The sequence below is a fragment of the Polyodon spathula genome, chromosome 5 (assembly GCF_017654505.1).
Source record: "Polyodon spathula isolate WHYD16114869_AA chromosome 5, ASM1765450v1, whole genome shotgun sequence".
NCBI classification, from domain to species: Eukaryota; Metazoa; Chordata; class Actinopteri; order Acipenseriformes; family Polyodontidae; genus Polyodon; species Polyodon spathula.
In genome coordinates this window covers 58313969-58458147 of record NC_054538.1, presented here as the reverse complement: position 1 = coordinate 58458147, position 144179 = coordinate 58313969, and the positions used below count along the sequence as shown (strand labels likewise).

Here is a 144179-nt window from a genome sequence, read left to right as displayed (position 1 = left end):
TTAAAGGGACCCTTTCTAGTTGCTGGCCTCCATTGATAAAAATGGAAGGTTCTTGCAAGAGTTTGCCATGTAGTTGAAAAAGGAATATTATTAGAATTACACAACCCTCCAACAATTGGAGAAAATGAAGAACTGGAGAACAGCTAGGAGCCAGCCATTTGTTTCCTGTACTACCACACTTAGATGCCTTGCTTACAAAAAAATCTTGGTATCCTTGAATAAATAAATACACCTTCAACTTATGCAAAATATTTTTAATGAACAATCACAATTGGAGTAGTGATCCAAATAATAATTTACTACTCATGCACGTGTCCCCAGTGATGACTGCCAAGACTAGTTTCACATGTTGGGGTCTATTTTAATGATTTAAAGTGGCGAGTCCAAATACAGCTGCCCTTTATCTCTGTATTAACCCTACTAGTGTTTTCCCCACAAGTGATTTTTTTCTCCCTTGTTAGTATCATTAAATGCAACAAATAAATATGGTAGAGGCTCCCAAGGTCGCATACGATAAAGGCACTTCTCCCTTAGCCTTGAGATTGCCAGTTCGAATCCAAGCTATTCCACTGCCGACTCGGGACGGGAGTTCCCAGGGGGTGGTGCACAATTCACTAAGCTCTGCCTGGGCAGGGTGTGGGTTAGGTCGGCTGGGGAGCCCTTGGCTCACTGCACACCAGCGACCCCTGTGGCTAGCCATGCGCCTGCAGGTCTGCAGACCAACTGCATGGTCCTCCGATGCTGTAAGTTCTGAATATGGCTGCACGGTGGGCTTGCAGAGCAAAAAAAGCGAATGCTGAGGACGCTCGTTTCGGAGGATGCGAGTGCTCGTCTTCGTCTCTTCCGAGTTAGTTCAGGGGTTGCAGCGGTGAGCCAGGTTGAATATTAAATGGACATTCCAAAATTGAGAGAAATGTTTGAGAATGAATAAAAATAATTGTTAAAAAAAAGAAGAAAAAAGTTGAAATAGGTCTGTGTTAAGTCTTAGGGCAACAGTATTAAAAAGCACCATTATTTAGATCTATAAAGTATACCTACAGAATGTTTGTCTAAGATTGCCTCTACACAATTTTAGAAGTGACAGCCAGGAATGGAATTATCATGGTGAAAGCTGTATAAACTTGTCTATGATCACAGTCTTATCTTTCCATGTATCGAATCCTATATAGACCCATTTGTGTACTTTTGCTCATTTTTTAAGATAAATGTTCCTACTTCGTAAGCGGCATCTTATAATGCTAAATACCATACTGAATACTGAAGTTGTTTAAGATGGCACTTACATACAATAATTGATGCAAACCAGAACAATTGGCCTTAAAATTAGTAAAATGTCCATCTTATAGATAGACTTTCATCCTTTATTGGATTCTGGGGGAGGGGCAGCATGCCAGATCTATCACGTTTAAAGTGAGAAATTAAAAAAAAAAAAAAAAAAAAACTGCACACCTTTCTGTGGTTGATTGGCGCAGTGAGCTTTTTATAGAGATGGAAACATTTTTGGAATGAAAACCAACAGACAGGGGGTCGCCAGGACCAGGGTTGGGAGCCACTGCTCTAACAGTAATAGAATAAAGAGTTAAAGTTACTGAACGTTTTTTGGCATTGGCATCAACATTGTGCACAGTTCTGTAGAGTGGTTTTGCATTATTGAACCAGAAGCTCTGCACTGGGCCTGTTCTCTTGTATTGAGGGACCCCTTTTCATATGAGTGGGCCTCTTAATAAAGGTACAAAATCAACACACCTCCCATCTTTTGCCAAGCCTTTGATCTGTATCTTGTCTGGACTGTGTGTGACAGGTCTCAAAAGTGCCAAACAAGGCATGGTACACAGTAGAGTATGGCCATGGTTAAATTTAATTAAAAAGTTCAAAGGAACACCTCACACTTCCCATGAAACACAAAGTTGCACCCACTAGTTTCTTTTTATACTGTATGAGATTCACTTCTGGGTTATGTATGTTGGTATGGATGTTAACCAGACAAGAATGATCTTATCAGAGGTTATATAGTTATAAAAAGAAATAATAAATTACTATTGTATTACCATAGCCCCAGCTTCGATCTGAACTTTAACATAATATATAATAACATTTATTATTAGTCGCTTGCAAATGATTCTACTCATAGATCTATTAACTTAGCGGTGGGTTTTGGGGGTTACAATACTTTGTTATAAAAACATGAAACTGTTTGCCAAAGATTATCAAACAGTATACAAAATTTAAATCAATCCAACATGATGTTCAGAATTTATAATCCTCACAAGCTTTCATAGAAACAAAGAAACACGCAAATAAGAAAACGTATGAAAACAGTTTGTGCGCTTTGCATGTAGCTCACCATATAATTACCTACATTTCACTGTAATTACTGTTAATTATTTCCCAGTTAATATAAAGCACATGTAAAGTTAAGCCTTGTAAGTAGTCATGGTAGTTTGTCTCAATCCATTCACGGCTTGGCTGGAGTCACAACTCTCACTCTAGACCCCGCAGAACTGCTATCACCATGCAGACTCAGATTTATGGTACTTGACAAGCATTCAAACTAACTACATGTGTATTATTGTCTCTTCATTTAATTAAAGTATTTTTAAACATTTTTTAATCATATTCATATGTTGTAAATCCCAGCAAAACATTATAACAAATACAAAGAGAGCTTTGCTTGTTTAGACAATTCTACACAGTCGGTCAGAGATGCAAAGTAGTATGCCGGGTATGCTCTTGAAGAGTGTGTCTCAGATGCTACAGCAGCATCACTTAAGTTTAAATAGCTCTGCGCCAAGGGGAAAGCCCTGCTGGTGCACAGGTGTGTGGGGAATATTGGGTGGAAGGGAGGTGTGGCTGTGGCTGGAGCTGTCAAATTAATAAATTAAATTATTAATTAGGCACCAGCCACAAGTGTTTAAAGGATGATCACGGGTGTTAGCGAGGTAGCGACGGTGAAGGAACAGTGCAGTGCGGTTTGTTGATTTTGTATTGTGCATATTGTTGTAAATAAATGCGTCTGAGCGCTTAACTGTAGCGTTTCTGATCTCTGGGTCTCCATGCCGACGCAACCCGTCACAAGCTCTAAACTTGTTATCTCAAATGAAGTAGTTTTCTCAGGACACTTTAGAAACAAAGTGGTTTTTGTATAGTTTTCAATGCTACTCAAAACTCATTTATCCTTTTTAATGGCAAAGGAAACAAGCCATTAACAAGAAATCTCTGCAGCCCTTTCTCATTGTCATGCTTAGCCTTTTGCATGAGAAAGTACTAGGTTAGTCAGTTTATTATTATTATTATTATTATTATTATTATTATTATTATAATTATTAATAATAATAATAATAATAATAATAATAATAATAATAATAATAATAATACTAATAATATAATAATTTAGAATCTCTTGAAATTGTTTAAATAAATTAGTCTTTAAATTTTTTTTAAAAATGCACCCCTTTTCAAATTAAAATATCTCGTAAGGGTTCTTTTGCCAAAATTATTAACAAGAACCATTTTACCCAGTCAGGCGTGTAGGTAATAAAACTATTTTTTAAAATTGTTTTGGACAGGATTTAACCTAAGATGATGCTTATAAACAGTCCTTGAAACAGTTTGTTTTTTAATATGTCACCAAAGATTATGTGTTATGTGAATAATGAATATTATAAACAAATAATGTTTGCTTCAATGTCCACATTTTTATTTTTAAACCCCCTTTAGAAAACAATATTTAAATAAAAACTGTGAAAAGACTAAGCATGAGTGATCTCTTAAAGGGACCCTTATATAAAACAATGCAGGCAACAGTTATCTACAATGTCATAATCTTAATTTTTAAGTCAATGTAATGTTCCTTTCTGTTACCTTTCCTGCAGAATGAGCCAAAATATACTGTAAAATCTAGAGGTGAGTGGGAAAGCCAATGTGAGCTGCCCCATTTGGGCAGGAAGCTGGATTAATCTAACTAGCCACTTACCTCTTGATCAGTCATGATGGAGTGTTAAGTCTTGCCATGTTGTTAGTGCCACCTTCTTGTGAGCTTCCATGGTGATAGATCTGGCATGGCTCAGTGGTGGAAGTTCAAAGGCCCCTGTCTGATCAAGGTTGCCTAAATCATAAGAGGCTGCATATAGCACACCAAATGGCGGTTTAGTGCCAAAACTGCTCTGGTGTGAAAAGAGCCTTATTATCCCCTTTACCACATGCTGTCTTGTCATTACCTTGTGCTGATCTCAATGTGATTCATTGCCCAGATTTGTCTCCTTTTGGTCAACACAAATTTCAGTACTAGCACTCAGATTATCCTACTGCAATCCATTACTACTGACAATAATATTATGTAGACACCATAGCCCAAATACATAAAGACCTAAAGTCTATGGAGTTATCCATACAAATCCCACAACAGTTTCAGCTTTGAAGACTTGTGCTCAATTTAAAGTAATTGTTCCTACTTTCTAAGTACCATCTCATAATGTCAATCAGCATACAGAATACTGACATTGTTTAAGATGGCACTCACATTAAAAAAAACCAATGCAAAGTAGGAAAATTGACCTTAAGAGTGGCAATATGACCATCTTATAGACTTATCCTTTACTGAATTCTGAAGGAGAGGTATTTAAAACAATTCAGGCAACAATTAACTACAATGTCATAATCTACATTTTTCAATCAATGTCCCTTCTTGTAGAATGAGCCAGAATATACTGTATAGCAGGGGTTTCTTACCCTGGTCCTGGATAGCTCCTATCCAGCAGGTTTTATAGGTGTCTTTAGATCACCAATGGCTGAAGATCTGGAACACCTTAATCTTGACTAATGAAGACAATAATTGGTTCAATTAAGTAACAGAGATTGGTTGAAACGAAAATCAGAAGGCCCAGTAGCTTTCCAGGACCAGGGCTGGAGACCACGGCCGTACAGGGTCACAGGCACATGCATGTTAAATTCAGACACAGTGAACACTGGAGCTAACAATCACAAAAGAAAGACATGCCATACATTTCTAAAAAGCTTACTGTATGGCTCACAGTATATTACCACCCAACAATATCCCACGAGTTGGCTTTGAGAACTTTACTGAGAAGATTTAACCAACGAGAGACATATTTTTGTGTGGTAATATATTCTGACCCATATTATTATTTTATATATTCTATGTTTCTTACATTCTTTCTTAAGCTGTTTAAGTTTCATTTTGTTTGTGTAAACAACGGTGCTGTAGAAAATGCTGCATTCATCGTTATGTATGTGCAGGTTCCACCCCCATTTTGTACATTTTTTGCCGACAAGATGAAATTCGAAAGGTTTATGTCCAGGTCCTTTTCAGGTAGCTAGTGAAATGATCTCATTTCTCCTACTGCAAACAAGCATTATGTACTCTGTTTATACAACAAATGCATATACAAATAGAATTTTGCGAATTGAATTGAACTGCACCTTCTGCAACCGTTTGTACCACTGTTATTCTCCTATAAAAACGAATGAATTGCTCTGAAAACTACACTACACAGAAGCCCAGCGATGACGCTTTTAAAAACGATTTTTGTATGTTATTTGGATCACTGGACAACGAGAAAACAGGTTTTAGGCATTACGCTGATGGACTGTCTGTCTCTGCTGCGGCGCTGCCTGTGTGCTGTGTGAGTCGAGTTGTTTAAAAAAAGCAACTAGCTGTTTTGTGAGAGTTCTGTTCTGTGGACTAATTTTGGAGTTGTATATACAGAAAAGTAAAAAAAAAAAAAAAACCTTAAAAAAACCTTAAAAAAAATGATCGTCAACCCCCGATTAAAAAAAAAACTTAATTGAATTTATGAATTCATTTATTTAGTTATTATTGCAAATCCGTTGTTAAATCTTGTTAAGAGATTTAATATTTAGTTAAATATTTAGCTAAATGTTAAATCTTGTAATTAGATTTATAAATTATATGTGAATGTACACATTTAAAAATGTATTTATTTATTTTCACAACATTTATAAATCTGAGGAAACAAATACAAGATTTAAGTTAAATCTGGAAAAAAAGACGTTCAAATATTAACACTTTCTTTACACATGGCACCCCCTAATTGTCCAATGGTGTCTGCTTTTTACAGTGTACCACCTTCCGCTGTAAATCCATCTCAATTTTGCATGCAGCTTCGTAGCCAGTTTCAAAGCCACGATTCTGCCTCGGTCCGCCAGAAATACGCAGTTGCGAAGTTAGTGTGTTATAAGACCTGCATGAATGCAAGTGCGCTCTATAGCCCTGGCAACTAGTAATAAAGTTGTCAATAAGCGGCCTGCAATTGCTAATATCAGAATTCCATTAACATTAAAGTCTGTGGGACAGGACTGGTTCCTGGGAAAATGTTGTTAATAACCAAAAGTTGTCTTTATCAGAGTTGCTAATAATTTATCATTAACTCCTTAATAATACTACGTACTCAGAGTGTTTTTTTTTTGTTCATGTTGTTATGACAGGGCTCTCTCAAAATTGTAGATTCAACAATAAATATTTATTTATTTTACCAACTGTACCAAACATAAAGCCACTGTGTTTATTGTGCACTGAATGTGTGTCAGTAGTTAAGGAATACAATATGAAAAGGCATTTTGAAACCAAACAAGGAGCTTTTGGAAATATGTATCCAGGGGGCACAGTAGTTAGAGGCGCTGAGCTCTTCTTAACAGTTATACTATTAACATGTCACATACATTTAAAAATGTTTGTAATGGTACTCCGTTAAATTCTCACACTGTTCTATTATTAAAGTACTATCCATATGGTACAATGTGTAAGTCTTGTTCAATATATGAACATTAAATTATATAATATTTATTAGATTGCAGAGTAAAATGTGCAGAGTAAAATACTCTGGCCCGCCTACTCCTAACTTTTTTCCCAATCTGGCCCTGTGACGGAAATATGAGTTCTGGTGATGAATCTTCCTCCCAATCTATGAGGGTGCTAAAGAACAAGAGGAGAAGTATCTGGAAGGGCTGGCCTGACAGTTCGTTTCTGGGTCAGGGAAGTGGGTCAGCCTGGAAAGAAGCGCAACTCTGTTGTAAGACCGTATTGATTTGAAAGGTAAACGAGAGGCAGCTGCAAGTAATAAGGCAGCTGCAACCGTTTACCTAGATATCATGCAGGATTACATATAGGGGCCAGGGTAACGCTGATCTTTTCCTTCGTTTGGGTAGAACGTTTGGAGGAAGAAGGAGCGAGAGTGGAACTCGCAGTGTTTTTGTGATTACGTGTTGTGTTTGTTTCACTATGGACAGTTAGAGCACTATTCCGGAGCTGTCGCAAAGGGTCAGCACTGTCCGGAGCACCCCTGCACACCACCGTATCTGTATATTCACCACGCACCCTCACGTCTGCACTCACCCAGGACTGGTGACCGTGGGTTCATTTTTGTTCTGGACTGTTCCCTGTTTTGTTATCTTCGCGCTTTACACATTGTTGTGTATAGCCGGGGATTTATTATTTTACGGTCACCAGACCTGGATTATAAATAAAAGCACCTTTTCACTGGAAACTGTTGTCTGCCTGTCACTCCTGCATCGCATCACCGCTATACCTGTTCCCCTCCACTAGCCACTTTGCCACAGGCCCCCTTAAATTAAAAAAAAAAAACTACTTGAAGAGCCCAGCTCTAAGGCAACTCTGTCTGTCCAGGGTATACGAGAAACACATGCAAGCAGCTTTACAGCAAGTACAGCATAAACCAATCTGTGTTGTTGCAGACGAAACTACAGATGGGAGAGATAAGTGTTGTGAACATTGTATTTAATTTGTAATTTTATGAAAATTGTATATCTTTGTAATAATGCCCCCATTTTCGACTATTCTGTATATTGCAATGCCAGCAATATGCTGGTTTTTCAAAACAACTTTACAGTATTTGTTGACTGACCTACAGTTGTTATAGTGGACTGCTTGAAGAAAGATTTTCCTGAAAACTACAGTATCTCAGGGACTTAAAAAAAAAAAAAAAAAAAAAATTCAATAGATTTTTACTGTAAAAATGATATTTATGTTAGAAATATGTTGTTAATTCTTAATAAATTGGAAAAAACGGAATTGGTCATTTTGAAAAACTGAATAAAAAAGGCAATTGGTCATTTTGAAAAGCGGAATTTGCCATTCCCAGAATGGAAAACCAGGCGCCCTACTGGTGTGGCTGCTGAACTCTGGTGAGTGTGGTGGTGTCTTGGGACAAGGAGGAGAGATCATTACCATGGGGTACTTTGAGCAAATTTCATTGAGCTCTGTATTCTAAGGCTGTAACTAAAGGCAACAAACCTGTGCCATTGAAATAAAGATTATTGCTAACAAAACAGGAGTGTGAATAACATGCTTTAAAAAATGAATCTTCCAACAAATGAATGTGTTAATTGCAGAAGCTAACTACTTTATTGACAGCCCTAATTATTAACCATATGCAAAATCCTGGCTGAGCCACTGCACTCAAGTTAGATAACAAAAGTATATCCCATGCAAGATATACACTCTTGTGGTATAAATACATACAGTTATGTAAGACTTTTCAGAGACTTCATGTGAGTTTAGAAATCAAGACCATTCCAGATATTGTCGTCAACAAGATGACTTTAATTGCAGGCATTCAACATTAATTCACTGACTGTTCACTCGCTGCATAACATGAGCACACCACCACAAGCCACTGGCTTTCTTACAAAGGGTGGAACTGTGCTACTGCCAAAACATTCTCTCTGGGAAACACTATATCACAAATTCGTATTGATTTACCTTTAAACATTGTACTTGGTTTCACTTTTAGTTGTTAACAATACATGTTATTTGAACTTTGAATTAGTATAACTTCTACCACTTGATTAACCATTTAAATATAACCTGTAACGTCTGCAATGTATATTGTGTATACTGGTATACAAAAGCTTCACTATGTTGGATAGTAATCTATAGGTTGCCAAAAGTCTCAGAGGAGGAACAGGTGGTAAAGATTAAAGCAGGTGGATTTGATATTGGACAGACCCCTTGCATTCCAATAAAGTTAGCTCTTCTGGAACACGGAATGTGCTCCAGGGATACATGGCATCTCTCCAGACAATAACACCTGAGAGGCCTTCATTATTGGACTTAGAGTAGGAAAAACACTGAAACAATTCAGGATATATTCACTGGACTGCTTCTTTATTTTCAAACAGTGAAGTGTGTAAATTGTATGGTGTGTCGTCATGGTTTCTGTGTATCAGTATGTAAAACGTTGGGAAAGGCCACTGTTTAAATCATTGGATTAGACCCCTTTGTTCTTAAATTGTAAAATATGTTGTTAGGCTTTATAAAATACAACGACACAGACCATAATTCTTTCTACAGATTTCTGTACCATCACTGGGCTGTTTGAACTCGCTGTCTGACTGTTTTATGTTATCTGGTACAGGTGGTATTGCTATTTTATTGCACTGCGTGCTGTTAAAAAGTAAAAAGCTACTTGTGGCCTGAGCTGACAAAAGAAATTTAAGGCCTGAAGAAAAGGTTTTAATTCACTCCATGGTATTGCTGTGTTGTTGCACAAATGTGGTGAAACAAATACCATTTTTGGTAAAATGTCATGAATGTGTCTCAGTAAATTGCAATATATATATATTATATATATATATATATATAGATAATCATATATCTATACATATATATTATATATGACATATGCCATATGTGGGCAATTTTGTTGCCTCTTTTACCCCACCTCACTCAAGGACCAGATTTATCATAGAACTTTTTTGAAAGAAACATCTTTAAATATTACAAAATGGCTTTTCAGTCCTCAAACTAACCTGCTAAGTTCTGTAACAATACTTTACACCAAAATGCAATTTGCACACTTTTCTGTCAAACAAGTCTGGCCCTAAATATCATGACAGACTGTTATTTTCCATATACAGAAAAAAGTGCAGTCTGTTCCAATCCCAGTGGGACACCTCCAAAAACAGATTTTTTGTAATGGCGACTTTCAAGATCTAGTCTAATGAGTGTATGACACAGAAGAACAGGGAACTCTGTTTTAAGGACTTGGCACGACACGTCCTTGGAAGCAAACGTTTGCTTTTGACTTGGTTACCTGGTAAAAGATTGGCAGGTATTTCAAAGAACACCCAAAAAACCTTATCTCAGCAAAACTATTCACACATGTTAAATCTTTAAAAAGAAAATACTTTAAGGAGTTTTTTTTTTTTTTTTTTTTTTTATCAGATAATTGTGCGAACAGGTGAAGCTGGCCTCAAATGAATCCACATGTGTTTAAGACATATATTGTTGCCTGGTTGTTAATTGCCTGAATCTCTTATCTCTTTTGTTACAACAACAAAAAAAAAAATAATAATAAAAAATTAAAAAATTAAATAAAAAATACACTGACAGAATTTGTGAGTACCATGCTGAGGATCCAGTGCTATAGCCATGTCATAAAAGAATGATATTTTCTGAAGCTAAACGTTAGACTGCCATTATTTAAATTAGGACTCCTATAATATTGTCAAATGGTGGCACTACCTAGTTCATTTTTAACCCACAAGATAAACCACATGTGGATCCTTTTTAGGCTATTTTACAGTGCCAGGGAATCTACCTGGATTGCATCAAACACTAGTGATGCCGTGGGTCAACCCGCAGGTCGGGCGGGTTTGGGTTAGATACATTTAAATAAACTTCGGGTTGGGTTAGGTGCGGGTCAGCATTAATTTGCAACTATTCATAATATGTCATCTATAAAAAAGTGTTGACAATTACATTTTGAAAAAAACATATCACACTATATATTTCTAAATATTGTTGTAATAATAATAACAATAGCATTTTTCAGACTACTTACTGGTTTAAATTGCTATCTGCAGTTCTCCAATTACTGCTGGGCATGTGCAGTAAGAAGGAAATGGAATGAATCGATTTCCATGCGGTGTAGTCAGCAGTTTAACGTTAAGTAAAATAAAAAATACACCTAGCAAATTCCTTACTAAAACAATGACACATGATCTATTTTGTGTTAATTGTCTAGACTACTAAGTAGGCCAAGTTAATAATAATCATCATTTAAGAAAAACACTAGTCATTCAGTTTCAATTGAAAATAATGTTTTATTCGCACTCTACACCAATGTTTACTATGCAGCAGCATGATTTATTTAGTTTTACTGGTAGCCTACTGGCTAAAGTAAAAAGCAAGTACGCTAAGTATTCATTTAATTTTACATCTGTACTGTATACTGTAATGTACAGCTTTATATATTTTTTCATAATGTAATGTGTAGCCTACCCAAAAAAACCCTACAATTGACAACTGACTTGCTGTCAGTGTACACTCTGCACTAGATATACATTTTTATGTGTAAAAAACTCTGTAAAGGCACCCTTGTTAAACTAGTGCAGAAAATAACAAAAAGCACAATGTTAAATTAGGTGACTGTAAAAGATGAAATGCGAGTTAAAAGTAAGATCGGGGATGAACAACTCATGTCATTTGTCAGCTCTGTTTGAAATAAAATTTATGCTACCAGAATTAGGCTCGGGCAAGATATGAAGGTAAAAGCAGAGATTATTCTGCAGTTAACAACTTTTTCTGAGTTTAGTTATGAAACAGAATCAGCTAAATTTGTCACCTGATTAAAAATAAAACCTGAAAACCTCAAACCCTACTTGTGTGTGTGGGTGTTTGCATTTACTTTTTCCAAAATACCTGTTTTATTTCTGAGCAATATGGACCTCTGTTAATATGGGGCATAACACATTATTTAAAAATAAAATACAGTTCATGGTTGTATATAATTCATATAGTTGTATTTAGGCACAGGGATTGCACAATCACTTCACGTGCAGATAAAGTATGTAACAGTATGTGAGCACGGGGATTGCACAAATTAGTTCACATGCTGGGGTTCAAGTGGATAATTAGTGGATAAAAAGGAAAGATGGAGGAACAGCAGTCCGGGTGTTACTGCTGTGCTGAGCCGGGGCATTCCCACAGTCCCTGATACCCCCTTGGACAGCTACCCCAGTTATGCCCCATCCGCGGAGGTGGGCACTACATGACCCGCTGCCCTATTCATCAGGAGAGGGAGGAATAGGGGTCGACTCGGTCTCCACTACCAGTAGGGGGTGGTAGATTGCTGCTCCCACCACCCCAGCAGCAACAGCAACAGCAGCAAGAGGAGCCTAAGAACCTGTTCCTCTGGTGCACTTGCTGCAGGAAGGAGGATCACTGCTGGAGGGACTGCTTCGAGGATCCACGAGCTGGTGCGGGCAATGTGAGCAAGGCAGACACGACTGGTCGGGATGCCCCTATGCCAAACCTGCATCGCCTGGGGTGTCCAGCTCGCCACTGCCCGGGGATGCCTGCACGACACCGCTCATGGTTGCCTGCAAGTCACTGCCCAGGGATGCCTCCAAGTCACTGCCCAGGGATTCCTGCACGACACTGCCTGGGGATGCCTGCACCATTGCAGGGGGATGCCCTTGCGCTACTGCCGGGAGATGCCCTGGAGGTCGTTTGCAGCTGATTTCCAGGGATTTGCTGGGGTTGGAGGAGCCAGCCTTAGAGCTGCCAGCACATCTGGCTATGCCAGCCATAGCAGTATTTCTGCTGCCGGAGTGTGGGCCCCGGCTGTCAGCTTTTCTGCAGCAAATGGGGCTAAGGGAGGAGGAAGAAGAAAAGCAACGCGTTTCTTACCACAGTGCTGTCTGAGTGTCTGTATCTTCTGGGTCTCTCATGTCATCCACCAGCCATCCTTGTGACAGAGACTTATTACTGCCACCTACAGGACTGGAGTGTACTTTAATCAATGCTGTTATATTGCACAACCACTCAGAGAGAGGGAGAGACAACACACCCTCACCCAAGCTCTCTGTGTCACTGTCATGATCGACAGGTGGATCTTACGGGTTTACGACCTCCCGCTACAGGATCATGCATGTGCCAGAGAGCAAGCACAGACCTCGTCCTGTTACACCATGTTTGAAATTGTAGCGCAACATTTGGTGAAGGAGTAAGTAGGTGCAAGATGTTTTTGTAATTTCTAGCAAATACGAACACCTTAATTTTGTATCCGAATACATGTCAAAAAATATTCGTTCAGATATTTGTCCCAACACTACTTTAAAAAAAAAAAATAAATCACGCAGTTGTCTATAAAACCTTTTGATGTTTGAGTTCCTTGACCATACATTTTAACATCCAATCCAACTGTTTTTACTTTAATCCTGCCAATTCAGGAACATTAAAAGAATGTCCAGTTTTTTATGACTGCATGTGCAGTTGGTCTGTGTGGCAGTTTAAAAGGATTATCCTTTTGAACTTGTGGAGAGCAATTTCCTAATTCCTTCATCTGTGTTTATTGCACGGCTAACCTGGGTAGTATTTCATAGTTTATTCAGTGTAAGAGTTTCTAGTGAAAACTTTGTAGTGACAGCTTTATAAAATGATTAACATATGGCCACCTGAATGTTATGTTTATTATACATTCAATTTAAATAGCTACAATCCCTTACCCTTCTAGACAATCAATTGTGATAGTTTTGTTGCTCTAATATTTAGTGTAGTTTCTCTTTCTAGCTGGCTGCCATCTTGTTTGCAACCCAGTGTGGTTTTGCCATGTTTTTCTGATTCCTGGATTTCAAAACTAATTGAGATAATCAGACATTGCGGAGTTGAAAGGACACATTACATGATTTCTCAAAAAACATGATAAAACCACACAGGCCAGCAATCCTTACATTTCCCTTAACATGTTATGGTGTTTGCATTTGTTCTGAGTGGTTGTGGGCTCTGATGCTCCAATATTGAATATTTCCTGTTTCTATGCCTTTACCCGACTGAGCTCTGGAGAACCCTAAGTATATCTAGGTGATTTATTTGTGAAATGTGAGATTGTATGGAAGTCTGGTGTAGCTCAACTAGCTGTCTGGTTGATATGACAGGGTGTTCCCCTACTGCCAGACAAAACTGAAAAATATGTCTATCTGAAAAAAATTGGCTGGCTCCACAGATGTTAAATAATTCAAGATGGATGTTTCCAAATGCAATTCATGGTTTAAAATAGAAAATCTGATCTTAATTGCCAGTCAGTGATACTGGCCCAGATTTGCTTGACTTTTGGTGTGGTGCAGCAATGTACCACTGTGTGACACATATATATATACATATTATATATATATATATATATATATATATACTATATCTATATATTATATATATTATATTGATATCATATATATATATATTATATAGTAAGCTAATGTTTCAAAAGTAGAAATTAATGTAAATAGATGCAATGTCTGCCCAGTTGATGGAGCCTGCTCATGAACAGAAATACAAAAAACAAATGGAAAGAGATCTCTGAGATGCTATGAGGTTAGAGTTGCTTATCCATAAAGCATGTTTATCTCTGCACGTGGTTAACCAAAGTACAATATCATTTGTTAAACAAGGGTATGGCTTCTTAAGTCTTGTTTTAAGCTATTTCATTCACATTTATGCAGAGCTTAAACAAATATTCTTTCAAATACTTATCTTTAAATGTATCATTAATTTAAATAATCACTTCAAAAGTACTATTAAAATGCACTTGTTTAGAGTTTTATTTTGTATATTAACCCTTCGTCAGCGACAATGAGGTGCAAACGCAACCATCTCAAAACCCTTAAGTCCCAGAAATCACCTCACTGTATTTGATAACTGCTTGTTAACTGCTACAGTACAGTATTCAAAATTATATGATTTTTTCCATCTTTCATGAATTTCAAAAAAGGTTGAATGCAGCGAAATAAACAGCTGGATACATCTGGATCTTGGCGATCTTTCAATACTCTTTCCCTACGAAAAGCTAATCTAATTAAAATTGCTCCTTGATCTATGGGATCTCTAAGGAAGGGCGTTGCCATTTTAGAGGGGTGTGTCAAGTGCTTTCATTGGGTAGAAGTATGAGTTTTTATACACAGATCTGGCTAACTTTAATTTAGCCTGCGCTGGAGTAGGTTTAAGATTAACGATGTGTTGCTATGGTAACTTAGTCATCTAGAATTTAAGCTTGCTTCGAGGAACGGAAAAAGCCTGACTTCTGTCAAGTTATCCTGAGAGTTATCCGGCTAACTCAGTTAGCCAGCTACGAGGAACAGGGCCCTGTTCTATTAGTTAACCGGCAGCTCATCTCCCTTTCATCGTCCAAGCTGTTACTGTAGTGGTACAGAAGTGCTGAGAAGCCAAAGACAGACTCTGCCCAAGTCGCAGGGTGTTTAAACTGTTTTTTGAATACTGGTTGAAGTTTAGTTGAAATCTCTCTTAGCCAGACGCGCTCAACTCCAATTTACACGTATGTAACTCTTAGCCACATTTAAAGCTAAATGCCTGGTAAACACTCTTTATGAATCCGGCCCTTGGTTTTTATAGAATCATAGAATACAGCTAGAACCAAATGTTACACTATACAGATAGACATTAGTTTTTGTTGGTAGTGTGAATAGGGTAAAAGTGTGCTGTCTCAATTATGCAGAAACCTAAAATGTCACGACCACCATATTAGGCCACAGGTCAAAATAAAGGGAGTCTTACATCTTGTCAGAGTTTTCATAAGAAAATTAAAATTTCATAAATGGGTATCCTAAAACTCTGCATATAATACATTTTACAAATTTTAGGAGAACAGTTCTATATTATGTTTTGGGGTAGTACAGTATGCTATATAGCAGATGTGGCCAAACCACAGCTCCCAGGTAGTGCGACTTCCAGCAAAATGCTGGGCAACACACGCTTTGTGGCTCAGATGAACTAAAGAAAGAATAAAAAACAAAAATGAAAGGAAAAAGAGAGAAAAGAACAAATAAACACAAGTGTATTATTTTTTTCTCTGTAGTCATTCATGCTTATTTCTTCTCTCTCTCATTTCTTTGAGCCTGCATGTTCACTGCAAGGACAGTTTGTCACTTGATGACTTTTGACACTGCTCGCTGGTGCATGCGTATGTCGATCTCCTCAAGTGAAAGCCGGATGTGGAGTTGAAAGTCAATTTCATAATTTTGAATGAAGTGCTTCAATGGCTTTAAGCAAACCCTCCACAAGTAATAAACCAGGGTATGAGACTTTAAGCCAGAATGGGATGAAGTTTGCTTTCACTGAAAACCATGATAAACCAATGTCTCATCTGCAACAAATCGCTTACACACTGTAGTCTGTACAAGGCAAGCAACCTCAAATGCCATTATGAAACAAATCACAACTAAATATAATCTGAATATTCTGGATCAGCCTTAAGGATAAACAATGTAGCCTCTGTAACATCAGCAGATGCTCTTTTCGGTGTCCAATGAAGAAGCTGATTTAACAATTCACGGGAGTTTTGTATGGCAGGCATGGAATATCGCTCGTGCCAAACATCATCATTCAGATGAATTGGAGTGTTGGCACTAGACTAGAGAATGCATGTTTAAATTATATATTTCAGGTCTAAAATTTATATAATATTTACATATCTTACATCTTGTCATGAAAGGATTACAGTACCTTTTTCAAAATAAATTTGTCATCCATAAAACTCTCCAAAGTATTTAATACACAGAGCAGTCTGTTTCATAACTGGATATATTTTATTTAAAGTGCATAATACATACAGTATAAACATAAATAATGGGAAAACAGTGTGTTACATTTAAAGTTTCTACAGTACAATAAAAATGACACAAACAGTGTAGGCTCTAATATTCTATTCCTTGTTCTTGTGTATTTTGCGGCCATCAAGGGATAGCCTTACAACTACTGTACTACACAGAAGTGCAAGATTCAGTTACAATGTTTGGGAGAATTAAAAGTTTAATGCTAGTATTTAATGTCTACCAGACTACCAATGCTAGTATTTAATGTCTTGCTCACAGCATGTGTATTGTGGCTCTCTGCCATGTTGGACTTCACAGGGTCAGGAAGTTTGGCCAACCCTGCTATATAACATGCTATGTTTCTCATAATATACAAGAGGTGCATGTTATACAAAGAATATAATCCAAGACTACTCACTTGTGAGCATTATACACAGGGTACACATAACATCAAAACAATTCTGGTAATGATAAATTGGTTGCAGAACAAAAATTTTGAACTGTATGTCCTATTATATTTAAAACAGTCAATCACTGCGTTTCCATGACTCAGTTACACAGTAAATGACATCACTCTTTCTTAGATGCCCTTCCCCAGAGTGATTCACAGTTGTGTATAAAATATATCAATAATTACAGTACATTTAAGAGCAAGATACAAAATACGACTTCAATCCTAATAAGATCAAATACAAAACACAGTACGATTTAGTATGGGGTCAATTCAAGAGCAGATAAGTGTTGATAGTTACATCAGGATTAGATACCCATGCAAGTGAAATACAAGATACTACAGATTGGATTAAGTGCAAGATTAAATAGAGAGCAGATAAGTGCAAGTTAAAGTGCATTAAAGGCAGAGTGCTATATTGTCCAGAAGGGAAGAGTTGAGTTTTAAAGGTGTTGTCTGAAGAGATGTGTCTTGAGGAGGCACCGGAAGGTGGTCAGGGACTGGGCAGTCCTGACATCCATAGGAAGGTCTTTCCACCACTGCGGGGCGAGGGTGGAGAGAGAGCAGGCTCTGGAGGCAGGGGAGTATAGAGGAAGTACAGCCAGTCTTCTATTGCAGGCAGAGTGGAGAGGTGTAGGGAGAGATGGAGGATCTGGAGGTAGCCGGGTGCATTCTGGTCAAGGCATCGGTAGGTGAGTACAAGAGTCTTGAACTGGATGCGAGTGGTGATCGGGAGCCAGTGGAGCGAGTGGAGCAGTGGAGTAATGAGGCAGAAAGAACCATCTAATTGACGTATTGTAGGATTGCACTGCATTGAAAAAAATAAAAAAAAAGTTTAAAAAGTACAATTTCATAGATAATTCAGTTTTAAAACTGAAGACATTCAGGGATTATTTTATTGCCAGCTATGTAGATTGAATGCTTAGAGAAAGGAGGCAGTTGAGGAAGCAATGGAAAAAAGCAGAACGAGGGACTTTGTTACAAAGGGTCATAAAAGATAAGCTTGCAACATTGCACAGAGTGCCTACAAAAACGCTACAAAGAGCATATGAGAACTAATTTATAAAGATCCATTCAAATTTGGAAAGATATTCACCAGCGAGAAGTGACACACAAATCATCCAAGTTTGAGCTGGAGAGATATTTGGAGGAAAAAGATTCAAAAAGGCAGGAGCCTATGTCAATTCCACCTATCAGTCCACCCGAATACCAAAAATGGAGGACTGTGCCCCTAAATGGAAAGTAGAGCAAGCTGTGAAAAAAGCAAGGGCATCATCGTCATCATCTCCAGGGCCTAATGGAGTTCCATACAGAGTATACAAGAGTGCTTTTGGAGTTCTACGAATCCTGTGGAAATTGAAAGTGGCATGGGAAAAACAGGTTGTACCAAGAGCATGGTCCCGAGCAGGTGGAGTCTTTATACAAAAAGAAAAGGATTCTACAAGCATCGGACAGTTTTGTCCTATTTCCCTATTAAACATAGTAGGCAAGATTTTCTTCAGCATTGCTCAGAGATTGTCAACCTACCTATTAAAATAACTGCTTCATTGACACGTCAGCACAAAAAGCAGGCATTCCAGGTTTCCCAGGATGCTTAGACAACAAATTCTGGCAACAAATTCAATCAGCAAAAAAGGAGGGGAAGGAGCTCCATGTGACATTCCTGGATTTAGCCAGTGCATATGGTTCAGTGCCACATGAACTACTTTGGGTAGCATTTGATTTTTGGGTAGCATTTGAATTTAATGAAAGCCTATTTTGGAGATTTACAATTTAATTTTTCAATTTAGAATTCAGCACTACCTGGCAAAGCCTAGAAGTTGGAATAATGGCAGGATGCACCATTTCTTCACTGGCTTTTACCATGGCAATGGAAGTAATTATTAGGGCATCAGAATGGGTAGTGCGAGGAGAGCGCTTGGCTTCTGGAATGCGACTACCACCAATTTGAGCATACATGGATGACATGACAACAATGACTACAACAGTAGCCTGCACTAATCAGTTACTGGGCAAATTAACCAACAACATTGAATGGGCACGAATGCAATTCAAGCCCACTAAATCAAGGAGCATCTCTAATTAAAAAGGTGGGTAGATGGTAAGTGGTAGATAAAAGGTTCTACATTGATGGTGATGCAATACCAACAGTGTCTGAGAAACCAGTGAAAAGTCTAGGGAGATGGTACGACTGGGATCTAAAAGGACACAGTTCGTGTGGGAGACAACAAGCAGTGGAAGGGTTGAAGAGCATAGACAGCAGCGCTTTACCAGGCAAGCAAACTCTGGTGCTTTCAGTTTGGTCTACTGCCAAGACTGCTGTGGCCACTGACTCTGTACGAGGTTTCTTTTGACAACAGGTGAGAAGATGAAAGCTTTAATTATTTCATACGTCAGGAAATGGTTGGGAGTTCCACACTGCCTCAGCAGAGTGGGACTTTATGGTAAAGGAATACTGCAGCTACCAATCTCTGCTCTAACCGAGGAGTTTAAGTGCGCCAAAGTCCGACTGGAAATGACAACATTAGTAGATTCAGGTGAGGAGGCAGCACCTGTGTTGAAAACTGGAAGAAAATGTGGAAGGTGCCAAGGCTGCCCTTCGAATTGGAGATATTATGGGGCAAGTTCAGCATGGAAAAGGAGGTTTTCAGTTAAGCTCCTCCTACATGGCAGAAGGCAACCCCAGCTCAACGGAGGAAGCTGGTAGTCAATGATGTGCAAAAGCAGGAGGAGAGGATCAGGTGTGTAAAGGCTGTTTCCCAGGCCAAGCAGGGAGAATGGATGAGACGGGAAAGTGTGGAACAACGCAAGATCAGCTGGCAAGACCTATGGACAATGGAACAGAGCAGGATCAGTTTCCTCATCAGATCAGCATATGATGTTCTCCCACACCACAGAACCTAAACCTCTGGATGGGTGAGGATCCCTCATGAGGGGGGTGATGCTGGGACACCAGAATCACTGTTGAGCCCTCTTGAGGTGTCGTGGGCTAGTCAATGAAACAAACGAGGATGGAAGTTTCCCACTTGAAGACCCAGAAATGTACCCTACTTAGCTCATTTCAGCCGGTTGTCATGCTGATGCACTGGGGAGACCGCACTGGGTTGATCCCCGGAGCTAGCATCACAGCCGGTGTGTGCCGACGCGCTGGGGAGGCAAAACTAGGTGATCCCTGGAGCCAGCATTACACTTCAGCAATCATCGCCAGACAGAAGGATATCTAAATCAGATGGAAAGCAACACAAATGGAGATGCAGATGGATCACATTAGTTTACTGCAAAGCTACGTCTTAGTTGGTGCTTATCTTGGCGAGAGCAGAGTTCAAAATCTCTTATGTAATGAAAATCCCCAAGCTGCTCGAAAGCTCTTGGTGAAGGTACCCATCATTTGAAGGACTTGCCCTGATGCTGCGACTCTCATTAAAATAAATGTAAATGTAAATCTTTTAAAGCTACGATCTCTGGCAGCTGCACTACAGAGTCCTCTGTACTAATAAAGCAAGGAGAAATTCAGATAGTAGCCATTAAAACATGCTGTGTTTGGGTTTTTATTTTGTTCTCAAGTCTCTTCAAAGCCCTTTTCTTTCTGTTCAGACAGATATAGTATTTTTGCAGATATGGTCCGATTAAATAAACTACAGAAATCCATTACCTAGCCAGCCAAATAATAGTAGATGTCTTCAATAAAAGGATAGCATTGAAGAGGAAGAGCACTTAACCATTTCTTTTTTTGGTGAACTTTTGATAAAGGTAGCAACAAATTAGGGTTTAGACAACCCTCATGTGAAACCACAATCCATCTGCAAACATTACTTCAAGAAAGCTCCTACTAGGAGTATGCAAGTAATGCCTAATGCAGCAGGAGTTACCTGAAGCAAACTAACTAAATGTTTTTAAAGGGTAGTTAATGTTTATTTACTAAAGCACATTCGGGTGCTTGAAGCTGAGATGGGCGTTTTCAAATACTAAAGTCTCATTAGCTTTTGCAGTTTACCTCGAGGAATTGACTGCTAAACTCATGATGGCATTTACTCAGAGTTCAAATTTGTATTTTCACACCAGTTCACATCTATTAGGACAGCAATACTAAAAGGACACAACTGGTCCAAATATTATCTACCAAAACTAGCCAATCAATACGTTGAGCTGCAATTGCTGAATCAGCCAATCGCAGCCGGTTAGCTCGACTGGCGCTCAGCATCTTGCAACAAACTATACGCAAATCTGACAAATGTTTTTTTAAGCATGAGATCCTTTATGAACATTTGCAGGGCTATCTTCCTAAAAAACTCAGAAGGTTCAAGGTAAATCTAGGTTTTAAAATATTCTTAAGAAAATGAGAATAGTGCCTGGTTGATGAAGGCTCAACTTTGTCTTGGGACACATTACTCCAGTTGCAGTCAACTACAACAGTGCTGAAGCATTAGCGCTTAAACACAGGCATACCAATTGTTCCCGCAAAAGTTAATAACCTTTTAAGCTTGGGAGACATACAAAAAGAAAGTGTATACAGTAATTATAAACTGTGTAGAATTACCAACACTGGTACATAAATAATTCTCAAAAGTGAATAATCTGTGAACTACCAGAGAAACAGTGTCTCCTGGAGCACACCTGTTATGATGTTAATCCCCACAAGGTGGCACTGTATTCAAAATATGAAATGTAATTGTAAAATGGAGAATCTGGTCATCTGCATTAAAATGACATGAGTTTTAGAAATGGAGGAACTTGAAATCACAGCCTGAGTATATAAAAACAACAATACTACAGCTCAGCTATAGCAAGTGCTGTCAACTGTACAAATAGCAGGTGTAGTTAAACTGCTGTTTTGCTGTATTTGATATACATACATTTAACACCATATTTTAAACCCTCAATATTCTGATTGCAGTATAGTGCAGTTTCACTCAATGTGCCTTATAAAACTGCCAAGCATAATAATAATAATAATTCTCAAACATTAAAACAGACTTATTTCCTAGCTACAAATGAATAGAATGTTCCAGTGTAAATACTTTCAAATGTTCTTCTCAATCAAGTCTTCAAAAAGTAGCCTTTTCTTAATTAATAAAACAATTTGGCAGTGTATTTAGGCGTTGGTACTTTGGCACTAAATGCACTACAGACTAAAGTCAAATAAATCTAGGAAATCTTATACAGCAACAGTGTTCCTGGTTTGGAGTGTACATGAGGTCAGCGCACCAGCGAGAATGCAGAGCTTCCTTGATCCAGGACTATCCCTCTCATGCACTTCGGCCTGGTCCAACAAGTACGCTTTCCACTCATCTATCCCCTAAGTGGCTTTCAACTGCATGGTGACAATGTGAATTCTCCTGCAATGTGAATTAACAGGGATGAAAGCATTCATTTGGGTTGGTTCTTTATACAGGTTTCATATTTACCAATATTTTATTGTACAGCTAGGCAGTTTATAATGACTACTTGGCCTTGGTCCCAGTCCAGGTAAGTGTCTAGACCTTTTCTCTGCTTCAAAAACTAAATTGAAGGTGCATCTACATTAATTTAAAACACAGAAACACCTACAACTGGGAGTAATCATTTCCATTTACTTCAACATCTAATTGTATACTTACCTAACACTATCATCTATGATCACAATCTTAAACTGACATGTTCATTCATATCATACAACTTTCTCTAGCTAAAGTATTAAGAAATAAATGAAAAAAAAAAATCTATTTAGTCCGATTAAAAGATTTTCATAATAAACAGACATGACCAATTCTCGTCCTGGAGGGTCGTTCCACTCCAAAGTTATGTTAAAATATTCTGTCATTTAATCATCAGCTGTAATTGATTCAATTAATAATTTAGAATATTGTTAAAGCAAAGACTTGGACATTTCCCTGCGAGATGTCTGCAATTTTTTGAACCAGCAGATGGAGACGTGAGCAATTTTTTTTTAAAAATGACAAAAATAGTGTGAAAAGCACCATAACATGTACAACATGCTGCTATGCACCAGCATTCTTGTCTTAAAATTGACAGATTGTATCTACATTGTGCCATGTATGACTATCAGTTGTACAGAGCTAGTTTAAATATCTTCTCTTGTAAGGGGCTGTTAAAGAAATTAAGCTTTTATTTTTAAAATTGCATTTTTAGTTCATGAAACCTCTGAACTTTTAGAAAAAGGTTGGCATTTGTTTTCAGTTTTTTAAAGAAGTTTAACCTAATAGAATGTTTTTAAACACTCAAGTATTAAAAAAAAAATGCTTAATTTTGTGAATTGGTACTACTGTGTTGCCAGAAAATTTAATTCAGTGAAGGTGAAACCTGCTTTAAAAATACATTCAAGCTATCACACTGTGGTACAGTATCTGCCCGATGTGCCAAACCTAAACTGTTGCTCAAGATTAAATTCCAGACAACCACATGCTTCTGTGAAATGACAGCGATGGAGCCATTTACATAAGACTCTCAGCTTCCAAAACATTTTTTTTAAAGTTCCAAAAACTGCACAGTCACACCTAGGAATCTGCCTTTTGAAAATAAAATTGTCCTTTAGGAAATAAATATTATGGGTTGAATTAATCTTTTTTTGCTAAAATCAATCAACATCTTTTTGTTAGGGAGCTATAGTGTTTAAGTGTTCAGCTGTCTTAAACATCAAAATGAGCGTATGTAAATATTTTGTAGGGGATTTAACAAAACTAGCAGATAAATGGATCACTTTAAAGCTGTAGAATACAGTAATAAAGAACGACCATCTCAGCTGCTAACGTTAGGCCTGCAAAAGACAAGGGGACAGAGCAACAGATCACAGTTCATGAAAAAGAATTCTGGAGTGGTCGATAGCAAATGATGCATTTCTTGGTGTTTTATGTTAATTGTTGGAACAATATCCTAGTGTTTATTTGGTGTTCACTCCATATGAAGTCTTAATGAAATAAGTGAGGCTATTTATATTTACCAAATATCATACGAGTTGTATTCATTGTGGTTATTTTTGTGTGTTGTGATGGTTTGTATGTTTATTGCAATTCTGAAAGTCTACATTCAAAATAAATGTATAAAGTAGACAGTTGATCCATCTAATTTTACACAATTTAATGCATTATCACAATAAAATTCAGTGTAATTGTTTAAACATTCAATATAGTATTGATTACTACTAGATAATTTGGTACAGAATCTGCAGGAATACTTAAGATCGTGAGAGATAGAGTCTATATAAGTTAGTATTACAATTTATTCTGCTTGTAAAAAACACTGCAAACACACATGCAAATATTTCAGACAATCACAACTTAATGCCATTCCCGTGATTACAGCACAGCATAAACAGAGGACTTTGAAGCAAAATACGTTTGCCACCATGCGCTCAGCCCTGCATTCTTGAGGTGTCTCTCTAGTTCTGTTAAACATTCATAAAAAGGCTGCAAATGAGTAAAATGATTTAACAGAGGCTGTTTAGTCATTCTGTAGAGAGGTCATTATTGACCTGTTACACATGTAATGCCTACTGAATAATCTCAAGTGATGAGGAGGGTGTGAGAAATAATCTTCAGACAGTTATTTATCTGCTGCAATAAAGTTTCAGATTTTAGCAAAGGACCGTGATCTTCTGCCGTGATGGCAGAGGATAAATCCAGATAGCTCATGGCAGTAGCAGAGCAATTGTTTTTTTTTTTTTTATCTGCTGTGTTATTCTAGCCAAATACCCGTCGCTGTACCAGTGTGGATTGGAAAGAGCAGCTATTGTTATAGATTAGGTCTCTTCATTTAAATTAAGCACCCTCCACCCCCACTGCTAGCAGTCTTGTGTAAACTGGTGTTCTACAGGGTTCAATGCTCAGTATTTTATTTACAACTCAATTTGGAACAGGGAAAAATTCAAGATAAATAGGATTGAGGGTCATGGGGGCTAGTGAAAAAATCCTATTTGAGATTTTTAACTTTACAGTAACTACATTAATACATTGCTTTCTTGTTTTTACTAAACTGGGCAATTGCTTGAAGTGACAGCATATAAAGTGAAACTGAATTCCCAAAACTTCAATTCAATATCAGTAGTGTTATAGTTTAATTAGTTGTGTATAAAAAAAATTCCCCAAGTTAAGAATCTGGCTTATAAGGTAAAGTGGTACCTCCAGATTTCACAACTTAATGGATTTATTTCCTAGTCAATAAACTGACAGTAAATTGTAAATGTACTATTTTACTGTATAAGGGCCCTTCACTCAATCTTTTCAATATGCAAGACAGATAGAAAAATAAGCCAGTAGCATTAGACATATAATATATAAAACTAGGATTTGTGAGAGAGTCTAAAGTTTTTGGTACCACCATATAAAACAAAACACCACCTTTACATCTTAATTGGTATGACATAGCCATATTCTCACACAGTGGACTCAAAAAACAAACTTTGCATACCAACTCTGTCGGGAACGCCACACAGTACCTTGCCTGTAGGGTGTGAGGCTGCCTTTCCCAAAGTGGGACTCTCCTTTTGGAAAAGACAAAGCCATGTGTATATTCTCAAAAACAATGAGTGTCCTGTATTTGTCAGGCACAGTACCAGTCTATCTCATTGCTCTGCTAAAGAGAACATCCATTTTACAAGGCAGAGTTTTTAGTTGCTTATGTCAATCTGAGAAGTCAAAATAAAATGGCTCTGGCTCACACACTGGTAGTTCACTTACTGTTTAAAAACATGGACTGTGGCAGTCTTGCTCCCAGGACAAGAAAGGTATGGTTTGACTCGTCACTTAAAATGAGGCAGCCCTTGAAGAAACAGTAAACAATCATGGCAAGATTGTGTTTTATATGAAAATACCTAGTCAATAATAAACCATGCAAAGACAACTTTTAAACCAACATGGGACAGCACTTTAATTCTGTAAGAGGCAGCACTTAGTTCCAACAGTAAGAAGTAAGTCTTTCTTGTTCCCAATAAGAATTCCTTCAACAAGATGACCCAGAGGTGAACTGTAGTGGGATGCCCATAGCTGTCTTATTGAATCAGGCTTATAGGAAACCTACCTTATGTAGAGAGACTGCACAAGCTATGGCAGGTCAATGCTCAAGTGCATTCAGACACTAAACCTCAAGCTTTAGGGGGAAGCCTGCTGGTTTCACAAAGGGGGTGTTTCTCATTATTGGTGAAGACAGCTCTTGACAACCCCCCCCCCCCCCCCCCCAACCCTCATGAATGAAGCCAGAACCTTAGGCCAAGGAGACCTAAATAATGCAGACTTCCCATCCTTCCCTACAGTCTATGACTTTTAGGCCAGTGCATCTACAACAGGATTAGCTTGCAGGAAATATAAGTCACGAAAAAACTGTCATGTTTATTTTGCTTTAGTTTTTGAAAAATGATTACTGTTTTGCACGTTTGTTCTCTTGACTTTTCACAACCAGATACTTCCCTATTGTCAATTTGCATTGCTGTGTTTCTATTTGTTTTGAAGCATAGTATTTCAATGGGTTATTAAACAAAAAAAAAAAAAAAAAAATGCTGAACTCTGAAATCAGCCAAAGGCCAAAATGTCTTTAAGCACTTGACCATTTATTTCTTCATGTGCAAGTTCTTTAAAAAAAAAAAAAAAAGTAATTTAAGGTTAATTTATTAGCTTTATGTCCTACTGGAATTGTAGTTTGAAACACAGTACACAAAGCAATTACCATTCAGTCAGAAACCTTTTGTTCTCATGGGAACAAAAATCAGCACAGTTATAAAAACAAACAAAATCAAATTATACCACGGGAGCCAAGTCTGCGTAAAGGGCCTACTAGAATAAAGACTGTTTGTGACTTTAGCAACAGAATAGGGGTTTCCCCTCGTTGAAGTGAGGCTGAACCGATCGATTTCTAAAGACGGGGAAGCGAGGAAGTTCAAGGAGAAACTGAGGAAGGTTAGGAGGATGAACCAAGGTCTCCCTGGCTTACTGAAACGTCTAATTGAGAGGTCAGACTTGGCTGACGCACCAAGGCCACAAGGAGAGCCTTGTGATCTATGCAGGAACCAAAAAAAAAAAAAAAAAAAACAGTGGAAAAGAGAATAAAGAAATAAACAAAAAGAGGGCCAGGGGTCAATGACTAGCTCAAAAGTTGGGAGCAAGCTTTGCTCTCCGAAGGGGGAGTGGCACAGGTACAAATGAATAGATTTAAGCAGGAGAATGGAAAATGAAATGCAGTTAAAGTTTTTGGCCAGGGAGTCCCCTCTAACCAGCGGGAACCTTTCTCTGAGAGTGAGATGACGTTGTCGGCCTCCAAGGTTGGGAAGTGAGCTTCACTTGCCCTCAAAGAGGACCCCCAGCTCCTCTCAACTGCACCCCCAATGCAAAGAACACAGAAAATTGTTAAGTAGAAAAGATAGGTATTTATTCACAAACTTTTTTTAAAATTAAAACTAATCTAACTGCTCAGTGGGAAAGAAAAAATCACCCTTTGTAGGAGGAAACCTCTGGTGGTCCTGGCGGAGAGATGGCATGCTAGAAATACTTGAGTGGAAATAATATCAAGGAGAGAAGATCAAATGTAAGATTCCACTGCAGAGGAAGACCAATGGCCCATTTATTATTATTTTTTTAAATGAAGGACTTGTTGATTTTAAAACTTTAAAATACAGTATGAATGGAGGAAAACAATTGGGGTGGAAGACCAGCTTTAGGAATGAGTGAGGAAAGGGAAGTAGAAGAATGCATGTTAGGTGATAATGATATTGAATTCCAGCTAGATAAGATTTGATAGTTCCAAGGGACAGGTGTGGCTTATCTTCTGAATGAATGAGAAAAGAAAATGAATCAGCCTATTGTCCAATGCTAACAGAGAAGCTGCTCTGGCTGAAAAAGCTTTATGATACTCAAAAAATGGTACCGCCTTATCTGACCGAGAGATCAACAATGTTAAATAAATATGAGTCTAGTTCTTGTCAGTGAGCATCATCTTCGCCAAGGACATTGCAAAAAAACAGAAAACGCAAGCAAATTCTCCGAGTGAGTTTTTTTTTTTTTTTTTTAAACACATCTGAGGATCTCGGTTTGAGTAACACAGATCTCCACACTCAACTACCCTGTGATCCAAAAATTGAGGTTGCAGTAAGAGTAGGAGACCAAATTAACATCTTTGTCTTCAATAATATTGCATCTCAGTTGAGGAGAGAGGCGATGAACAACTGAAGCAGAGGAGGTTCCTGAATTAGGGTGGTCGCTAGAGTGAAGATTGGCAACTCGTAGGTGTGAGCGTGGCTGAAGCAGCGGAAGAGACTAGCACTGCTGCTGTTTCCAGTGATGAGGAAGTAATGGCTGCTGGTTCCAAGCGAGTGATCCTGCTATCTAGTCCATCCAGCCGATCAGATACTGTAGAAATTGAGGTGGAAAGAGGATGAATGAGTTGCTTGATATCGCTAATCTGATAAATCAAATCAGAGTAAAGATATGATGAAATTGAAAACTGAGGAGTTGTAGTCACTGGATCAGAGGCAAGTGAAGCTTGCACAGAGGCAGAGGTGGAGCGTGAATTGACAAGTTTGATTCTCGGTGTTGTAACTTGAGACAACATTGAAGGGGGGGGGGGGGGGGGGGGGGGGGGGGCAGTATGGGGGGGGGGGGGGGGGGGGGGGGGGGGGGGGGGGGGGGGGTGAACGCCTGGGGGTGGGGTTGGTCCAGCCAGATTGCTTCCTGCTTCAATAGGCAATCCTTTTTTGAAAGGAGCTTTGAGTTTTTCGATGGACAAGTCCTTGTAATAAAAAGTTGATTTGGAGAATCATCCTGAGGTTTGATGAGTTTAGAGCACCAAAGAGGAATGGCAGCGAGCACAGCTGGATAAGTGGAGGTTGAAGCAGCAGGACTGGCAGAGGCTTGATGGAAGTCTTCGGTAGCATTGTCAGATGGAGAAGCAGGGTGGGCAGATTTCTTTGAAAGTTTGTTGGATTATTTGTTGAAGGAAGACCGCCAGAAGGAGAGAAAATCTTCAACAGAGTCAAATGAAGACGAAAGCTGCCTCGAGTGAAGAGCCATTTTAAATAGAAAACAAGTGTTTTAAAACTGCAAGTCTGCTTGGTAATAGCAAATTGAAAAGCAAGACGAGAATTAGGAAGCTGGCTACAGTTTAAATAGGGCGATAGAGAGCCCCAGCTCAGCCCCCCGAAATACAAGGTTCTACAAACTGGTGACACTGGGGAAGTTTCCATGGAAAAAGATAAATAAGCCTCACCTCTCTCTATTTTGGTAACACCTTTTGGGTAGTGCAGGTTTCCATGTTTTCTTTTAGCCAGAGAAACTGTCCTTCCAAATGCAAATAACCCAATTAATATTAGAATACGAGAGGGTATATTTAAATGTTTCTGTCCGAGTTCCAATTTGGCCTTGCACAATGATTGATATCTTACAGATTTCTTAAACTGGGTTTCCATGAAGTTTTTAGTTTGTGTTGAAGCATTGCATGTGGCCACCAAAAAATGTCAAAGAAAACAAAAACCGAGATTGCGTTACACAAATACCAAAAAAAACCAGATTTGCTAAACACACGCATATTATATATATATATATATATATATATATATATATATATACACACACACACACACACACACACACACACACACACACACACAACACTATATATATATATATATATACACACAAACCTTTTTTTACATCAATATATACAATTTTTCCTACAGAACCGTAGCCTCAGCAATTCTGATCCTAGTCTACAAAAGAGGTAAATACCAGCATTAGGTTGATATAAAAACAATCTAGTCAAAATGTTTAGTACAATACATTTTAATACTGGTAGTAAATCTACAACAGGCTACCCTACTCACACACATTTCCCATGACATGATATTCTTATAATAACACTACTGTATTACTATAACACCCCCCCCCCCCCTAAAAACCAAATTAAATTGTACAAATTTTGTTAATAAAAATAGATTATGATATTTACTTACCTGTCTGGTTGTATCTGTCCTTCCATATAGGTCTCAATGTATTGACTGGATGTTTAACAACCTGTGGAAACAAAAGAAACAGTGTTGGTTAATTTGGTTGATGGAACAAATTAGAGTTATACACTGTCTCATGGACACATACATTTCCTGGTTAAATAAATACATTAAACAATTTTATTTACAGTTAAGGATAATAGCATCAGTAATAAAACATTTAAATTAGATGGATAGTAATTGTATCAATTTTATACAATTAAAACTGACACTTTAAAATAGAGATTAATCTTGATTTAAATTGTTATTGTTTTTGACTAATATCAGATTTCAAAATCTGAATTGACGATACACACACAGTCTCTCATAGGGGATGAGCCAGATCACAATCCATTTGCCCACACTACTACGACTACTAATAAAATAATAATAATACCAGAATCCAAATTCCGCAGGGAGAGCGTAAAGCTCTCGCCATAGATGTTGTTACATGTTATTAGAACTGTCTCGCAGCAAGCTGATGTTAAGTCTCATATTTGTCTTTTTGAACAAATTCGTGGAACCAACTTTCATGTTTTAGTTCTTATAGAACAAACCTTCAATGAATTAGGTTCAAAAGATTTTACTTCAACTAGGTGGAAGCTGAGGCCTGGTGCTGATGGTAGCCCACAGCAATAATAAAGCTACCAGTAAAGAATTCCCAGCTACTTAATACATTTTGGGGGTCCTTGGAAGGTAGGTACCCATGATAAATGCTACTTAAGGACAGTGTACAGTGTATTGCATCTTATAGTTAAGGGACAGAAAAGTCTCCACTTATAGCAATCAGTTATGCGATCACCATACACGAATATAATATAAAAGGATGAAAAAAATCTGCTTTGTAAAAAGTTGTGTATTTATCTGTTTACGTATTGCAAAGGGCTGTATTTCTTTTATTATTTGCTGTAGCTTCAGTATGTTGTATGACTAGGGTTCTACCAAATTCAAGGTACATTTTCATAAATTTCACGGTCATAACATTTAAATCTTAAGTTTCACGGTTTCAGCTATTTAAATCTTAAATTTCACGGTGGTTTAACAAAGTATGAACATGTAGTTTAAAAACGGCAAAATAAACATTTAAAACCCTGAAGTTAACAAAAGCACGTGACTAACAAAGCAGAAACTCTCTATGATTGTTGTGTTTCTGTTATTGTTATTAAAACAAACTGTTTCGGTTTTAAGCATCATTGTATGCAAAAGTAACTCAAACTATTCGGAAATACAGTTTGTCTTTATTCCCTGTCTCTGCAGTGTACACACCTGTCTGTATGCGTGTGCTACATCATAAATTATGACGATTGAGAGAATATGGACTTCCTAAGCTGCGTGGAAACCCGACCACTGTTTTATTATTTTCTTTGTGCTCACAACATCTTTGGTTTCAAAGCTTTTCAAAACCAGTATTTTAAGCATAAACAGCCCTTACCTTGCCAACTAGTGCTGGAATGTTCATGGAGTTTATTGCAAAGCCCATTCCAAATGTCATAGAATGTTCTACTGAAAGAAACTGCCATCTGGTCTTCCAGCTCTTTGTGGATGTCAAGGTTTCCTGTAAAGAATTAGTAATGGAAGCCTTAGTTTTCAAAACACCCTGCCTGACATTGTGTCAACAGGAAACCTGGTCATGCCAACATGAGGCAACATTCATTGTCATGCCTTACGTTGTTAACTAAATGTCAAATCAGTATTACTGTAGATAAACTTAGAATTCGTGTGGTATCATAATGGCATAACCAATTGATGGAAACTCGGTAACAAGACTGTAACCACACCTGTCGGCTATTGCTTTTGGTATCCTTGGCCAAATACATTCCATATCTACAGTAAGGTTTTTACAAATTAAAAAAAAATATTCAACAATATTTGTTCTCAGTGTCTTTTCTGGTAATGCTGTGCTTGGTTCTCTGGAGTTAAGTGATATAATTCTATCCTATGTCATTTTTTAACCTTTCATTAAGGGCTACTTTTGCCCACTCTCCCTCCCAATTGAGTTATTTTCATGGATATCTTGCCTCATGACTTTTTGGCCAATTACATGTAAATGCAGTCAAACCTTACAGGGGAGCTCACCACACACAACTTAAGTAGACACCAAAACCAACCACTACTTTGGTTAGAAAATGATTCATAATCAAAGATTAACAAGCAGTTCAGCTAGCCCCATTTCCACACATGACTCGTACTGGTTGTAATATGGTGTTAAACTGGTTGAGATTCTGGGGGGAGCGCTTTGTAAAAGCAGGAGAGCATTGTGCAATCCCAATATGTACAGCAGCAATTCTTGCTGATTCATTTTTTTGCCTCTTATTTAAAATGTGTGAAGTCAGAGCTTGTGAAAGGCAATGGGTGCAGGCAGACACCATGAGAGTTTCCCCTCACAGCTACAGTATGGGCCTCTCTAGAGGAGACTAGGTTAAGACTACTCAATTCACTTGTGGCATTGTGAAACCAGGCCTGAAGGCAAATGTCAGTCACGGATTGATATATACAGGATTTGTCCAAAAAATACTTAAAGACCAGTGTTATGTAACCCATACGTTTGTATACATCAGTAATGCATCATGTAAATAGAATACCATTCATGTATTTTGTTATTCTGTGTGTATCCAGCACAAAACCTTCACCACTACTGAAAAAAAGCTGCAGCTCCCAGTTTGTCAATAGACATGACAAACTTCGAATGTAGGCTGATGATAGGTAGCTGGGAGTTTATTAGACTGCATAAACATTGATTCTTGACTCAAAATGCAGATTTGATTGAATTAGAGGAGTAAATCAAGAAATTAAAACAAATTCATCAGGCTTAAACTGCATTGCCCAGGCTGCCTATGGTGACTGTATGCATTTAACTTACATGAATGCAGTTATTAATAAACCCAGCACCAATTAAAATGTAGCTCTCATATAATCCTCTGCCTAATCAGTTGCTCTATCCTTACATCAAGTTCTGCATCTGTTTAGCAACTTGGCATATTCTAGAAGATTTGCCCATTTGTTCAACGCTGGATCTCTCAATGCATGCTGTATAAAACTGTTTGCTGCATAATGGTTTTAGGAAAGAAAAAAGTGAAAGTAATCAAATGATGACTAGCTGTTTCTGATCAAGTGATTTACTTGACTGGGTAAGTGTTTACCAAAGCCATTGAAACAATACTGTAAATAAAGAGTTTGTTTGGCCAAAGATACCAAATATAGAGCCCATAGAGATGTGGTAAATCAATTTAAACAACAAACCAGGGTAAAATATAATAAATACCCATAGGAAAGGCATGGGGAAACTACAAAATGATTGTGCAAATTTACAGCGGTAAATGTTCCTAAGGGTACTTGATCTTGATCTAACTTTTTTTCACACGTTAACTTGTGTAACCGAGCCCCCCTCCCCTCCCCTCATACACTTGTGCACACTCTCAAGCAGACTCTCCACACAACAACAGCCCTGAAAAGGCTGGCTGCTTTCTTAAAATACCCTGCACCTGGCTCTAATTTACAATGATCACCAGGTGCAGGGGATAATTACTAATAAAACAATTAAACAATGCACTTAAACAATTAACAAATGCACATTTGCACATTTTTTTATTAGCAGGGAGGAATTAACCCTCTTCCTGCTCACACTTGTTAATTATATTTTTAGAGCCACAAAGTCATTGAAAATATATACTAAAATGAGATTTTACCTGATAATGGAGTACTCAGTCCTGTCAGATCTAATCCAGCCACACTGTACACTGTGTACAAAAACCTTTATTCTACTGCTGCACATCGTGGTCTGCCAATGACATGCACTCAGTTTGAATTTTGATATGCCTAATGTAAACAAATGAGTATCATTAACCACGCCAACCCTGCAGCTGTCTCTGGTGTGGCTGGCCCCACTGAACCTTGTAACTCACTGAATGTTCTCATTTTGATGGTTTTAATACCTGTATCTGCTGCTGTGTGGCAAGAGATCAACAAAGTTCACAGTATGTGGTACTGCTCAAATTTTAAAGCTTTAACTGATAACAACAGACTGTATAAGTTTCATGAATATCACTCGATATTTTATTCCTAAAATCAGGCTTTAAAAATTCTCTCAAAGTTAAAGCTCATAGTCACTTAGAAGCTCTTGTTTGTTTCCAAACCCATTGCATATTTCTGCATAAAAATACATTATGTACACACACACACACAACCACAGCACAGGCCAGTTTTCCATTGTTAACATTCATGTTGCTGCTTATAATTAAGGAGGATTGTGAAAGAACCAACTGTTATATCCAATGGAATTTCTTAATTTACAAGATATACATACAATGGTAAATACTGCAGGTCTGTCCACTGATAGTATAAACCCTTAACCTTCATATCTCTCAGTACCAGGATCTCTCTATTAAATCACTTCTATTTAGTTAATTATTCACTGGGGTTCTGTTTGTTATTGACTGACATTTATAAACAGCATGAATTTCGAACATAATGTGGATGAGTTTGGCATTCAGTAAACTCAGACACATCTCAATTGTGAATTATTAAAAAAAAAAAAAGTTATACCTTTTAAAAGCAAACCTGTTCCTAATCAGCACCGATGCCAAACCGCATACTCCAGTCTAACAAGATGTTTGTTGCCTTTGGACCTGACAATCAACCCACTATCAGGGCATTCCCAGGACCTCCAACGTTTTACTTAAGCCACCAGTTTGGGTCTCTGGGGCAAAAGATGATGAAATGACAACCTTAATAGATGCTAATTTTGAAGCAAAACTCGCCATTAAACCAATTACAAAATGCCTTGGTGTTAGATAGCTGTTTCTGTACTTAAGTATTAAGTTAATAAATGATAGCAATGCATTCTAGCACATATACAGATTTGAAAAAAATTAATTACAGTAAAAGTAATAGACTAACTACAAAGCACACCATGACATAAGCACAACCCAAGTGGGATCTGATGAGGCTCTTGCCTCTGCTTTATAATGAAGCCCTTGGGGTGTGGTTACAGTATACCATGGTATACAACACACCCAAGCAAGTGCGCCGGAGCCATGCCACCTCCTCACACGTGCACGTACGTGCGCAGTGGTAAAAGGGACATGTATACAGGACTAGGCCTAGGCCTATGCAGCGGCACTGGGCCCCACATATTGCTTCCCTTGGTGATGAATTTGGATGCTCACTCACACCGCACCACTGTCAAAGTTTTGTATGTACATTATAATACTGTCACTTTAAGGAATTATCCCTCTGTGCCCCGCCCCACACAAACATACAAACGTGGGTAAACACTTATTAGGCATTGTTGTGTGGTTCAGTAGCAGGGCAGAGAGGATGTTAACAAACAACCCAGACTTTACGTTTTGGGAGATTTCTGAAACTGTACTTGTGTGTCTGTATTATAATTAGGGCTGTATTTTTTTCACAGTAAAAACTGACTTATTTCACAGCATTTGACGGTCTAAAATCAGGTATTTCAATATATTGTACGATTAAATGTAATGTTCATTAAAGCAGAAAAAAAATATCGTTGTCACATTCAAAAGTATTATACAACAAATGTTCCTAAATATTTAAATGCTCACCTGAAAAACAGTACATTGTAAATATATATATATATATATATATATATATATATATATATATATATATATATATATATATATATATATATATATATATATATATATATTGTCCACCACCTTATAAAATAAAGTAATACAAACAAATATTGTTTATAAAAGTTCTCATTTAAAACAGGTCTAGAAGTTTCCATTTCAATGTGTGTTGCCCAAGCAGTCATGAAATTACAGCTGATGTTATCTTCAATTTTTTTCTTTATAATTGATCATCAAAACTTCAAGTCTGGCTTCAGAGTTGCTACGGCATCAGTGAATTGAAGAAAAAAAAAAAGATGTCGCAGTTTTTCACTCTACAAATCTGGTAACCCTAAATTATGGTACACCTTTTTGCCACTACACGTCTCTTACAATATTTACGCACGTTTGAGTAGTTTTATGTTTACAGAGCTCTAAAGTCACTACATATCACAAAAGACAATGAAACCTGTCATATTAGTGGTAATAATAATTTTTCAAAATTTTATAGAAATCTCATAAAATATCATTCTTTGGCTTGTACAATTCACTTAGATTACATTTGGCACAACAAAATCTTATTGTATAGCAGTTTGTTTTTAAGACAAGCGCCCATTGGAGATCCAAAAACAAGGCGAACTGGACAAAACTTACAAAAACAGTAAAATATATTCAGTCCTTTCTCTAATTACTTTGTTTAATGGCTGATATAGTATGAGAACAGTGCAATATTGCACAATAGAATGCTGAGTTATTCTCCCCTTACAGGCATTCAACAAATATATTAATGAAATTAGCAAAGTGCTCCCCCCCGTCCCCCTGCTTTCTTCCACAGCAATACGTAAGAATCTAAAACATGATATTAAAAACTAAACCAATACTTCAATAGCTGCCATCTTTCATGATGCCTTTCAGGAAATTGTAAACATCTGGTTCACAGACCATATAAACAAACCGAGTGCACTTGCAAACTGCATTGTGAACACAAACGAACTCGGTCCTGAAAAAAAAAATGGAAAAGGGCCAAAAAAACCTAACTTTAGCTCGCATCCAAGTGAACTCGGTTCCTTTGCTCGCAGATAAGTGTGAACAGCAAGAGCACATTGAGAAGTTGTTTCAAATGAAACGAATCAGACCGAGCCTGTTTGGAACAGACCCAGTGTGAATGCAGCCTTAATTTCACTACAACCACAAAAGAAAATAAATCAAGGCAGCATATTAAATTATTTCTCCACTCTCCACTCTCCACAGCAAAGCAAAAACACTGACAACTTTAAACATATTGGCTTTGATAAGCATACACAAAGACATAACTAAAACCATGAATGCTGGAAGAAATATGGGCATATTTATAGCAAAGAATGAGTGCGGAGAAGCTGACTTTGGGTGTGATAGTGATGTTTCTACATTCGTCGTCTTGTAACACTATGGAAGACTGCTGAAACATGTTCAAACATTTGTTACCATTTCATGTCATTTGTGTCCAAATAAATAAATAACTGCAGAACTTAAACAAAAAAATAAAAAAAGCTAGCCTTAAGTAGGCTATTAAAACAAAACAAAAACTTTGTAAGCTGTTTAATATTCTTTATCAATACATGATTTACCAATCTGTATCAATAAATGATTTATCAATGTAAATACTGTACACAGTTATTTTCTTTTTTTTTTTTTTTTTACCAAACAAACATTTAATTTGTTTTGAAGTTAATTAAACAATGTTTGTGGGACTCGCTACTCACCATTCAGATAACAAGCTCATTATTATTGGTAGTAGTCATATTGTTGTTGTTGCAAACTTTAAATAACCAAAAAAATGAAATTGGTAGTTCTTCCATGATGGTAATGCTATCTATTGTATTTTCTTTAATTGCCCCCCACCCCACACCACACACACCAGACCTGCCCCCCTCCCCTACTTTTTGAAAGGCTCTGGCGCCATTGCCCCGAAGTGCCTAATTGCTTAAGTATAGATGCTCAACCATTTAATAGACTAAAGACTATGGTCTTTTGCCAAATGCTTCCCACACATGGAAAACATGTGTAATTGCTGACTCACTGTATTTGTGCCTGAACATTTGTAGGATGTTCATGAAATGGCCTGCCATATACTTCAGCACGACACAGCAAAATAAGAACAAATGTTTACCCAATCCTTGTTTATACAGCAGTCAAATACCTTGTATGGTATTACCTGTTGATTTGCTGTCATTAACAAAGGTCTGGCAGGATTTACTTTATTTTAACCCCATCCATAGTATATGTGCTTGTGGTGAACTTCTTTCTGAATTTCATAATATTTGGGATTTTCTGGTTTCCTATTTTGAAAAACTGCATTGAAAGAGAGGCTGGCGTCATCGTTTTTTAAATAGTTGATATGCTTTGTAGATTTAGTCACATTTCTTTGTAAACAAATCGAATGGACCACATGCATTGAAGCTGTTCTCTAATTGCTCAATGCCCTAGTTGACGCGTGACAAATTACAAAAAATATCCCATTTATTATTTTGTGCCACCCTGGTGCCGCTCTCATGTTGCCTGTCGTGTCGCTTGTGGTGTGAAAGATACTTATCAAAAGTATAGGTTTGATTCATTATGTCGCATCACTGCACAGTTTCACTTGCCGCATCGCTTCTGGTGGGTAGCTGCCTTAAGTTGGGACTCTAACAGAGCATCTGAATAATAATTATTTACTGCTCAATTGACCAGTTGAGAACTATGCAAGGGCTTTTTTTGCAAAAATCATCAACAGTCCAGTTTCTGCAGACCACACAAGGAGGAAGTTATTGTAGTTTTTTAATGGGGTTTGATAATACCTCAACCCAAAAAAACTGCATTTCAGATTTAAAAAAATGTATGTAAACTTAAGACTGTCAAGCTGCCTCTTTTAAAAAAATGACTCCATGGCCTTTCAATTATTTTTGGTGTAGTAAAGAAAGACAGGACTTGTGCCAAAATTAACTTTTAATTTGATAAAATGGAAGATGTCCTCAGGTACAGAATTTAAACAAGCAGATAGTCGTGTTTGATCTGGGCTACCCACTTACCCATTTCCTGCCAGGTGCTGCGGTCTTCAATTCCATACTGTCCTTTTGTGTCTGCCACAGCCGTCAAGAAGCTGGTGTTGTTTTCTGCGAAGCTCAGGTAGTTGTACAAACCCATATGTGACAGAGAGAAGGAATGTAGTCTCCCTCTCGACCAGAAAGGGCGCTGTGGTGTAGGGTTGGTGGTATGCTTCTCCATAGACAGATGGACTCAATGGTAGGAGGAAACTGGAAGTCGGCCATGTTGTAGGAAGTGCGTAGCTGCGCGTAGTGCGTAGTGCTCCGAACAACTCCATTGTAATCAGCTGTGGGGCAGGCTAGCGATTGGGTAGACCCGGGCACCTGGCTGATTGCAGGGATGAGTTTTGTAGTACAAAGAGGACGCAGCTACGTGAATATGGCCCCTTACACTGAATAGCTCATTTGTTTTTTTGTGTTTTTGTTGTGTTTGATTGCAGAGGGTTAGGAGCCAGGGAGCTGCAGTCAAGAAGCCAGCATTAACACCCTAGCACCAACCTCAGGGCACGGGACAAAGCACTGCACTGAAGCACTCAGCACAGCACAACAGAGCACCGTGAGCAAGTACATTACTGCACTGGGAGAGGGAAAACACACTGCCGTGCACAAGAATACTGTGAAGCAAATTGCTCATTGTTGTTATTATTTGAGGAATGAAAACCTGCCGTATTCCCCCTGATACCATTGTTGGTAGACAGGTGGTCTAATTATTTTGTTAAGTAAAAATACAGATCATTTTTAGAAAGTAATTTCGGGACATTACATTTGTGCACCAACCACTTGCATCACTGTCACACCATATTAATTTGATAATTTAGCCATAATTTATACCAGCAAGGAAAATAACCCTCTACCCAGTTTCAATATCTGCTATTTTAGAAGAATGAATAAATACTTGATTATTTGAAAAGTAGTCTGTCAATTCAATACCTCTAGCCCCTTTTGTTTCATTAAGAAAAGACACTATTTTATCAACACTGTAAATTTAGTTCCTACCTTGTGGGTGTGTTTAAGCCTCATTTAACATCATTACCGAGGATGTATCCGACAGCCCTCCTTTGTCTTCTTCTTTTGCTGATATTAACAATTCCTCTTCAGAATCTTCTTTTTCGGTCACGGCTACAGTATCTTGCTGAAGATCCGCTAGGCTGAGGGCTATCTCAACGCCAGAGGCAACCCCAACATTGGCACCAGTCCTCTCCTCTGACCGGCAGACACTTATAGGCCCAGGGAGAGGTCTGGTCCCACAGTGCTCCTCTGTCTCCAGAGTCTGGGCTTTCACAGCACCACTGTGATTCCCAGCTCTGGAGCACGATCTCTTCGCTGTACTGGGTTGACACCCAGAGCTGCTCTCCCCAGAGACCATTTCAGAGTCCCAGACCGACTCCTCTCCTTCAACCGCTGCACCTGGATTCTTTACTTTTGACTTTTTTTCTAGAAAAATTTTTTCTTTTAAATTCAGAATTTTCACGATCAGCATAGATATGCTTGGCTCATTATTCATTACTCTTTTCATGCAAGTTGCGGCTCAGATCTCACTCTCTCTGGCTGTACTGGCAACTCTGTCCAGTATAGTTGGTTTGGCTTCCTGAGCACGTCTCCATATGGCAGCCTTGTAGTTTTCTCTTTGTATATGCTACTTTAATGCAGCTCTGCATGGTGGCAACTGGCTGCTCTGAAAGTTTCTGCTGCAGAAGAGTTTGTAACAGCACTCATTAACATCATCTTCTGCTTTACCATACAAGGAACAGACAAAAGCCTCACAAGACTTGACTAGCTCTTTTCTTATTTTTGCTGTCCTGCATTGTTGACAAGTAAGTCAAAGGAGAGTTTATTCCCCTTTCCATGGAATGCACTGGTTGTGTCACAGCCTGTGAAAGCACGCATTCCAGGCAGAGCTCCACACACAGCTAGTCTCAAGCTTCCACATCTACAAAGCAGCTGCATATTCTTGTTCCTGTGTGTATCACAATTCTTGCTGGAATGTCCTTCTACAAAAGGCAAGCCAGGACTATCTGTGTCTGGAGTCTTGATCTCTACAGTGGTGTTTCCCTCATCAGCTTCATGTTTGGTATGCAGAAACATACAAATATCAACGTGACAGGCTGGCAGGTGGATAGAGGCCCAGAGACAGACTGCAGTTCAAAAAAATAACACACTTTTATTATAAATAAACACAAAATAAAAAGGCACAAGGGCAAAAATAAAGATGTTTAAAGAAATAACCAAACAAAAAGCAAAACTTACAAAAATAAAGATTTTCAGGCTGGGCAATGCCTTCACTGGATTTAGAAAAAACACAAAAACCCAGCAAACCAAAAACACCAACCTGCTTCCTCAGCTCCCTCCTCTTAATGGGAAGCAGAGGCCTCCTTTTATGTCAGGTGGCTGGGTGCTGATTGATCGTTAATTAAGCTAATCAACTAATCAACCCCAGCCACCTGAACACAATAAACCCAGGCAGGTAGGGGAATTTAACCCTATCCCTGCCAATTTATAAAGGGCAGAGCTTTGCTCTGCCACAATCTGCCTCCTCATGTGTAAACTCCAATGCTCTATAACCTGATGCCAGACCCTCCCATTGCCAGCATAAAACTTATGGCATCCATAAATCCTTTCTTCTTGACTTCAAAATTTGGGATGCCAGAAGGCAGCAGATCTTTGGAAGTCATAACCAATTCTATTCTTAAGCCTCTCAGTTCTGTATTCAGGACCTTCGATGCCTTCATCAAGCAACAAGTCTATGTAACGCTGTTGAACGAGAAATTCTGTTCCATCCATAACTCTCTTTTGGATCTCCTCAGACAGGTGAAGAAAGGTGATATCAAGACCTTTATAAGTCTTGTTGACATTCTTTTCTTGTTGTGCTTTGACTGCATGTAGGGATTTCTTGTTGGTGTATTTACTATAGCAACTGTGGTGGTACATACAGTAACTTCTATTGCTGTTCCAGTTCAACAATTACACTTGCGTCTTTCATTAATTGTGCAGCTTGCAGAAGTCTGGCCCCAGCTTCAAATGTTAGACATTGTGTCAACGTCTCTTTTATACAGCGATTTCTTTTAGTCTGCTTGTCTTCCTGACATATAATGCACAATTGTACTTTTGTGTGAGGCAGACTAGAGCTAGTCATTCGTGATTCTCTCTTGGTAGGATGAGAATTATCCCTTCTGTTAGTGGTTATTACTTTTTTTCTCATGTTTGGCCTGAACTCATTTGAGGTGACCCAAATGGGTATACATCTGATAGCATGACCTTTGATACAAGCCCCAAGGTTCTTCCTGCCAAGAACCTTCCAATCTGGACAATTTCAATTTCAGCAGGAAGATCTTCCAGCTAACCAATGTGAAAGGAAGTAACTGTCTAGACCAGAAACTGGCTTTGATGCTTCTTCAGCAATGTGTGACGTTCACACACAGCAACGTGTATCTGTAGTGCTTCATGTCTATCTCTAGTTTGTTTATGCCTCTAATAAACAGTTACTTTAATATCTATAAAGTGTAAATAAATAAATTATATACCTGCTTAACCCAAATAATCTTTTTGACGAAACTTGCTGTTTATATGAAAAAAAAACACTTTACGAGCAGTTTCATGATACATAAGCGTGACATTATGCAGCCAACCAACTTGTAGTGAGCACTGTAGATTACCATTCTGTTATATTTCATCGAATCAATAAAAATCACCAGCTGCCCAATAATTTAAGTTTCTTCGATTTCATGAAGTGGTTGACTTGTTACAAACAGGAATGTCATTCAATTTTTTAAAACTTAATTGATACTAAGCTTCGTCAAAATAGATCAGTCATGCATTGTACTATTTAACTGCATGGTAAAAAAATATTCAACAGCCAATCCGTGTACAGCATTCAAACATTTCCGTTTTATAAATAAAGATTAGGCCTATAGTGGAGATTCATATCTCGACTGTGCTGGTACCTGCATGGAAGTAACTTCACAGATATATTAATTCATATAAATCAATTTCTGCTTTAATTATCAATTAAAAAATAAAACAATCCATTTTTTCCTCTCAGTAAATTAAAAGTTTAACTAGAACTGTTCTTGAAAAAAAGTCCAATTTTAAAACAACTTTTTTCACAAAAAACAGACTGACCCATTAAATTAAAATAAAGACTGGTAATATCTACGCTTATTGTTATTATAGTGTTTTTTGTATGTGCTTATTTTCAGTAAGCGACTGTTTATTGTGTGGTCCGCTGAAAATTGAGAACCACTCAAATCTTATCATTTGAGTTTATAATGTGTTCCGTTTATACTATTAAAAAAGTGCAAATATGTATAATTTTGTGGCACAAACACTAGATAAGTAAATACAGGTTAAAATGTCAATTACAAACTTGCTTTGTAAGTGTTTTACATAATAATTATTAGTTTCCCATAATGTTTGGTAATAGTGGACCCTATTAAAAAACATATTTAAGGACTATTTTCAGTTTTTGTATTAATTACGGTATGTTTTAAAGACTATGTGGTTAACATATACAGTTCTTAGCTAAACTGTATTTAAAGAAGATAAGAAACATTCTCTCTGTATTAAGCAGTTATAAAAAACTTGTAATGGTTGTGAACAGTGCCATTAGTTCAGTCCAAAAAAAAATTATCCCTTTAAAAAAAAAAAATTTGATTTTACGAACTAAAATCATGACAGTACTGTGTGACCCTGGGACTGATAAAAAGGAAATCACGCATGCAACAGTAAAATAAAAGTTAACTAAAAGTGACCATATTAATATCTGATATGCATATTATACAGAGAAGCACTCACAGAGTCTAAAACCACTCTTGGTGACAAATGGTCACACTGAATCATTAGTCCTCTATCAGGTTGTCTGCATACGCAGTATACCGGTGACACATCAAAAACAAACACATCTTCAGTACTTCTGCCTTCAGTGACAGGAAAATTATCTAGTTTTCCTTTTTCCAAAGATGTTAGCAAAGTACCGTGCATTACATCCCAGCGATGTTTTAAACAGTCTTTTTTTTTTCATTTGAAACAATGGCCCTCATTCAGTAAAGGCTCTTATGCTTTAAGGCACACCTTATCCTAGGATATGATGCACATTATTGAAAGCTTTCTACATCAACCTAGATAAGATGCACCTTAAAGCATAAGGATTACGTTAACACAGACACCTTAAAAAGAAGCTATTGGGTGAATATGCCTAATGCATTGTAATGCATTCAAATGATGTGGAAATATGGCACTCTTTGCTAACAGAGAATGACACTGTTTTCAAAAGAGAGGAAGAAGAAAGCAGTCTGGGCAACTTAAATCCTACATCACACAATTAGTTGTTATCTATAGCCATATAAAAATAATTCTCATTATAGTAGTTTTCCTACTTTAAAAAAAAAAAAATTAAAATAAACTTCCCCAAGCTCTGTTTCTTGGGGCTGAAAGAACAGCTCCACGTATCAACAAAATCTAATAGACCGAGCCAGCAGACTAGAAACAACTGGAGTAGTGTAAGATAATGAAGCTTTACTGTCTTTGTGTCACTCATATGTAATTTAAGTAATAATAATAATAATAATAATAATAATAATAATAGCAGACAGAATGGCAGTCCAGTATTAGATATCCTCTGGACCGGCCCGGGAGGAGCAGTTAATTTAATTTAAATAACATACATCCTAAGTGTTTGTTTACGTTCAGTTAACTGCTCTGTCTAGTGCCCCTTCAGCAAGCTTTTTTTTTTTTTTTTTTTTTTTTTTTTTGTATTTAAAAACCACAGGAGATTCAAGAATATAATGCTTTGATAATTACGGGGGCCTAAAGTTTTGCATCACCCTATAGAGTTAATTAATTTTGCTTCATAAAGTAAAATAAAACCTGCTGAATAATCGTTAACATATTGAATTACATACCGCTTTGTAGTTTTCCATATACTTAAACCAACACAAATTGAAAAATGTGACATTTCGAAACCTAACATGAAATACTGTACTACTATTATGGCTTCCGGTAGATTTTTGCAGTATCATTTTGTAGTTTCTTTGATTACATGATGTTAAATAAAATATCTAAATTATGTTCATTCTCAATCCTAAAATTCTAGGCGATGCAAAATGTTTGGCCATAGCTTTAGAGTATTTGATTAACGATTTGTGTCACTGAGTTTTAATCAAGTGCCCTGTCCGGGTAGAAATGTGTAGCATTGATAGGGAAAAAAAAACAAAAAACCTTAGTTTGATGGAAACATAGCTTATGCCTATCAGCCCTGGTAGTCCCTCCACTTGCTCTGCACGCAGAATAGAGGCGTCCCTTCATATTTCATCAACTGAAAGATAAAGAAGCGTGATTTGGAAGCGCAGGTTAACACACGGAATGTGTGTGTGTGTTTGGACAAAAATCTGGTCTATGATTGGATCCAAATCTACAGGGGCAGTAGTGCCAGAGACTCGGTTTCTTTCCCTGCATCTGTGGAGACAGTAGTAATTCCTACTTATTTAATATATATAGATAAATAGCACAGCTAATGTAGTTGTAGAAGATAATATATAAAATCATTCATTTAACAATAGGTAGTAATTAAAAAATACCATTCTCTACCAGTATATGCTGTTTGGAATTCTCTGTAAAGCTGCAGGACTTGCCCTTGACCAGTAGGGGCCACTGAAGCCCTATGAACTGAACTATCCCCAAATGATTTTCCTCTCAAACCCAGGGCTCTCTGTGGGTTGCCAGGCAGATCATTAACTCATGCTAGTATGACTCACCTTACACTCCACGTGGTAATACTTTTAATAGGAGAGCCACTGGGGACCCCCGAGTTGATTTTTTTGGCACTTTACACTTTGTGTAACTCAGCATCTCAAAATTAAGAAATCATTTCTCATACTTGAAGAGTATATAGCTTCAAATATCGTTTTAGTCGATTATTTACATTTCCTTTAGTTTCTTGAAATCATTCTGAGTGATTCCGGGTTCTGTTGCTCTAATATTGATCTTTTTTTTTTTCTATTTGTGTCTATGTGTGGCTCTGAGCTTGCTTTGAGTTTGCCTGGAAAGCCAATTGGAATCTGATAACTTTGCTGGCCCATACTACTCTCTCTAAATATATGTGTAGAGTAGGTGGGGCAGGCAGATTTGAAATGTCACATTGTCACATGACCTGAATGGAATGAGGAAGTATATTCAGTGCCGACAGTTAGGATCTCGAGATAAAGACAGATCCAGGTAAAGAAAGACAGAGACAAATTATGATTACTCAATTAATTATTAAAAAATAGAAACAAGCAGAAGCAATTAAAAGTCACCCAGGCGTTTAGAAGTGACAAGTGTCTAAGATCTTTCTCAGATCCGTAGACTTGTGGATTGGTGGAACATGAAGGACATCCTGTGAAATGTGTCATGGTTGTTCGCAGACAAATATCATGCACCTGAAGATGAGGATAGGTAGATTCTGATTGACGTTTGATCCAAAACTCTCTACAAGACAAAAAACAAACAAAAAAACACCCTACCAAAACAAATATTCAAGATTTATTTTCCAGTTTGTACACACATTAGGAAAGTTGTATATGTTTAATTGTTCATTTAAATACAGCGCTTTGGCTGTGCAGATGTTTGCGTGCTTGAATAAAACTTTTGAGTTGTCTCTGATAGTTTGTATTTTATTTTAATATTGATGTTGTTTAAAATGTAATAATGACGGTTGGTGGCGGTTTTATGTGTCAGTATAACTCCTACAAGAGCATTAGTCTTCCGACCCGGCTACTGATACTTAACTCTATGTGAGAGCTTTGCTTATTGGGGTGTCTGCAGGTGATACAGCAGTCCATCTATTCTGCAATCCTTCTTCTGGAACGGAGGGAAAGAGAAGGCAAGCCCTGGAGACAGACAACTACAATGCATCAGCACTAGTAATACAATAAAGATATCTTCCAGTCCAACAGGATACTTATTCTATTCACAGTCCCTATGTACTGGAGTTGTGTAACAGTTAACAATAACTAGAACACTAGCATCCATCAGACGGGACGCTTAAGTAAACACCAGGAGTTATAATCACAGTCCGTCATGAAACAGTATTATCTTAATCATGACAATGCAAAGATTATTTACCTTTCTTTCCTGTGATGTAGAGTCTTGACTGCATTTAGTTGTGCCATTTTGTTTCCTTCTGCTTCTCTTCAATGTGTTTATTGCTTAGGCTCCAGTATTGCTTCTCTTCCTTCCGCGTCCAAAACGGCCACGGTCCGGTTCCAGTGTGTTCCCCCCGTGTTCTCTCCCTTCCTGTTCTTTTAGTTCCAGTTATATAGGGGAACTAACCAAGTGGCACTAATGACTTGCACCAATTGCTTGTGACCGTGCCTGTGACAAAATAATTAAAAAGATAGAACAGACATATTAACCCCTTATTGGGGCCTCACTTTGGGTATAATAATAAAAAATACATAGTGTAAAGATACAATAAATAGTGTGACTAAAACAAATAAAACCACCAGTGAATAAAACCATTAAAACTTATGTCACTTGTAACAAAAGAATGGGAACACAATTTATTTTAAAAAATGCATAGCTTGAGCTTAAAATAAGAATTAGAAAATGTAGGATAATTTATTTGTGAATTTCCAGAACCCTCCCTACTTTTCAGAATACCTGGAGTCACTTTTTTAACCTCCCTCTAAATTGGTAACACTACATACAGCTCTGGGATGGAAAGTCCCTTTGATGATTACAAATGATGTGTTGATTTAGGCCATTAGAGCCCACAAGGATTGCTATGCCATTAATAATATTTTTGAAGATTCTGACACCAGTTGCAGATGCCTTATTTCCCCACTTGCATGACACTTTTGTCAAAATAATTACACTCAACTTAATTGCAGATGAATCCTAGTACGACATTGTTATAGTGTCCTTATTTTTCTATTTGGCTGTCAGCATTAATTAGGAAGAATCATTTGGGAATTCCAAAACATAGCTTTTATGTGCTTTAAGATTTGATAAGAGCTGGACTGTAGTCATTATTCTGGACACCATATTTCATCTCAAGAACGGCTGCTGAGGTGCGGAGGAGGGCCACATTAGCCCAGATCTGTCAGGTCCTATTAAAAATGATAAAGCATAACACTTCTGCATTTCAAATTTTTCCTATAAGTGCTTTTAAAACATGTCTTGCAGCAAGTTTAAACTGACTGCTTGTATAGTGTGGTAACGTGACTGGTGGTCAATGCTGGTCAGTGGCAGGAATAGCACTCACCCAGAGACAGTATTGTAGTTCAGCGCACTTTTATTAACACACAAAACACATGAACAAATTAAAGGTTTTAAACAAAACACTACAAACTCTTAAACACACAATACAACATCCAAACACAGCTATCCCAGTGCACACTTTCTTACTTTCCACTTCACAATATATATTTTGTATGGGTGTGCTTGATGACACATGGTTTGTAGTTACAGTAAGTGAATGTGTAAACATCCTTGGAAAAAAAAGTAGTAGTTTAAATTTTTACCCCCAAATTTGAATAATGCCCAGTTCCCACTGTCAAGCCAATAGCCTGTTTTCACCCACCCAACTGATTTTCCTCCTTAACCCATGGAAGTTCAAAGGCCAACACAGCACTCACTGTGGACCCACATCTTGGGTGGACAATTCAACACGATCAGGATTCAAACCAGCCAGTTCATTATTGTTTGTCTTTACTGGATGCGCCACCCAATGAGGGTGTCGTAATATGTTTCAATTAAGGAAAGGACATGCTACTGTGCTACTAAAGGTTCCCAAAATGACAGAAACACACCACTGTTTTGGCACCATCACAACTTACTGAAACATACATTGTTGTTGGGAAAATGATTTACAATGTATTGTAAGAGCTGAATGAAAAATATTTTGAATTTTAAAATAATCTTCACTGTGTGCCTAGACCTGTTTTATTTGACAAGGCCTTTTCTTTGCAATACTTTATTTGTAAAGTGCTGTGAGATGCTTGCACAAGAAAAGCAGCTACAAAAGCATAATCATTTTGCGTTGGGTTGTACTCTGTACGATATTCAAACTTCACCTTAATCACTTACCTTATTGCCTTCGTATTACAACTAAGGATTGATTGACTACATAGTCAGAAGTTTGTACCACATGCCATGATGCCTGCAGGGCAGGGAAGGAGTCTGACAGACTATAACAAACATTCAGTCCAGAACAACAGAACAGCCTTCTCATGAGTTGCAATATGATTAAGCATATGGGTATTTCAGAGCTCAAGAAAGCAGACAAGGTTTGGAGACTGCGGTCTAGCTCAAATGCACAGTAGGCCTGCTGCATGTGATGAACACAAATTGTCTGAGGGGAAAAAAATGTAAACACTGTAAAACTAGCTCAAACAAAATTGTACGCTAGTTTTATTCCTCTTTTGTAAATTTGCCTTCATCTTTCCACTCTAGTCATTAGTATTGTGCCATCTTAGATTCCTGTCTGTCAGCTCTGCAATGACGATGGGGCTGAATGAAGTCTCTCCACTGCTTTCTGTCTTGCACCAACTCTTTGGCTTCGTTCATCTTTAATCCTTTCTGCTGCAGGTTGTTCTTAATTCTATCCCGTGAATCCTCATCTTTCCCTAGGCTTTAGTCCATGTACCTCTGTGTACATTGCCATGAAGGGTATTCTATCAGTGTCCATTCTTGATACATGACCGAACCATTGCAATCGTCCTCCTTGAATTTTCTGCAGCAGAGTTGATTCCTTTTTTAGTCGCTTTCTAATTAGCTTGTCTTTATTTTTTGCATCCCAGAGACACCTAGTATTCCTCTAAGCCAGAGGTCCACAAAGTAATTTGGACATGGGCATAAAATGCTCTTACTTGGCTGTTTGCGGGTACGCTGACAATTGCATAGGTTCTTATCTTAAATACTGCCTTCCTGCAATAAAAAAAAAAAAAATATATATATATATATATATATATATATATATATATATATATATATATATATATATATATATATATATATATAAGAGTTTTAGTGGCAGTTATTCTTGACTCACTCTCATAAGGCCAAGTCTCAGGCAGTAATTGTGCATGCTGCTCTTAAAATATATATATAGACAAGATTAAATTCTAAATACTGAAATGTATTATTTTTCTCAATAACAGTTGGCGAAATTCAGTGCTTACTCAGCATATTAACACCCCGCCTGCTCATGAATGATTGGACACATGAATGATTTTTCGCTTTCCGTTTGACTACTCACTCCCCTTTAATTTTCATGCAGAATACCATGAACTGCCTCTGCTTCCTTTTGATTGGAAATCTGCTTAACACTTGGCAGATATTTGACTCCTCTATTGGTTATACTTACTGTCAGTACCTGCAACTGAAACAGACACAGTTTATGTCCCACACAGCTACCATATGATTGGGCTACTGCAGAGACAATGCAGATATTCAATTGGTTGATCATATTGCAGCGGGACTTCAAGAAAAAAAAAAAAAAACGTTGAGTATGTACAAGCACAGCATAAGCGAGCAGCACTGTCAACAGACTGCTGTGACACTTTTGTTGGAAAACAAAAGCTTTGTTTAAAGCTTTATTTATTTTCCCATGCTAGAAAAGTGTTCACGACACATAATTTATGAACGCGGGCACGAATTTGCCCGTGGGCGCCACTTTGAGGACCACTGCTCTAAGCCAACTCATTTCCACACTTAATATTTTACGCTCATCTGATTTCCTGACATGAAAAAGAAGAATCAGACTAGATGCTACTACTTTCAAAAGACTTCACAGGATATGGAAGGCTAAAGATATTCTGGCAAAATCTAAAATGAGTGTCTGAGACAGCTGTCGGTCGGCTAATGTTATACGGGTCAGAATTGTGCCATCAAGCCCTATTAATTTTGGTTTTTGGTTTCTCTAAATGACAAGCGATGCATTCCAGATGGGTATGGAGGAACCATAAGAAAAAACTGACTAAATGCAACTGAGAAACTAGCTACTACAGGACACTACCGAACACAGATGAATATTGCCTCTTATAAGCCCCTGCTGGTAGTTGGTACTAGAGCACCATGACCCCCATATGACAGAGCTTTATTATTTTTAAGAAGAAGAAGCAGTATATTAGTTCTTCACAGTAAAGCAAATAAAACACAAGTTGGATTGTTGATTCTGCAGCTTTAAGACCTGAGACTTTGCTGCATAACATTTCTCACAGAGGACATTAACACCTTGCCTTGGTGATTAATTGTTATTGTTTTGAAGGTGGCATTCATATGGCCCCAGGGACTCAATCTGCCCACCACTGTTCTTGAAGCATGAGACATTTATAAGAAGCTGATAACGAAAATCATATAAAATGAAAGGGGTGTCTGTCATATTAGATGCTTTCCTATTGTTGACTTTTGAATCTGCCTCACTCAATCACGTCTGTTGTCAGCTCAGCTGATAAAAAATCATGGTATAATTAGCAGATTTCTTGCTGTTCCAATTAAAAAAAAAAGATTAGTGATTTATTAATGCATTTTGTGAGCCCCTGAAAATTAAATGTTAAAAAGAAGCATGCTTAGCTGTAGGCAAAACTCTGCATCAATTTACTTAAATGTAATTTCAAATGTCACATATGCACCATGATTTTCATAACTTCTGATCCTGTAATTATTTAGACTAATTTGTGAGAGATTGTCCATGTTGCATCTAAACCCCCATTTAGGTTGAACACCACTCATAAGTTGTTTCCAATAAAAAGGCGTAGCAATGTTAGGGAAATTCCAGCAATGACCAGTGCTGGTATATGTGGGTCAGAGCTGGTGGTTTTGCTGTTTTTCAGCTGGTCATGCTGGTTCAGGAGACTTGATACTGGCTTGAGATGCTGGATAAGTTGGTCCACTAAAAATACCTTCACTGTAAAGTTCTAAAGTGAATTGTGTTGTAGTGGCTTTGGTATACAATTTATTTATATATAAATGAGTCTCTAGGCACACTATTTAAGAATGTCCAAATGTTAGTAACTGAGACATACCATAATAGTTCGGTGATATCATGTAGAACTCGAATTCCCTTGACAACAATTGACATCCACGCAACGTGTCAGAAATATAAAACAATCCTTTATTTAAGAATAAAAGGGGTGCACAACTAATCTAATATTACAGAAAAGAAAGGCTATTGGTTAGAGATATGCGTGAATAGCAATATACAGTTTATTGATTCCATAGTCAAATGATTACAATGACCATAACAACATTAGCATGCATGGTTAATATATTAATATTGGATATATCTTATCACACAAAGTGTCTACTTTGCATTAACATTTTCAATACCCATTTCTCGTTGTAATCGATCATGTCAATATGCATGAGAATTAATTCAGCTTGTCATTCAGAATGGAATCCAGCATTCCAGTACCTAATTTAACAAATTAGTTTTACTGTGTTAATCTAGTTTAGACGTGATGTACCAAACTAATAAAATGTTGTCAACCTCAGTTGATTATATATTCAAATTAACTCAGAAATGGGGCAATGATCAAATCTCTGCATTTACGAAGCAACTCTTCCGAGTTGCACATTTCAACAAACAAAATGCATTTCTTACACACTCTAAAACAGGAAGCTATATCATATTCCTAGATCAGTTTCCACTTAACTTGATAGCATTTGCTTCAGTTACTTTCTCGAGTCATAAAGTATTTAATATTAGATAAGTTGACTACTTATCGATTTCCATACACAGAAGTCAAGTCTGTGTTGATGAACACTGCAGCTCTCGATCCGAAGTTTCAGTGAAAGGCACTTGGCTGTACGCATTGTGTTGCATATGCTCGCAATAAACAAATAGTTATTTTCAAATGGAGATCAACTTGCAGAATTTGTTGTTGTTGGCAGTTTTCCCACTGGGAATAGTTGATCAGACGTAACTGAATTCAGCTAATGCACTGCAAATGAAAAGTTATATAGTTTGTAAAAGTGTTCTTGTGGCAACTCTTCTGTATGGCTTTGCTTAAGTTCATTTCATGCAGATACATGGAAACAAACACGCTTTCTGATTAATGCAGTATCCCATTTACTGATCCAGTCTCTTGTAGAACAGACAGCAGGGCCTTTCCTCAGAAGATGAGTTTAGCCATTATTCAGAACATTGGTTCTTTCTTGCCTTCCGTAAATTCAAGCATGTGTGCTCCCATGACTTCAGAAACTTTCTTCAGAACAGTGTCACTTCCATTTTGTTCCTCCAATCTCCAAGCTACCTCTAGCAGGTGGACACTCCTTGTGCACACCTCCTTTGTGGACAGCACACTTGGGCAGCACGCACGTCTGGGCAGCAGCCCGTCTTTCGAAAGTCAGTGGCTTTTTGTGATTCTCTCTTCAACCCTATGATTGGCTAGTTTGATTCATTTGGCAGTGCCTTAGTCCACGTGAAGTGTTTCTCATTGGTTGTTCTTGTTCAGAGACAGGCCGTTTTTCTCAATTGGTCTGCTATTCTGCCCCCTGTTGGCTGGATTTGAGTTGGTCTGGTCACTGTTTTGAGTAGCCAGTCATACTTAAAACTGTCTGGAAGTTGCCTTCTGCAAGATACTGCTGGCGCCTAATTGATCCATTCAGTGATAGGTAAAGGTAAAATACTTGTCCAGCAGTTAGTTTATGACCCTTTCTAAAAGCATTCTTTGTCAGTGGGGGAGTTTGTGACCAGACCAAGAAGACACCGAGAATAATTTAAGATTCCCCTCTGCATATTTCAATTCTGTTAATTTCATGCCCAGAACACCCCCCCGACGCTACAGTGTGTTGTCTAAACATTACCAAATTACCGCTGATTATGAACCTTGCACTCTAACTTCAGTACCTTTTCTTCTTTCATTTAGAATGCCAAATTAATTTACCCAAAATGCTTTCCCCAATTTAGAACGTCCAATTATGTTCTCTCACTGCAGCAATTTGTACACAGCTCAAGAGAACTGTTCAGTGAGCGTCCTCCAATTTCATCTTTTACACCCAATTGTCACCAAGCTACTTGCCTCTGGAGGACAAAGGCCAGCCCTGCAGGTGTCCGACTGAGCTCACTAGGTGCCTGGCTGGTAGGTTCCATTGTAGCACGATGAGAAGAAACAGTCCCTACCGGTTTTGCCTCCCTAGCCCATGGGAGAATCTCCAGAATCTCCAATGAATGCTGCCAACTCTGCAAGCCAAGACACAAACCTGTGCTCCTCTGACTGTATGACTCACGGTGCACACCACACGGCCGTGTTTTCACCAGGTGAGTCACTTGGGGACCCCTAATTATACTCATGCATTACATATTTAGCTGTAGCTCAGGTATTTGTAAAATTGAAAAACCTGAACCAAATTTCAATAAATGTTGACCTTTTTTTGTCTCTTTTTACCGGCACACAACGGATAGTGCCGTTGTTTTGTAATTTCAAATGTGTATTAATAACTTTTGTTAATTTATTTTATAAAATTAGTATTTTAAATACTCTGTCCTGATTGGTCAAAATAGGTCACATGGGGGTGTTGATATTATAGCATATCACCATGGGTCGGCACTTTTTTTCAAAAACGGGCAAATCACTGGCAGATATCCATACCACTAGAATTTAAAAACAAAAACAGCAGACCAACGAGATTTATGTAAATGTTGAACTTTTGGGAAACCAAAGTGTACATGACATATTGAATGAATCTGAATCTGACACCAATGATAAATGAAAGTAATGCAAAAAAGCAAAAGTATTCAAATAAATTCAAAACTTGCCATTTTGATTGCTGTTCCTTCTCCCTGAACTACAACATTTCCCTTTCCCATTTTGAAAATAGTTTCTTAAAAATATCTCTTAAACTTTCAGTTTTTCACAAAAGATCTGGGTCCCTCTTAAAAGAGAATTTGGGGTTGTGAAAGAGTGGGATGCTGTGCATAGTGAGAGGGTGATGCAGGTGCTCCAAAAAAGGACAGACACAAAGTTCACGGTTCACGGTTTAATGAAACTTCGCTCACCATACTAGGGCGATGACTCCTGGTACCATGACAGTACGGGGCACGTAATTCCTGCTGTGCAGTACTCTCACAGGTCGAGAGGGAGATTGTTGATCCAGATTCATTCGCTTTTTGTCACAGGGGTTAAAAGATGTTTTGTTGCTGTTGCTCCCGCTGTCCGTTCTTCGGTCTGCCTGCCTGCTGCCACTGGACCCACCCCTGCGCAGCTGTGTGATCTGATGCTGAACATTTATAAATTATCTCGACAGTTCCTGCCATATCTTAAATGTGTCCAGGTAAGATGGTATCATGTCTTCTGCTGTGCCCTGCATTGTTTTAAACTGTTTCTTAACACTGGGCCAGTAGTTTTCCACGTTACCAAGCTGTAAATTCAAAGTCAGTTTGATAAATAACCAGGTATTCCATGCAAATACTGTAACTTCTTTCTCACCACTGTGAAGCTGTAGCACAAATCTGGTATGGATACCTCCTGTTACTACCCTGGATAACAAAGGATGATTTAAAAAAAAACGTACTCTCACCTGATACTATTGCAGGTCTTGAGAGGAAGGATCTGCGTGATTTAAAGGCAGTTTTATTTGTGCTGCGTGATTTAAAGGAGGACTCATTTGTGTCATGATGAAAATGGGCAGTAATATTTTACTTTAAAATGTAATGAATAAACCAAGAATTACAAGAAGTGTAACGAATCAAAACTGCACTTTCAATGGCAATGTTCAATGCAACATCTGAAATATTTTTTTTAATGAATGCATTTTTGGTTTTTTTATGTTTTAAGGGACTATTTTTTCTAAAGTCAGGCAGAGGTGGAAGGATATTTAATAAAAATTACTTTTTTGTTAAATAAAACATGTTTTTATGGGTTTTTTTTGTAATGTTGGCTGATCCATTTTATAAGCGGAATAAGGCACTTTAGGGTGTGGGATATACTCTAATATCCACGCGCCCCGGGCGGTTAAAGCCACTCGGCTTTGCCTTGTGACTTATAACGCACCCGGGGCATATGGATATTAGAATATATCCCACACCCTGTTGTGCCTTATTGCTTACACAGAGGGAGTAAAAATTGCCATGTCATAACGGCTGTAAAATAATTCTAACCACCACAAACAGTCTTTTCAGGCTCAGAAATCCAATGCCTGTCTGGAAAAACTCTTTGTGAAAAAAAAACAGGTAGACAGAATTTGTCACTTCAGAAATTGCATTGACTTACCATGCATTACTCATCACCACAGTTGCTGTAATTTTAGACTAACGTACAATGATATAGTTACTATTTGTGTAGCTTGCAAGTTGAATTGGTTGAAATATCAAGTCACAATACTGTATATTGCCTGATTATTAATTTGTACCAAGATCTGGTGGTATTGGTCCTGTATATCAAAAGTGCCTTCTGACAGTCCAAAACTTCTCGTCTCCATCTGTTTTAACCCAACTTTTATACCGAAAGTTTCCATCATAAATTGAAACACTTTTCTACTGTTTTCCGATAGGTGGAATGTGTGCAATTTACATAAAGGTGGTGGGATAACTATTCTTTATTTAAATGAGAAACATGTATGTTAATGATGCAAGTGACAGTTTTCACATTATTTCAGGATTTGACTCAATGGACAGATGGGAGTAAAGGCGAAGAAAAACAAAACAGGTGTGTGCTTCAGGAGGTACGGAGAAAGAAGAGAAGATATATTTAGAACACAATAATAAAGCAAGTACATCAGGACAAAAAAAAGTTAGAGAGCTTCTATTTTAATGTAGCCTAATTTTTTTAACGTATACTATAAATTGGTATGGAGGATATTTTATGCGGAAATGAAACATAATAAATACATAAATGAATGCATAAATAAATGTTGAAATAAATATATAGACATATTTCTATATTTGTCTACTTATTCGTGTATGCATTTGTTTATTTATTTTTCATTTTGGCATAGCAGCTACATTATCCCTTTCATCCTCTAAAATTGCAGCAATCTCTAGCAGCACATTGGGCTCCATCGCTAAAGTATTCAGAGTCACTGCACCCACATCAAACCCTTTTTTTACATTTAGCCTGTTTGAAATAAGTTTCCTCTCCATGAGGACTTTTGGAAACAGGCGGAACCACTTTAAATAGAAAATGCACAATCCGACCACATCCACGCTTTAGATTTTTGCATGGGGGATTATGTTAATTAGGTACCCGCTTCATTTGCATAACATTCCTTATACTGTCGGAATTGGGGCTTTGCGACTATTCTAATCCCACCACAAAAGCCCTCCCTTACAGTCGGAAAAACTTTGATATTCAGGGCAATTGTGTTAAAATGTATTACAGTATACTGCAGTTTTGATAGACCTAGACTGACTGAGAAATATGTCTGCGTTTGGTCTGTGGAAAAGGTGGCATCCCTACCTAGGCCTGAGTGTTTGTGAGATAGGGGCAGGTGCGGTGTGAAAAATGTTTCTCCAGACCTTGACCTAACCATGACCAAGAAATTCGGACCTTGACAAAAAATAACTGACTACCCCTGTTCTAGATTGCTGTAGCCAGTGCTGTTCCAAGTTTTTTGTACTGAACAAAAGACTATAGAGCATTTTTTTTTTAATTGACAGCTACTGGTAAGTCACTGATAACTTTAATAATTAGAATTTTGGAATTGGCGAGTATATCCCTTGCCTTCCTTGTCAGTTCGGGTATTTGTGGTGTGTATACCTCCTTTTTTAACAATCTCCATTTTTTTTTCTGAGAAAGTTCTACAGTGTCTCTGTTGTCTGATTCATTTTTTTTTATTTGTAAAAAGTAAAATTGAAATATTACTTTTAAAAAGTTCTCAATGTAATTCTCAATAATAGTCTCTATAATAAGCAATATAGCATGAAACTCAACTATTCTTATACCGCTTACCCTAGCATATTTATATTCTGTCTCTGCTCACTAATGATTGGACAGCTGCAAAACCAGCGTAGATCTTTGACTTTCCCATTGGTTAAACTCCCACGACCTTCAGCCGAGGCAGAGAATACCTTCACAACTGTTTATCTCCCACCTCTGCTCACTTATGATTGGACTGCTGCAGAGAAAATGCAGATCTTCTATTGGTTGACTTAATTTTATATATCTATAAAAAAAGGTCTGCACGATTAAAGTGTAAAAAAAAAAAAAAAAATCTGTGATCAACTCTTTAGTTGATTAATCTGTACAATTATTATATATATATATATATATATAAATAAAAAAAAAATAAAAAATATATATATATATATATATATATATATATATATATATATATATATATATTATATATATATATATATGTGTGTGTGTGTGTGTGTGTGTGTGTGTGTGTGGTTGTTTGAACCAGTTAATGTTTCAAGTTTTACCACCCTATTGAGAACCTGATTGACAGAGAGGTTCTGTAAAGTTTATAATAGTAGAGATAGATTTCTGTTCTTTGCACACTTCTCAGTACTGGGGCCCTCAGAACTCAATCTCTGAGGAACAGGCTGCAGAGACCAGCACATTTGAGCTATATTTATATTTGCCTTTGGGGATCATTAAATCAGTTTGATTCTTCATCAGTTAGGTTTGGCCTGATTTCTTGTCTGCGTCTGTAAGCAAAAAGGGGAGCGTATTAAAAATTTATTGTGGACAAGCTAGTGTCAGGATGTGAGTGGTATGGGTAAGAAGAAAATGTCCAAACAGCAGTTCAATAGTCCAAAATGTCCAAATTTTATTTAATTATAAAGTATACAGTCTGCTCCCTCTACCAGGGTGATCCAGGGTGTGTGTGGTGGCCCCCAAGCCTCTACTCATCAGCAACAAAGCAATAACAGTCCTTGAGTGGGCCAGTCAGAGCCCAGACCTAAATCCAATCAAAAATGTGTGGCTTGACTTGAAGATTGCTGTCCATCAACGCTCCCCAAGGAACTTGACAGAGCTTGAACTGTTTTGTAAAGAACAATGGTCAAATATTGCCAAATCTAGGTGTGCAAAGTTGGTAGAGACCTATCCCAACAGACTCGCAGCTGTAATTGCTGTCAAAGGTTCTTCCACCAAGTATTAACTTAGGAGGGTGGAGACTTATCCAATTATGATCTTTCAGTTTTGTATTTTTAATATATAATTTGTTTTCTCAATAAAACCTTTTTTCCCCTCAACAGTGTGGAGTATGGTGTGTAGATAAGTGGAAAAAAATCCCTCATTTAAGTGGATGAAACTCTGAGGCACAGACACAACAAAACGCTTATTAAGAACTGCCCTTTCAAATAGATGCAGATGCCTCTGGTCTTCTTTAAAACCAGACTGATGTGGCAGAGAATCCCAAAGACTAAGGTACAGTTATGAAATGTACGTTAATGGAAGGTGCAAGTTGGGGAAAAGGGGGACAGCAAAGATTTAAATGCAATAATAAATTGTAATTTGTACCATGGCACAGCATAAGCACTGGTGTTGTATTTTCAGACACCTCACTTACTGGGAATGTGTAGACACTGCTCTGGCTTTCTACATGGTGTCAACTCCAGATGGCTCAAATGCAGCCATTCAGGGGCCAGTCCTAGAGCTACAGGCTCTAAGGCAAAGAGGTGTAGCTCTTATCTCCTGAACCTCTCCCAGATGAGCTGATCCAGCTGTTGTGGTGAGGGCCTGTGGTGCTGAGAAAGAGACCACAGCAAATGAGACTGGTAGGCTACCAAGATGTTGTTGTAGATACCTAGCCATGTGGTGAATGCACTGGCTTAATGCTCTCTTGAAGATCACCTCAGAGACCTGGCACTGCTTGATAGGCAGGTAGCATCCTTGGATAGGAGTGCTAAATTAGGCGCCTGGACCAAGGTGGCAATAGAAGCCTCAACCGGGTGAAAATGGGTCAGACCCAGCTTCTCTGCATCATGCACCCTATACAGGTTTGTCCATTGACTGGGAAACAGCAGGAGCTGTTATGGGAGATGTGGTAGGCTCATTGTCGAAAATTACTGCCTTGTTTCCTCTGCTGTAGGCCAGGGCACTTGCACAATTGTCAGCGGCAGAAGCTCTGTCGATAGGGAGAGCTTAACAGCAGGGAACGTGCTATCAGACTTCATGTCATCAGATGGGAACGCCAGCTCCTGTTTGCCCACCTCCTCAGAGGTGGCAATGGACAGTATGTCCTCCTCCAGCCAATCTGCGCTTGTGGCCCACTGGAGCCCCAAGGGGACAGGCGGTGCAGGTGGTGCCAAACTTTCCTGCAGTAAAATCCGTGGGGGAGGGGAGAAAATTCCGTGGGGGAGGGGAAGGAGTAGCAGACCGTGAGGATGGTTTCCTGCCTGGGCTACTTTCCTGGGTGTGTCATCCACTCTCCCTTGGCAAAGAGCCATGGGGTGAGCCCGCAGCCACCGCTCTAAGAGAGGATGATGGGGAAGAGCTCTGAGCAGGAGTAAGGGATGCAGAGTTCTCCTTAGAGCTGTGGCATAACTGTTTCTCAAGTATATTCTTGGAGAAAGGGGCATAAAATTTGCAGAAGCTGCGATTAACCAGTGCCTCCATGGTGTGCTATGGCGCCGGTACTGTGTCTAATTATACTGCACGATTAAAGAATTATGAACTGTAATAATAATGATTGTTAACATAAAAAGGCTGAGTAACTGTGTGGCATAGTTTAAGACGTTTTTAGTGCCCTGTCTGGGAAGTTTGGTTTTCACCCAGCCTTTGCCCACTCCCCAGATAACATGAATGATGTTTCAACTGTTCTACCGGATATACTGCAGATGATGTTTAAGCAATAATACACAACAGGTTGTGTGTTATCAAATAGCTTGTTTACAAATTAATTAAGTGAAGTCAAATACATTAAACAAATTTGTCTGCAAAATAGTGATATGTGGAAAACATTATTGGAATTTTGTAAAAGTCTGAGTAAATTCTGTGGAAAATACAGTGAAGTCAAAATAACTTTTATGCATACTCAGACAGTATGACAGTGCAAAGAGGTAACAGTGGGGTAGATTGAAAAACTAATCCACAGAATACTGCTGCCTCAGGCTGCCAGCAATATGTTATCTTGTGGCATACATACAGCTGTTAAAACTATCCGTAAAGCATAGAAGACAGAATAATTGTGAATTCAGCAAATGAGTAAATACGTCTATAAAATTCCTTTGTTATAAATCAAGTAAGATTGCTGTTGTGAAATCAGAATGAGTTTGCAGCTTTCAAAGTGTCTTTATAGCTCTGCAACAATTTTATAGCTATGGCTCTGGAAAGTAATTGACAAAGCAATAAAACATGCAGAAGTAGCACAGGGATGCAACAGTACTTCTGTAACTGGACCAGAAGTTTGAAATGTCATGAATCTATACAGTGTAATGGTCTGCCTAAACTTTTAGTCTATCTTGTATACATTTTTTTCCATCTTATAGTTGCATCTATTAAGAATTCACAGTAGTGAAAATATTGCCACTTCAGTAATGTTGTGTGCATTATAAGGCATGATACTTTTGTTAGAAACTAAACCAAAACAGTTTTTGAAATGTGTCACGAAGATGGCTGTGGTGGGCCAAGTCAAACCAGAAACCAGGACTAGGAAATAAATAATAGAGAGGTAGAGTTTGGTGAAGCTTAGTAAGACAAAACTTTGTAAGACAAAACACACAGGACATGGCACTTTCGTCACAAAACGGACTACACAGACAAAACACGATGAGCTTGCATTTTAACTATTCTTACTATTCTAACCTCCATCTCCAATCCCGTTCTCCACTCACCTAACACACAACCCCGAGTGGGTGAAAACATGCTGCTTTTATGCAGCTGTACTGAGACTCAATTGCTAGTCAATCATTCAATTGGAGTCTTGGTACAACTGCACATGAATTAATAAAAGTGCAATTCCCCGTGCTCACATATTATTACATTTTACCTGCACGTGAAGTAAAATCCTTGTGCCTAAATACAAATATACATTTTAAACAACTCGTGTTCCACAGACCCATTTATATCTTGTGTACCAATGACTATGCACCAACACTGAAATACACACAGGGGCAGGGCAACATTGCCACAAAGTGTCATCAAAAGAAATAGAGCAGATTTATTTTTAGTTGGTTTGAAAAATGACCCACTGTAAAATGTACCCAGACCAATATGGGCATTTCTATAAAGTTTCAAACTATGTGCTGAACAATAGACTATAAACTACAATATAAACTGATGTCTTTGAGATTTCACCACCCACAAGTAGACTGATCTTTGGAATATTTACCATTCCTTAAGGATGCATTGGTTTCTAGGTAGTGTGAAGAATTGTACAGGATCAATTATTTGGGGTGAGTGGTTCAGTTAAAATAAAATAAGACTTCTCTTTATTGATCCATTTCAACTCTGAAAATATCCAGAAGTTGGGAAATTATATTTACACTGTTGTGTTAATAGTAAAGCAAGAATCATACATTAGCAACTATTAAGGAGCAATGGAAATGTAGAGGATCAAAACACTAGTATGAAAAAATTCTGGGGGACAGCACCAGTGCCTTCAGTATTTAATGCCGTATAAGCAGAACTTAAAATCTGTGGTCCCAATACCAGCAATGGAGGAGGAAATGTTCGACACAGTCCTGCAGTCTTACATTATTTAGAAAGTGAACAAAGGTTTGGTTTCTCATCTCCGCAATTAAGCAGCATGACTTCCCAGAAAGCATGGCTGCATGCTGTTATGATGATGTATAGTTTTTACACTAATGCCTCTTTACGCAGTCCACCATGATGAATACAGCAGCAAACACAGTGAAAAGATATATGGGTTTCGGTACTAAGGGGACACAGCAGGAGAATCCTTCTGCAGTTTCTCTCAATGTCACCTTGGAAAAGAAGAAGGTTTAAAAGTGAAAAGAAGATATTAAACTGCAGACAGCAAATGGGACCTGTATTTTTTTAAATGAATTTAACAATGGAAACATAATCATTCATTTTTTGGAAAGAAAAACAAAAAAACACTTGTAGCATCAGCTACCATTACCTGATTGTGCCTTGTAAAAACAACATCAAATAGCCAAATAGGGTCTAACTGGTCAAGGGTAAAAGTCCAGCTAACCCTTTGAGGGAATATGTATTGGGACAGATGGATAACTATAGAAACAGGAGGTATTTCCCGTTTTACCCATTTATGTGGTACCAAATCTTGTTTTCGGAGTAATAATGTGCCAGCCAGTCATCCTGCATTAGTAGTAAATAATATTACTGTTTTTGGGGCATCTCTGAACTGAGAAAATGGTCATTAAAAACGTTTTCATGAATTTGAAGATGAAGCAATTATCTATCCAGGGATATAAAAAGTTTTTTTTTTTTTTTTCTTACAATGTGTCAGTGATGGTGACTCTGTGGGGAGTACCTACCTCAGAGCTCTAAAGTCATTGTCATGTTTTATTACTACTATGTTTAAAATATAACTAAGTAGGATGCAATACAACCTAAATTACATAAAAAAAATCCTCATAAACAATATGTAAAAAGATATGTTTGAAGTAGAGACAGATTGAAAGATGCCTCAGTGTTGCGGTCCAACAGCAGTTTACTAATAGTATATTAGACTGCTGACATTCAGAACAGACATTGATAGTTAGAAGGAACATGTTTCGATGTTAGGAAGCTGAAATGCATATCAAAGCTCATGTTTTTATTTTCCTTTTCCATGATAACAGTATGTTTTGAACACAAGCCTTTTTGGAAACGTGTCACTTCCTAGCTGTCTTGATCTGACGCTTGAAGGAAAGCCAATGTTTTGTTGAAGGATGTCCTGATATTTAAGGAATTTTAAATCGGCAAGCTCAGTATCCAAGCTGTGGCTGTTCTTTTTCTGCCCACAACCCTGTTCCTGAAAGCTCCATGATTACAAATGTGTCAAATAAGCAACTAGCATCCCCAGTGACCCATCCAGTAAAATCACTGTTGATTGGAGAACAGGGTGAGCCATACAACCGTAGTTCATGTACCATTCACGGCAAGTTGCCAATCTAGCTTGGAGACTAACAAGGAGCACTGTTTGGCTTTTACACTCCAGCAGGTATTCAGTAGTTCATGACACAGAATATGAGTTAAAAGATTTTATTTATGATGCAAATGCAAAGAAAGCAAGGTATGTGAAGGTTGACTGGAAACAATTTAAATTTTAAAAGTCAGAACTGTAAAAATGCTTGCCATGGCGGTTCTAGTGTTAATAAATGTTAACAGCACTTCTTGATTCTTTAGCGTAACTGTGTGCTGTGCTTTACCTTTTGAATTTTAAACATGCCTAATTCAAAATGTAATCTATCTAGCTGATGTTAAAAATATGACAGTAATATTGCTTGTTATTTCGCCCCTGTCTTGAGTCAACGCCCCTCCCCCACTTTTGCCTTAACATCAACTCTACTCCTCGGGGTGTTGACTCGGCAGAATCCGACAAGTACTGAATTGAGCGAAAGACTTTTTAAGGATGTTGACGTCAGTTCTGATATATGATTGATATGCTTCAAATGACCTCTGACCGAGTTTTTTGATGAGGTGATCTGGAATTCCGCAATGGAAGGCCAATGAAGCTGCTCCTATTCAAAAAGAATAGAAGAAGAAGAGTAGTTCTCTGCTGGAAACCTCGATCTTAACAGGATCTGAAAGGTGGTGAAAAGACAAACCAGTGGTGGGTGACGATAGTTCCATTTTCATTTACAAACGGGATCTGAACCGGAAGCACAAATTTGATGAAATGAAGAGAGGGATTAGTAAGGACTTATTATTGAATTTACTCTGAAATAATACGTCAAGGAGCCTTTCCTTTCTTGATCGGTTTTGCAGGAGGTCAGAATATTGTTTGAGAGAATAGATAAGTCGTTGATTCATGGATGAATGAGAGAGTTGAAATGGCAAGAGAAAGCAGTGAAATCTTAAGAACCACGAAAAATAAAGCTTCAAAGAGTTGTATCTAAAATGATAGAACGATTACCTGAACGAAGAGTGTGTATACAGCGAATAAGTCTATAGTATAACTATTGTAATGGGCAAACTGGGCTTAGATATGAAAGCTTCAGTACGTTGGACCCTTTTGGGAAGTAAAGCAATTTGAGAATCAGCGAGAGCAGGGCTAGGGGAACCAAAGATTACTTAAAACATTACATTGCTTAAATATTCATTTATATGGAAAAAAATATTAGGCAATTGCTATACATGAAAATCAATGGATTTCTTTTTCAACAGATTTTTGCCATGCAAATGTTGGTATTAGTTTGGCAAATGAAAGATACTTTTTCATGCATGAAAGGAGTAAAAACATATCTGCGTACAGCTACTAGGGATGAGAGATTGAGTGATCTTTGGTTATTGCGAGATAAGCCGACAAGCAAAAACATTAGACTTACAAATACAGGCAGGTGTTCATAAATTTGCCTAGATGAAAGCGAGGCGCCGCCCCATTTTATTTTAGTTTATTCGTGATTATCTGTGTAAACAATAGTGTTTGTTAACTAAGCAAATGTGTAGAACCTTCACCATGGAAATGACCCTGTTGTGATTTCAGAATTCTGCCATTGCATAGTTTTGTTTGGGTTTCCAAACTATGGCTGACTGACACTTGCCAGACAGGCTGTTCAAGGAAAATGCAAAGCTGGCTGAACTTTCTAGTGTAGTGATAGCAGGTGTCACTCACAGGTTTGTCAGGCATTTTAGCACAACTGTTGACATAGTAACATAATGTACTAAAAATGGCAAAGACTGAATAAACCAAACAAACCGACCTGATTTTAGAAATCACTGAATCTGACAACCATGAGCTTCATAATTTAATTAACAGTGGTATGAGCATAATAAAGACTGGATTTGTAAAGTTAAGCAACCCTTTATATAAAACAAAAAACCTGGGATAATGTTTACCATAGCATTGTTTTCATTTTACTGTGGAACACCTTAGGATGTCACAGAATCACATTATTTCAAATTTCCAATTATAGACCTACCAGTACTAAAATAAGAATGATTATGAGTTCTAGTTTGACTTTGGGAACCCAGTGAGGCAGTGTGTTAGTGCACTAGTCAGGTATGGGCAGTATAGAAAATGTATGTAATTGAAATACATATTCTCATTACATTTGCATTTTTGTAATTTGTAATGCAAATGATAATGTATTATAAGTATTTTGTAATTTCAAAATACTCAAAAAGAGTGTTTTACATTGCTGCAATGCTACCAGGAGCTAAGTTCATTGTAGGGTTTCAGATGCAAACAACCTTTTCGAGAACGCAACGTTTTGTATACAGAAATATGTACTTTTTCTGTTCCTGTATGGTTTGTATCAGGAGAAAAAAGTATACTATTATCAGATTAAAAGTGTTCCAGGAATTCAAGCCAGCAGCCCAAAGAAAACAGTTAACTTGTCAGCACATCAGGTAAGAAAAATGTACAGTAGTTTATTATTATTATTATTATTATTATTATTATTATTATTATTATTATTATTATTATTATTATTTTTTTATTTAGAATTCTGTTCGTTTAAAAAAAAAACAATGTAGAAAAACTGTACATCCAAATGGAATGCAAGTAAAGTTTAAAACAAAGATTGTCAAAAAATTGCCAAATTTTGACTTTTCATTTAATTCTAATAATAACAAAGGCCATGTGAGTTAAACTTAATCATGTTCTTTATTAAAAATAACAAATTTGATTGCATTCACATCGAAGTAGATGAGTAGATATATATAAATATAAATACATGGACAATAGTAGAAAAGCTAAGATAAAATTATACCATACTTTGTTCCAGTGCTTAGGAGGAGACAGCTGCACAGCTCAAGTTGAAAACAATCTCTACAAAATCTAGCCTTTCAGTAAGGAAAATATGTAATGCTGCAACCAGATGACAATGTTTCAATAAATACTACATCTTAATAATAATAATCATATGCCTACAATTGATACAAGTCGCAAATATGATTCAGATAATTTAGTGTGATGTACCAAAAAAAGAACACTTTGTGCTTTTTAGTCCTTCTATTGATTACATCTTCGCTGAATTCCAAGGTTTATACCAGCTAAGCATCCCTCAGAGAAGAAGAGATTAAGGTCCAGGATCAATGGATGCAATTCAAATGAAAGGTAATAAAACTGTGAAAGTGTTTATTCAGAAGAAGTACATGAGCTTCACTGGAATCATCTGACTTTATGGGAGGCATATGGGAGGATTAGTTAATGCACTCTGGGATGGGACTGGATTGCTTCCAATAATCTATTAAATGTGCTTTATGCTATTGTGGCAAAGTGGTTTGCAGTGCAAAGACACAATCACAAGTCCAGAGTGAGTGCTAATCTACAAGTGGTGAAATACAATGTATTTGTGAAGTGTTGTTTGGGTTGGTGCTGGCCTTAAGTGACAGCCCCAGTACACGTTAGCCGTCTAATAAACAAACAAGTATATAATTAGACATGACAAAACAAACAAACACTCATGGTACAATTTTTGTTCTCCTTTAGCTTTTAAACATAACTAAAGAACAAATAACCTAGCCACGTCCCCTTTTGTACCATCAGTCACTCTCCCTTGGTTAGCGAGTGCAACCGTTTCTCCTCCAATCCGTGGTTGCCACATCGCTTCCCTTCCCTTCCACCTTTCCCTGGAATTAACTGTCAGACCATCCAGTCCGGGCCACTCTGTTCCCTTTACACAGTGCCCTCACAGGTCGGGATGGAGATTTATAACCATTCTTTCTCTGTCAGAGCTATGCAGTAATTTTAGTTGCTGTTATAAGCTACCATTAGTATCAAGCAAGGGGGTGGCTGCTGCTAAGTGCTGTAAAACAGACTGTTGAGTAAAATTTATCGCAACTGTTGAACTAGTCATAGCTAAAGCAACAGTTTTGTCGAAATTTAATTTTAGAACACAGATTGAAAATGACTCAAAAATGTCAGCTACAACTATTTCCTTCAAGAGTTGCCATAAAATGTTGCCTAAACGTTCACCGTGACCTTTAAACCTACCATTTATTTTTAATGATGAGATCTGGTTGTGGGTCTTCCGTGCAGTAGAAAAAAAAAACTGAATATTAAAAATCTGTTTTTGTAAGGGTGCTGTTTTTGAACTGCAGGTTTATTACTATAATTCAGTGACAAATTACTGCAATCAGTATTTAATCATAAGTTCATAGCAGACCAATTTTTAACAGGAAGTTCTTACACAACCAATGAAATGAATCTTTTACTTTTTCTTTCCTGTGTGTTTCTATGCATTGTGAAAATAAAATATGAGAATATCTGGTTTAGATATGTACAGTTGCCTAAAGGAAAAGTAACCCAAATGAGAAGAACATTGGAAAACAGCCAGCTCTGTAAAAGATAAGTGCAGTGAAAATCCCCTACTTCATTCAGACACTGGGATTCTTTATATAATATTTGACTTTTACATGTTTCATATACAAAAGATTTACTGTTATTAAACCATTATTATCCCCTGCTGGCAATGCAAATCCCTTCAGGGGCATATATACAATTTATGATCCTATTATTATTATTATTATTATTATTATTATTATTATTATTATTATTATTATTATTATCATCATTATTATTATTGTAGTCTCTGCATATAAGAACACCTCCTAAGAGAACATGGTGAAGTTATTTACAAACTGCTAACCAAGATCATGAAACACTCTTGACACAGGGGTTGTATCAACAGACTGGAAAATTACAAATGTAATACCGATCCACAAAAAGGGAGACAAAACTGAACCAGGTAACTGCAGATCAGTAAGTCTGACTTCTGTTATATGTAAACTTATGGAAACTATAATACGATCCACATTGGAAAATTACCTATATGGTAACAGTATCCTGGGAGACAGTCAGCATGGTTTTAGGAAAGGGCGATTGTGTCTAATTAACCTGCTTGACTTTTTTGAGGATGCAACATCGACAATGGATAACTGCAAAGCATATGACATGGTTTATTAAGATTTCCAGAAAGCTTTTGAGAAAGTCCTGCATACAAGATTGATTCTCAAACTGAGCACAGTAGGGATTCAAGGAAATGCATGCACATGGGTTAGGGAGTGGTTAACATGTAGTAAACAGAAAGTACTGATGGAGTACCACAGGGATCAGTATTAGGTCCTCTGCTCTTCCTAATCTACATGAATGACTTAGATTCTGGTATAGTAAGCTGTGGCAGAGCAGAGCTCTGCCCTTTATAAATTGGCAGGGATGGGGTTAAATTCCCCTACCTGCCTGGGTTTATTGTGTTCAGGTGGCTGGGGTTGATTGGAGTAATTATAATCAATCAGCATCCAGCCACATGACATAAAAGGAGGCCTCAGCTTCCCATTAGGGAGAGGAGGGAGCTGAGGAAGCAAGCTGGTGGTTGTGCTTGCTGTTTTTTGGTTTGTTGTTTTGTGGGTTTTTTGTATTTTCTGATCCAGTGAAGGCATTGCCCAGCCTGAAAACCTTTATTTTTGTATGTCTTGTTCTGTGTCTTTCTATTTGTGCTTAAATACCTTTGTTTTGGCCCTTGTGCCCTTTTATTTTGTGTTAAATTGTTAATAAAAGTATTATTTTTTTGAACTGCAATCTGTCTCTGGGCCTCTATCCACTCGCCAGCCTGTCACATAAGAAAACTTGTTAAATTTGCAGACAACACAAAAATAGGATGAGTGGCAAACACTGTTGCAGCAGCAAAGGTCATTCAAAATGATCTAGACAGCATTCAGAACTGGGCAGACACATGTCAAGTGACATTTAATAGAGAAAAGTGTAGTAAGGTACTGCATGCAGGTAATACAAATGTGCATTATAAATACCATATGGGAAATACTGAAATTGAAGAAGGAATCTATGAAAAAGACCTAGGTGTTTATGTTGACTCAAGAAATGTCTTCATCTAGACAATGTGGGGAAGCTATAAAAAAGGCCAACAAGATGTTCGTATATATAGCGAAAGTGTTGAATTTAAATCAAGGGAAGTAATGTTAAAACTTGACAATGCATTAGTAAAACCTCATCTAGAATATTGTGTTCAGTTCTGGTCACCTTGCTACAAAAAGGATATTGCTGCTCTAGAAAGAGTGCAAAAAAGAGCGACCAGAACTATTCTGGGTTTAAAAGGCATGTCACATGCAGACAGGCTTAAAGAATTGAATCTATTCAGTCTTCAACAAAGAATCTGCGATCAATTTACAAACTGACTTGATCAGAAGGGTTAAAAAAATGAGCTCTTTGCAAAATGTTATTATATATTTCTTTGTCATTGAAAACGTCCTTGTCTTCTTGCTGTAAGAACTCTCCCACATCACCTTGCCTTGTATAAGCCTACTGTCTGACTGCGTCAAATTAACACCTGCTTTTAAGAGTTCTTAAAACAATCAAGCAAATACAAGGTCCGCAATTACTGGCAGCTTTAGTAAATTAGACAGAATATTTCATAAACCTAATTTGCAAATTCCCCTCCCAATTTTAGCGGCTTGGTTCAGAAATGCAGCAGAATTACATATGCATATACAGAATTACATATGCATCAAGGGCTAAAGCACACAGAGGCATTGCCCCACAAATCACGCTTAACTGCATGTTTAAGCCATTGCATGAGTTTTATAAATCCCATCCAAGAATTCAGAACCCTCAGCGCCTGTTTTATGGTCGTAAAACATGCACAATCCTTTCATAAATCTGGGCCAATGTCTCTACCAAAACAAACAACAATGGTCTTCAGATTTCAAGTTGTATCTGAGTAAGACAGTAAAAGAGCTGAAAAACGCATATACTCTTAAAAAACATTCATTTTGTAAGAAATTACCCCAGAGAAGTCAATGTCACCAAAATAGACCAAAATTGTGTGTGTGTGTGTGTGTGTGTGTGTGTGTGTGTGTGTGTGTGTATATATATATATATATATATATATATATATATATATATATATATATATATATATAAAGCTGTAATTTCATCTTAGTTTTCTGGTGACATATAATTGTAAATCACAAGTGTACTAGCTTGAAGGAATTAAAGCCGTATTACTAAATTTGGGTGTACATTGTTCCTTATAAATTTAAAGGAAGTAATTACTTGCACATAGGGGCTGGTAACTGCTAGTAAGCCAGTTAGGTTGCAAAGGGCTTCTGTGTGGATAAGCCTTCTGTTTGTAGTGTGTGGCACTTGACAACACTCTGCACTGGTGGGGGGGAAGGTGTGGGCCATACTGCTGTCTCTAAGGAAGGCTGTTTCTGCCAGTGTCATTCTGTAGCCTGTCCTGTAAAGGGCAACACAATACATCTGTTGCAGCTCCAGTCAGCTCAGTGAAGGATTATGCTTCTGCCTCTTCATCTGCCACCTCCACATCTCCTCAGATGGATTCACTGCTAAATATAATACATACATAGTCCATTACTGGTCCCTGAGGGCTGCTTCAGAATATGCTAAGGGATTTATTAGTGCAGTAAATCCTGTACTGCAGACCACCTGTAAAAGTTACCCGCTGGCGAAAACATTCTGATAACGTCAATCTGTGACTTGTACCCCCAAGTGATCAGTCTGCCATTTTCATTCTGGGAAATATTTTTTCTGTTCTGGAAAGATCTTAAATACGGTTGAGCTAGGATATAATCCCTGATATATGCCTTTAGAGTCTTTGTAACTGCATCACAAAAACAAATCAAACAAGATCACTCCATCAGCTATTAACAACATGTCATTTTAAATTAAATGTCAACCTTTTTAATAAGATGTCAGTTGAGGAATGGCTAAATCAAAACAAAATACACATCTCTGAGACGTCTACAGTCACTGTAAGTAGTACAGAGAGAAGTACTGTCAGACAAACTGAACCCGTTTCTTCATCAAGCTCTTCCGAAGGTCTCACTGCTTCTGCTGTCCAAGTACTAGGCAACTTTCCCAGAAGCAAGTTTTAATATCTGCTCGATCTGGAAATATTAAAATCAATTACCAAGGAAAATTCTATAATAATAATAATAATAATAATAATAATATTAATAATAATAAATATTTTTTCATTAACTTTTGTTCTGTTTTCAAATAAAAGTATAGAGTTTTCTATAACATTCATTTTAGAGCGCTTATGTGGCAGGATATGAGGAAAAAAAGGAAAGCCTAAAAAATCAATAAAAATTCTACTTAATTGTAAGGTAACCCTATATAAGCAATAAGACCCAACACTGTCTTGATGTATGTGAGACCAATGAATATACCAATGTATGTGTCCTGGTAAAACATCCTTTATTTCTTTAGATTCATTTTTTAGAATAAAACATAGATTATAAAAACACTTAGGGATCTATTAAGACGGCACAGTTATTTCTTTTCTGATCATTAATTAGAGCCAGGATGTTGTCCCGCTTCATTAATCAGCTCAGCTGAAAATAAAGGCATTTTGTGCTAAATGATACCAGTGAACAAAGTCTATTTGACTAATGGGAGGCCTTTTAATGGTTTAATCCGTTCTGGTCATAAAACACCAAAACTTCTTCTCTATATGCAGGCTAATGCCCATTTTTCACGTTTGCTTGATAGTATAGTTTTCATCCACTGGTACGTAGCTTTTTATAGAGCACAAGGAAGACAAAAGGTCATTCCATGATAGCAAACAGCATTGAGAGCAGCGAGCATGCTTCCAAGCTGTTCCTCATTCGCTCCTTTCACACTGGCACTCCCTCCCAACCTGTGAGGGCGCTGTGTAACAGGAACAGTGTGCCCCGGACTGCATGGTTTGGCAGTTCATTCCAGGGTCAGTCGGAAGCCAGTAAGCGATGTGTCAGTCATGGATTGGAGGACACACCGAAGGGGGCGGGACTGAAGGTATATCAGGGGGTGTGGCCAAGCAATCTGTTCCTTGTGTTATGGTCACGAGCCAACCGACAGGGAAACCCAGTGTTCTAACCGTGAGCGTTTCTTTGTTTTGTCAAGCCTACTAATTGTTTTGTTTGTCATTGTTAGATGGCTAAACTAGTATTAAACCGGACTACACTTCACCACTGTACACCATTGTATTTCACCACCTGCACCAAGAGCACTTATTCTGGACTTTGTAAAACATGCTGTGTTTGTCTGTGTGTTTATTCATGCTTTACTATTTCGGGACTGAAATCCTGTTTATGAACAGAGCGATACACATTGTTGTATAAAGCCCTTTCTCTATTATTTAAGTGTTGCAGGCATGCAACCCAGCCTATTAACCCTTTGCTGTCCTATGTCGGACCAGGTGCAACATTACAATATTTCCTTTCCGATCCGATGTCGGACCCTGTCTGGCATCATCAAAAAGGCATCATACACAGGTCTGTAGCCGCTTTTTCTCTGGAGAAAGCCAAGAAAAGTTTTCAATGGCCGATCTGAGCAATACACATAGTCCCTTCACCACAGACATAACACGGACATAAACAAACAAGAGGGCTGCTTCCGCATCCAGCACTCAAAGAAAATCACAGACATTTGCCAAGCTTTTTGAGATGTTATAGCAATAAAATTATGACTTGGATAGCATTATTGAGGGGTTTGGTGATAAATCAAGTGATCAGGAGATGATTTATTAGTATGCACTACTATGAAGCGATATGTGATAAATACAGCGAACAAGGAGTGGGGCAGAGCTGGCGATGCAATACTGAGCTCCCTTTTTAAACCTGTTTTACTGTGAATAAAATTACTTTTACACAGCTAGTGTAAAATAAACAGCTCTTGTGAAAATAAATTAGACCTGAAGCACCTGACTGGTGCTGAATAAATGGACCGCAAAGGGTTAAAGAGTTGTTTTTCACAGTGAATTGTCTTTGTGTCCATCATTACTAAGCATTGCATCACCTCTACAACTGCTCACTGCTACCCACTTTGCCACACACTCCTACCCGGGTCCTGACCCAGGTCCTGGCTAACCGGGTCACAATCCTGCATAGTGTGAAACAACGTACCTGAGTCAGGTCCCAGTGACCCACATCAGGATGTGGGTTGACACGCTTTGACCAGACAAAATGTTTGACGGCCGTTTCGTTATGAGTGACGCAATAACATACAGCCACGCCTGCAGTGAAAGTAAAATAATGGGTCATTGCCTGCAACACATCAAATGAAAAAAAAAACTGGTCTAACCTAATTCGGTTAGTTTGGTCAGTTATTTCCATACCATCTTAATAAACGTGTCTGCATTACAAAAAGCACTGTCCTACATTTGAATGTTATCTGGTTGGGGGACATTAACCTCAATTCTAGACACACTCAAAAGGAAAAGGTTAAAAATAGAAAATGAAAGACTGAAAGAAGAGTGTTTTGCTTCATTGGACTCACAACACATCACAATGGAGATAACACCAATAATAGTTTCCATTAGCAAGCAAAAGAGGGTTATCCCTGAAGAATATGTGTGACTGCTATATAATCAAATTGAAATGCTCAAGATTAGATAAGGCATGGTGATGGGATGAATTGGGTTCACTGCAAATACCATTCCTACTATATCCATCCTCAGGGGATTGCTTTTAAAATTAGGTAAGGTTTTTTAGAAAATGTGCTTTAGCTTATTCACAAATCTTTACTATTTTAAACATAAATTACAATTAATTATCCTGTTAAGTTGTTGAAGCAATTAGGCACAAAATGTTATCCTTTTTCCTAATTTCAATAATTTTTTCTTCCCTTAATCAGACTTAGAAGGTAGGATACACTTTTTTCAGAGAAAGTGAATCGGGTATGGAATGGGTTATCAAGCCACGCTGTTGATATTGAATCATTGGGATCCTTTGAGACCCAACTTATGTGTTTATGTTCGTATATAAAAAGATTTTACTCCATGTTGTATCATATGTATCATATGTTGTATCATGTCAATATTAGCATGTTTAGTTCTAATCTTTGAAAATGTGGACCTCTTATTTGACTCAACTATATGAACAAACTAAAAAATCCATAGGGTCTCCAATCTCACAAACCTAAAGCCAGAATCGCTTTTATGCCAAGCAATCCAGAGCAGAGGTGGCCGGCTACTGATCTTGGAGAACAGATGTCAGCCCTGCTTTTTATCCAATCTGAATGTGCTCAGTGTCAGGCCTGTAGGGTTCACTGTTGCGTGGTGAGGAGAAGCAATCGCTGCCGGTTTCCCATCTCCCACCCCAGGAGCGTCAGAGCCAATGTGACGCCCCCTTTGGAGTCTCCAACAAAGTTCGGCCTCTTTGCACAGCCTGGATGCGAACTGGCATCGTCCAAGCTGTGTGCCTCATCCTGCGCTCCCAGCGGTGCCGCTTTAACTGGATGAGCCACTTGGGGATCTCAAATGTATCTTTTTTTAAAGGTTGAGATGTCCTGTATGCTGAAAGTAATTCCACATAGGTTAAATATGGTCAGATTCTGTATTTGAATTTCATGTGTTAAACCAAAACAAACTCTCTCAAAAACATTTTTATACTGACCTCATTGCAGAGATTCCACAGCTCAAGCTTTCATAGAGCCCAAGAGTAAAATATGTTGGTGACTTAATTAAACAAGCCCAGATTCCCTTGACTCAATTCATTATCTGTGTTTTTTATTTTAATGCCAGAGTTCATTTTCTAATTCTGATATTACCAATATACAATGCTTCACTATTGTTTAATTAGTTTGCTGCAGGCACTAATGAGGGACCTTAATGATCGAACTCTAGTGTACTTTAATTGATTGAGTTTCAGATAGATTGATTTCTTTGAGTTGCTGTAAAGTACTGTAATAAGATAGCAGGTTTGAAATCCACTACCTATTTACTGATGCCCAAAGACACTAAGGTTTATAGTGACCTCTCTGTTTAAGTTGCACAAATAGAAGAGTACAACATTTGTGCTGTATTTTATGACAAGTTGTGGCAGGGCAGAGGAAAAGCCCAACACTTACTTTAGAGGTGGCAGGGCAAAGTCTTGCTTGTAAATAAATGTGTTGCATTTATTGTATTATGATTGAAATGTATTTTGTGTTTAGCTAAACACGGCTGTTTGTTTATTATTAATTTTAATGTATTTTTTTTATTTACAAACACAATGTTTTTTTGTTATTGTTTGGCAGCATGGATGGGGAAGCCCATCAATTAAACTCGTGCAGAATATGTCCATCTCCGGACTGATTAATTTATTGTTAATCCAGAGATGGTCACAAGTATATAAGCCTGCAGCTTTTGTTATTCAGGATGGAGTGTCTAGGAGTATAGTGTTTATGAGTGGAGGTAAACAAAACTCAAAGTAAAACAACTGCTACCCGTGCTGGTCTACCCCAGCACCATACTTGTTTAATTTAGTGTTCACTTTATTTTGTGTTTTTGTCTGTTTTCTTTTGGCCAATGAGTTGTTTTGTTTTGTTTGTGTTTTTGTAGAAAACCTTTTAGAATGTTTATGTTGCATTTTAAAATCAGCTAATATCCAGGTTGTAAATATACATGTTATATTTGTTTTTAGGTTGTAAATATACATGTTATATTTGTTTTTATTTGTTTGCAGTGTAACAGGTAATGAGTCAATAAGGCAAAAGTTTGCTGTATCTACTTTTAGGTGATCAAAAATATCTGTATATTTACACTATTCTTTCAAAAATTGGATTTTTCATGGGTAACTACATACCACACAACAATGGATACATGTTATGGAAATCTGTGATAACTGAAAAAAAAGTATTAATAAACAGATTAAATATGACAATTCTGTAAACTATTCATTTTGTAATGTATTAGTGATCAATGCCTTTAAATCACACGAAAAACAGCTTATTATTATGTATGATGCTTATTAAACCGCTAACAATGATTTGATTGAACAGTGTATCAAAAAAGTGATAGATTAAGTACAAACCTGTTGGGTACTCTGAGGGTTAAATATTCTGAACTTAATCTTAATTAGAAGCCTCTTGAAAATTCTGCCAGTTGTAATGATGAATAAATGGCTTCAACACGATTTCATCCAGCCTACAGCTAATCTGTGAAAAGTCTATAACACAGATAACGTATTAAAGAGAAAGATTGATACTGAGTATGGAGTAGAACACTATCTTGCACTGTTAAATGCATTTAAATCAATTTCAAGCATGTTGCCTTATTTTAAAATATCTTAGCCTTTTAGCTGGGTTAGATAGATTTGAACCTCTCATGAAATATCTGAAAGATTGTGTTCTACTTATTTTCAGCACCCCTGGTTATGTAAGGAATGCCTTATGGTCATATTTTAACATATACATATACAATTGTCAGTCTTCATTTTGTACATATAATGGTCCCAAAGGTGTACATTAAGTGGCAAAGTGATAGCCGACATTTCTGTCTTTCATGACCTTTGAAAATATTTTGTATTACTTTATTATTGATGGAGGCCAGTGGTGATGGTGGAATGAATGATATATTGTCATGTATAACCTTTTCTGTAAAGGGAAAGAATAACAAATGGGTTTCTCAAATTAAGGATGTTCTGCAACTGTAATTTTAAATAATATTCTGGCAGTCACATAACATATGGTTTACCACTTCTTGCAGATTCTGTTTACTGTTTCTGAACATTTTGTCTGTTATTAAGCTCATTAAAAGATGTCAGCTACAAAGCATAGTAGTGTCATTGAAGCTCTTTTCAGTGCTGAATAGTGATTTAAAGACAAACGTGCATCCAGTAGAATGTTGTTTACTTGACCTAGTTCAGAACAACCCCAAGAGTGTGAATGGGAAGGAACATATTGATTTGATTTGGCATTTTAAATTTAAACATCTCGGTTAGTGAAGGGGCTATTGCCTAAGTCACACCCACACAACAAGTGTTTATAGTCATCTGAGCTAAGTTCTTATGAGCCTCTTAACCTAGTACAAGTATATGATAGTGGTAATCTAAGTGTCACAATGGTAGCATTGCTGTACTGCTTTTAATAAATATAAGTGTTCCCCAATTTAGAGTGTGTTTCTTAAAATGAGCCTTTTATTAAACAGGTTTTCTTTCTACCCTTTATTTTTTTCGTATGACCCGGGCAAGTGTTTGAAAAGATCTGCTAAGTGCTGAATTCCAATTATGTTTTTTCTCCTTACCGCAGTGAGTCCCCACACAACACAGGCGTTCTGAGGGCGTGAGAGCATCCTTCGATCTTTTAAGCCTAAAGCCAGAATCGCTTTTACGCCGAGCAATCCAGAGCAGAGGTGGGCGGGCTACCAATCCCGGAGAACAAAGATCTTTTTATCCACTCCGAATGTGCTTGGTGTCTGGCCAGTATGGTTTGCTGTTGCGTGATGAGGAGAAGCAATCGCTGCTGGTTTCCCATCCCCCACCCCTGGAGCGTCAGAGCCAATGTGATGCCCCCTTTGGAGTCCCCAGCAGAGTTCGGCCTCTTTGCACCATCTGGGCGCGAACTTTTGCCGTCCAAGCAGTGTGACTCATCCTGCGCTCCCAGCAGCAGCGCTTTAACCTCAAATGCATTTTTTTTTAAAAAGGTTGTGGTGCCCTGTATGCTGAAAATAATTTCACATAGGTTAAAGATTGTCAGACCGGGACAAGTGTTTGAAAAGATCTGCACAGTGCCGAATTTGCTGGGACTTCTCTTATGCCTGGCACATTAGAGAAATTCCACTGCAGTTACCATCTCCATGGCAACCACAGCGTTCCTTGAGCCCTCAGGGCCGTGGTTCTAAAAAAAAAAAAAAAAAAAATCCTGAAATGTTCTAATTAACTACAACACAACACTGAACAGTAGATTTTAAAAACAATACATTGAAGCTTTGAATTCTAACTTGAATAACCGAATAGTTGAGGCTCCTCAGTTCAAAACACTTTCCGTGGTCATGCAATACATCAGCGGCACTCAGAACTACTCAGAATGATTGCAGATATCACAAAAAAGGTAAAAGAAAAAAAAAATTAAATGTCATTTGAAGCTGCTTGCTTGTTAAGTCCCAATGGTGTGCTGTACACAATAAGTATAAAAGCTTTCCTCCCTTAACCTACTCTATATACTTGCTCAAACACAATAGAGGCTGGCATTTCACAGGCTGTGTGTGCTGCCTACACACTAACACAAACTTGTAGAGTACAGAACATGAAACAAAATGTAAAACAAATCTGAAGGAATGAAAACAAACTAAAGCCAATGGAATTTAATGGTTTGAAAGTTCGCCTACAATATACCGTTCTTCTGTTTGTAGCGACAGTATAATCTTGGCACATACAAAGCAATAGCAAACCAGCATCCTGAAGGTCAGTTTGTTTCACAGTCACCTTCTCTGTCACTGTGCTGCAAGTGATTACCAACATTTGGGAAGTAATTAATTTTCCAAAAGCCTTACTAATCCATTCTCAAACTGCACAACTCTTGGCATCTTTGAGCGTAGCATGCCCAAAAGCCAATTACTGTTGATGGCTTAGAGATGTAAACTCTTCTTGTGCACTTGGAGCTGGAGTGAGTCCAGCACAATTCATTTCACTTTGACCTAGAAAAACCACCCGATGGAAAGAACAGAATTCCTTTTTTATGGTATGGAATGCATTTAATTTAAATCTCTTCAGAGTTGCTCCCATACTGAGATTTAACCATCTTCCCTCTTAGTTTTTTCTAACATGCCTCTTTTTATATAACTTTATTATTAGTTACTGCTAAGTGGCTTTTTAATACATTGATTACAGAATGCCAGTGTGACTCTGTTGACTTCATCTACGCTACAAACTGATTTCAAAAGTCACTATACAACTGAACCACGCCTAGGGCCATACCGAGCCCTCACGGTGCAGTTAAGGAGAACCTAGGTTGTCCTTCGGGAGCGTATTGACTGATGCAACGTAATGATGTAAATTTTTAAACCAAGCCAAACTTGGATGTCTTGTGAGGCCGGAGTTTCATGGTTTCCATACCTCTACCATACCAAGCCCTCACTGGTTGGATGTACCAGTGCAGAAGGGGTATTAGTGTCACGATTGACTAATTAGTTGGGGTTGGGGTTTGCTTTTGTATTTATTATATTCATTTTGTTTCATTTGCACTTTGAGGCACTTTTATTGCTTATTTTGTATTTTTGTGTTATGTATTAATTTGTCACATGTGTGTTATTATTTGTACAACGGCAATAGAAGGAGAAATTAGTCCCATTCCCCAATTCCAAATGCAGCCAAGTGTTTTACATTTGCACCAATTAACTATTATTGACAGTCCATTATAGAAAGGGAACCAAAAGTACAGGAAGGAGAACATGTGGTTTCATGGGGAACTGAACGGAGTACACAGGAAGTCTGACATTTTAACAGACAGACCTGGATGGTAAACAACAATGTTTGGTTGTTTGGAACTTTAAAGGGAATATAGAAAGATAAAGACATGGCAGCCCAGTGGAAGGAAGGACCTGTCAGGAACTGATAACAAAGATAAGTGTTATCCTTGAATTCTACTGTAAGTGGAACCTTTTGGATTAAAAGAGGATTGTTAATATTACTCCAAGGACCGTGTGGCGTTTGACAAATGCTTCAGAAGTAAAAATGGCATTGTATGGCATTGTATTGCTTCCTTTCAAGGTACTCCCCTTCATGACCGACGCTCCGGAAGAGCAAACAGGCTCCAGCCAAGGAATGGATGGCCTGCTCCCTGTACACACCCGAGACGCCCTACCTAAGTTAAATACCACTGACCGGGTCGAAAGACCAAACCAGAGTAGGGAGGGCCGAGATCGGGGTGTATGTGATGAATGACCAGTGACACAGAGGGAGTGTGGAGATCAAGTGTGGTTTGTTTGTTCCGTTGCAGGATCCTGTGTCGTGGTGCTGGAGAGGGTGGGCTGAGCCTGAAGGGAGCATACAAACCTTACACCGGGACAGACCAATGGATTAGGAGGTTCTTGGATCGGTCCCCTTCACCTTTACCTTTCCTGGTTGCCGTTTCTATCGGTGTTTGGCAAATACAGGATCTATAAACTGAGTTTTATAGGCCTTTTGAGGCCCAGATGAATATACTGGAACTTCACCAAACTGCTGCTTATATTGTTCAGGTCTGTGTTGTGATGATATATTGTGTAGAGTGGAATAACTGAAGTCACAAATAGCCTGTTAAAATATTTAATGGAAGGTTTAAGTGGTTTTACTTAGTGTACCGTTTTAGGTGATTTTTAGACTAGGTTTTGTATGTGCAAGGTGGTTGAAAAGGGGAAATTTGTAAATTGTCTAATAAAATAAGTTGTATTTCCTGTAATAAAGAAATCCTTATCTTTACTTACCTGTTTGTGTGGCTCCTGTACACTCACTGTGAAGCTCCAGCTCGAAATCATGTGGGTAAAGGGTTATAAAGATAATTATAAACTTATACTTACCTGGAAGGAACAGTATATACTAGAGTAAGCCCTGACATTAGCATCCAGCAGTTTATTTAGCTCTGAAGTATGAGTAGGGAAAATTATTACATCTTAATATTGGAGCATTCAAAACTACACAAATAGATTCCACCACATATCCCACCTACAAGATAAAAAGCAAAACAAAAAATATTTGAGCAATATCACTTGAACAATTGAAAATACCATTAATCATCTCAGAGAGGCGCCTCTGCTTCATCTGTAAATACCTCATAAACCATTAGAGATGCATGTGGCAGGGCAAGAGCCTCAATATTGATATTTTTTACACTGTCTTGCTTTGGCAGGGGTGGATTTAAACAAATCCCTTAAAGGTAGGCTGTTGAAAATGCCTGACCCAATTGAAGAGGAAGTGCACATCAATTTACATTTCAGGGATGGGTTACTGTATTATGCTCACACCTCCAATCTCATAAAATATTTACAATTACCCATAGAGGGGGTCCTCTTGTGGTAGTAATTTTATAAAGCTGCCACCTCAATGCTGTCAAATCCTCACATCTCATAGACCATTTGAGGTATCGACTTTGTGTTTGCAGGGTTTTTTAAACTTTGCATTTAACATGCGTTGGTGATCTATATTTAGGTCATGTGACTTTTTGGGTTTCTGCTTTCTGCTAAAATTACACACTTGAGTTATTGTTTTCAGATTTTGTAAATTGGTTAATCAATGCTTTCTTCAGTTATCCAGTAAAAAAATGTCATTTTTTTTTTTTGGCCAAGTCGATGAAACACACCACACATTTTAAGATAGTGTCTTTAAATTTGGTACACCACTGGACTGTGTAAATAACTCAACAATCTGGGACTGTAACATCAAAACATCTAAGGCTCTATAGCTCTGCCAAAGAAAAAAAGCCCAGGAGAAACTCTTCTGTAATCGATATGCATATATTTTGTTTGTAATCTTAGACAGAATGCATGACAGAATAAGGCAGTGTTGGTAAATCACTGAATGAATTTAAATAATGCACACTGATCATAATAACACAAATAGAAAATGTAATGTGCTGCAAACTAACAGAAATGCATGTTTCCCAGAAATGCAATGCCACAGAGCAAAATAATCCATTATGGATGCCTTAATGTTGCACGACAGACTGGCAATCAACATAACTTAATACACAAGGAAATGTTTTTTTAAAAGCATAATTGCTGCGTATCACACTGCTGAGTAGAACCAAGCTAACTGTCATGACCCTCCCCTCATTTGCATCAGCCCCTATCATAATATCCCAGTAACTTGTTACTCACTAGTTCAGAAGATGTGCACAGCTATAGCTCAGGCAAACCCACAATATCTTGAAATTAATTGAGCTGCTATCCAAGCAGCTCGATTGATAGTGGAAGCTCACTGCATTTAAAGTCTGCCATGAAAAGCCCATCACAGTATTTTGGGTGCATGCTAGTATTCTTTTTTGAGTTTAGTTTTTATGTTTATTTTAGCTTTTAACATGATTAATGCTGAAGTATACTATATATATATATATATATATATATATATATATATATATATATATATATATATATATATATATATATATATATATAAAAAAAGAAACAACAAATCCTGCCATAACAGAGGCAATAGAGTGCAGGGCCACCATCAGCTACCATCATTGTGTCAGCATGGCAACACGTCTCCAAGGGGTTTTAATTGAGGGATAGCCATTCCTCAATGATTACCTCATCTAATTCCTTCATGAAAGTTTGAGCATTGGAAATCTGTTCCAAAGAAGGTGCTCCAGAATAAAGTCATCACTTTTCACAGATTTGCTGTCTTGGCCAGTTTATTAAACTATTACAGAATACATGCTAGCAGTTCCACAGCCAAGCATACGCAAACATGCAGTCTGTGATAATAAAAAAAAAAATAAATAAAATAAAAAAAAACATCATATATAGTGAAAAGCTGAAGCTGGAAGTTTCTGAGTTAAAAAAATAAGCTGTTGAATCTGTCACGCCTGTTAGTTCCCTTTCAGTTTGAAGACAACCACCAACAAAACTTCTGAGATATGCCTGGCACAGGTCAGGTATTCACTGAACATTTTATGTCAGAGCTGCCGATAGACACCACCGGGGAGTGATGTCCTCAGTCCCGCTTCCACAGAGCTCAATTCCTCTTTTGCTTCTCACCACGGTAAGGTAAGGTACTAACCCAAACAAGTTTCTGTGATTGAGTCACTCGAGTTTTACTGGAGTTACCCTGCGATATTTTTTAGAAGTGCTTCTGTGTCCCCGGTGCCTCAATGTCCCAGTGTTATATGCACTTGGTGATTGGTGCCCTTGGTGCTTCAGCGCCCTTGGGACCTTAGAGGCCCAGCGCCTCCATTTCTGGACGTCCTCAGTGCTTGGGCAACCGATATTCTTACTCTCTTGTGCCTCAGTACTGACACTGTGTGCATGTATTGTGTGACCATGATGACGAACATGCAAAAGTTTAATGCATGCACATCCTTCTGCAAAAAACTTCCTCCAGAGGAAAGGCCTCCTCTGTGTCCTGGGAGATGCCTCTTTTTCTGAGATCTGTGCAGCGTTCCAGCCTCTGGTGCTATGCAGCAGACTCAGCAGGTTTACCGGTGCAGCTTCCCCAGGTAGATCGACTGAACTGTCTGTGGCGCTGGGAGCCCAGAGCCCCTCATATCTCTGTTCTGGAGTATTTGGCCAGGCAGCAGGCCCAACCTCCTGCTCCAGCTCCGCCGCTAACACCTACCCCGGAACTGACCTTGCCTTTGCTGGTGGTCGCCCTGGATATCTCAGAACCAGACCTGGCTGTGGCTGATTAAGACCAGGACGCAATATCAATCGTAGCCTCCTGTAGCCCCTTCCCTCAGGATGAGGAAGGAGGAGATGCCCAAGAGCTGAACTCTGAGACAGGTCCCAGCTCTGAGACAACCTCGGACACTGGACTTTCCCCTCTTTCAAGCTTTATCCCGGCGCTTATAGAGCGAGCCTCCAAGTTGGCAGCACCTGAACTGCACCAGCCGGGCTTCAGGACGGTCTTCAAGTTTTCCGTGCTGCCATTCGGCCTCTCCTTAGTCCCCACACATTTTCAAAGTGCATGGATGCAATCCTGGCTCCCTTGCGGCTGCTTGGGATCAGGGTGTTGAACTACCGGCATGACTGATTGATCTGTTCCCAGTCACAGGAATGAACAACAGCCCACACGGCTATCATGACGGAGCATCTGTCGAGGCTGGGCCTCACCCTCAACGTTGCCAAGAGCCAATTAGTACCTGTGCAAAGTACGGTTTACTTGGGACTTCAGCTGGACTCCCTTGCAATGGGAGCCTACCTGTAAGATGACAGATGGCCGATATACAGAACTGACTATCCCTGTTTCAACAAGTATCGACAGTACGTCTGGTGTTGTGCCAAAAGTTGCTTTGTCTGATGGCCACAGCCCTCCAGCTGGGATTACTCCATATGTGCCCGCTTCACATGTGGCTAAATACCTTCCGGCTATACCCCAAGTGCGACAAACACCATCGGCCGACCACGTACCTACGTTGGTGGAGGCAATCCTCTGACATTCGCGATGATGTAAAGATGGGAGCGATCCACAGCCATCAGGTGGTGACAACAGATGCATCCAACTTAGGTTGGGGAGCAGTCTGGGCAGGCAGTCCGTGGCTCATAGTCGGGCCGCTGGATATCCATGCATGTAAATGCACTGGAACTGTGAACGGTTCACCTCACTCTCCAGCATTTTCTCTTTGCGCTTCAAGGGAGACATATCTTGGTCTGGGGGGACAACATGTCGGCAGTGGCATATGTCAACTGCCAGGGAGGACTTCGGTCCCTGGGGCTACATCGTATAGCCTTCCAGATATTGTCTTGGGCAAAACAGAATCTGCTATCCCTCTGGGCTGTTCACCTTCCCGGAGTAATGAATCAGACGGCGGACCTCCTCTCAAGGGAGGATCCTCACCTGTCAGAATGTCGGCTCCACCCTCAGGTAGTGGAGTGCATTTGGGAGCGTGTGACAGAGAGAATGATTCTTGGTGATAAATCTCCCTCCCAACATGTGAGAGCACTTTGTAAAGGGAACAGAGTGCCCTGGACTGGATGGCCAGACAATTAAGAACATAAGAACATAAGAAAGTTTACAAACGAGAGGAGGCCATTCGGCCCATCTTGCTCGTTTGGTTGTTAGTAGCTTATTGATCCCAAAATCTCATCAAGCAGCTTCTTGAAGGATCCCAGGGTGTTAGCTTCAACAACATTACTGGGGAGTTGATTCCAGACCCTCACAATTCTCTGTGTAAAAAAGTGTCTCCTATTTTCTGTTCTGAATGCCCCTTTGTCTAAACTCCATTTGTGACCCCTGGTCCTTGTTTCTTTTTTTAGGGTGAAAAAGTCCCTTGGGTCGACACTGTCAATACCTTTTAGAATTTCATTCCAGGGTTAGTCGGAAGTCGGCCATCTAGAAAGAGGGCGAAGCTATGATACACTAAATCGTCGACCTGGAAGGGAAACGATGTGGCATCACAGGTTTGATACAAAAGAGGAAGTAAGCTTCGTGGAGTGACTATTTGTTCCCTCGGAAGGTGGGACCTAGGACGTCACTCCCCAGAGGGGCCTATCGGCAGCTCTGATATAAAATGCTCAGCCACCTGACCTGTGGCAGACATATACCAAAAGTATTGTTGGTGGTCATCTTCTCTTTCCGGGAACCAGGGTTACATCCGTAACCTAATGTTACTGTGCATTAAATGTGAGCTGTATTTACAGATACAAATTAAACTAATGATGCTAAACTGATTAAACAGCCAAATGCTTGAAAGAAAATAAATGTTAGTTGAGACAGAATGCTTGCATATATCTGGTACAGTTATTGAATAAAAGTGTAAGGGTATTATACATACAATCATATGTATTATAGTTATGGGGTATAATAAACCAGCATACTAAACAATAATTTTGTGTATATTTCTGGAGTTTCTGGTGGCAGGCCAGAAAAGAAATTGTATTTGTTTTAATGAAGTACACTAAATACAACAAAATCAGGTTTGACCTTATTAAAATTGCAGACAACAAATTATTTGTGCTGACCATTTTAGTAAGGGCTACATGCAGCAGTGCGGAGAGAAGTAGGACTGAGACTCATTCATTTTAGGACCTTGTTGGTATAATTTGAATGTATTAAATGTATTCACAAATCTTATTGAATTAAGCAATATGGCATGACACACCCTAGGGTGCCATATTGCGATTATACAATGGTTTTGAAGTCATTTTAAATGAAAAAGAGTTTTAAAAGGTATTTTAATGAAAATGTATGTGGTAAGTAGTTCTCCAATTGTGTTCAATGTTAACAAGTAAATATGTAGATAATGTGTAAATAATAAATGGATTATACTAATACTAACTTTTATAACTGTCACACATCATTTTTGAACATTTAGAGTGATATTTCCATTGAAACACAACATTGAAATGAACTTATTTGACCACTAGATGTCAAAACAGTAACGCAATTTTCAGAAGCAGTGGAGTAGTTCAACTGAACAGCAGAGGGCGCTGAGCAGATTTCACTAGAAAAAAGCAGGTATCTTGCAGAGGAACCAGGAAGCTCTTTGTTTTCTTTTTCAAATAGTATGTTGCTCCAGTTCTGTTACTGACATTATCCCCAGTGCTTGGAGTCCAGCATCAGAGGACAAGTGATAAGACTGTGGTTCAAGTAAATTATGGTAAGCCCTGCTTCTTTGGATGTACAGGCCAGCATGGTACTTAAAATGTTAACTCCCATGGGCTCCAGTGAATACCACATTTCTTGTTCATCAAGGAGAGTTTGAGATATGCAGCGCGGATGGCAGTAGAGGGCTGTAGCGTTTAATACCAACTTTTTTAAATACTTGAAAATGATGCAATGGGACTGCACTACCAGACTTTTCGGACGAGGCCTGATACAAGATTTGGACGTAAAGCCGGAGACTCGCACAGCTGTTGATAACGGCAGGTGGTGGTGGGCATGGTCTTGTCCTTCTCTTCTGAGATTTTTGACAGTACTGACGAACATGTTATTTGATATTGTGAACATGGTTTCATTTATTACATTTATACCTCTACTTAGAGGGGGATCATTTAAAAAGTGTCATTCTCATTGCTACGTAGCTTAAATGCTATAGGGTTTACTGACTAAATTATAAATTCCATGACAAACTGCGATTTTATTTTTTATTAGTTACAAAACCACAGCCCAAAATGAGTGACATTCATTTTATATATTTGGGGATGGAACTCCAGATAACTGGTACAACACCAACTTTCCGAGTGAAGACAGCAGTCCACCTGAACATACTTTTTTTTAAAGTAAGTGCATCAGCAATTGTCAAGAGTAGACACATAATAGCTTTTTTTGGTCTTCCAGTCCTGGGTTTCTCAATTACAGATGATGTTCTCTTTACTTGTTGATTATGCTTCAGATACCACACCTTGAAAATCAAGTGATGCAAGCTAGTTCACGCAATGTTTTTTAAGGGTGTTATAAGAGTAGAAAATACTAGTGGAGGCTTTGAGTAAATTATTGATTCTCATAATGCATTAGAGTAGAAAAATGCAAGACTTTTTGCACAGCAGTGTATATCATTTTGTTTATAATGTGCTCTTGGTTAGATAGAAATGTAACACTACAAAAGTTCCTCATTTTAGTAAAGTTATCTTATTCCAACGTTCCCATTCTGCCATGAGAAAAAGGGGTTTCAAGTTTTCGGTGTAGTCTATACTGCTGTGCTTTTTCAGTCAAGATGCACTGTGAAGCCTAGTCTTGCAGAAATAGCAAAACTATAATAATAATAATTAAAAAAAAAAAAAAAAAAAACATTGTGACATATAATTCACCTTTAACACTGCACTATTCATTCATTGTTTTTCTTTTGAAATGCAGTTAAGAAAATATTTCTTAATATAAGGCTGACCAAACAAACAATAACAAGTGAAGCGTTTCGAATATTACATGCAATGCTGCAGATTCACTTTGTTTAAAAGGAAAAATAGTCAAACAGTTAGGCTGTAATTTAAATAAACTATCATATTTATTTTTACAAAAAAAGAATGAATACAGATATGTTGGTCAAAAAGTCCAATATGTGGGGAAATTACACCACAGTCGCCACACTGGTATTGTACCTCCACCATTTTGAAACGCTCACCGAGTAAGCTCCTCAGAATGTTTGCTAACGTTACGAAGTGCTCTTGGTGTTTCCCATTCAGCCCTAGAGGCCTCTGGGATATGTGTTCTTTAGGCCTTCGGCCATGGCACCCCTCTCGTGGACGACAAAATCCCAACACACACATGTTTTAAATCAACACAAACACATCTCTAGCAAGGCTCTGCCCTGCTCCATATTTACCAGCAGGGCTCTTCTGTCCTACTATAGGGCTGTTAATACACTTAAAGACTGGCTTAAAGAAAACAAATATGACCATTAATTTTAAGGAAATAATTCCAAAAAATCTCAACAGCATTAAAAGAATTTTATGCCAGTGGAAGAAGTTCAACTGGCGGCCAATATTCAGTCTCCAGTTTTATAACACTGAGAGTGGGACTAAATATTTCTTTTAACAGTAGTTCTATTGTCTCTGCATGGATTATTCATGGATTAACTATAGTTTGTGAAAAATAAGTTTTATTCATTTTTTATTTTTTTTTTGCATTGAATAATCAATTAATTTAGAAAAAAAAAAAAAAATTATATCTCCTTCTAAATGCTACCAATTGTCTGGGGGGGGGGGCTGTGTAAAACCGGTGTACCAGTATTAAAAAATATTAATTCATTATTTACATAAATTAATTTACTAAATGTAAAATCATGGATTTTCTTGGTGTAAATAAAAATGGGCTTGAACGTGTCAAAATATAGATGAAAATCGATTAAAAAAAAACACCCTTTAGATTTTGTAAAACCCAGGAATTAATTGGTAAAAAAGGGTTATGCACTTTAAAATAAAGGGTTTTGTAATTGCAGATTATGGCCTTTGTGACTACGTTCTAGACATGCAGTATTTATCTGTCTATAGTGGGGCAAGCCCCCAAACCCCAGTCAACCCCAATCTTGATATCTTAAAAGACATTCCTGCCGATTGGTTGTCAAGTGTAAAGTACACAGTCTTTGAAAAGGTTCTAGCCAACCAGAGAACGGGCATACAGCTCCATCAGTACTTCCCGACAACTGACAAAAGTACTTTCTTATGAATTTCACAATATAAACTTTCATTTTTAAAATGGCTTTACCTTTTAAGGATATTGTCTGCTGTACAAAAGTATAAATGTCAGTGTGATGAGTCAAAGGGGTTTCGGTCTGCAATTCAGCCTCCCAACAGTAGAAGGCATCAAACCAACTCGGGACTTCCCTTACCAAGGTCTTGTGACCATGATAAAAGTCATCTTTTTGAGGGGCGGCACCTTGGTGAGGGGCGGAAGTACGAGTATGTAAATTCCAGCCACTGGAGTCAAGTGAAGTTAAGGATACCTGTCAGTCTGGGATTGGTGATCCACTGACTACCGGGGTGGGGTTTCCATACTAAAGGGAACGTGCTACTGTGTTCGGGGTTGGTCCTGAGGAATAGAGGCGGGGAAAAAAAGGCTGGAGGGAAGTACGTGCGGGGTGGACTGTGTTATTTACTTTTAATTACGGATGGAGGCCTTACTAACTTTGCTCTTTTCTGTTTTTATTCCTTTTTGTTTCATTTTGGATTGAGCAGATCACAAAGAGGATTAAGAGGCTTCCGTTCCTTTATTTTTGATTACTCCAGCACTCCCTCCCTCACATCCTTCTTTATTGTTTTTTTTTTCTTTTCCGTGTAATATTAAATCAAATTTTAATTTTTTTTTACACGTAAATCGCTGTCTGGAAAATCAATTTTTACTCACACGCCTCACAGTCAGCAATTAAAAAAAAAAAAAATCCCCATGGACTACAATGTCACTTTTTCAAAGCAGTAGCTTTTACACAGTGCCTTACCTACAGTACATTCCAGTACTAGGCACTCACTAAAAGCAATTTCCTCTCTTTTTAAAAGTCATTCTTTTAATCTTTTAGTCCAACCTATTCTTATTTACAAATTGATAAAAACAAGATCCTATACCGGCATGCTTTTACACAGCCAAATTTCTGCCAGTTATAGCCATGCAGTTATGCTACAGTTCCAGATGAAACTAGGATGACTATAGAACTTTAATTCCATCTTAGTTTTGTTATTAAAATCATATTGTTTAATTGATCGTCTTTAATCTCCAATAGGCAATAACAGCTCACACCTGGGATATTATCCATTAGAAATACATTGGCAGCTGATCATTTTACAGAGGGTTAACAACAAATGAGTAACTGTTGGCTAAGTTTTAAATCCTCCTTTCAACTGCTTATAGCTCATATACCATTTGAGATACCAGTTTCACATTTTCAGTGTCAGGTAAACACCTTGGGCAAAATCTGCGAAATTGGATTCTAATCTGTGCACAACTGTATAATAATCCTCCATTTCAAGTTTGGTGTCAGTAATTGTATATCTTATATCTCATACAGCACAAGTAGTGGATTTATATTTGTAAGCTGTCTCATTACCAAATATATGGACATATATTTTTCACATTTCCATTTTATTTCTTGTTTAGAAACAATCCAATCAGATATGCCATCCCCTTTAAGTTAAGACCATGTGATACTCTGTTTTTAGTTATAATTTCTCTTTTTATGGTTTTTGCTATCATTCTGGGTTCTGTTGCTCAAATGTTGCTCCAATATTGAACTATAAAACATATAATGTCCTTTCTTGGCTTTGAGCTTACTTGAATAATATATCAAGTTACCTGTAAGTTACATAGATTTCTGGTTCCACTCAAATCATATAACACTGTTACCTTCATCTCTGCTGGCCTCACGCTCATCTATAACATGCTACATATCTGGTGAGACCAGCACAGATGAAAAGTCACATTCTCACATGATTTGAAGGGAATAAGAATAACACAATGTAGCAAAGTGGTTTGTAGTGCGCAGGTATAGCAGTGATGTGTTTATGAAACAGAAGACAGACAACAAAGCTCACGATCCAAACACGTTTTATTTTTATAATCCTGGTCTGGCGACCACAAAGAATAATCCCAGGCAATACAGAGCAATGTGTATTGCACTGTTCCAAAACAATGGGTTGCAGTCCAGAAATAATAAGACAGAGATTGTAAATAGTAAACACAGTAGAACACACACAAAGACACATGTTTACAAGTCCAGAATGAGTGCTATAGTGCTTGTGGTGTAATACAATTTATCCATGTACAATGCTGCAGTGTTGTCTGGTTTACTGCTGGCCTGTAGCGACAGCTCCGGATCGTGTTAGCCGTCTAATAATAACAAAAACAAGTAGATTTTTAGACACGACAAAACAAACAAAACACTCACAGTAATTCACAGTACTCCTTCTGGTTCAGCTTAACCATAAACAAAGGAACTGAACACCTTGCTCGGTCTCCTTACATACCGTCACTCACGCCCCCTTGGTTAATGAATGGAACCGTTTCTCCTCCAATCCAAGGTTGCCACATAGCTTCCCTTCTGGGGCAATGATTTAGTGTACCATAGCTCTGTCCTCTTTATAGATGGCCAACTTCCACTTAACCCTGGGAATGAATTGTCAGGCCATCCAGTCCAGGGCACTCTGTTCTCTTTACATAGCGCCCTCACAGGTCGGGAGGGAGATTTATAACTAAGATTAATTGTTTCTCTGTCACATGCCAGCATACACCTAGACCACCCTATTATTTAAATAAATTCAAAGCCAGGTGAAGACAGATACAGAAAGAAATGTATGTTTTTATTTTTTGTTCATGAAAACCCACAAATGGACTAAATCAAATACAAAATGTGATCTGGGACAACTGTATTGGTGATAGACTTTTTTTTAATATGGTGAAGAAAGGGCTAATCTGCCATTGTGTGTTTTTCCATATCACCCAATTAAGATGTAAAACAAATGAGCAGCTGCAAGGGAACTACAAACAACAACCACCCTTTAATCATTTCAGAATCTCGAAATGAATCTAGTTTAAATTGCATTTCACCTACTCAACTGTATCCATAGGGTTGCTAATTAAACTTTAATTAAAGCTGAGAGCCAAAATAAATAAAAGTAACAAAAACAAAGCTTAATGCAAAACAATAAACTGTACTGTACCTAATGTTAAGGCAGTTAAGGGAGTATATCATTTCAGGAAAGACTCTGTTTCACGTCGCAAGGAAGGGAGCAAATAATTTTCACCCTAAATTAAAACAGTATATACTGTATTGTAACGGCCCTTGTCTCGACGGTGGTTTTCAATAAAAGCACCCGATGATGCGTACTCTGAGGTAGGGGATTCTTCTCTTGGTCAAGATTGTGATTCATTTACTTAATTTTTCTGCGCATGTGGCTATTTAGGGTTGCATTGCCTTAGTTTTTTTTTTTTTTTGGGGGGGGGGGGGAGGTTGTGTGCAAAAAGTACTGGCATCAGCTTTAAAAACTCTCAAGTAATTCTGCAATAATTGGCCTTTCTACATGATGGCTCATATTCTTCACACCTTTTTATTTCCCAGCTGCCAACACTTGTTTAACAAGCAACCAATTATTACAAAAATATATTTTTTAAAAAACTGCCGCGGCGACAGCTGCTATTACCTTTCATTTTCTGTTCCTGTGAAACACTCATCACTTTTGCTTTGGAAATATTTCGATTGGCTACTACAGCTCCTACAATTGCTCACTGTTCCTTTTTAAAAGCCGTGAACTTGTTAAACTTAGTATGACATATATGAAATTAGTAGTAGAAAAAACTGATGTTGGTTTTGAAGACAAGTTATCACAACTATGTTTGAGCTACCTCTATTTCTGTGCTGTCCCCGCTGTTTCTCAAGGTGCATGTAGCAAAAAAAAACACAAAACAATGCCTTATCCAGCCTTACCACAGTTTCAGTCAACATGTAGTTGTGTCAGTAGTACTTCGTCATGTGAAAAAAATTGAAGAACAAGTAAAAAACAACAACTGGAAGAAAAGATCAGCTGCTTATGCTTTCTCACACCAGCCCAACTCTGTCCAAACCCCTCTCTGTCCAGCCCAACTCTGTTCACCCCCTCTCTCTCACCAACACACAGAAGACCTGACCATCTCATATATCATGTATAGTATATATGAGATGGTAAGGCGTACATAATTTCCAGGAAGCTACAGACAAATAAAAACACAGGCCTGCGAGCAACTGAGAACTGGGAATCATACAGAATGATGACTGAAAACTTAATAAAAAGTAGGTTTTTGTTTAGAAATATATACATACTTAAAGGAAAACTGTACATATTTGTACTTGAAATCAGTAATGCCACAAAATGATTTTGGAGGCCACAGCACATAATAAAATAATCTCTAAATAACACAAAATTCCTAGACATTGTACATTTATTATGCTAGCACACAAACAGTCTGTACCATTGTAAAAGGCATCCCGAGCGATGACGTGCGGGGAGTCATGATAAGTTGGGGTGCGGGTTTTGGCCCTCTTCTTGGCTACTGCGGCCAGGCGGTTCTTCCCCGTGCTTCCCTCAGCAGCTTATGCAAGGGCTGCTGAGGACAGCCAGCATCCAGTCCTGGGCCTTCTGGTGAAGGGACAGGCAGCTCCCGCTTCTCTACTCTTGATGGTGGGGGAAGTGATATCAGCAGGCATTCATCCTCTGCTGGTGGAAAGGGACCCAGCAGGCATTCACCTTCTGCTGGTGGAGGTGGCAGAGGCAGAGGCAGATCTTGCTGCTCTGCTCCTGGCGGTGGAGTTGGTGGAGGCATGTAGCCTCCTGGTGAAATAGGTGGGAGCGGCATGTAGTCTCCTGCCGACGGAGGTGGGAGTGGTGTGTAGTCTCCTGCCGATGGAGATGGGAGCAGCGTGTAGTCTACCTTTGTTACAGGGGACTGCTGCGGCTCTCCCTCACTTGCAGTGGACTGGTGCGGCTCTCCCTTACTTGCAGGGGGCAAAACCAGCAGGCATTCTTCCTCTGCTGGCGGAGGTGGAAACAGCAGGCATTTTTCCTCTGCTGGTGGAGGTGGAAACAGAAGGCATTCTTCCTCTGCTGGTGGAGGTGGAAACAGCAGGCATTCTCCCTCTGCTGGTGGCTTGGGTCCTAGGGCTGTGGGATTCCCCTTCTCAGGCTGTGGACGCACCGACTCCCCCTTTTGGGTTGTGGACACACCGACTCCTCCCTCTTAGGCTGTGGACGCACCGACTCCTCCCTCATGGACTGTGGAAGCACCAACTCCCCCCTCTTGGGCTTAGGACATTTGGTCTCCTCCCACTCAGGTGTAGGATGTTCGGGCTCCTCCCACTCAGGCATAGGATGTTCAGGCTCCTCATCGTCATCCTCATAACTGCAGAAGGGACAGGAGGCAAAGTAATGCTTACCCTCGCAGAGGGGGCACAACGGCGATGGCAGCTGGTTGGGTCCTGGCTTCCAAGCCCTCCGGCGGAACCACCCCTCTGTGTCTTCCCCCCATCCCATCTTTCGGGACAATGCCAGCAGCTCTACATGGACAGACCAGTGCCTAGTGGTTTTGCCACAGGCGAAACACCACAGCCCTGTTTCCTCCTTTCCCCCTTTGCTCTGCTGCTGTTGCTGCTGCTTCTGTGGCTCCCGCTCTGGTCTGCGTGTAGGAGGCACTGGTAATCCCATGATGACACCACAAGTCAGAAAGATGGCTGCAGTGGGTGACAACAGACAGAAACAGGAACCAACACAGAACAGACAGAGACATGGAGTTTGGTAAAGCTGAGCACTTGGTTGCGGTCAGCATTTAATGATTAAACAAACAGAAAATAAAAGGTTGAAAGGCAAACAAAACACAGGACATGGCACTGGTGGCCAAAACAAAGAGACAAACAAAAACAGACTAACACTGTGAGCTGTTCTTACTTTAACTATTATTATTACCTCCGCCTCCAATCCCATTCTCCACTCACCAAACACACAGCCCCGAGTGAGTGAAAACATGCTGCTTTTATGCAGCTGTACTGAGACTCGATTCTTACTCAATCATTAAACTGGAGTCTTGGTACAACAGCACGTGAATTAATATAGTTCAATTCCCTGTGCTCGCATATTATTACATTTTACCTGCACGTGAAGTGTTGTGCAATCCTCGTGCCTAAATACACATATACATTTTAAACACTTGTGCGCATAACCCATATTATATCCCTTGTGTACCAACTAGAATACACCAACATTAACACACCACACACAACATATAACACAGAAATACATACAGGGGCAGGGCAATATTGCCACAGCAGCCAAGTTTTGGGACTGTTTCTGATTGATGTCCACATCTGTATAATTTGGCAAAGCTTTGCCTTACACTTCCAACCAATTCAGTGGATGCAAACGTGCAGTCTCAATTTATGGGCAAATCCATACTACACAGAGAATGTCAGCAGCAATTGTTGGGAGATGTTGCATGCTTGCCTTTTAACAAATGACAGCACTCTGTTTTAGTAAGGAAGCAAGTACCACTATTTTTAGGCTTTTATAGTTCTCTGAAATATTAGGTGTATTTAATATTTAAACAGGTCCGCGAAATGTCCATAAAATCGTAATTATAATCCTAATCCTAATTGGATGACTTGACCATGGGCATATGATTGAATCCATTTTTTTCCCACTGCGTTCAGTACTTGCAGTCTTTTTTGCTTTTTAGTGACAGGCTCGTCAACAACACCAGCCATCATGACACTTCATCAGTAAAATCAGACGCACAGGCACACACAACAAGAAAAGCACATGACGCATACTGCATCATATGACTGCAGGTTAACGTGATTGGGTAGCAATGCAAACAATTCAAACAACATGCGCTAAACCAGTAGAGTATGCTGTTGCACCGCAGTACGACAGCCACCTATACGAAATTTCCTAACGAGAAAATAACAATTTCACATTTTACGCCGGGGTTTTCAACATTTACTCTAAAAATCGGGACAAATGGCATCCCGACAGTACCTCAACTGGGACTTGGGACAAAGCCCCTAATATCGGGACGATCTCGATTTTATCGGTACGTCTGGTCACCCTAGTTGCAGGTGATGCCTGCAGCCACAATTTGCTTACAGATGCTTCACAGAAGAACAGTAACAGTGCAAGTACAAAAGAACTTTGAAGTTAAAGACTCTTTATCTGCAGCGCTATTAAACATCAGCACTGCCAAGAAAGTGTTTTTTTTTTTAACAGAATCTAAAAGGTGAACTGTATTTTAGGAGAGCAAGAATGGCAACAGAAATGTCAGATCCGATTATAAAAACTGTGGTTTGCTGTGGAGCTATAAAATATGCTGTCCATATTCAATAATACACATACACATAATATCAACATCACCTGCATTTAATAGTCAGTAGCTTTTTATTACACTGCCAGCTCCTGGCAATAAACACATACTGCCATTGATTTCATTACCAACAGAAAGTATGGCCAGCACACAAAGGTGTAAATATTTACAATGCATAATAATTGGTCCAATTATTCATGCATATTCATAGAATTGCCTAATTGACTATTGTTCAATTATATTATATTGAATATGCAGAAAACAACCAAACCAGCTCTTCTTCCTGGGATTTTGTACTCAAGTCAAGCTTGTTGCCTAATGCTAGCTGAATACACATAACTACCCAGGAAGCTTCTAGCACGCTGTAATATTTGACAGTAAATGTTGTTTAACTTACTTAAAGTCTAATTGGGGCTTCTCAAGACCATTCTAAATGTACAACATATCCGTTTGTCATGGCAAATAAAAAATCTGAAAGGGATCCAATGCATTTCAAGGCCAATTATTCCCACTGTTTATCAAGTTTAACTTCCCTCTCTCTCGCATTCAGCTGACGGTTGGTCCCAGTTTGGGGTACAGATTGTATTATGCAGATAATATAATTTACCAGTAAGAAAGTTAATTGCACCTTAATTATGTTGTTTCACCAAGCGAGGAATTATACTGTAAAGAAATAATTATCTGTGAAAATTGGTTTAATATATAATCATGCTATAATATTCTATATTGCATGACATGCCCATGTGTAGTAGATGCTTATACAGATGTGTAATACACTGAAGAAATGCAAATTCAAAAAAAAAGGGTCAAACTTTTAAAAGAAAATCCAAGAGACATATTTTCTTCTTAAGATGTGTGTTAGTTCATGAAACTTTTAAGAGCAAACAACAGTACAGTTTACAGGACTAACAGCATACAAGCCACGGCATTGAAGTGTTAGCAAGAATTTCCCTGTGGAAATTGTATTCATAATTTAGTAAAAAATGTGGGAAAATGACAGTAAAAAGCCTAGACCTCTCTACATTCTCTCAGCTAATTCTGTTTTTAGAGTGGACAGTGAATGTGTTTCCTAGTCTTAATCTAAAAAACATGTGGAAATAAAAAATACAGACTACTGTAAATCTTTATGCATTTATTAGTATTATGATACTGAAGTTTGTTTTCCACAGCTGCTGTCAGTATGCATTTCATTATGATAAGCATGGTACATATTATAGATCAACTTGAATTACTGGAGTTCAGATTTGAAAGAGTCAACTGTACAAAATTAGACAAATACTGAAAAGATACAAAATAGTGGAAAATGTAGCGTTACAAATATAAAAAATGTTCAGTGTGTTTCAATAATATAATATTAGGTGTTCTGAATATTAAAAAAAAAAAAAAAAAAAAATCTCTATCAGATCCCCAAAATGGAATTACAGTGTTTAAACACTTCCAGTCATGTGTTATAATATTGTTAACATATATAATAGATATAACACCTTGACAAGGCTCCTGGGGAAAGGTAAAAAGCCTTGTCTATTTTATAATTAGACAGTATGCTCGACTTTGGGAGGCTATCTTCCTAATTAGGCATTGTGTTTACAGCCAGGGTTTCTTCATAGAGAAACACAATCCCTGGTTTAGGTCTTTTAAGCCTCGCTGTCTCGTTGATAAAACCCCTGGAGAAACCCAGCTAAGAGAGATGCAGCTAAGAAGGCACCACAGTGATCTGTTCCTGGTTTTGATCTAGAGAAGGTTTTACTGTTGCCCTTAAAAGAGAGCTTCCCATAATGGCTTGATGTTATCTTTTATCATTTCAGTGCCTGTTCAAAATTTGTAAACCTGCAGGGCTAGGATTGAATGTAGAAAGCGAGTGTGTTTGCAAACTGTGTGCTTACTAATTTAAGAGAAAGAAGCTTCAAATGTCTTCACCTTTCCCTTGCCTTTCTATGAGGTTTGCAAATCCGGTATGTCGAGTTATGGTTTCTGTCTTAATCTGTGAGTTTGTCTGGACAATTGTGACTGCATGGATCTGAACAGACTTTTCATTTCCAAATTTCAACCTGGCTCTTTGTCCTCTCTATATGTAGAATAGTCTGGCCCAGCAGAGCTGAAAAGTCACAATTTCACATGGTTTTGTAAATCTCTGTTTGATTGGCTAACATTACTTCCAAGATCAGTTCACCTCAACATAGTCTTTAGGGTCATGTTACTGGCTGCAAAGCATGTCCAGCAATATTGAAAGCTTCTGGTCAGTTAAAGACAGGAAAAAAGGGGGTTGAAGGATGGGGGCAATTGCACTGTCTAGGTGAAATGACCAAGCTAATGCATATCACTTTATTGTGTTTCTTATAAAATCTGATTGATGCATTTAATGCTTCTCACTCAGTGTGAAATCAGCTGCCTGTTAATCAAAGCTACTTCAGATTTAATAGAAATATACAGAGCTGCATGCATAAGGTTAAAGCAGATTGGACTAAAAGCAATCTTTGTTATGGAATTTCCAGTGCCTCTGCAGATTTCTTGAAAATACTGCCATTAACCTCCAAACAGGACTCAACTTTTCAAAAGCCTATTTCTGGCAAAGACAAATGGTGTCACTTTAAAAGAGTTCTTTGCAATATTTATTATGCATACTGAGCAGCTGAAACTGCTGACTGATGATGTATTGAGGTTAGAATTTGACCAAAAAAAAAAAACTTTTCAGCTCTTTTGGCTTGGCATGGACCCAGTGACATATAGTACCTTTGTAAACTGGCCATCAGACTTTCAATGTTTAGAAGTGAATCCCAGTTTTGTACTTCATGAACGTTGCTTTCGTTCGATCAAGCATGGCAGATAAATGTTTGCAAGCAGTTAAAATGAGAAAATGAAAGCCCCTCCCCCTATTGACTGTATATTTTAACTCCGGACAGCAGACCCTCTGGACATAAAGGTACGTGGACATCTTATCTTTAACAGTGACCCTGTGACCTAAATCTTTCAACTTGAGCTAACTTGAACGATGTTGATATAAAAAATCTATGTGGTAGAGTTTTTAAACTGCAGTTTGACATACAGACCGACAAACATGTTGGCTGCATATACTCCCAGATTCAGATACTCTTATAACTTGAGCTAAAGAATGTTTGTTTTTTATTCATTATGTAAAGGATAAACCACAAATAATTCACTCGAAACGGTAAATTATTTTACACCAATTCAACGCTTGTCGTGGTTTATGCCACTTAAAACATTTCTTCTTAATTGATAATTGTTCAATAATTAGGCTCAATTGATTAGTAATTTGGTAATTGGCTTTGCTAGATTTAATATGTTTGTGTATCATTATGCTGGTGTGTTGTCATGAGTTCCCCAGAGCTCGAAATCCCACTTACACAGATAACATTTTCTGTTGTAAGCGAAGATAGCAACGAGGACTTTGTTTTCGATCTAGAATATGAAAGTGGTATTAGGAAAATAAAAATAATTAAAAAAAAACAAAGGAGAAAAAGGAAAGTACTGAACATTTTGCTGAACCTATAAACGATGAAGACCTAAATATCCTGGCTAGCGATTGGTTTTTGGAAAGTACTCGAGCAAAAAGTAGATGTGAAGTTGTTTGAACTATAGTTAAAAGAAAGAAATTCAAAAGCTGAGTTTAAATCTGACGTCCGTGCAAATGGTGGAGATTTAATAAGTATGGATAGTGCTACTCTGTCATACAGCCTTAGTTGTTTTGTGACAAAAGTAAGAAAACGTAACAGAGAAGAGTACTGTGGCAATTGACTATATGAACTTGTAATTTCCATACAGCATTTCCTAAGAGTAAAGGGACGCACTTTAAGTTTGTTAAATTTTTGAAGTGTTCTTGATGGGAAAATGAGAGCATTGGTCAAATCAGGAGTTGGTTTGCATAAGGTTATTTCCAGGAAAACATTTTGGGAACAATGGGACTTCTCGGATCTAGTACACCTGAAAACCATGAAGGCTAAGAATTGCAGTTAGTAGTCAGCTTCAGTTGACTACTAACTGCACTCATCTGGACGTTTTTTTAAATACAAAGAAGACGTAACCAAGACAAACAGAGGGGGTCACAGCATAGAAAAATGGAGTGCAAAGAAGTTATTGCATATGAGAACAGTAACAAGCCCAGAGATATGTGGTGTGACTTTATGAAAAATACATGGGCCTATGGTATGTTTGTTTATTAGTTTATAACTTGTGCTTATTATAAAACTACTTGAATTACTTTTGCGCTTCAACCTATTACATTGTCAGACATAAGTCGTGTTTAATAAAGGCGTGTTGTTAAGGATGTTTTTCTTTATGCATTTGTAATATCACTATATAGCAACCAACCAGTTGTTGTTAATCAATTGAGCCAGATTACAGGAAGGATGTTTTAACAAGCTGGATTTGAAGGCTTTTATGCAAATTACAGTTTGAGAGCTACAGCTGCTACGTGTTTGTGTAATAAAGGAGTTGATGAACAGTTAATTTATGAAACAACTGGCTATAGATCGAATGCTGCACACGCTGCAAGAGGACAAGCGACGAGCAAAAACATGAGATTTCTGAAATACTCCAGAGTTTTGTAGGTGATAATGAAATTGCTGTTGATTGTGAACTTGTCTAGAAGAAGTGTGAAATACAAATTAAAATGAGGGATGTTTATGTGGAAGTGAGTTTGTAATTTCTTGTTTTTTTACGCATTGTTAATAGACCTATAGTATATTATTTATGTTATTATATTTTTTCTTCAATCTGGTGAAATTGCAAACCATGTTTAAACTGTGTGAAATTATAGGATAATTGTTGAAATAATTGCTGCTTAATAAAATGGCATTCGCTTTTTTGTTGAATTGTTGTGACTGTGGTTTTGTTTATGAATCAACAATTTTCTGTGGATTCATTGCTCAAACTGTGGATTCGTTAATCAACAATACATCTGCCCCACACTCCCCTTCTCTTCAAAGCCACACAGCCACTTTAGTTATTAGATTCGTAGATTTACTCCACTGAAAGATCAAAGGGTGATGTCACAAATATGTTTTAAAATTGGATAACAGTTCTCTAGAAATATTAAAAAATGTGTGACATAAAGAGGAACAGGCTTCATACACTTTCAAATTATAATACACTCAGTAATTGACAAAGAAGGTTTTTAGCCAGTTTCATCACAATTGGAGAGACAGTTCTTTTTATAAATGTAAACATTTAGGCGTGAAATATAAACTGCTGGATGCACACAGACAGCCTTTATATACCCCCACATTATGGTACACTTGATAGTTTTGGGGGAAAAAAAAAGGTCCGTAGCTTGTTTCCTGACAATTGGACAGCTAGTTATCTAGATGACCAACTCTAAAGAGACAAATCACTTTGCATGCTGATGGCCATTAGGCCACTAGATTTAAAAACCTTTTATGGTGAACTTTTTTATGATGGCCAACACATTCAAATGAGGACAATATGAGGAGATGTGTATATTTTACACACACATTGCTTTTGCATTTGTTTTTTTATTAACTTTACATTGTGGGAGGGATATATAGTATATGCTGTGCATAAAATGCCAGTGAACTATACACATTAAATGCCAGGTAACTATTTAATGTGTGCATAAAATGCCAGTGAGTGAAGAATATACATAAAATACCAGTGGACCTTTGATGGAAAACTGGGACTTTTCCAGCTAATCTGGGCCTCTTTGAGAAAAAAAAAAAATACAGCGTTATCAATGTCTTGTATTGTAGTGGTGCAGCTCTCAGGCAACATGGATTATTTTTTAAAAGCTGTCCTGTTATTCTGAATGCCAGTCTGGGCCTTAGGGCTGCACAGACACCTCAACACTCCCTTTGTCCCTTGTTATCGACCTACTATCAGATGTTGTGGGGGAAAAAAAGAAACCAAACAAAACATCTATTTGCTTTTAGTTTCATTACAGTTGGCAAAAGCTGTCTTTTTTGAACTGCAGAGAAAGCAGAATTAATTTGGATTGATCATTTCCGCTGTTCTACCCTAATTTGACTGGCTGTTGCGCGTTACTATGGAAACAAGAAAAGGGGGTTGGTTTCATCAGTTCAGAAGGATTGGCTCTGCTAGATCAAAAGGGCGGTGCAGATTCTGCCAGTTTTGAAGCAGAAAGCCTTTTAGTATACAGCCAGAGTCCTTTTGTATGTAAAGTAAATGCTTGTCGCCAACATGGCAAATTTCAGTAACTTGTACTGGCCATATAAAAATTGAAGGTCACAACCTGATTTGAACCACCCTGCTCTAAAGTGTGACTTACAGTACATACATACGTGCGTACATACATATATACAACTGCTTCCTCTATAATTATAAAAAGCACAATATGTCCTTCTGAAATGTTCATAGTTGGTAAACAAAATACAACTAACACTGCATCATTTAAAGCTGGGTCTAGTGCAAAAAAGTGTTTTTTTGTTTTTAAATTAACATGGAAAACATATTCATATATGTTAGTTACTGCTGATAATTCTGTTTTACCAGCCTTATCCTTGCCAGACATAGTGACCCACATATGAACATTAATAAACACAATTAAAATCTAGTGCGACAAGTAGAAAGACTATGTTTATGTCTTTAAATCAGAAACAGATTTTCATAAGCAATCCGGTGGCCGCCCAGAGATACCAAAATACAAAACACCCAAAAACAACCAGCACAGACGATAACAACATCTGAAGTCAAAAGTCAATGATAAGGGGGTGTTAAATAGAAATTGTTTATTTCAATTACTCTTTATGTTAAGAAAATAGTAATTAATAGATACCAAGTTTATTATCCAGCCATGCAGGCAGTAATTCATCTTATTTCACAGGACCCATACAGCAGCCAAGACTCTCTGGGTTACAAGGTAAAAAACAATTCACTGTGAGCGCCCTCGCTGCACGCAGAATATATGGAACCACAGCCCAAATCACATCAATCAAGGCTACCATTATTTTCTATTCTGTCAAAAAAAAAAAAAAATGTAATCCTCAACTCATTGATTTCCTCAATGTGTTTCAGAAGGTTATAAGGACACTGGAGGATCCCTGTTCTATTTAGTCACTTAAGCAAAATGCAGCACTCTTGTATTATATCACTGAACCTACATCAAAACAAGACAAGAGAAATAATAGAGGGCAGCAATCCTTTTTTTAATCTATCCTTCCTAACCTATTAAAAAAAAAAATATTAAAACGCTGTGACAGAGAAAGAATGAATCTTGGTTATAAATCTCCCTACCGACATGTGTGGGTGCTGAGTAAAGGGAACAGTGTGCCCAGGACTGGATGGTTTGACAGGTAATTCTAGGGTCCGTAAAAGTCGGCCATCCAGAAATGGGGCAGAGCCACAGCACATCAAATCATTGCCCCAGATGGGAAGTGATGTGGCAATCGTGGATTGGAGGAAAAACGTTGCACTCGCTAACCAAGGGGGCGTGGCTGAAGGTACAATAGGGGATGTGGCCGAGCGAACTATTCCTTTGTTTTGGTTACGAGAGAAGGGCTGAAGGACTGTGATATACCGTTAGTGTTTAGTGTTTGTTTGTTTTGTCGTACTAATTGTAAACGTTTATTCTTGTTAGACGGCCAATAGGTTCCAGGAGCTGTCACTAAAGGTCAACACCAACTTGGACAACACTACTGTTCACAAATAAACGTATTTAACCACTTGCACTTAAAAAGCAATCACTTTGGACTCTGTGTGTGTATTTACAGTAATTATTATTTCTGGACTGAACCCTGGGAGTTTTACTGAGCAGTACACATAACTGTGTATTGCTAGTTATTATTATTTACAGTGTCAAGTGACTTTGGATTATAAATAAAACATGAACGCATTGTGAACGTTTGTCATTACTTGAGCACCACATCACCTCTACATCTGTGCACTGCAAACAACTTTGCCACAAACACATATAGAACCTACTTCAAGAAAAGTGATTAACTTTTTGCCTTCATTCTAAAACCAAATAAAACAAAAACTGATGTGTGTGCCAAAGCCTAAAGCCTATTAGATTATTGTTTAGCTATTTTGTTTGGCACGCCATCATTAGACTGAATCTCATCCCCACCTAGAACCCATAATATGTTCTATAGCAACTTTAAAGCAGGCTAAACACCACAACGAAAGGTCAAAATATGGCTGAATGTTTATTAGATTTTTTTTTTTTTAATATCTTGATTATTATGTTTATTAATTTTCTCTCACATATTAATTTTCCTTTTTTTTCTGTTTTTTTTTCTGGTTGTCCAATAGCCGTTTTTATCCTCTTTGCTAAGTCAACACAATCGGCAACAAACTGCACTTATGAAGGTTTAGAATCAGTGTAGTAAAAGTCTGTAAAAACATGATACATGTACCACACATGGAAATCAAGCTCCACAGTAAACATGCCTGCAAGACTCAAAATATTGTTGCTTAGACTTATCTTGCACATGCCTGGGTGTATTGTGAGGCAAGAGGCCAAAGGCAGAGTGATTTCAACCACCCAAAAGTTCAGTAACATATGTCTTACTGCACACTGGAGCGGGTTATAATTGTATTAAAAAAAACAGAAAGGCATCTGCTTTGGTCTTTCCTGTTGTGGCCTTAAATTTAACACTGATATGTACTTATCCTCTATGGACACGGTTTGATTTAGTTTAATACATTATTATTTTGGATGGATTACCAAAAGACTATATGAACACAGGTCTTGCTTTTATAGGGTATACTGAAAGCATCAGCTTCTACAGTAAACCTGATTTATTTATTTTTTTAACTAAAGCAAGTATGCCCAGAAAAAAGTTATTTTATTATTCACTTTCCACACATCAGAATAGATGGCTTGTGAGTTTTTTTTTTTTTTTTTTAATGCAGAATAAAAAGATCTGCAGCATACATTTATCTGGCTCTAGCATTACCAAAGCAGCATATCTCCGGAATAGTTTTTATGAATCACTACTATTTGTCATGCCTTATAATTTAGTGTTCCTGTGAAAAGTGGGACATGTAAAAGAATTTTGCACAAAACCTTTATTTAATGTTGGTATCCACAAAACTACTTTCAAAACACTTCACTTCAGTGATGTTTTTATAATGACTATAACTTACCTGTGTACTTAATTAATGTACTCTATATACATTGGGTACATTTGCCAATCTTTTAACCTACTCCTATTTTTGAAAGAAGAAAAAAATGCTATTAGTTTTGCCAAACTGAACCCTAGCAACTGACTAATAGAAATAAAAGCAATTGTTTCTGTTTTTTAATACTAACGTGGTATTTTTTATGTTCAAAGAGTATGAGTTCATTAAAGACTGGAGTAAAAAGTATTGAGTATGGCTTCATACTGTACAAAAGCGGTGTACTTCAACAACCTGCTTCATCTCAGACCTGCATATTAAACTCTACAGTAATTCTCACTATATTATTATATGTCCCTGCTCACAAGCCTATGACAATTGACCTTGATTGAATTTCTAAAGGCTGCCCCTAAACTTTGACTGTGAACTCCAAACCATTCTTACAAGGCCCCTCTCTGCACAGCCAAGCAATTTTCTTCTCAAAGTGAATGCCATTTTTTTTTTAAATTGCAAACAATTGACTATTATCTTTATACACTGAGTAATTACTGTAATATATTTTTATTTCTGATAAATAATAATAATAATAATAATAATAATAATAATAATAATAATAATAATAATAAACACATAACAAGACCCCTGTTGAAGCCACTGTGTGAGTCCTGATTAAAGACAGACTGTTAATAGATGCAATTATGAAGCAGCTTCAGTTCAGAGTTAAATTGGCCATTGAAGAAGGGAAATTGTGGAACACTTATGGCCAATTACTCTGACAAGCAATCAGAGAGAAAAGATAAATTTGTATTTTCTCCTTCTTTCACTTCTTAGCCAGTGGAGTATAACATTTAATTTTACCCAGAATTTTCCACATGGCAATTCCTTGACAAAGGAATAGACTGTAAAATAATGAAAGGCAACATAACATGTTTAAGAACTTTATTTCAATCTTATGTAAAGCCTTATTTTGTGTTATACCAAGGGAAGTCGACATAATGGGAACACATTTTATTATTATTATTACAAAAACTTCTGTATCTCTCTATGACTTCTACTATGTTATTTATCCTCCTATTAATCCTAGAAGTTTTCAACACAAATTGATAAGCTGTTTTTTACATAGATAGATAGATAGATAGATAGATAGATAGATAGATAGATGGAAAATGTAAATATGGCATACAGAAAGACAGTTGGACAGAATGGCTGCCTCCTTATACTCCCACATCATGATACATTCAGTGCAAAAGAAGGTGAACAATTTCATGAGCTGTTCTCTAAAAATCTGCAGAACTCTAGATTGTGCCATATGCACAGTCCCTCTGTACTACATTCACCAGCGAAGATATGCATCCCCAATGGGGGTTTCACTTTATTAGAAAGAATCTGAATCTGAAACAGCTTCAATACCCATAAAGGCAGTGGTGTAACACAACATGCCTGGGCCTCCCCTGCCAAATATGGTGGGGGGGCCCTAAGTGCAACAGTACAGATGAGGAACCTCCTTTCATGCAGCACACACACACATATAAACACTTTTAACCAACATGAACAACAGCTACTTAAACAAAATAATTTAATACCTTTAAATCTTAATTCCTTTAAAACTTCCCCTCCCTATGAAATCAAACGCTTTGCCCTCAAAATATATGAAACCATTTCCTGACCTTTTGCTTGGAACGGTTCTCAGTGAAGCAGCCCTCGTCTGTCCTGTCTGATCCCTGCAGAGCTGGACAATCACTGCCTATTTGCTGCTCTAAGACTGGGGAATGGTGCTTCTTTTTCTTTCTTTTTTTTTAAATGGGCATCATCACTTATTTTACTAAAAGCAAGATTGCAGTCTTGCATTTTTTTGCGCAAACTCCTTTTAAGGCTTTCATATCGCCTTGCTCGTTGGGAAAGAGGGAAGGGAAAAGCCCTGCGGTTTAATAGTTTGTTTATTTTATAACGGGGTACCCCTCCGCCTCTTTGCAATTATTATTTTGTTTGGCAGCTCGCCCTCTGCCAGTATAATTTAGTTAACTCGTGCAGAATGTGACCGAGAGATTATTGAATAATTTATAGTTAGTTAATCCCACGGTCACTAATATAAAAGCTTGCCACTCTCTGCACACCAGTGAAGTGTTTGAGAGGAGGAACGAGAGAGGAAAGGAGAGAATTAAAAAGTTAAAAAGTAAAAGAAATTAGGACCAGTGAAGGCTACTGTCCAGCCTGACCTACAAAAAGGTTTTTCATGTGTTCAAGATTTGTTTTTGTTTCAATCTTTTGTTTCGCTCGGTGAGCGTTTGTTTTGTTTTAACCTTTTATTTTGTTATTTTTTAAAAATAAAGTCAACGCAAACGCCATTGTATCTATTCAGTTCCTGCTTCTGGCCTGACGTCACCACACACGCCATCCTGTCACACATGACGTCCTCGTGGGATCCACCACAGCCACTGACTCAGGCCAGAGAAAGGTACTGCAGGGTTTTTCTTTTTCGTGTTTTTTGGAAACTTAATTTTGAATGGGGGAGGAGGAGTGTCAACTTGAGCCTGTGCATCCCAGACGGGAGGACCGAGAGGCAGCTGTTCCCATCTTCACTAGCAGAGGAAGAATGTCTGCTGTCCCCATCTCCACCAGCACGGGAAGAATGCCTGCTGACCCCATCTCCACCAGCAGAGGAAGGATGCCTGCTGTCCCGATCTCCACCAGCAGAGGAAAAATGTCTGCTGTCCCCATGTCCACCATGTGCCTGCTGGTTTTGCCTTTAGAGCCAGAGGGAGAGGAGCCATCTCCAGCGCCAGAGGGAGAGGAGCCATTGCTGTCGTCTCCTGCACCAAAGGGAGAGGTCCCACCACTGTCTCCAGTGAGGGAGAGCTTTGTCCCCTGCAAGTGAGGGAGAGCCGCACCAGTCCCCTGCAAGTGAGAGAGAGCCTCACCAGTCCCCTGCAATTGAGGGAGAGCAGGACCAGTCCCCTGCAAGTGAGGGAGACTACCCACTGCTCTCGCCTCCAACGCCAGGCAACTACCCGCTGCTCTCGCTTCCATCACCAGGGGGAGACTGCCCGCTGCTCACACCTTCACTGCCAGGAGACTACACACTGCTCCCACCTCCACCGCTTCCACCACCAGGAGGACAGCATCAGGAGCTGCCTCTGCCTGCGCCGCCTCCACACGCAGGAGCAGAGCTGTCTCTGCCTCCACCACCAGAGGAAGACTGCCTGCAGCTTCCCCCTCTAACCCTAGAGGAAGGACTAGGGCATGATACTGGCGGTCCTCAGCTACCAATGCATAGTCTGCTAAGGGGAGCACGGCGGAAAACAGCCCGGCCACAACGGCTGTGAAGAGGACCATCCCTGCCACAGCCATTGTCAGAGTGGCCAACCCCAGTACAACTAAATTCCTAAATTCATCCTTGCCCAAGAATGCCTTTACATCAGTGCCCAAGGATGCCTGCTGTGCTCCCCCCAAGGATGCCTGCCTCGCTCCGCTCAGGGATGCCTGCCTCTGCATGCCTGCCATGTGAGGATGCCGGCCAGCTCCCTAACAGGGATGTCACATCTGGATTGCCTGGGGATGCCGGTTCGCCATCGCTTGGGGATTCCAGTTCACTATCGCCTGGGGTTGCCTGCTGCTCCTCATCACCTGGGACCGCCTGTGGCTCAACATAGCTTAGGAATCTAGTTTCTTTTTTGTCTTCCAGGGTTGCTGAGGGTCGTGCTTCGCCTGGGGTCACCAGCTCTGCTTCACCTGGGTGGTGACGCCAGCCGCTTTTGCTACGAAGAAAACGGGGGGGGGGGGGGGGTTCAGGAGCATTTTCACTGCTGGATAAAGTGTGGCGAGAGCCCCGGACGAGGGAGCTGCCACCATGAAGAAGGCTGGGTGGCCATTGAAGGCATGTGTGCTTTGCACAAAGACGGGTGGGTGGGACGGGGAGCCCTGCACATGGAAAGGGGGCAGGAAAATAACAGCCCTGCTGTTTATTATTGTTTGTTTATTTTATAACGGGGTACCCCTCCGCCACTTTGCAGTTATTATTTTGTATTTATATTTATGACGGCGAAAGCCGTGTGTGTGCGTTCAGGCAGAGGCAAATTTGGAATCTCGCCATCTGCCAGTATAATTTAGTAAACTTGTGCAGAATGTGACCGAGGGATTATTGAGTAATTGATAGTTAGTTAATCCCTCAGTCACTAATATAAAAGCTCTGCGCTCTCTGCACACCAGTGAAGTGTTCGAGAGAAGGAACGAGAGAGGAGAGGAGAATTCAAATTAAAAATTAAAAAAGTAAAAGTAAGACCAATGAAGGCTACTGCCCAGCCTGACCTACGATCACAATTGTTTTTTATTTAAATCTTTTGTTAAGCTCGGTGAGCAAGTGTTTGTTTTATTTAAACTTTTTATTTTGTTATTTTTTTTAAATAAATATGGCGCAAACACCATTGCACCCTATCTGCAGTATCTGTTTCTGTTGCCTGTCACAATGATATAGTCAAAAAGAGTTTCAGTGCCGTTGCAACATCCAAAATACTGGGCAATATAGCTTTATGTTTATAAAATAAAAGCTCAGTTAGATCTTTAATCGTACCACCAGAAATCTGTTGTATTTCGTCTTTCAATGCGGTTCTAAATGACAGTAGCTGTCTAGGAAAGTCTGGAGATAAATCCCCTTCATACTGAGCTGCCAGGGACTCGGCTGATTTAACTAGTGCATCGTCATCAGCACTAAGAAGTTCAGAAGGACACATAAAATGAAATCGCTGCACTACAGTGTTCATTCCACAGAAACAGGTTTTAAACTGAGTAACAATAATGCCAATGGGCTAAAATATTTTACTTTGTTGTCTTTTTCAATTAACTGTTTTAAAACTGGGTCATATTTACTTAAGCGTTCTATAACTGACAAGAAGTTTCCACTGTTTCTCTCTCCTAACTTTTCTCTGTGTCCTCGGGAAGCTAGACTGCAAGTAGCCAATGTAAGTGTAACGTCAATGTATCTCTGTAAAACTTGTGTCCAACAGCTCTCTGTATTCAGCTTCTAATTTCAGGTCAATAGTCTTGTCATTTCTCCATGTCTAATAAATAACACAGGCTGCTAAATGTGAATGTACCATTTCATGTTCTTAAATTTTTCATGACAATCTGTTTTTCCAACTGCCCATGCTTGTTGGTGAGAAGCATGTTTGCGATCTCCAAACAGCCAACATGGTTTACAGCCACTTCCTGGGAACCTTATCTCCATTCTTAGTCATTTTGTAATAATATTCACTTGAAAAACATTTGGTTTTGTTATCTTGAGGGAATGGTTCTTTGGGCTTGCAAGTTCCGTTTTTAATAATTAACTTTTTTACATTTGCATCATCGATATTTACTGCATAACTTGCTCTATCAGTTGGGAACGGGTCATCTGGACAACAATCGCTAGTTTCAGCTTCCGGTTTATCTTGTTTGTTTTCAGTCAAAGTTTCATTATTTTCAGTATTTGCCTCATCATTAGTCTCTAGTGGAATATCATAAGGGTTGTCTGTGTTTTAACTGGAGCACAACGGTTGGTCGAGGTGTAGCTCTGGCTGTGTTGGTGACGATGCTGATTCCTAATCGTGGGTAGCAGGTCTAAATAGAGTTGTTATTTTTGGCAACTTGCTTTTAAGTATCTGCTCTCTCGCTTTATTCTGGAGCTTTTGAGTGCCACTCAGATACTTTCTTGCAGCTTTATACCTCACAATCTAAACTGAAAAATGTGAACTGAATAAAATGCCTGTTAACACTCGTTGGTTCTGCAGAATGAATCCTACAGGGCAACGACATAAGAACATAAGAACATAAGAAAGTCTACAAACGAGAGGAGGCCATTCGGTCCATCTTGCTCGTTTGTTTGTTAGTAGCTTATTGATCCCAGAATCTCATCAGGCAGATTCTTGAAGGATCCCAGGGTGTCAGATTCAACAACATTACTGGGGAGTTGGTTCCAGACCCTCACGATTCTCTGTGTAAAAAAGTGCCTCCTATTTTCTGTTCTGAATGCCCCTTTGTCAAATTTCCACTTGTCACTCCTGGTCCTTGTTTTTTTTTTTTTTTTTTTTTTCTAAGTTAAAAAAAGTACCTTTGGTCGACATTGCAAATACCTTTCAGAATTTTGAATGCTTGAATTAGGTCGCCGCATAATCTTCTTTGTTCAAGACTGAATAGATTAAATTATTTTAGCCTGTCTGCATATGACATGCCTTTTAAACCTGGAATAATTCTGGTCGCTCTTCTTTGTACTCTTTCTAGAGCAGCAATATCTTTTTTATAGCGAGGTGACCAGAACTGAACACAATATTCAAGATGAGGTCTTACTAATGCATTGTACAGTTTTAACATTACTTCCCTTGATTTAACACTTTTCAACACTTTTCACAATATAGCCGAGCATCTTGTTGGCCTTTTTTATAGCTTCCCCACATTGTCTAGATGAAGACATCTCTGAGTCAGCACAAACTCCTAGGTCTTTTTCATAGATTCCTTCTTCAATTTCAGTATCTTCCATATGATATTTATAATGCATATTTTTATTTCATGCATGCAGTACCATACACTTTTCTCTATTAAATGCCATTTGCCATGTGTCTGCCTAGTTCTGAATCTTGTCTAGATCATTGAGTGACCTTTGCTGCTGCAACAGTGTTTGCCACTCCTCCTATTTTTGTGTCATCTGCAAATTTAACAAGTTTGCTTACTATACCAGAATCTAAATCATTAATGTAGATTAGGAAGAGCAGAGGACCTAATATTGATCCCTGTGGTACTCCACTGGTTACCACACTCCATTCTGAGGTTTCTCCTCTAATCAGTACTTTCTATTTTCTACATGTTAACCACTCCCTAATCCATGTACATGTGTTTCCTTGAATCCCAACTGCATTCAGTTTATGCAGGACTTTGTCAAAAGCTTTACAGAAATCTAACTAAACCATGTCATATGCGGGGATATATACACCACAAAATGTTAAACCAATTAAGATTGACAGATTGTCTTCCAGTCTGAGGCCTCCTGTTGGAGATGTGGAGGCGGGGCTCCTTGTAACGTGGGGCCCCCCGCAGTGCAGGGTCTGCGGGGAATAACTTTGTGCCACTGCATAAAGGATACATGTACATAAGGCTTTTTTGGCCCATGGCTGGCTTGAAAATGTTTAAAATTTCCATCAACTTACAGTTTGTAATATGACTTTAATTTAAAATAAGAATTTGGTGTTTGTCTAGAGCTCTCTTCTATAGCATTGTAAAGTGAAATTGGTTGCATGGCTTTAACATATGGTTTTATGTAAACGGCATAATATTTGATGCCCTCCATTGATAGCACAGATGATTTATTTTTTTGTCACCTTATCATGTTCTAATAGACGCATACAAAATGTGGTTTTCAATGAGGGCATCTTTAAATCTCAGCCTAAAGTAATGGCATAATTCCCATATAGCCAGGTTACCTTGCCAAGTTTCACTACAGAAAACAGCAGTAGAACTTGAAATGATGCCAAAAAAAAAAAAAGGCTGTATGATACTCAAAAACATAATTGACAAACTCTGCCTCCTGAAGTCTTGTTTCCAAATATGATCACATAACAGGCCAGAACACACCTCAGGCATTTAGTCATTTAATTAATGAGGACAGGGACAGATCATTGCATTGAGCCTTTATTGTCATGAAGGTTTTGAAGAAACTGTTCTCTTTATTTTCTGGGTTCCCTGCTAATGTAATGATTACCAGTATGTGCTGACAATCTTTCATCAAAGCTCCTTGGAAGAATTTCAGCGCTTCCAGGCAAGGCAAGACATTTATAGCAGACTGATTGAGTAAGGAATGGATCTTGCTGCTTTATTCACAGCAGTGAAGTGCTGCACAAATCCACCTTAAACCCCATGCAACTGATTTAGGGGGTGAAAAATGCATTAAGTGCTGGAGTAAGAAATGCAGTTTCTGTTATTTGAACATCTTTCCTAAGTTTGGACCTACTGCTTTATTTTAAGCAGGATATTTTTATTGCACAAAGTACGATTTCAACTTCTTAATATATTTCAGCAGCACAATTGTTAAATTAGGTCTGAGACTGGGAGATAATTCATTTAAAAAACTGTACAGTCTTTAAATGCATGTTCTTTAAAAGGGTATTATTCTGTCTTATTTTATAAAAAAAAAAAAAAAAAAAACACATATAATAGCACACGTAGACAAACCAGTGTTATGAGTCACAATTTCTCTTGGGGAATTATCTTGAGAAAAAAATACCACTTTCTGAAAGCTATAAAAAATATTGCACAATCAAACTTTAGACATAATTAATATGCGCTATCCCATTAATAGCGATACAGCTCAAAACAGTTGCATTCTGTATAGAGCTTATTATTTTTTGCACATGTAAAATGCCTCAAGGATAGGACTTCACTCTAATTCGCAATTTCATGCATTATTTGGGCATGCTAAATCTGTTCCTTTGTATTACAGCAGCAGTTTAAATCATATCATAACAAGTCTAATAATAAGAGTTGATTTGAATGTATTTATACTGAACCTCTAAAGTAATGTCTTGGGGCACAGTACATTTACAATGCAGTACCGTACACAAATTTGACTAAATTTTTTCTGTCAAGATAAATGTAAGGCTTTTAGATGGCAAAACATTTTCCAATAAAGCAGCTGAAGTACTGAATATTAAACTTGCTGAACTGCATTTTTGATATGCAAGGCTGGGTAAGAGTTTTGAATACTGAAGGGCCTATGTACTCTTATTAGGGGGCCCTCAGGCTTAAAATGAATATTCTATAGATGGAAGTCATCTAAATGTTATTCCATTCAATTAGTTTTAGTTTTAACACTTACTACACTCAGTTAACAAGTACTAAGATACAACATGGAAAACAGAGTCTGCTGTTGGGGTCTACAGTATTTTAATGATATAAAAGGGGATGGCCTAAATGATTGTTGCCTTAAAATTGTTAAGCTTCATATACTGTGGTCCTTGGGAGAAAAACATAAAGATTTATATAGGAGTTAAAGTGTGGGGGTTGTTGATCTGATGCTGTTTAGATAAGGGATGGGTAACTGGTGGCCTGCATTCGGCCCACCAATTTATTTGATGTGGCTCGCTAACAGTTAAGATATTATTTATTCTGCTGTGATAAAAGTACATTACTGCGAGTGTAAAGTGCTTGTTTCAATGTGGAAGACCAATCACTAGGGGGCGGGGTTGCACTCTTCTTTGGGTTGCGTGTATGCTGAATACAACAAGGAAATTCAATACCTTGAACGTTAGATCTATATCTGCGCTGTGCTGCGAGGGAGGACTTGTTGGAGATTTAACAGACCCTTCTTCGCTGCAGATATCTGAAGCATACATGGATTCTGACATTTCCTCCAAACCATTAGTGACATCTATGGGCATAGCAGGTGACAAGCCTTTGGTAGATTCTATTTTTGGAAAGGTAGAAGCAGGAAGCATTCTTTCCTATCAACAGCCTCCTGTGACAACAAGTCATATTATAAATCACCCTGATACTCTGCCGTACCCCTCCCTCCCAATAAAGGACTGTAGTAGGCTTGACCCAACTGACTGTGTTTTTGTTTGTAATGAGCATGAGCAATTACACTTCCTTTCAGGTTACAATGGATATGGCCCACAAGACTGAAGAAGATACCAGATAAACAGAGTTCATCCTTGGACTGGCAACACCTCCGCAAAGCTAGACTTGCCTTTCTCTCCTCTCCCAAGTAGCAAGCCTAGGCTGTGATAGACGATCGTCATCCCACTGAAACAGAACAGGTACTGAATCCTTTTGTACCCGCCGCTGCCGCTGCCCTCCAGACGATCATTTTTAATAAAATGTCTGCTACACACCTTTGTTTGTTTTGTTACTGTGAATTGGTCTCTGCAGATGCTGTTTAGCCACTTTTTTCTCGTACCTTCATTTAAAGGGAAGGAGTGAAAATTTGTGTAACGCGCTGAAACTGAACACAGTGGGACACAGCAATGATCTGAGGCGATTCCTTTTTGTTTCTGAAATTTGACAAGCCGTTTTATTGTACATGAATTAATATTCATTGTACTATTTGCAGTGAATCACATGATTATTATGTTATTATGAAAATAAATTTGAATTAAATAAGCATACGCAGGACAATACTGAAAATGGAACTAAACAGGAAGTAATCTGGTATAAATGAATCTGGATGTCCACCAATGTCAGCATGTAAGAATGAATTATCTAAAGCATAAAAGCATTCCCTATTCTCACGTCCGCTTGTATTAAATTGATTACTGAATAAAGTCTACTTGCTTTATATTCTATCGTCTATTTATGGAAGTATGAGTGTAGCTTTAATTGAATTGAATTATGGTTTCTATAAACACATTTAATGAAGAGGTAGCTCACATTAAAATACCTGAATCACTGAATTAAGTTTAAGGATTCGTTTCTAAATGCCACATTTAAATTGAAACACAATTTCATTTTGGAAAGGTACTGATAATATTAAGCACAGTAGATTAAACAAAATGTAACATCTACAAATAGTATTGCTCAGAGTATTTATTTTGGCATTCACTGTTAACATTTAACATTGCATAATCTGAATTGAGTCTTAAGATAATTGTACTGGTAATATGAACAATAATACACTTGATAAGTCCCGAATTAAACTGGAGAATGTTGTGTGTAGATAATGAATATAATATATCTGTTTAAAAGGTTATGTAATAAAAATGCTGTCATTCAATGAGTGCACACTTTGCAAAAAGCTTTTCCCGAAAAAAAAAAAAAAAATCATGTTTGGATTTTTTGTGTTAAAACAATAATGTTAAGAAATAATGCTCTTATTTTACCAAAGCTTGTGTCATCTCCTTACTAGTATTGCAGAAGTACAACACAGCGGTTGTCAAAAATATCATCCAAAATAAGCGATTACCCAGCATGCAGCACTGCTATGCTTTGTTGTCAGTACAGTCTTGAATGTTTAACTTGTTTGCTTGTATTAATTATTTGTTATCACTTTTGTTAGTTTTGCAATTCATCTCTATCTAACTTATTTTTTCAACACATTTTCCTTTCAACTTCACTTTTCCACTGAACAGTAGAAGCTATCCCACAATGATTCACTTGAAAACATATTTTCTATTGAAATGTCTTTCAGTTCACCACAGTTACCCTCTAAGAAATGTATGTTAGTGAATAATACAAATTAATTTATTAATTTAGTTATTTTCACATTTGTGAAATTCATGTTGTAAACATATTTTAAAAGTTTCAGAACATGTTTGATTTCTTTAAGTATATATTTTATGTCGTTTTTTTTTTTTTAGCAATAATGAAAGACAATAGTTTCAGGTCTCCAGGTACCCATTTAATTTCTTTTAAAAAAAATTACATTGATAGCTGAGTATTGTGTATGATACAAATAGTTTAAAACAATTACTAAAAAAAAATCACGTTCTTGTTTAAATATATCTAAATAAGCTGCCTTAGATAAATCTCTTTTTAAATTTGTGACCCCTTATTTTTTATTTATGTGTTAAATATATTATAGAAGAAATATATTTGATCCTGCAAAGTTTAAGAAAAAAATAGACAATGGAGTAATCATATTTAAGATGAATGCTATCTGTTGCATACATGTGATAGGTTAAGGCATTGTATAGGTATTTTACTTCTTCTATTAGTTTAATAGAAGAAAAACAACACATTGATAAAAACGCAAAAAGCAAAAGAGGTAAATGCCAGGGCTCGAATTACTGGGGGCTGGGGTCAATATTTCCAAATTTCCTTTTTAACATGTTTTAAGCTGACAGGTATCAATTAAAACAGGAAGGGGCCTGTTAAAATGTGTTAATGTCTGATGACATCTCTTGCCTTGTCTCTGCAGTTTTTCAGTACCAATCAATGATAATGAGAAAGTGTCTCCTGACAATCTGAAAAATTCTCTATGCATTTTACATAGGTTAATGCTTATGCTTATATTAAGGATGATTAAATAGTATTCCTTTCATACTGTAAGTAAATAAGTTTCATTTGATCAGAAAAGGACTAAGATCTAATCTTATTGCAGCTTGATCCATGTCTCAGCCTATACCGTTGACTCAAAAAAAATAAACTCCAACCAAGATCAGCAAAGAAATTAGCTTTCGGAAAATGCGTAGTTATTTTAGGTTTTCAAAAGACGCTTTCATCATTAATTGGTACCCAAAAATGGAATAGGCAGGAAATTTCAACATGCAAGTAACACATTTTTAACAGTTTCCTTTTTGTTTTACTGAAAATACCCCCTTTTATAGCAGGTTAAATGGGGAATTTGGAAATACAACTCTGGAAAAACAAAGGGTTTGCCTAAGTTTTCCAAACTTAAAAACTTCAGAAGGGAATTCCTTTTCCTAAACAAAACTCATAAAAGCTGATTAGTGGGCTTCATTTATTGCACACAGCCAAAAGACATTTAACACATTTGATCATCTTTAATAGTAATAGTTTAATAGTAGAAAGTGGCTGAAAAAAATCCTAGTATCTATTAATCATGGCACACTAATGATCCAAGCAGAAACTGCAAAAGAAAAAAAAATATACAGAACAAATACCATGTCATATTAAATGTCAAGAAATTAAATATTTTGGAAAAAAAAAAAAATCTATGAAGTAACCATTTAATAATAGAAATAATAGAAATATTTAGATATGTAATGTTTTCATACAGGAAGGGCCTGGTTTGCAGATTTTGGAGAATAGCCTAGAGATAAAGATACATAGAAACATGGAAAGTAGAAATCAGAGAGAGATGCAGTTTCTTAAGCAGAAAAGAGACTCAATTTGCAGCAGTACTCAACAATAAAATAGATTTCATTGTGAATTAAGAATCTCGGAATTGTATATTATTGAATTCCTACTGTGTAACGTAGAAATATACTTGCTGTGTAGAAATAAAATTACAAAGACAATAAGATAAATTTATTTACAAAAATAGATTTTGAAAGTAAAAGATTTCACTCTGAATCTGCATTCACTTTCAGTGTGATTAATTAAACATTGCCAAAGTGAAAATAAAACCCTTAGATCTTGGAGGTTGGAAGTTATTCACAATATTTCCATACTGTCCCAGTTTAAGAACTTAAAAATCGGGTCACCTTAACAATACCAAATGCTCCACGCCCTCTACCTCCTGGGAACGATCCATCCCTCCCCCTATGTCAGAGGCATCAGTCTGCAGGATAAAATGTGTGAATCAAGCTCAATTTACACATTCATTTGTTTCAGTTTTAGGACCAATTTAAAAACCGCAAATGTGCACAGCATGCCTCTTTATATTTTAGAAACTTTCCTTTTTAATTAGGGGGTTGGAGTTTTAGAAAAAAAGGCTGGTAAAATTAAATGTGTACAATGAAGGAAATTCAAATATGGATGTTTGCAGTCACCTAAGTCCATAGTCCATCTGCTGCTATTGTGCTGCTATAGTATATCTATATATATATTGTATATATTATACTATATATATATATATATATAATATATTATATATTCTAGTCACTATATTCAGATGGAACTTATTGAACTGCAGTGAAATAGCACAATGAAGACTAAGTTTGATTCTGTCTCATCAGAACAGTCACAATCCCACAGCTCCACATTCAGGCTGCACGTGTCATGTCAATGTTTGGCAATACATATTCGTGCAAACAGCTATTTTCACTGATAAAGACCAATAAATCCGCTCAAAGATCTCGCCTGAATGACAAGCATCTACACACCGTGCTGAAGACTGCTTCAGCACCAAGACACGAATCTCAATATTGACAAGCTTGTCTCATGAAAAAGGTGCTAGGTTTCTTCAGCAAATGAGAACGCACAGTGCAGCAAATATGTAAGATAACATTTTAAATTAATAAGTCACATATAAAATACATGTATATGTAAATTAAAAACTGTGACTATAAACATGTGTTTTCTAGATCGCCTGTTAAAATTTGTGTGTATAAGTCAAACATTAAATTAAGATATGGTCCTTGGTAAAATTGAGTTTGACACCCCTGCTTTATTAGGTTATTTTCTATGCATAGTAAGTCATAGTGACTAGATCTCAGTTAAAAAAAGTTTGGGAAGTAAATATTCACATCACATTTTTTGCAAAAGTGTTTAAACAATGCAGGGTAAAACAGAACATTCATTAAAATTGACACATAAAAGGAATGCTGTATAACCTGCATTCCGTGTTTACTTTAACCTTTTTAGATTACAAACAGCAAATGTTTTAAATTGCACATTGATCAAAAATTGTACTGTGGAATGATTGACGAGCTGACCACCCAGTTTCAAGCACCTTTTAAAACTGAGAATATTTTCTCTGTCTATCATGATTATTTCACAACAGTTCCTAATAAAGTGCCCCATGCACTGCAGCTGGTGTACTACATTACAGCCATGTTTACAGCTGAACATTAAATTGAAGCTGTATAGTGAAATTTACGTTAAAGGAATCTGGCTCCTGTAAACCTGCGTTGCAGTTTCCAATGATTGCCACCAAAAAAAAGATATTGCTGGAATTCCCAGTAAGCCGATGACATAGTAAATATTGGGATAGAACCTCAATGCATTGGCTTAATTATTGAGTCATTATACAACAAACATGAGGCAAATATTGCAGTATTATACAGTAACTACAAGACCATGGAGTCAGCTGAATTTAGGTTTATGATTGACTTGAAGAAATTGTTACTGGCTAATCTGACTACCTGAAGAAAATATTTCAACTTGGCTGAGGATTTTCAACTGGCTTTTTCAACTTAGATGTGACAGCAGCAAAAATAAACAGTGCAACACATGTATTATTTTATTATTTTAATTCTGTCTGCATACTTACTAGTAAGGTGCAAAGCATTGACATAAGGTTTTGGCTAGCCCAGTCTTGCACTGAGACATTGCACACAAATTATTGTATTGCACATAAAAATGTTATTATTGTATTTTTTTCAATATTATGCTGAAAGAGAGTCTACTATACATTTAAAGTGCAGACTAAAATCACATAAGCACAGCATGTCATGCATCAGGGAAATGTTCTTTCGGTGCGAAGTGAAGGTACAGTTACGTACAATAAAAGGCCAACCAGTAGAATGTTAACAGGAGCTGGGAAGAGGTGGTCACCATAGCAACTAGAAGCTCCACTCAGACAGGCTCAGTTAAAGTGTTTGCAGAGTTGAATAAATCTGGTAGTGGTTGGTCATTTCAATTTTTTTATGACTTATCTTACCATTTACCAAATACGACTGATGACAGTGGGTCCAGGGTCTAGTAACTAACTCATTAATACTGACATTTGTATTTTGATCACTGAATCTGGTTTCCATCTCATCAAGGTATAGCTTTAGAAACCACGACCCCTGGGGTTTCAATGCTTATTGCAGTGCAAAGATGCAACGAATAATGTATGGATCAGCTGCCACTTGGGCCCAACCTGACACCACCATACTCATTTCACTTCAGATACATTTAAAAAAATATTTTTTATGGGCTTCAGGAGCAGATTTGCCTGTCACACTGTGTGAAAGGGCAGTGCATAGATTAAGCAGGCTGTGTCTTTTTGTAAGTGGATTGAGATGGGATTAGCAGCAGGTAAACCCATCGTCTCACAGTGGTCATGTTATTGTGTTTCCTGTCATCCACAGAGTCCCATCTGCCATTCATTTTTTAATAGATTGCTTAAAGAGGTATGCTCCTTAGCCGCTAAAGCAGTACAGAATTCTTGTCAAGTTGCTAGCCTACAGAGGACTTCAGTTTAATCACTGACAGCCTTCATTTAACATCATTTTATAGACTATTTCAATTGTAAACTCGTACTTGCCACAAAGAAAAATGGGCATCTGTGAATGTAAAAGTAGCATTTCATTTATAATGAGTGACACCTTCGTGCATGAATTAGTTTTAATCAGGAGGGACAATATATTTTTACAGTATTTCTACCAATATACATATAGAAGTATCACATTGTGTGCTGTCCATAATTAGAGAGCCTTTTAAACAGGACAGTAGACTTGGTAGTCAGACAATCTATAGCAGACAGCCCAAGTGTCCTGGAACTTCTGGGAGTCTCCTTGATCTGCATAACACCCTCCCTCCTCTCGAAAATGACTGAAAACCTCCCACAAGTACAGCTAAATGCACTGTCTCTCTTTCTGTAAATCAAACAGATCAGACGCAGCAGATAAACTGATAGTTTTGCTAAATAAGGTAAATGTTGGTTGGTTGGTTGGTTGGTTGGTTGATACAAGGTAGTTCAGGTTGGTCAGTAACCTGTCCATCAAACATATAAGGTAATAATGACAATAGCAACAGTTTTGAAGGCGGGACATTAATCGTAGTTGTACACATTCCTTGTGTTATTTCTGTAAAAAACAAGCCCTGTTATGCCAGGTGCACAGTGTGGAATTCAGATTTCTCGATTGCCCATGGCGGAATAGACGATTGTAGGAGATATATAAGTTTGTTAGTATAATAGTGTCCCACGTTTTTTTTCAATAGCGCAGTTATTGCTTGGTTTCAAGGAGTTTAACTCAAATATTGTCCTAACAACAAGTAGAAATTGTCAGTGTTTTGCTTCACTCGAAGTAGAAGTTGCAAACATGATGTATAGCTACATCAAAAACAGGATTGCACTATGTGACTGATTTCTTTTTTCTACCACATCACAAATTCACACGTTTAACCCTTTGCGGTCCTATGTCGGACTCTGTCCGACATCATCAAAAAGACATCAGGCACAGGTCTCTAGTCGTTTTTAAACAACCACCTCTGATTGGTTAAACAGCATCACATGACAGTGCGTATATATAGCGTATACCATGGCTTGCATACTAACGAGCCGCTTCACACTGAATAAATCACTACACACCACTGCATTCTAAATTCCATGACAAACTGCCATTTTATTTGTTATTAGTTACAAAACCAATGCCAAAAATGAGTGGCATTTCACTTATTTCCTTTAATATATTTGGGGATGAAAATCCACATAACTGGTACAACACCAACTTTCTGAGTGAAGACAGCAGTCCATCTGAAAAATAAATAAATTAAATAAATGCACCAGCAAGAACAGACACAACTGTTGATGAGGAACAGCTAAATGAAATAGAAGAAAACAAAGGTTGAAAAAACACACACACATAAATAAATAAATAAAAATAAATAAATAAATACAGCATGGGCTGGTTACTGTACTTACAGAAAAAAAAAAAAAATTATAAAATAAATACCAAAAAATCTCAACATCATAAGGGAATTTTATGCCAGTGCAAGAAGTTAAACTAAGGACCAGTATTCAGTTTCCAGTTTTATAACGCTGAGCTGGACTAAACATATATTTTAACAGTAGAAGTTTTAACATCTCTGCTGACAGCGAGTTTAAAACCAGCAGTAATGTATTCATGTCAGTCAGGAAAACTCCTAGAAAAGCAGGTAACGACAAGGCCAGACACGACCCCCGAATTACCAGCCTGGATTTTAAACATCTGCGAGAAACTGAGGTACTGTCCCGACACCGCGGTCGGATTGGTGCGTAAAATCTGGTTCGATCGTCAACTTAATCTGGCACGACTTGGACACAAGGGTGACTGACAAATAACAAAAACATATTTTTAGATCCAAAATAATGGAAAGGTACTAGAATGTGTGTAAACTTTATAGTAAATGCTTGTATATAACGAGTTAACAAACTAACTTCAAGATCCGGCTTCAGTCTCTAACGAAGCTGCTCTCCTGACTTCCTTAGTGTAATTTGAAACTCCGCCCATCATCCAGTTTGTGCTCAGCCATCTAGTTTCTAGTGAGATGGCACTTTCGATGCAGAAATTCACAATAAACGAACATGTACAACTTATTTTTAATAAGCGAACAATGAATTAAATTAAATTAAATTAAATGTGGGACTATATTACACTGTGTGTATATACACAATAAAAGTTTCTGGTTTTGTCTTAATTTAAATGTGTTTTAATCATTTGTTATTATTTTTCTTCCCACAAATGACAGGTAGCCGTGTTGTAAGCTGTATAAACCACGTCTAGGTATATATCATGGGAACCGCACTGCAGTACAGGGGCGAATGCTTTTCCACTATGCACCGCATATCCAATACATATTTGTATAATATTGGTATGATACTAGCTACACTCATCTGTCAAGTTGTTTGTTCTACATGAGAGAGAGAGAGAGAGAGAGAGAGAGAGAGAGAGAGAGAGAGAGAGAGAGAGAGAGAGAGACTTCTAACCTTAGAACAGAGTTTCATTGGATTGAACATTTAAAAAAAATCAAAGCTTGAAAACAAGCCAGACTCTTCAAAGAAGCTCCTTGGTTTCAAAGAGGAAGTAAAAACAGATGTCCTTTCATACACATCTGATTACTTTGACTCCTTTTGATAATAGCATGTTTTGTTTCGGTAGGTTTCAAGATTAAAGAGAAGTACAATAACGTTTTTATTTGTGTTTGTTAAATCTATATTTCAGAAGGAAAATTCATTCTGCAATTGCAGTTATGTCAAAACTTTTAGAAACAGTACTGCAGAACATAATTTTAAGTTCCTTTAATAAAAATGTAGTTACATAGTCACGTAATTCATTTCAGTTCAATGCATATTAATAAACATTCATAAATGTTACATTCCATATAGATTATATTTATTATTTTACAGTAAAAATACATCTCTTCCATCTCCTCCTGGTCTATTTTATACTACAAATTATAGTTTGTCTGTGGGAAAAGTCAGGAATTCAAATTGCTGATATTACAAAATGCAGTTTTAATGTATTAAATATTAGACAGCACTAATGCTGACCTTAACCTACAACAGCTGGGATAAAATGTTTATTTGGTTCATCCCAATCTCTGTTCAAAATAGTTTAGTTTATGGATACACTTACCTAGTGTAAATTGTCCATATGAGTAACGCCACACCAATGTACAATTGTAAAATGACTACACTGTATTTTTAAATTGTTAAATAGGCTGACAGTTTGTCTTAGTGAAGATGACTTTGATATTTCATACACTTTAAAATATATGTTTTACCAGTAGAATGATTAAAACAATGATTGTTCAATAAAGTCTGTAAAATATTTAACCATTCTATCATTTGCATTTCTTTTTGTCCTTTTCAACCTAGGTTGATTAGCCACGCTGTCTGCCTGTGGGAAGAACAAGCACTGACACAGTGGGCTGTTGCACAGTGAATACGTGTGAAGATGGCATCTGAATTAAGTAGCATACTATACAGAAAGTTAGATAGTGAATTAAAGATTCAATATCAATTCATCGAAGCATTATTAACTGTCACACCACATATGTGCTAAACAAAAACAAGGCTAATGGTTGTTTGTGAAATTAATATAAAAAACTGGACTCAACATAAGCAAGCAAGAAAGCATTTATAGAACCTGCATTCAGTCATAAGATGATTAAAATAGGACATTCAATAGTCTGGTACCTGGCTATGTAAACTTTAAATGGACTAAAGCCTCTCATTTTTATTTATTTTTTACACTTATTTCTTACTTCTTTTTTTTTTTTTTTGGTGCTCATGGAAGGTACTGAATTGACAGCATAACTTCTATCAACAGAGCTTCCCTAAACTACACCATGAGCAAGCTTCAAGCCTTGACTGGAGGGACCACCAACAGCAGTTCATTCTCTCAAAATATGCATAGATGTGTGGAGGTTGAGATGTCCACTGAAGGACAAATTGACTCCAACATATTGAGAACTAAGATGGGCTTGAACCCACAGCAAGGTGGATGCAAGTGCATAACCATCCATACTACATAGTCCTATTAACCATTGCTACAATTGTATGCTTCTTATTTCTTGTCATGTTTCATAATGGAAAGTGTAATTTAATTGCACTAGGATAACATATAAGGAATGGTTCATAATTTAGGGAAGCCAAATAAATAATGGGTATGGCCTTTTCCTCTATTTCTAATTTTATTTGTATGTTTCTGATGCTTATCAATTACAGCTGTGAACCCCCCCCACCACACTCTATAAATCTCCCATGGAGAGAGTGGGAATGCACACTGATAGAAACTGCTTTATTCATTTGCATTTCTCTTAGGGAGGCAGCAATGATGGACTTTTGTTAGATTCCTTTCAGTATGTGAGGTTGGAGGTGCATCAAGCAAGTTTTAACTTTACTCTCTGAACATGCCCTTTCTAGTCAGGGCCATGTTAAGCCAATGGGCAACATGGGCTGAAGCCCAGAGCCCCGCCTCCTAGGGGGGCCAAGTCGTCCCTGTAAAGTCAACCTGATAACGGTTAGCTAATAAAAAAGCATGGACTAAACTATTTTTAAAAACATTTTGTGTTCTATTGGCATGCCGTAGTTATTTGACGCAATAAAAAAAATCTTATGCTAGCTATATCCATTGCCGTTCAACTAAAATAAGCTAAGACGGGACATTGAAAAGAATTGTGGGATATGTGGGATCCCTGCCTATTGGTTGAGTGCCACAGAGCAAGCAGGGGCGGCACATTCAAATTTCAAACTGCACAGATAGACATAGAGCATGTAGCTTATTTGTTTTTAAGCTACTGACTGTCTCTGTTGAACCGAATACTGTTTTGTTTTCAGCCGTATTTTTATTTTCATCGGCATACGTGCTCTGGATGCAAGGCAGTGTATATTTTAACACTAGTACAACAAGTACATGTATTAAATTAAAATGAATGGACTATAGAATAGTCATTTTTTTGTAACAATTTCATTGGTTTAAAAGCGCAAGGTTTCGAGTAAATATATAAAGAAAAAAAAGGCAGTGTATATTTTAGCACTACTACAAGACCATGTATGGAATTAAAATGAATAGACTAAAAATAGTATTTGTGTTGTAACAATTTAATTGGTTTAAAAACAAATAAGATTATCCATAAACTAATGTTCACAGAAAATAAATATAAAAAGAGAATTTCAACAAAAACTGCCCCAAAGCCCTGTTGTTGCTGATTGGTTGTCTTTACATGCTTTGCAAAGGGTGTCTCGTCTTCCAGACTATCATCAGCATATATTCTGTGTGCTTTTGAAGGCATGGATTTCCATAACAACCCCGGGGTGGTGAGAGGCACTGATTAAGCACTGGCTTAGGTCCATGATGGGGCAACAGAGACTCAATCATTTAAGTCTCATGTCGATTGAATATGACCTGCTTTGCCAACTGGACTTCACGGACATTATTAAAGAATTCTCAACTTTGAAGGCAAGAAAGCATATTATCTAGCAATGGTAAGTCAAATGTGTCTTTGTACTTTGCAGTGTTAAGGAGGCTTGAGAGTAGCACCAACTACTTGCCTACTGTAGGCCACACGATTAGTGTAGTGCTGACTATACTATGTTTTTTGTCTAATGTTATATGATGCTGCGCTGTCTGATAATGTGGTCACACCGACTACAACTAGCGTTGATTTAATTCGAAACGATCCGGTCAGTGAAGAGAGCTAGTGGTAGTGCCGACTACCATACTCTTTTGCATGCCATAGCTACTGTGATGTGAGTGTTAACGCTGTCCATTGCCTATTCAAATGACATGATTGTGTTGGTATTGTATGCGATTGTGCATGATTGTACATTATTATGGGATGGGGGGTGGTCTCTCCAAGGGGGCCCATGAAATGTCAGTAGCCCTGGGCCTCCAAATACCTTAATACAGGCCTGTTTCTAGTTCCCTTTGAAAACAGTGTTACCTTTTTTTCCTTTGTTTTCTTCATTCTATTACAAACTTTTACCTATATTCTCCACGGCCACAACGAAGTAGATGTATCCCAGGAGGGAGGTTAACTTCCAATGTCCCATTCCTTTTCCCCTCAAATTCCCCTTCCTGCCATTTCTGCTTCCTGGCTATTGTTTATTGTTTTAAATTTCGTTTTATACAATAATAATTGTTTTGATTTTTTCATCCATTTGAGCTGTGTCAATAATTGCCTGTAGGAAAGGCGTCACTTTCTTTCTTTATTTTACTGTGTTCAAAACGACACCCTGCTAAATTTCCGGAATGTGAGCTTGTGAAAAAAGCCAAATCAACCCCTTCTAGTGAGATTTTTATTTAAAGTAAAGATTTGTGCTTTAATATGACATCCAGAATATTAAACTGAATCATTTGCTGCAAACATGGGCACGGGGAACACGGGGAACAAAATGAAAAGATCCAGGTTATAGGCATAGAAACAGCAAAACAATAGCAACTGGGTTTAAAATTAAAATTTGAAAAAAAGGGCACTGATCTCAAATCCACTTTTGTCTGATGAAGGGACTTACAGTATAATGAAGAGTCCAACACTGATGTAAATAGGTATTAGCTTCAACAATGTTATTAATGAGAATGGTGGTCCAATGCTCCAGGCAAGGAAAAACTAAATATTTCCAATTCATTTTATTTATTTGTTTATTTATTTATTTATCATCTATATAATTCCAGAAGTCTGTTTCTTAGGCTTCCGGCTGCAATTTGGTTATTGAAATCTATTTTTTTTTTTTATAGGCCTTATACATAATTTTTTTTCTATTCTGTTTTTATTTTCCTGTTTGAAAATTTTGGTTTGCTTTTCAAAAATGTATGAAAATAGCAGTCACTTCTGTGTTCTATTCTGCGATCTAGCTTTTCATAATTTAGCATCATAATACTGTGTCACCAAGGCAGTTCATAGTCTGCTCATTGCTACAAATCTATGTCTTATGTTTTATTTTCTTTATTACCAGTACAGGATATTGTCGTAGCTCTTAGACAGGAGCTCAGTTAACAACTGTAATACTTCAAGAAGTCCAGGTGACACTGTTTTTCAAATACTGTGGGTACCTTTTGTCTTTTTTCATTCAGAGAATGAATTAAGAACATAAGAACATAAGAAACTTTACAAACGAGAGGAGGTCATTTGGCCTATCTCGCTCATTTGGTTGTTAGTAGCTTATTGATCCCAGAATCTCATCAAGCAGCTTCTTGAAGGATCCCAGGGTGTCAGATTCAACAACATTACTGGGGAGTTGGTTCCAGACCCTCACAATTCTCTGTGTAAAAAAATGCCTCCTATTTTCTGTTCTGAATGCCCCTTTGTCTAATTTCCACTTGTCACTCCTGGTCCTTGTTTTTTTTTTTTTTTAAGTTAAAAAAAGTACCTTTGGTCAACATTGTCAATACCTTTCAGAATTTTGAATGCTTGAATCAGGTCGCGCGTAGTCTTTTTTGTTCAAGAGTGAATAGATTAAACTCTTTTAGCCTGTCTGCATTTGACATGCCTTTTAAACCCGGAATAATTCTGGTTGCTATTCTTTGCACTCTTTCTAGAGCAGCAAAATCCTTTTTGTAGCGAGGTGACCAGAACTGAACGCAATATTCAAGATGAGGTCTTACTAATGCATTGTACAGTTTTAACATTACTGCCCTTGATTTAAATTCAACACTATATATCCAAGCATCTTGTTGGCCTTTTTTATAGCTTCCCCACATTGTCTAGATGAAGAAAAAGTCAACAAAAAGTCATTTTCACAGATTCCTTCTTCAATTTCAGTATCTCCCATATGAAATTTATAATGCACATTTTTATTTCCTGCATGCAGTACCTTACACTTTTCTCTATTAAATGTCATTTGCCATGTGTCTGCCCAGTTCTGAATTATGTCTAGATCATTTTGAATGACCTTTGCTGCTGCAACAGTGTTTGCCACTCCTCCTATTTTTTGTGTCGTCTGCAAATTTAACAAGTTTGCTTACTATACCAGAATCTAAATCATTAATGTAGATCAGGAATAGCAGAGGACGTAATATTAGAGAGAAGCTAAATTAAATGAATCTGTAACGTGACCTTAAAAACATTACCTATCATTAGGATAAAGTGTGTCTTGTGAGACAGGGTAGTGTGACAGAAGAGAGACTCAGACAAAAGAAGCTGCAGGTTTAAGCACTATTGCGGAAGTTTAATAACAAAAACTAACAGAGATAGACGCAAGGGCCTAAATAAAAGGTTTACGCAAAATTGACTGTACATACCATCCGATATAGCACATCAAAACACTAACACTAACCTTCACCAACATCAACTCTAACAATAACACCTGTGATTTCCCTTTTTATATACCTGTGGCTGCAGACTAATTAATCATCAATTATTCCATTATGGCCCCAGCCACATTCCCACATGTGGTTTGGCAAGGAGGGATTTAAACCCCTCCCTGCCAGCCCAATATTCCCAAAAAACACCTATGCATGACACCAGCAGGGCTTCTCCCCTATCACACTTATTATTAAAGCGATAATGAAAATAGAGAACAATGCTGTGAATTTTATAACATCCACCTGCCAGCTCCATTAACCTGTTTAATATTATTCCTTTCAGTTTTTATTGTCACACAGTCAATTATTTTCCAGCAGCTCTTTAACTGTTTTTTTAATAAATGTTTAAGGCCAGTCTGTCCACTTTCATCACTTTACAAAAGTAGTCTGCAATCACAGCTGTCCTACTCTTCACATAAGCAACTTTGTCAAACAACTAGTTTAAAACAAAAAGGTGCACACCCAACTTGGAAGTTACAACACTATCCATATAAGCTCATGGTGAGCAGTTGATATAGCAGGGAAAAGGGACAATTAAGAATGGGACAATGTACATGTTGTTTGTGCAGTTTCCTGGAAAACAGCTACAGCACAACTGCTCAAAAACGGCCCCTGCAATGTCCACACCAAAACAAGTTTGTTTTCCCCACAACTACCGTCTGTCAGTGAAATTATATGTCTACAAGGTTGAAAAGGGGTGCTGTGCTCTACCCCTTAGTTCAGGTGGTTGTACATATATCTTTTATCATGGAAAATACATGCATCATGGAAAAGGTCATACATTCATAAAGCTGTCTCTATGACTACGGTATTACAAATTTGTTTTAACACTTAATAAACTCATCATGGGATTTTCAATCCTTTCACAGCTGTGTTAAGAGGATCAGTGATATTGAGGATTTACTAAGTCAGCTGTTCATAAGCTGATTTTAAGAAGCACTAGAACCCATTAGTTTACTCCACAAGACACTGTGCTATACTACACTTCTTAACGTTCTGCAGGTAATAGCAACGACTTCACACTGTGAGAAAGCACCTACATATTTATATCAGATATATGGTGTCTACTGTATGTTGCTCCTTTCCATTCTAATGGCATCTAGACCTGTAGGTTTCCTGAGCACTCTCCACTGCAAGTCTCCGAAGCTTGGGTAGGGGCAGCTGGTACAGCAGCCTTCAGCTGATTAAAATGGCGAGTTTTGACACAGATTTTATACAGCTGTTTCTTTTCTGCTGTGTGCAGAGGCACCTCTGTCTCTATCCTCCCTGCTGACATTCCATTTAAAACAAGTAAAATCAATTAACTCACCAAGCTTGGTAAAATCTGCTCTATATAAAGATATACAGAACTGAAATTCTCACATTTAAAATGGGGTTTGAAACAGGGGCTCTTCGAAAGCCCACTGTTTACATTGTGGCTTCTCTGGTCTAGTGATCTTTAAATTACTCCAGGTGTTGAGCAAGTTCTTATAAAAACAGTCCGGCCCCTGCCCTGCACCCCCCACCCCTCCTCCCCACATGGGGGAGGTAGAAGACAGCTGGGGTAGCCAGTTGTGCCCATTCCAGAAAAACTATACCAGACACCTTTGGATATCAGCGAGCAGACCCAGAGCATGGAGGCCATCAGGTTATTAACAACGAGGACTCTTCCCCTAAAGGAGAGCTGTGAGAGGAGCCACTGTTAGCTTTGCAGCCTCCCTTTCACCTTGTCCAGCAGCCCCTCACAGTTCTGCTACCTGACTATCTTAACACCAGTGCTGTTCCAGAGCAGAGCTGCTGCAGAGCGCCTGCCATCAGAGACAAAGAATTTGAGATTGTCAGTATATGCAGAGAGCCTGGTGAGATTGCTCAATAAGAACAAAATATAGACATTAAAGCAAAAATATTCCAGCTAAAATTATCCATAAAAAAGTTTCGATGTAGCTGACACTTTCCTCACAGAAGTAACATATTTTCTTAAGCCCTCTTCACACTGGCACTTCTACCTGGGTTCTGGCTACCCAGGTCACAATCCCTCGTAGCGTGAAACCATGTACCTGGGCCGTACCCGGATTAACCCCCCCCCCCCCCACACACACACACACACACACATACACACACTCCGCAGAAAGACAGAGAGTAGATGTAACAACTATATACAATAATTCTTATGATATATAGTAATCAATAATGAATAAATATGATCTAAATTGTAAACAAAGCGCTAGCATAATGTTGGCTGCAGTATACCATAATCTCACCATGGGACTCAATTAATGCAGTCTGCAGTGGATTATGGACAAAGCTTAGCTAGGGATCTGACATGGATCTGACCTGCTATCCGTCATTCTTGGAATCTGTCAGAAGCAGACGGTTACACAGAGGACAGCAGAACAGTGTCCCTTGTATTTAGAACACGGTCATACCAGTCACTGCATTGCTGGATCTTTGCCAGAGACCAACACAAAAAAAAGTTATTTAGCATAGAACTGATTAAATGAGCATCACATTAACCTTGCTGATACTAAGTGTCTTGAAATGTAATCCTGGTTTCAATGTTAGAAATTTATATATAGAACCTTATGATTAGAGCTTGTAATCCTGCAAATACTATGTATGCATAGTTTCTACAGTGCTGTATGAAATGCAGTATTTGAAAGACTTTTAAGTAATTTATGTATTATGTCTTCCCTAATGTTGGGCACGTTACTGAAAAAAAAAAAAAAAACTTATTACTGGTTACTTGTTTCTTCAGAAAAAACGAATATAATATCCTTACTTATTACTTAATTTAAAAAAAAGTAGCGTCTTATATTGCTCATTATATTGTCTTGTCCTGCGAAACAGTTGTTGTGACCGTTTACTATTTAACCGTATGTCTGGTAATTCATGAATAAAATGCCAAATAGATTTTTAAAATGTTTGTAGTATAACAAACAAACACCACTTAATAATTTAGTGGATATAGCAAATCGTAAATTGTATTTATTACAAAACATGTGACTGCAGAAGTTGTTGCTTAAAAAAACAACAACTGGAGCTACATAATGGCTTTGAATAAGAGAACAGTGAGCATTAGTTGGAAAAAACTGACAATGTATATAAAACATTGTGTTAGATAAATTAACGTAATAGATATACACATGTATTTTGAGATCCATATTATATATCTATGCATCAATTATACTGTAGTATTTTTTGTATGCATGCAATTTGAGTTCTTCAAAGCGTATTCAGTCAAACTATTTTAAACATTTTGTTTATAAATCTAAATAGTCATTTTTGTATCACATCAAAAGGAGCTTAGGTTACTGAAGAAGCTGTTTATGTACCTGTCAGGATCTCTGTTATGACTTTATTAAGCTCTGTCCTCAAGCCAGTTAATCCTGATTGTGCGCATGCAGTGAAAGCTGTTATGTTCAGGGTCCATTTGTTCAAGGGACTGCCGTATGACAGGTTGTTAGTGTTTCTGGTTTGACTGTGTGTTGTGCTAACTGTGAATACAATAAAGAACAGTTCACATTTATGGTTACAACTGAATTGAAATGTACTTTGGCTTTAAAAAAAGAAAAGACTACCAATATAGGTGTACAACAGCGAAAAGGTAACGAGACAAGCTTATTTTTTGCACAAACTAACTAATATTATTACTCCCATAAAAAATTGTATGACCTTGTTATTGACAAAAGTAATATTACAGTAAAGCGTTACCCCAACTCTGGTCTTCCCACAATAAGCTTAAGCTTAACAAGTATTTATATATTGATATAAAAAAATATTGAACATTAGGACTGAGATAATGTGCAGGAATGTTTTTTTGAAGCTTTGGGTCTTAGGATGTTTCAAAGTCAAGGTTGCAGAGCTGTAGAGACCAATTTCAAACATCAAGACTGCTTCTAGTAATAGTGTTTGGTATCCTGCAAGGCAAGATAGAAAACTCTGTGCCTCAGTGTACAGTATAGTGATTTTACACTTTCATAAGCCTCTTGAACGCAACTTGCTGTAAAAAAAAATCCTCAGGGGTTTTCAATGTTAAAGTCATTTCATATCAATCAAACTGTAAACTAACCTCCTCCTAACCTTCTTCTAACACAGGCTGACCACCATCTTACCAATGACATGGGGGAAATAAATCAAACCTTTTGTAAATATTACAAATGAGTAGAATACAGATAATTATATATTTGTGATTTTGTATGAAAAGCTGCACATCTTTTATTCTGTCCCATCCATTTGTTCTGCATTGGTAGTGAATGGATGACATCTGAAATTCTACTGCACAGATTGCTCATTAACATTCTGGAATGATTATCTACAAAACAAAACAAAAAAAAACTAAATATTTAGGAAGAAAGTGTCAGAGTGAAACAGTCAGCTACCCCCAGTCGGATCCCAACTCATTCAGCAAACATGACAATGATTAACACTGTCAGACATCACTGCTCTTCTGAGACTGCTTGTACAATATGATCCTCTGCAAGGGATGAAATCCTCAATGATGGGGATAAAGTGGAGGCGTACATCCGTACGTACATAAGTCACATTTTTAAATATATCTGGAAAACTGCTTATCATGGTAATAACATTTCACTTAACTTATTGATTTACATGTAGCTTGAGAACACAGTAAATTATTTTGCATAATCAGTCATTTTATTATACTTTACCATGACACTAACACCCCATTTTCATACATAATGACATTGTGTTTTTAAATAACACATCTCATTTGAATTAAATTATTCAATACTGTTCTGTTAATACTGTTGTTATACATCAGGTGTGCCCAATCCTGGTCCTGGAGGGTCGGTGTCCTCCTGGCTTTTGTTCCAACTGTCCCCTAAATTACTTAATTGGACCAATCAGGCACTTATTAGAAGCTTAATTGGTCCAATTAAGCAATTTAGTGTACAGTTGGAAGAAAAACCAGGAGGGACACCAGCATGGGATGTGCATGGTGTCAATGATTGAATGTCCAAATAGGTATATATTTACAAATGTCCACTTTATTTTCGGTACATTAACCCCCCACCACCACCACCACCAATGGTACAGTGTTTTCAAAAATGGTGGGTCTTTAGGACCAAACAAAAAATTTGAACTAAATAATAGAGACCATCAATTCAACAATGTGCATAGGAAAGTGCTGTAGGGTGGTTGCTGTTGTGCTCCTGTGCTTGGTAGAGGTAGTTTTGCTCCGGAGTTTCTGTGCTGGCTCCATGGCAGCAATTCCCCAGGTCCTACTCGTCTAGAAGACAAAAACAAAACAAACAAGCACAGTGCTCTGGCACATTATTTTTAACGTAAGGGGTCGTAGTAGGACTGCACCATTCACTCCGGGAAGGCTGAATGAAACCTAGATTGAGCATGGCCCCTACCTTCTTACAGACTGCATCCTGGCAACTTTACGGGATTCAGTACAGTCTTCTCCCTGATCTTGACACCTGTCGGAGTGATAACAGCATGTTCAATCACATTAGTTCTACTGGGTATATCAGAAAAACATCACCAAACACTTCCACCATCTCTTTTAGCTCCTGTTTCTGATCAGGAAGTAACTGTTGGAATATTCATTATTTTAAGTGGATTGACATCTGGACCAAAATCCTTTTCCATGTTGTCATTAGCTACAAACAGGGCATCTCTTTCTTTCCAGGGTTTTAACAAATTAATATCTTCTTTGTTTGTTGTACTTTGCTCCTGGTGATGCCGAGCTAGTTTTAAATTTTCTTGTGCCAAACGACCAACCAATCCCAGACGTTCTCTCAAAAGTAGTACATATGTCTACATTTTTGGAACTGTTAGATTGGTCTTCCCATCCCTCTCTTACAAGATTGATGATACCTTAAGGTTGTCTTCCATACAGCAATTCAAAGTGAGAAAACCCTGTTGAGCTCTGCAGCACCTCGCTCACTGAAAACATGAGGTAGGGAAGAAGTTTGGCCCAATTTTTCTGCTCTTGGTTGACAAACCGTCTCAGCATCTGTTTTAGGTCTGATTAAACCGTTCCACCAGTCCATCTGTCTGTGGATGATAAACAGAGGTCCTAATGGACCAAATTTTTTAACAATTTATACACTTCCTTCAAATATTTAGACAAAATGAGTTCCTTGATCAGTCAGAATTTCTTTGTGTGTCCCTACTCCCGACATTATCTGAACTAACTCTCTGGCGATTGCTGATGCACTAGTGGATCTCAATGGTACAGCCTCTGGATATCTTGTTGCGTAGTCCACCACTACTAAAATATGTGCATATCCAATCAGACAAGCTCAACAGACCCACCATATCCATCACAATCCTTTCAAAAGGGGTTCCAATAAAGGGCAATGGGACCAGTGGGGCCCTTTCACCATAATGGCCATCTTCTGGTTCCATACTACCATCAAGTCAGCCCATCCCTGTGAAGGCGTACCACCAACCTTATCTAGCACCCTTCCTGGTCGGGAGGTAGTTACATCTCAGATTCGTCTCGTTCACAATGCCCCAAAGGGATTTTTACTGTCACATTTCATTTGGTTATACTTGTATGTCATTTTTACTGAGTTATTTTTTTTTTAGTATGTTAAGTGCATTTCTTAATTGCTGATAAGGTAATTGGTTGCTTCTAGATTGTGAAGTAATTGCGAGGTAGGTACCGTATAAGCAAGTGTATGGGTTTCTATCATTTTTAGCATCTCTAGGGAGAATACATGTTTAAATACTGAATAAATATAATTCATGTGTAATGGTTTTACTCCAATTAACACTCTTAGTTACAAATTTCTCCCAGATGAATTCAAGATAACTGACAATAAAACATGCAACACAATTTGATCACAAAGTTATTAAAATAATACAGTTAAAAAACAGAACAGAATTTTTTTAATATAGCACAAGTCTCTACACTTAGCTGAGGAAGCAATAATATTCATATAATATCACAGCTTCAGTATAAATATAAATTACAAGTAAAAGCTAGCATTCATACACTGTCTAGCATTTATCTTTCTGTAAGTACTAATAATACTCTTAATTCAGCAAATATAACAATATGGAATATGCAAGCAGGATAAATGTCAGTAAATATTTCAAATAAAATCCGGATGAATTCTAATTAGTAGGATATTACAAATTCATACTTCATTCTTCACCAATTGGTACTTATTCTTAACCAATTAATATATAATATATATATAATATATATATATATATATATATATATATATATGAAAGATTGCGCAACTCCCACGGTTCGTTGCCCCTTTTAAACCAGACCCAAACATGTAAATGGATTTTTCACGCTTTCGCGCTATCTTTAATAAACACACAAAAATAAATTACAAACAAAACACCTAGCTCCTTCTTGAGCACTAACTAAACACACAGGAACCTAACTACCTTACAGGACGGCTAAGCCGTTTACCTGTCACATAACACCAACACCGTACCTTACTCTTGACTGCTCGGAACCAGAGCACACTTTCTGTTCCTACCCCTCAACAGCCCTGAACAGACTGGCTGCATTCTTTAAATACCCTGCACCTGGCTCTAATTTACAATTAACACCAGGTGCAGGGGATTACTAAACAATAAAACAATTAACCCATTAACACCCAAATGTGCATTCTTACATGTTTTTACAGGGAAGGATTTTAACCCCCTCCCTGCCATCTTACAAATATATATATATATATATATATATATATATATATATATATATATAAAAATCTCCATAAATTAGAACTCACAGCTACAACACACATTCATTTATTTTTAAAAATAACTCCAACAATTTCCTAAATAGCTTTATCTTAGCTCTGTCTAGCCAGTAATTTACTTTCATGAAATATTAAAACTAACCATTTTACATTTCACATCATCAACCTTTCTGCAAGTATACATTTATTATTTTCCCTAAGTAGTTCCTGTAATTCTCTCTTTAGTTCAATTGAAGAAAATACAATGTGTGACCACTTGGCTGGGCGGTGTCGTTTTCAAGCTTTTGTTTATATCGATATTTTTCCAGTAAAATTGACCACTTCCAGGTAGGCCAATTTTCAAACATCTTATTATTTACAATGGCTAGACTTAATTACCAGCCCTGGAATTCTAAGGAGTTAAAGAAAAGATGGTGGGCCTCAAGCTTTATCAGTGTTGCTATGGAGACAAGGCCAGCTTAATTTTTATCACACATTGCAGGTGCTGCAGTTCTAGTTATTATGGCAAGCCGTTTTAACATTTAATCCTCCATTTTTTATATCCTTGTTTTATAACAACATTTCTATTTTTGAGATCAGCAAATACATTTCTGATTATCTATTAATTAATTCTCATCTAATTAGAATCAATTTTTTATATCAAAAGTAAAAAAAAAACACAAAACATTGATATAAAAAAATTGAGATTGGATGTTCATTAGTATTAATTAATTAACCCTGAATTAACTGACGTGCTCTGCATGAAGTCCATTATATTCATGTTTGCTTCATGCAAAAGTATTTTTAAAATGTTATTTTCATCCAGTTAGTGACTAATATCAGAATGCTATTAGTGTAAAGGTGCATTTGTGTATGGTGTGATGGGGCCCCTTGATAAAAGTGGAGCAACGTTTGAATGCCACAGGATATCTGAACATCATTGCCAATCAGGTGCATCCCTTCATGGCAGCAGTGTATCCATCTGCTAATGGATTTTTTCAGCAGGATATTGCTCCATGCCACAAGGCTAGGATTGTCCAGGAATGGTTCCACAAACATGACAGTGAATTCAGCTTACTGCAGTGGCCTGCCCAGTCACCAGATCTCTATCCAATTGAATATCTGTGGAATGAGCTGGAACAAGCTATTCAGAGTAGAGCTCCACTACCAGCCAACTTGACACAACTGTGGGAAGCATTGGAGTCAACATGGGCCAGCATCCCTGTGGAACGCTTTCGACTCCTTGTAGAGTCCATGCCCCGACGAATTGAGGCTTTTCTGAGGGCAAAAGGGGGTGCAACTCAATATTAGGAAGGTGTTCCTAATGTTTTGTACACTCAGTGTGTGTGTGTGTATATATATATATATATATATATATATATATATATATATATATATATATATATATATATATATATATAATATATATATATATATAACAAACCAAAAAAAAAAAAAAATAAATCACACAGGCAGGCACTATGTCCAAGAAGCGGGACATCACAAAGATCAGAAAAAAGACTACAAAACAGATAAACCTCTCATCTACAGTTTGCAGGAAGAAAAAAAAAAGATGTTTAGTTTGAAGTATTTTGTTTAGCAATGTTTAGTTTTAGAGAAAGGGAGTATTTATTTTCAGACTACTTGGTTACAGTACATTGTATGAAAAAAGTTAAGAAATAAAATGTAAGTATTACTTTTATATTTTTTGAAGATGTAAGCCCACTTTTTTGTTAAAAAAAAAATTAAAGCTCTTTATGTATGTGAAGATCACAACTGAGAGTTTACAGTACCATACAATCTGTGTTCATTTACATGCCCGCTCAGCTACAAAATACAAATCTAATTCACTGACCTACATAACTACATGTAAATGCTGTGTGCATACACAACCAAACAATTTACAAATACTCGCATATTTGTATTTTTCCTGGACGACTGTGATGGAAATATAACGATTTCTGTGTGGAAATCTCCCTCCCGAACTGTGAGGGCACTAAGTAGGGAAAGTCTATGGACGGGCTGGCTGGAGAATCGTAAATCTTTTCCTTCACTTTGGTTACGAAATCTAACCTGGAAGGACCCGTGCAGCGTGCGAAATAAATAATAATCATGAGTGTTTGTTTTGTTTGTCTTGTCTAATTGCTACTTGTGTGTTTATAGACGGCTGACATGTTCCAAAGCTGTCGCTATAGGTCAGCAATAAACCCTTTCTCCACTTGTTCACCACTGTAGCACGTATTTATATTGTACTTCACCACAAGCACTGAGAGCACTCACTCTGGACCCGTGATCGTGTGTGTGTCTAATTGTGTGTGTTAGTACTGTGCTTATTATTTGTGGAACTGCAGCCCTTTTCACTATTGTGTATATACATTTTTGTGTATTGCAAGCTCATTATTTTTTACTGACTGGTCATCAGACCATTGGATTATAAAACCATTAAAAACAAACCATTTCACCCGTACTTTGTTGTCTGTTTGTTTCTTGGGATTACTGCACCTGCTATACACCTGCTTGACTAATTACCACTTTGCCACAATCACATACTGCATTTGTAAAGGAAATAAAGGCAGACCACTTCCAAGATTTCATTGACTTTTGTTCAAATTTACGATCTGCACGATTTCCGTGACCTACCTGACAAAATTGTTTCTTTAATTATGGTTAACCAGTGCCAGACCTTGGTATATGGCACCATAGCCAAACCAAGATTTAGGAGTTTGAGCATTGTCATATATAACAACCAGTCATTGTTTTACCCTTATAAAAGTTTCCTATAGTAAAAGCATAGCAAAGTGTAACAAAGCATCATGAATGTAATGCATTGTAAAGAGGATTGATAAAGCACATTAAAATACATCGCAAACTTTGGTAAATGCATAGTGTAACCTTAGGAAAAACACAGGAAAGTTGCACAATTACTGTGCAAATTTACCATGGTGAAGAATGGTACTGTAGCTTACCACATGTGCTCTTAAATAATGAATCTATCAGAATATAGATTTTACAACTATTTATAATATAATTCTGCAATTGTTTGGATTTGACTGTCTTTCAAAGTCTTTTATTATCAAATAATAGATATTACATCCATTTTGATAAAGTCTTTGATTCATCCACCTTAAGAGAACCGAATAATAAACTGACTCTGTCAGATTCCCAGGGACCAGAAACCATAGATTGAGAGTTAAGAATTTCATTAATGACCCGTAAAGGCAAATACAAGCCACAGAAGCTGGGCTTTCTGACCTCAATGCTTTCTACATTTACAGTAGCATGCACCATGCTTTCCGTTCTTCAGAACAACTAAATTAAATAATTATTAATTTCACTACTTTACTCTCCAGTGTATAATTTTTAATTTAAAATGGATAGACAGTCACAAGAGGTACTCTACCTGCCTCCCAGTCTTATTTCTAGTTCTTCCAAATTCAATTTTTGTCTGTCATAAATCTGCCATGTACATTGTGGTTCCTATCAGTGCAACCATAAATCTTCCATAGAACTTACATTCTGTCATTGTAGTATTGTAATGAACTGGGTGTAAATCTGCTCTATAGGGATATTGTTACATAAGAAAATAAAAGGCACAAGAGGTTTGCTGAACACATAATAATAAATTGAGTGCTGTTTTATTTATATTTCATATTATATTCTCTCTTTGAAAATCAAGGCATCTCTTCTATTTTATTTTACAGGTCCTCCTAAATAAACCCAAGTCAACCCAAGCCTAAATATCCAGGACTAATTCAGCCAGGTAACTCAACAAGAAAAAGGACACCGTCACTGTGCTAATAATCAGGCTTGCAAATACACCTCTGTGACCCAAGCAACATGTGCAGTTAGTGGCTAATACAACTGTCTATGTCTGTTAACACCCAGCTGTTAACCCAATTATAAAGCCCCATGAATGCCACTATGCTGGAAATTAATGTTCTGCACTCCATCTTGCACAAATACACGAAAAAAAAAAAACAGCACAACTAAGAATGTTGCAGGATTTATATTCCTGCACAAACAGTTGCCTCTGAGGATTTAGTTTAAACCTACCTGGAAATTGTCAGTTATGTTTTGGTAACCTTTTTATCTGTCCACAACCCCACACCGTTCTGTGTGTGTTCTTATTATGTTTCTCTCTCAGCCTTGTCTTTCAATATAAAACAAACATTCATTTTTTGTTTGTAAGATTATATATATATATATTATATATATATATATATATATATATATATATATATGTGAAACGATTATTCCACTTGCTCCGTACGAGGTCTATCGGACGTAGATACAAAGATAAGTTGACCGTAGATTACACTGAATGAACTGCACAAGAGTGCCAAAAACTATTCAACAATGTACGTTGGAGAAGCAAACATCTGCTCACCGGGCTGCAGTATCTACAGAAGGGGGGTCTCTCCACAAGCCAGCCACTGGCGTCCGTCTAGGAGATCGCCTCATCCACCCTTCAATGAGAGAGTATAATAGGTTTTGGAGGGCAAGAAGTAGGTCTTCCATCACGGTTTCAGATATTTAATCTTAAATTTCCATGCATATACTTTTTATAATGTGGGGTGGGTAGGAAATGGTAGTTGTACAGCCTTGATTGATATACACAATGTAATGATAATGGCATTATGCCCACTTAAAGGCTTTGAACAAATGACACATTGGTGCATCACCTCTGACTGTACACACATATTTATGGGAGCAAGAACATGTGAAACAACTCTCTTATTGTATATATGTGAACCACATAGTCACACTGGGGTCCAGAATAATACATCCGTTAGCCCCATTGCACGTAACCAACATCCTAGAACATACTGAATTGCAACAATAGACCACATGAAGACCAACACGAGGCAATCCTAGCAGAGGTACATGCTTATATGGCACAGGACACCGCCAAAATCAAAACCCAAAGCTCGTTTTGAGTGGGAATTTGGCCCAGGGGCTAAAACCGACTGGTTTGGATGGTGGAATATCTTCATATGAAACATGCCATGAAGTGCCAATGACGTGAGCTCCGTATTACAAGTAAGGATGGCATTGATGATCTAAAAGAAGCAGATACCTCAAGGCAAGTACTGGTGATCAGTGTCTTAAGAACATAAGAACATAAGAAAGTTTACAAACGAGAGGAGGCCATTCGGCCCATCTTGCTCGTTTGGTTGTTAGTAGCTTATTGATCCCAAAATCTCATCAAGCAGCTTCTTGAAGGATCCCAGGGTGTCAGCTTCAACAACATTACTTGGGAGTTGATTCCAGACCCTCACAATTCTCTGTGTAAAAAAGTGCCTCCTATTTTCTGTTCTGAATGCCCCTTTGTCTAAACTCCATTTGTGACCCCTGGTTCTTGTTTCTTTTTTCAGGCTGAAAAAGTCCCTTGGGTCGACACTGTCAATACCTTTTAGAATTTTGAATGCTTGAATTAGGTCGCCACGTAGTCTTCTTTGTTCAAGACTGAACAGATTCAATTCTTTTAGCCTGTCTGCATATGACATGCCTTTTAAGCCCGGAATAATTGTGGTCGCTCTTCTTTGCACTCTTTCTAGAGCAGCAATATCTTTTTTATAGCGAGGTGACCAGAACTGCACGCAATATTCAAGATGAGGTCTTACTAGTGCATTGTACAGTTTTAACATTACTTCCCTTGATTTAAATTCAACACTTTTCACAATCTATCCGAGCATCCTGTTAGCCTTTTTTATAGCTTCCCCACATTGTCTAGATGAAGACATTTCTGAGTCAACAAAAACTCCTAGGTCTTTTTCATAGATTCCTTCTCCAATTTCAGTATCTCCCATATGATATTTATAATGTACATTTTTATTTCCTGCCTGCAGTACCTTACACTTTTCTTTATTAAATGTCATTTGCCATGTGTCTGCCCAGTTCTGAATCTTGTCTAGATCATTTTGAATGACCTTTGCTGCTGCAACAGTGTTTGCTACTCCTCCTACTTTTGTGTCGTCTGCAAATTTAACAAGTTTGCTTACTATACCAGAATCTAAATCATTAATGTAGATTAGGAATAGCAGAGGACCTAATACTGATCCCTGTGGTACACCGCTGGTTACCACACTCCATTCTGAGGTTTTTCCTCTAATCAGTACTTTCTGTTTTCTACATGTTAACCACTCCCTAATCCATGTACATGTGTTTTCTTGAATCCCAACTGCGTTCAGTTTGAGAATTAATCTTTTGTGCGGGACTTTGTCAAAAGCTTTCTGGAAATCTAAATAAACCATGTCATATGCTTTGCAATTATCCATTATCGATGTTGCATCCTCAAAAAAATCAAGCAAGTTAGTTAGACACGATCTCCCTTTGCCTAAACCATGTTGACTGTCTCCCAGGACCCTGTTACCATATAGGTAATTTTCCATTTTGGATCTTATTATAGTTTCCATAAGTTTGCATATAATAGAAGTCAGGCTTACTGGTCTGTAGTTACCTGGTTCAGTTTTGTTTCCCTTTTTGTGGATCGGTATTACGTTTGCAATTTTCCAGTCTGTCGGTACCACCCCTGTGTCAAGAGACTGCTGCATGATCTTGGTTAGCGGTTTGTAAATTACTTCTTTCATTTCTTTGAGTACTACTGGGAGGATCTCATCCGGCCCAGGGGATTTGTTTATTTCAAGAGCTCCTAATCCCTTTAACACTTCTGCCTCAGTTATGCTAAAGTTATTTAAAACTGGATAGGAACTGGATGACATGTGGGGCATGTTGTCAGTATCTTCCTTTGTAAAAACTTGTGAAAAGTGATCATTTAATTTTTTTTTTTTTCTTCATCTACGATTTTGCCATTTGTATCTCTTAAACATCTAATCTCCTCTTTGAATGTTCGCTTGCTGTTGTAATATTGGAAAAACATTTTGGAATTTGTTTTAGCTCCCTTAGCAATGTTCATTTCTATTTCTCTCTTGGCCTTTCTAACTTTCTTGAGGTATAGAAGACGGAGAACGGGAAAAAGGAAGAAGGTATGGCCCTTTGACCGAATGGTCATGGACCATAAAGGAGGACTGTAGGAGCCAATTTGCTTTTCTGGCTCACTGTACATGTGCAACGAAGAGACTGAGAACAGAGGATGGAAAAATACTAGCAATTGACTTGTATTTGATTTGTACAAA

At 37.8% G+C, this 144179-nt stretch overlaps 2 long non-coding RNA genes across 2 annotated transcripts; both read right to left on the bottom strand.

Moving 5' to 3' along the window:
- Positions 1-17593: 17593 nt before the first annotated feature.
- LOC121316099 lies at positions 17594-33845 on the bottom strand. Its single transcript, XR_005950359.1, has 4 exons — positions 33704-33845; positions 31450-31572; positions 29985-30045; positions 17594-17864 (listed from the first exon to the last, which is right to left on the bottom strand). It is a non-coding gene; the product is annotated as an uncharacterized LOC121316099 (long non-coding RNA).
- Positions 33846-46270: 12425 nt separating this feature from the next.
- Positions 46271-107077, bottom strand: LOC121315308. The gene is made up of 3 exons (XR_005950236.1): positions 106976-107077; positions 46756-47004; positions 46271-46520 (listed from the first exon to the last, which is right to left on the bottom strand). It is a non-coding gene; the product is annotated as an uncharacterized LOC121315308 (long non-coding RNA).
- Between the last annotated feature and the right edge of the window lie 37102 nt (positions 107078-144179).